Here is a 144,179-nt window from a genome sequence, read left to right as displayed (position 1 = left end):
CCTTGAACTAGTTGCCTCAGGAATCTGCCAAGAACTTTACTGAAAATATATTTCTCATCTTAGCAATGGAGCTAAGACTTATCACACATCTGTCCACCTTTATTCGTATTAAGCTCCTTCTGATCTGACAGCTCAGGCATTGTCAGTTTCATCCAGAACAATTTACAAACTTGGAACCTAATTCTGTAAACCCTTAATCATTTGATCAATCTCACTGAAGACAATGGGACTATTTGCATGACTATGGACCACTTTTGTGGACTGGTAAGAGTTTCAGGAGTCTGTTTCTATAAAGAAAGTTGAATCCTACATTGAAATGCATACCATAAAGCAGTTTAGGATACAGTTCTACTTAAAATTTGTCTTTTAATAAGTCATACATATGCTGAAATGGCTCCTCACCCAACTCCTATATTTCATATAAACAGACTGAATACTACGTATTTGGGGGGGAAAGTTAAGCACGTAGATGTTTGTATACAAATGTGGGTATCAGAGGGGATGGGGAGGAGTCACATGGAGGGTCACGTGGGGAGGTCACATGTCTCCCCCCCCGCCCTTTGTGTCCCTCCCATGACTACAGCACTGGCAAGAAATGATTTCTACTTGCACCACTGGGCATGAATAAAGTTAAACTTAGCCTAGGGTTACCACATTTAAAAAATAAAAAAAGAGGACACTCCACGGGTCCTAGCCCCGCCCCTTTCCCACCCCTGGCCCCGCCCCAGCTCCGTGCATTCCCCGCCCCTTCCCCCAAAGTCCCCGCCCTAACTCCCCCTCCTCCCTCCCAGCCACGTGAAAAGGGCTGCCCGAGCACTACCGGCTTTACGGTTTGCTGGGCAGCCTCCAGACCCTGCGCCCCTGGCCAGCGCTTCCCCAGCGCAGCTGGAGCCCAGGAGGGGAAGCGCCCAGCTGGGGGAGCAGGGTCTGGAGGCTGCCCGGCAAACCATGAAGCCAGTAGCACTCGGGCTTCGGGCAGCCCCTATGCCTCCGGACCCTGCGCCCCTGGCTGGGCACTTCTCCTCCCCGGCTCCAGCTGCTCTGCTCCTCCCTGGACTCAGACTTCGGCTCTGGTTTAAGAGCCAAGCTGCCCGAGCCAGCGCTACCGGCTTCGGGCAGCCCCCATGCCTCCGGACCCCAGCCGCCGGCCGGGCACTTCTCCTCCCCGGCTCCAGCTGCTCTGCTCCGGCGGCACAGGGTCCGGAGGCACGGGGGCTGCCCGAAGCCCGTAGCGCTGGCTCGGGCAGCTTGGCTCTTAAACAGAGCCGAAGTCTGAGTCCGGGGAGGAGCAGAGCAGCCACGGGAGAGGAAGTGCCCAACTGGTATTTTTCCTGGATATGTTCGGCTTTTTGGCAATTCCCCCCGGACGGGGGTTTGATTGCCGAAAAGCCGGACATGTCCGGGAAAAACCGGACGTATGGTAACCCTAACTTAGCCATCGGAATGTGCAGGATCAGGGATTTATTCTGCCTCTGTCATTTATCTCATATTATTACATGTGGAAGTATATTGACATGTTGGGGCATGCAAGAAGCCAAAAGCCCGTGCAACCTAAACTTTAACTTCTTGTCCACTTCCCCAATTTTTGTGCTGAATTACATGGGAATAGATCTGTACTGCAAAAATTGTTTTTTTCCTTCAGCACAACATTTTAGGTTTAAATTATTATAGGCCATAAGCTTGCAGAGATACATGCCTACATTTACATCCTAGGATTAAGTCAATGGGAGTACTCACAGTATGCACATTTAAGCATGTTCATAAACCTTTGCATGGTAAAGGCATAGTTTAGGGAGCTTGTTTTCATTGTTTTTTTCTTGTTGAGAATTCTCTAGTTTCTGTTCTTGCCTATTATCATCTATAAAATGTCCTTGCTTATGATAAAATATAAAGAGGGTTGGATGTTTTTATTATTATTAATAATAATCATATTCTGATCATGTAGGTGGGGAAAGGTAGCTGCATGTGTTTATTTGTATTATTTATTTTTAACATTTATCAAAAATATCTAGAATCTTGATATTTCATTCGTTGTATAATTTGAAATAATAAAGTATAGAAAGTTTATATTCTGTTGTTTCACCCTATGCAGATTTCAGTGGAAATGCACAAGGAATAAGTCAGCACTGGATTTGGCTCATTGTGCTATAGTATTCATCATTCATTACAACCCTAATCAGAAGACAGATGGCTAAATTATGGTCTCAGTTATTCCTTTGCAACCCCCCTGAAGCCAACCCAATAGTATAGGTATAAATCAAAGGATCAGATCACTTAGAATCAAAATTGCTGCCAGAATTGCCAGAAACAAAGTAACTTTGAAGTTACTAAGATAGTGCATTCCAACTGAAACTGAAGATACTGGGTGTAATTTAGAAGTGCTGTATAAGATGATGTATGTTAGATCCCTTATATTAGACCCCATTAAGTTCAGCTACCCTTAGACTCTCTCTGTCAACGTGAGTGTAACTTGTAAATCAAACAGATGGTAGAAGACGTAAAGAGGTGTACTTTAAAGTGGGGGATTATGTTGCACCCAATTAACCTCTCTTATACCTCTGAGGAGTGGTCTAATTTATACCCTTCTCTCTACTTTTCTCTTTGGCCCACTAACTAAATCTTAAACTTCACAGAAATAGATCTATGGCTCAAGACATTTGTTTCTGAAGCTTTGGTTACATTTATTTCATGTAGTACGTCTTCAGTTTCCTGCCTTCATCCATTTCAATAACTGATAGCTATGAACTCCAAAATCTTGATCATTACTGGCCAAGAGCTCAAATCTTTTTATACACATGCATAGTTCCATTGACAATGAATTGAGATGAGCCTATAGATCCCTAAAAGAATCCCAGGGACAGAAGGAGAAAATAAACCAGAAAAGATTTTAGACAGTTCCTCCTTAGATTTATTTCAGAGTGTTATCTGCGTTAGTCTGTATCAGCAAAAAGAACAAGGAGTACTTGTGGCACCTTAGAGACTAACAAATGTATTTGAGCATAAGCTTTCATGGGCTAAAACCCACTTCATCAGATGCATGCAGTGGAAAATACAGTAGGAAGATATATATACACACAGAGGACATGAAAAAATAGGTATTGCTATACTAACTATAACGAGAGTAATCAGTTAAGGTGTGCTATTATCAGCAGGAGAAAAAAAAACTTTTGTAGTCATAATCATAATGGGCCACCCCATAATGGGCCATTCTGATTATCATGACAAAAGTTTTTTTTCTCCTGCTGATAATAGCCCACCTTAACTGATTACTCTAATTTAAGTTAGTATGGCAACACCCATTTTTTCATGTCCTCTGTGTATATGTATCGTCCTATTGTATTTTCCACTGCATGCATCGGATGAAGTGGGTTTTAGCTCACGAAAGCTTATGTTCAAATAAATTTGTTAGTCTCTAAGGTGCCACAAGTACTCCTCGTTCTTAGATTTATTTGTTTCTTTTATGATTATGAGAGCTAGCAAACACAATTCTTACAACAAAATAGACTTAAGGAGGCCAAAGAACAAAAGTGCTTTCAACATAGTGCAGTTGTTATGGTATATGTAATTCATGAAAACACAGCATGCTTCCAAACATATGACAAGTCAATGATGAAAACCCATGACGCAGCCAGGGAATTATATTTTGTATTCTACCGCCTCAACACAAATCCTGTCATTCTACCCTGTTTGCCAATTACATTCCAGTAGGAAAACTGACCAGCCAGTACTTTTCCAGAATATGCCATTGCCAGTTACTGAAATTACAGCCTTTCACCATATGACATCCAAAACCAAAACAACAACAAAAGGAAACCAGTCAGGGCACTGCTGTTATTTGTAGAGCTTTATGGAACTAAGCCAATCAGGCTAAATTCAACTGTCACCCAGTCAACTGTGCCATAGCAACTGAACTGTTTTAGGCTAACAATTCTGCAGAAGAATCCATCTGCCTGGAGTCCCACTGTTCTCTTTGTACTCTTTGCATGTGTAAGAGTTCATGCAGGTGCATCCCTTTGGAAGACTAGTGCTTTAGCTGATAAGTATCATGTTTTCTGCACACCAGTGAAAATTTAGACCTGGTACCATCCCTTTAACTGGTAGCACTTCTCTTTTTACATGACCATCTTAGATTGTGTTTCTTTATACAGTTCCTTAGTTATCCAGAAAAATTGTTCAGTATAACAAGAGCAGTGTTATTGTTTTTAATTGTGACTTCCAATCTGCTTATGATGTTTAAAAGCATATACCACACAGTGGGTTTGATCTGTGTTTGTAGATCCATTGTTTAAAACCTAAGGGGAAGCAAGGTATAGAATTAATGGATTTGGGGGAAGGATGACAAAAAAAGAAAGTATGGCCATACAGGGTAGAAAAGTTGGATGGAGCCCCGTACTAAAACTCTGGCAATACAGCATTATCATTTTAGGAGGAGCATGAAGACATCCAAGCATCACTATGTCTTTATGATCTTGTTTCCTTATAAGCACCAGCTTCTACTCAGGAGTGTCCAAAAATGCCATGATCAGTCCCTTTCCTTTAAAAGAACTTTACTATATGCAAGGATGATTTTTTTTGACTAACATTAAGCACATCTTTGACCATTTTCTCTTGCCTTTGGACAATATGGCCAAATCAACGCCATTCCCCAAATACATAAATACTATATATATACTGGACCCTCACTAGAACGCACATCTATATAGCACAAATTCGCATATAACGAGGTCACAGCCATGGATCCCAAATTTAATTACTTTAATTGCAATTCGTTTTAACGCGGTCCCCGCGTTAACGTGATACCACATATGGATCCCAAATCCCGCATTCTAGCGAGGGTCTGGTGTATTTGATATGTAACTTTTCTTGACCCTTTTTCCAGGATTTACAGGTCACGTTGCTGGACTGAAATGTTAAGTTTTATGTTTGTTTCTCACTAAAGCAGTAAGTAACCATGACAAAAAACACTTTAAATAATTAAGGTATTTTGTGGCTATACCCGCTACAAAAAAAAATGGTTAATTTCTGATGGGAGACATTTGACTATTTAAAGCTGCAGAAAACTTATTTCAGTTTGGTTAGGAGCTGTAAATTTAGCAAACAGGATTCCAAGATCAAAAGATGTATGCTTTTTAATTAAATAAAATGGTAATTGTTTTGGTGAAAAAAAATCTCCCAGAAGTAAATGGCGCTTGAATAGATGAATGAATCACCTGTGGGTTCCTCTTTGGTTGATTTGCATACTATTCATACTCCTCCTCCCCCCCCCATATCCTCAACACAATTCTTCCTTCAGTAAGGGAAAGATGGTAGCTGTATCCATTAGTTAGATTAAATTGTGGAAAATTAGAAAGCACTAACTGATCCTTAGGTGTAGATTCTAGCAGATTATCAAACAAATCAGATTTCAGGTTAAATAACATCCGTATACCCATCTAGTGGATGTGAAAGCTTACATACTTGAAATGAATAAGTGCAACTGACAGCAGAAGATTTTTCTTTACTGGTTTCACTTAAAATTAGCAAACTTTAAAATGCTTAGAGCAGGTACATTCTACTTTCTTTATACTGTATTGTGACCCTAGTGTCCATTTATGCCAAAGGGAGAAGGGCACACTGTTGTTATGTAACAATACATGCCAGGCAATCTCACTATGCCCAAGAAACTGCTGTCAGAATATTTATCCAGACAGTGTCTTGTAAGGTATCAGAGGCTAAATGGTGGTACACTGGTCACAGATATCATTGTGTGGTATATGTATGGGTTGTGTATAAAGAGTTATGTATGTGTGCTGGAACTATGTTCTTAAAATGTTTTGGAGGCAGTTGTTAAAAGAAAGTCTGCCATAGATCAAGGAATATGAATTTACCTGGTCTGCAGCGATCAAGCTAAAAAGGAAGGAGAGAAGAAAACAGCATGGCTTGATTACAAGCATAGGACAGTGAAAGTACATTTGCATCTAAAATAAACAAAGTGATCAAGCCAATCAAGAAAGCAAATTTACCAGAGGATGAATAAGGGGCTTGGTGCCTGCACACTGCAGAACAAGCAGCAGGATAGAGGTCTTGAGGAGTTTGCTGGTGAGGCAGACAGACTGGCATGACTGGGAGCTGAGACACAGTTGAAGCTCTAGAAGAGCTCTCTCTCTTGCTGAAACAAAGGGGTAACACAGCAACTTAATGGTGCTGGGTCCCCTGAGAGAGCATCACATGTACTAACAAAGACTTCTGTATCATCACAGCCCCTAGGTCCTCAGTCATGTACAGGACGCAGTTGTGCTAGCTTCTGCACAATCACAGAACAAAGAGACAGTCCCTGGCCCAAAGAGCTTACAATCTAAGTATAAGACAAAAGACAACAAATGCATTCAAAGAGAACTACAGGGAAGCACAAGGAAACAATGAGACAGTACTGGTCAGCATGAGAGGCAGTGGTCTCAGCACACCAGCTACCTAACCATTGTTAAGTTTTGTATGCTTCTTGGCAAAGGAGAGTTTTAAGGAGGGATTTGAAGGAAGGCAATGAAGTGATTTTGCAGATATATAGGAGGAGTACCTCCAAAAGTGAGGAGCAGCATGGGAAAAAAGTGCAAAGGTGCTTGTTTGAAAGTTTAACAAGTGGCATCATGGACAGATGGAAGGTGGGAGTCAACCTTTCAGAACTGAATGAGAGACGATAGATAGGGAGGGACATGCTGTGAAGGGCCTTGAAAGTGATGACAAGTAACTTATGTTTGATACCATAGAGAAGAGGAAGTGAGTGCAGGGATGCAAAGAGGGTCAAAAGAAATGGGAAGTGTACACTATATTTAGCGATATCACAGCAAAGGACCATAATGACTGGCCCATAAGACCTAATTCCTAAAGTGCGTTCTGCAAATGATATTTCTAAGCTTAGTGCAAAACCATTGGGGCATTCTCCAAAATTGCATTCATGCGGATAATAAGGATATGTTGGACTGCAAAGGAATGGTCAGAAGGGAGGAAGAAAAAACAGAAAAATAATTCTAGTAGAGAATGATTTTCTCAGAAATCAATTATTTGGATTATATTCCTTGGAAGCGCTTTTAAAAATTGCAGTCAACTATTTTTTATTTGCTTATCTTTTTAATAATAGCAAAACCCACCTAAAAGATTTTGCCTCCTTTAATCATATCTCATTGGTACCAATCACCATCACTTTATAAATATTATATATATATATATATATATAGCAATTTAGACAGTACTCAAATACAAGCTAGATCCTTTATAGAGCAAATAAGACAAGACACGGAGCTGGCCCAAATGCTGACCTACGTAATTAGCTTCACCACAGAAAGCAATCATCATGCTATTATTTTTGTAATCATTTTTCTGTGGAACTAAACCAATCTCATTAACCTATTTAGTAAGTAAACTTTCACATTCAGTCAACATGCTCTCAGTGCAAGGAGTTTCTTGGCACCCTGCCAGCCAGCACAGCATACTTCTCCCTGTGTGCCTGGCCAGCTTGTGGCGATATTAAAGAAGGTACTAACAGTGATTCCCCCAAGTGACAGTGACCCCCCAATAATTTGTCCCCCACACTTTAAAATCCAACAGTTTCACCAAGTACAAAAATCTCTTGCGTCTTCTGTTAAAACTTGTAAGCTACTGTCTGTAGAAACCATTGATTGTATCTGTCCTGTGAAAGATACTTTATTACTATGTAAAACTTACAAACAAGTTAATTGACTTTGTTCTTGAAGTAATTGATACAATGTAAATGAACACTATAAGCCGTTAAGTGACTTTCACTGCATTGTAACAGCAACGGCTTCTAGGAACAGACCCCCACCCTCTGTGATTAAAGGGCCGGGAGTCTCAAATGAATTAGCAGACACCCCGAAAGTGGTGGAGACAGTAAATTAAAATATGGTTAAGATATGGAATGTATGTTGATGAATGTTTGATGTACATGAATGGTTAGGGAGGTGCCAGCCTAGAAAGGGAGTATCCATCAGCCGAAGAATGTGTCAAGTAGGACCACCAGACAACCCCCTGAGGGTAAACTGGGATCCACCCCATCACCTGGAAGGATGAGACAGTGTGGAGCCACCAGGAATGTGCCAATTTGGACAGGAATGTGCCATCTGCTGATTGAGTCAGCAACAGCAGGATGAAACAGTTCCCATCAACTAACATAAGAATTAATTCCTATAAGAATGGACTCTAAAGACTGATGACTTTGAGTCTCTGGTTCTGCTGCCAGCCTCCAGGAGCATCAGGTGCACCTGACACAGACTCAGGCTCCATCCTCATGACCAAGATACCTGGCCAGTAACTTGGCATGAGCAACTTCTAGGCTGGTAACTATAACACCTATACAGAACTTAAATGAACGATTGTGTAAATGAATATATATATGTGTGTTTGTGTGTGTGTGTGTGTGTGTGTGTAAGGACTAAGTAGTGATAGGAATAAGTAATCAAACAACGTTGTTTACTTTTCTCTTTTGCTTTATCAGTATATTTACAATAAATGTGGCATCTTTGCCTTATCCCTCTTAATAAGATCCTGCTGGTTTTTATTCTATTGGTATAACAAGCTTGGCTAACTGATGCCTGAGCTGAGTGGATCTATGGCCCTGTCTACACACAGTTCACTTTAAAATGGCCAGCTCTCAAAGTGCTACAAGAATGGAGCAAGTCCTGCATCCTGGGGAGCACTAGAAACATATTGTGCCCAATGACTGCAAATTTGCAGTAGTTGTGGGAAAAATCTTCTGGCACCCTTCTCTCCCGTGCTCTTTGTCTGAGCCGCTGGGCAAAATTTGGCCATATATTTAAAAGTTTATTTTGGATCTATTACTCTCAGAATGAGGAGCAGAACTTTAAACCCCCCTTCACCCCCAAAAAAACACCAAGACTCAGTATTGTGCAAGTTGCGAATATAAATAGATATGCTGCTGCCTGCAGCTGGTTTAGACACCAGGTGTGAAATATGGGCCCTACTGAAGTTAATGGCAAAACTCTCATTGACTTAATTAAAGCCAGAATTCCTGTTGTATATAGGAGATTTGAAGAAAAGACTATGTACATTTTACAAAATAAATTATACAATTTACAATGCATATGACTTTCAGTGTAAGGTACATCACAATATAGGCAACCAGCAGCTATGGTACTATACAGAGACAATCACAGTTTACTAGTGATTGCAAATTACATTGGGCCAGCAATGGAGTTGATACACAAATGAATGGTCTGACATGATTAACAGAGGTGATCAGATGAGATTAGGGGACCATCAATTAAGTGTCGCCATTCTACTCATCCTTTAAGTTTCACTGATTGGTCTATAATGACAGTTTTTATTTTAGTTAATGTTTAAATTTAGACTGAATAATCTACAATATTTGTAATGATTATGAGGTTATATTTGAACATATATTATAGATATGTGGCCTAATTTTCATGCATGTTTGCTGCACAATTACCTTTATTACATAAACAAGCCAGATACCAAATGCACCTAATTAGCCATTTATACCAGATTTGGAAACAGAAGCTTTGAGACAACCTCATCCATGCTAAATACAAAGCTGCAGTTTACCAGTGATCACCAGTATAAAATACCCCAATCACACATTTATAGCTCAATGATCGGTGCCTCAGAGATATCATTTGCCAATCTTGGATTTAAAGTATCATAGCATCCTAAACTTGCTGCCTTTGAGCCCAAATTCACTCGAGATGCTATTTCTTGGAGCTACCCTGGACAAAAAAGGGATCACTTCAAATTCAGTCAACTTTTAGGTGAAATACAGTAGCCATTCTGCAATACTATACCCATGATTTTACAAAACAAAGTGAAGAATAATTTTTCCTGTTGAAACTGCAAAGGAGACTTTTAGATGCAGTACAATAGATTTAATACTTGGAAGTTATTCAGGATATCACAGTGAAAAAAACTCTTAGTCTTGGGAAAAGCCTAATGTAGGATATAATTATCACAAGTTCTCAGGTCTCCAGATTAAGGGTTTGTTTGAAAGATGGAGGAAAATCAAAATGCAGAGTAGTGGAGACCAAATAATAAAGAGATTACAGTATTAAATAACTATTGTGTATAGTACAAAGCCATATATAGATGTGAATTGGGACAAATGTTCATTCATTTTCTAGATGGGAGACAAATCAGTAGCTGCTTTATTATTTCTTTTTGTTGTGTAGAATAAAGGTATAGAATTTTATCTCTGTTATAACAGTGTTAGGATCTCAGAGCCATGTACATGCAAATAGGACTTGTTTGTCAGAGATGAAAAATGTCCTTGCAAGCAACTACCATGCTAATTAGAAGCCACCTGGGTTCATGAAATAACATAATACTTCCAAGATATACACAGGCCAAAAAGATGATTTTTTTCTGTTACACCAATAGAAACACTTATGCCTATATATTAAAGCTCTGATAATTAATATACAAAATTAACTGCATCCTGTTGCATGTTCACTGGGCCTCTCAAGGAAAAGAAACAAATGAAAACTATTGACATGCTAGTGTCAAACTATAAAAGACTGTTCAAAATGAACAGCTACTCAACAAACACACATTTACCTGGCAAAATCACGTTGGCACGTTACATCTTTTATCTTCCATGCTGCTCTCTCTCTCATACACACACACACAGTAGGGCTTCTGAAAGAAAAATGCACTATATTGATGTTCATACTTATATAACACACACTTGCTAGTGGGTTAAAGTCCCCTCTGTGTCCAGTGTACAAAAGATGTGAATTTATTATACCCCTGTGACACTCTGCACCCCATATTCACCATAGGGGTATGATTATGAAATGCTTATGACATAATTATGATGCACATTGTACAAAATGTGTCATGTAAGGTGTCAACGGAAAAGTTATGATTTGCTGAATATTATTCTCCTATTTGTATGCATGTATAATTTTGGTATCAGTAGTATGAATATTGACTATGCATCTGTATTTCAAATGTGCTTGCTCTGGGTAACACCCACAAAGCTTTACTTCTAGTCTAGCCAGCACATTGTGAAGGAACTATTCAAGTTGAATGGCCCATCAAAGAACACTTACCTCACAATGGATCATGGAAGAAGCCTATCCACACCTGATGGACCTTCCTGAGGATGTTCTAGCTAGAATATGAATATTGACCCCTGCTAGGAATCAGCAAAGCATGCAAGGGCATGGGACTAGACCACATGATACTGAACTCCATTTTGGTACCTGTATTTTTCCACAAACTAGGCTGGAAACTTGGCTTGGACAAAGGGGTTCCCGCCCTATGGAAAAAACTATAAAAGGGATCTCACTCCCTCTACAACTCAACACCTGGAAACACCTTAGGAACAAAGACTGAACTGGGGAAAGTGCTGGTCGCAGGCAGGAAAGAAGACCTGCGTGTGTATGAAACTACTTGTACTATCTAACCGGGTGAGACACTGCTTGATTCAAATCCTGTCTAGTGTATGAGACGTAAATTGTGATTTTGCTTATTTATTAGGTAATGTTTTCATCTGTACGCTATTACTTATAATCACTTAAAATCTATCTTTCTATAGTTAATAAATCTATTTATATGTTTTACCTAAAACAGTGTGGTTTGAGTGAAGTGTTTTGGGGGAAAACCTCAGATCAGTTTAGTGCATGTCCACTTTACCAGTCAGGCTTTTGATGAGAGCAGGATGGTACAGATCAGCGGTCCGAAGGTGGGGAGCTGGGCATATTTTGGTTAGAGCCTCTCTATTGTTGGTTCATGCAGTGGCTGGCATAGAATTCATGAACACAGCTGGGTGTGCCCCTGCCTCTGGATGTTTGTGTGAGGGCAAGCTTGGAGGGCTTTGCAGCTTGTCACAATGTCACAGTGTGAGAGAGAACCCAGATTGATAAAACAGTGGGCTCAGCAGTACCCCAGTTCAAGGTTGTACCTGGGGGGGGGGGGGAGGGGACTCTTACAACCCCTAGCTATAAAGCTTTAGCCAGCTGATCCTTTTAGCTCTGAAGGTCCCCATTTCAATCCCCAGTGTATCAGCCAAGATGGCAGCTGTCACATGTTCAGTACTGATATTTGTTTGCAAATGTCAGCGGGGCTGATCAGACAGTAAATAGAAAAGAAGACAAGAAAAAAAAAAACTACGATTTTTTTTTTTTAAGGAAACATGTCAGAGAACAAAAGCTTTTAAAGTTACTTTACTTATAGTTACCACATTTCAGGACTATATAATTTGAGTTTACTTTTAAATATCTCCTTATAAAACTGTACTTTCAAAGTGTGATATACAGAGAGGGAAACTGAAACAATTTGTCTGACACATATCCCTCCTTAGTCCCTTGAATTTTCAAATTTTAAGGTAAAATAACCCTTGAAATGGAGTTGCTGTAGACTATCTAGAAAGAGATTATTAATCTACATTTCAACTAGTTTGTGATGAGACCATCACAAATAGCTTTGTTAGCCAAGGAACACAGCCTAAATCACGGTTCGTAGATTTCACCAGGGCCTGAGGAAATGCATCCTAGAATACTCAAGGAGCTGACCAAGAAGATATCTGAGCCCTTTAGTGATTATCTTTAAGAAGTCATGGAAGATGGGAGAGATTCCAAAAGACTGGAAAAGTATAGTGCCCATCTATAAAAAGGGAAATAAGAACAACCTAGGGAATTACAGAGCAGTAAGTAACTTCTGTACCCGGAAAGATAATGGAACAAATAATTAAGCAATCAATTTGCAAACATCTAGAAAATAATAAGGTGATAAGTAACAGTCAGCATGGATTTGTCAAAAACAAAATCATGTCAAACCAACCTGATAGTTTCTTTGACAGGGTAACAAGCCTTCTGGATCGGGGGAAGCGGTAGACGTGGTATATCTGGATTTTAGTAAAGCTTTTGATACTGTCCCTCAGGACCTTCTCATAAATAAACTAGCGAAATGCATCCTGGATGGAGCTACTGTAAGGTGAGTGCAAAACTGTTTGGAAAACCATTTCCACAGAGTAGTTATCAGTGGTTCACAGTCACGCTGAAAGTTGCATAACGAGTGGGGTCCCGCAGGGATCAGTTTTGGGTCTGGTTCTGTTCAATATCTTCATCAATGATTTAGATAATGGCATACAGAGTACACTTATAAAGTTTGCGGATGATACCAAGCTGAGAGGGGTTGTAAAATGATCTGGACAAACTGGAGAAATGGGCTGAAGTAAATAGGATGAAATTCAATAATGACAAATGCAAAGTACTCTATTTAGGAAGGAACAATCAGTTGCACACACAAAATGGGAAATCACTGCCTAGGAAGGAGTACTGCAGAAAGGGATCTGTGGGTCATAGTGGACTACAAGCTAAATATGAGTCAACAGTGTAACGCTGTTGCAAAAAAAGCGAACATCATTCTGGAATGTATTAGCAGGAGTGTTGTAAGCAAGACCCGGGAAGTAATTTTTCCACTCCACTCCGTGCTGATTAGTTCTCAACTGGAGTATTGCGTCCAGTTCTACAAAAACAACAAGGAGTCTGGTGGCACCTTAAAGACTAACAGATTTATTTGGGCATAAGCTTTCGTGAGTTAAAACCTCACTTCTTCGGATGCATAGAGTGAAAGTTACAGATGCAGGCATTATATACTGACACATGGAGAGCAGGGAGTTACTTCACAAGTGGAGAACCAGTGTTGACAGGGCCAATTCAATCAGGGTGGATGTAGTCCACTCCCAATAATAGATGAGGAGGTGTCAATTCCAGGAGAGGAAAAGCTGCTTCTGTAGTGAGCCAGCCACTCCCAGTCCCTATTCAAGCCCAGATTAATGGTGTTGAATTTGCAAATGAATTTTAGTTCTGCTGTTTCTCTTTGAAGTCTGTTTCTGAAGTTTTTTTGTTCAATGATAGTGACTTTTAAATCTGTAATAGAATGACACCCTGATTGAATTGGCCCTGTCAACACTGGTTCTCCACTTGTGAAGTAACTCCCTGCTCTCCATGTGTCAGTATATAATGCCTGCATCTGTAACTTTCACTCTATGCATCCGAAGAAGTGAGGTTTTAACTCACGAAAGCTTATGCCCAAATAAATCTGTTAGTCTTTAAGGTGCCACCAGACTCCTTGTTGTTTTTGTAGATACAGACTAACACGGCTACCCCCTGATTCTTGTCCAGTTCTGAGCACCACATTTCAGGAAGGATGTGGACAAATTGGAGATTGTCCAGAGAAGAACAATAAAAATGATTAAAGGTCTAGAAAACATGACCAATGAGAGAAGATTGAAAAAATGTCAGGAATGGTCTAGATAATTAGTCCTGCCACAAGTGCAGGGAACCTGACTAGGTGACCTCTCAAGGTCCCTTCCAGTTCTATGATTATTCTCCTTACAAAAAAAAAAAAAGTATCCCTAAAACAACAACAAAAAGCTGCAATGTTGGAATAGAATTTAAATGCTGAAGTCAGGAAATTATCAGAATTTGCACCTACAATATATAATTGTGCCTTTTTGGATTCACATCTACTTTTGCTGTATAAAATTCTTCAGCTCAATTTCAGAGTTCACTTCTCAGTTGGTCAAAGAAAAAACTTAAATGCAGTTTGAGGTTGTATTACTGATTTATTCTGGTTAACTGTAGTCTGCCCTTAGGAACTGAGAGAAAAGAGTTATTAAAATGTTTAATCACGACGACTCTTTGTAGTTATCAGTAGGTGGTGACCTCTCTGGCTGGACAAAAGATCCAGTTCTCAATCTCGTATCCGGCCCAGGTGTTTCCAACTTGAGAGAAGTCATTTGCTGAAGGCATCAGACAATTTTTTATTCAGTTTGGATGAAAGGCCCCCTGACTCCTTTGGAAAAGTGGTTATGGACTTCTTCTTCTTAGCATATGTGCAATGTGCCTAATGGGGCAAGTGACCAGTATTCATCATCAAATTTGGTCTTCTGGTTGGATCATTAGCTTCCCCAAGCTGGGATGGGTACTGACGGGGAATAAGATGTGAATGCTGATGTTACAGACTAAATCAGCATGGACTAAATAAGCTTTCTAGGAAAAGTTAATGTGGTCCAGAGTACAAGCTGTCCTTTATATCTGACTTTTTCCATAATCCATTGAAGATACAGGGTATTTCTTTTGTATTTTTAAGTGATTATAATTATCATGAGTCTTACTTCCAGCTTTCACAATCTATAAATCTCCACATGTCAACCTCTCGGAATATCTCACCTCTGGAATTTTGACAAGTTTAAGCAACTGATAAACAAATTCAGCCTGTGTTCAGTTGGAGCTCCCTGTTTTGAAGTTATTCTGTTTGGTAGGGTGTAACCTCTTTGGCTGACATTGCAAAATTCTGCAATTCCTCTAATACACAAAGGTCCCTTGGGTACAAAGAGAATTGTGGAATTTTCTGGTCTTTATGTAAGACATCTCTACTCATTCAGTAACAGTTTTATAGTCTAAGTAACTGCATTGCAATTGTGACAGACCCAGACCAGTGGGGTACAGGAGTCTGGTAGAGGGCAAATATACTGGTCACTGGATGAGTAGTTTTCTGTTCCCTGAGTGACCAGAGAAGGGGCTGCACTAGAATAATCAGGAACCTGCTAGAACCAATTCAGGCAGGCAGGCTAATTAGGACACCTGGAGCCAATTAAGAAGTTGCTAGAATCAATTAAGGCAGGCTAATCAAGGCACCTGGATTTTAAAAGGAGCTCACTTCAGTTTGTGGTGTGAGTGTGAGGAGCTGGGAGCAAGAGGCGCAAGGAGCTGAGAGTGAGAGGGTGTGCTGCTGGAGAACTGAGGAGCACAAGCGTTATCAGACAGCAGGAGGAAGGTCCTGTGGTGAGAATAAGGAAGGTGTTTGGAGGAGGCCATGGAGAAGTAGCCCAGGGAGTTGTAGCTGTCATGCAGCTGTTACAGGAGGCACTATAGACAGCTGCAGTCCACAGGGCCCTGGGCTGGAACCCGGAGTAGAGGGCGGGCCCAGGTTCCCCCCAAACAGGGCCGGCTCTAGGCACCAGCAAAACAAGCTGATGCTTGGGGCGGCACATTTTTAGGGGCGGCATTCTGGCGCAGACCATGCCGCCCCTAAAAATGTGCCCCGGCTGCCCTAACTCACCTCCACTGCTGCCGCTCGCGCGCCGCTGCTCCCCCTCCCTCCCAGGCTCTCAAACCCGGGAGGGAGGGGAGATCCCGAGCGGCCGCGGCGCGCGAAACAGCTGATTCGCGCACCGTGGCCGCTCAGGATCTCCCCCTCCCTCCTGGGTTTGAGAGCCTGGGAGGGAGGGGGAGCAGCGGCGCGCAAATCAGCTGTTTCGTGGGCCGTGGCCGCTTGGGAGCTCCCCCTCCCTCCCGGGTTTGAGATCCTGGGAGGGAGGGGGAGACCCTGAGTGGCCGCGGTGCTTGCGCTGCTTCTCCCTCTCCCTCCCTCCCTCCTAGGCTTGAGAGCCTGGGGGGAGGAGGCAGGGCTGGGGATTTGGGCAAGGGGCGGAGTTGAGGCAGGGCCGGGGGTGGGGTAAGAAAAAAATGGGGATGGGGGCGGCCAAAATTGTTTTCACTTGGGGTGGCAAAAATCCTAGAGCCGGCCCTGCCCCCAAACCTCCCAGTTGACCTGGACTGTGGGTTCTTCCAGAAGAGAAGGTCTCTGGGCTGTTCCCCAACCCACATAGTGAATCTCTGCGGCAAGAAAATCCGCCAATAAGCGCAGGACCCACCAAGATAGAGGAGGAACTTTGTCACACAATATAAAGGCATTTGAGTAATCTGTTTGCCCATTGGCTAAGCTTGGTTCAACACCGGCCAGATGTCATAGCTGAATAAATGATTAACTTCGGTTTCAGTTTCTATTTGTTCCCTTTCTTCATAGATGACGTTGAATCACTTCTCCATGTACTTCTGATCCCCGTGAATATTTACATCTTAATGAAGCAAATGACAAACCTTTAAAGCCATTAAGTTCCCTATGACATGTTTTGGCTGGGTTTACTTTGAAGATGTACACTTCACATTGACTTTTCGACATAATGTTTTACCCAACCTGAAATATAAAACAAATATACTGTCAACAGCCAATATTCATTACTGTGTTCATTATCTGTTATTCAATGCTATTTCAAATATGGAAAGATATATATTTTATGAGATATGGTCTCTTAGCTTCTGTTTAAAACTAACTCATTTTAAGGCTGGTGTGCAGAATGCTTTAAAATTTTTAATACTTAAGTCTCAATGTTTTAAATCGATCTAAAACTTCTGTACAATCATACTTTCTTAGTAATATTTAATTATTTCCATTCACCAACTGCATATGTTTTAAAAATAGTATTAAATTATTATTCCATATCTCTTAACAAGAGATTATGTGGGTAACTAAAATAAGACAAAAAGGAAATTTAATGATAACCTTGCAGTTTAGCCAGTTATTTCTCGCTTTAAAATATCAGTGAATTTATGGGTCAGATTGTGGCTAGCTCTGTTTAAATAGCCCAGGTGGCACAGAAAGCACAAGGACCCTTTACTTCCTCATTGTGCTCTGTGGAGAGGCAGCATTGCCATAAATTTCCCCAAAAATGCCAGGAAAGGGAGGTGTTCGATGGGCTGCTACGAAAGGGGGAGCATGCTGCATCCTTTCATGGGAGAATACAGGAAAGAGAATTACCATGGCCTTTCCTCAAGAGGAATTCTGGATAATGAGGTACCATTCATATTTAGACTCCCACTCCAGCAGGGCCCACCTACATACCCCTGCAGTGTAAGCTGTGGATTTAAGAACATCTACTGTATTCTCTATTCCAAACTGGTCAAAAATATATGAATTTCCACACCATTTTTTGTCAAAATTTTGACCAGCTGTAGTCCCGCATTTTTTGCACCACAGAAGACTTGACACTTGTGTGGCGTTTACAATAATACTACAGATACAATGGTGATGCATACTATTAGTAAATAAAATGAACACTTCATCTCCGCTGTGATCTAGCTAAAGCCCATTTTTAGAGTTAGCAAATGCAAAGGACTATTCCCCTTTATGATAGAAAAATCTAAGGATTTTATATTTCCACCCATCACTGTAGCATGAGAGGAATCATAAATCAAGAGGGTGTTTTCTAGTGGGGTCATAAGAAAATAAAAACGGTCATACTGGGTCAGACCAAAGGTCCACCTAGCCCAGTATCCAGTTTTCCGACAGTGGTCAATGCCAGGTGCCCCAGAGGGAATGAACAGAACAGGTAATCATCAAGTGATCCAGGGTACTGCAGAGCTCAGTTCTTGGCTCTATGCTATTTAACGTTTGTATCAATGACCTGGAGGAAATCATAACCGATACAGTTTGCAGATAAAACAAAAATAGGGGGAGTGGTAAACAATGAAGAGGACAGGTCACTGACACGGAGCAATCCAGATCATTTGCTAGCAAATAATAACCATTTTAATACAGCTCAATGGATATGTATATATCTAGGAACAAAACATGTAGGTCATACTTACACAGTGGAGAGGTTCAATCCTGGGAAGCAGTGACTCTGAAAAAGATTTGGGTGTCATGGAGAATAATCAGTTGAACATGAATTCCTAGTGCAATGCTATGGCCAAAAGAACTAATTCATCCTTGGCTGCATAAACAGGAGAATCTCAAGTAGGAGTAAAAAGGTTATTTTCCCTCTATATTTGGCACTGAGTGCGACTACTGCTAGAAAACTATGTCCAGTGCTTGTGTTCACAATTCAAGAAAGATGTTTATAAATTGAAGAAGATTCACAGATGAGCCATGAGAATGATTAAAGGATTCATAAACATGCCTTATAGAATAGAGTTGATAGGCTCAATCTATTTAGAGAAGGTTAAGGGGTGACTCAGTTACAGTTTGTAAGCAACTGCATGAGGAACAAATATTTGATAATCATCTCTTTAATCTAGCAGAGAAAGGTATAACATGGTCCAATGGATCAAAGTTGAAGCCAGACAAATTCAGACTGTAAATAAGGTGTACATTTTTAACAGTGAGGTTAATTAACCATTGGAACAATTTACCAAGGATTGTGGGGGATTCTCAATCACTGACAATTTTAAAATTAAGATTGGATATGTTTTCTAAGAGATACACCCTAGGAATTATTTTGGACACATTCTTTGGGCCTGTGTTATACAGGAAGTCAGACTAGATGTTAACAATGGCCCTTTACGGCCTTGGAATCTTTGAATCGATATAAAATCAATACCTGTCATAGACCAGAATGTAGACGGTCAGTCCTAGTGGTCATAACAGTGGTGGTTAGGTCAGGAGTCAGCAGCCAGGAACTGGGGATCAAAGCCAAAGCCAGAGTCAGGAGTCAAGCCAATGGTCAGAGCCAGAGTCAATAGCCAGGGTGTAAAGTTTATTTATTGTCTATGCAGGGTTTATTTCTTTATGAGAGGCAGCCCATGTCCCATTTATTTGCACTCGCGTTGTGAGCCAAGATCTATCACGGTTACTTACCTAAAAGACCATCTCCTATATCCAGATCCATGTTCCTCCTGTGTCCCACCAGAGCACAGTTGAAGGTGCGGATTTGACTGGTAGCTGTGGCAGATCTGAGACACGTCCAGCTGTCTGTTCATCTCCAGCAGTGCACCAGAAATCATCTACCTATAAATAAAGTTCTGTCAGGAAGCTCACAGTTTGTTAAGGGTTTATAGTGGGTCCTTGGCTTCATTGCCTGTGGGAACAAACAATGAGCTGTTTTACTATTTTCCTGTCATACTGTTAAATTTGTCTTGTCTCTTCCCAATAAATCCCTTTTAGGTTTTTACCTTAACATTGAGTTCTTATGTAGAGATAATATTCCTGAGTCCAGAAAACAGCATTTCATTCCATTTAATTTCCCTTGATAAGAAGGGATGGGGCATACAAGCAGGAACAAAGGAGGAACCAGAAACAGTACAGGAAGGCAGGACTCAGGAATCAGGTGAGAAGGCAGGGTCCACTGCAACAACCAGATACAGATTTATCTAGTTGCTCAGCAACTTCCTGTGCCTCCTTCTGGTTAAATAGTGAGTCTGAGCCTATTGGAGGGGCCAGCCAACTCCTCCAGTTTGGAGTTTCATGGGCAGGGCTATAGTGAGATGGAGTCCACCAGCCCATGCTCCTTGCGGATATCAGTGAGCTATCAGGTGATGGCTGCAATGTGAGGACTCCTGGGGACCTGGGTTGGAGACCAGTGCTCTCTTGCAATAGCAGCATCCCAAATATAATTCATGCTTCTGAATCCCAAGGAGACTCCTAGGAATTTTAGGCTCAGCAGATTTTCTCCCCAGAAATCTCCAGGCAGTGATAGAGAAATTCATCACCATTTCTCTTTCCCATCTATAAAGCTATTGTACAAGAAAAAAATCCAGCTTCTGGATTCATCATTCTCAGATTTTCAATTCTAGCCTGGTTGTCAAGATCATCCATTTTATACAGATATTTTCTCCTAAGCAATTAATTAAATATTTAGCTATATCCAACATGGAAAGTTGGAGCTATTTAGTTTTCAACATTTTGTAATATCTGGGGAAAGGATGCCATTTGTTTATGATGAACTTGCAGGGAGTCTATTATTTTTAGGAAGTAAATGCCTGATACAAACCACACTGAAGTCAAGGGAAAGACTTCCAATTGGCTCTGGATTAGGTCCTAAATCCATTCTCTTCATTAGAGCTTGTTTTAAACCCAGCTGCCTTTCCCATAGCCCGGAGTACTTAAAATGGAGGCAGCTCTAACTGAAAGCTCTTTTTTTTTCCATTATTGTCTGTTTGAATTTGGAAAAAAATGAAAAATAAAGACATTTTGGTGCCAGTTGAGTCTTATTTCCCAGTATTTGGCTAACCAGAGGCATTGAAATTCAATCATCCCCTCCATTTCCGTCACTGGCCTCAGGAACCCTGAAGAGAAAATAGCAACAAAGAGACAGAAGGTACATCTACGTCCCAATGTATGCTTCCATAATCTGAATTTAGGCTCTGATCCTGGTAATTGATGTATGTGAGTGGACCGTTTCATCCACAGAGAGTGCAATTCACTTTTATGGGACTCCAGCTAGGTGTAAGGTCCAACCACACAAATCAGATTGCAGGACTGGGGCATTAAAACATGTATTCATTAATAATTAAAATATCAATCCTTCACACGTTTACATGACAAGATATATGGATTTTCAAAGTTTTTCAATTGCCAGTTTTCTTTTCATATCAAAGTGACACAAATTCATAAATGATGTGAACTGGCAGGAAGATATTACTTGAAGCTTTAGAACTGCATACCATTGTTAAGCTTGACCCAAATTGATGGACTTAATTGGCTCAAGAAGAAGGAGAGACTATATTGTACTAATTTTCTATACTAGAAGATGGAATCTCTACTCAGCACTACGTAGAAAAGTAAAATATAACCTATAATGGCAGCCTAAGTTCTGTCTTTTCACTTGACTATCATTCCTTTGAAAAATGTAAATGTAAAAGGTTTCTTCATCCCCTTTTTTGGCTTAAAAACTAGAGACACCAGCTATCCTACAATATCCTTGGTTATACCCACTCATCATTGACCATCACCTGTACTTTACTGCTCATTTCATTTTCAATTGTTGATGCTCATTATTTCACAGTGGACATTCATCATACCTATTGCAAACAGAAAGTCACTCAATACTGGAGCATTTCTAAAAATCATGTTACCAATTATACTAGGAACTATTAATGGGAAATAACCTAATGCCAGTCATTGTAACTCATCTAGGGTGAAATTCTGGCACTGTCAAAGTCAATGGGAATTTTACCAATGATTTCAATAGGGCCAAGATTAATACACTTTTTTCATTCCAGCTTCAAATATTTAGTGTTGTTTTTTTTTTTTTTTTTTTTTTTTTTTGCTGAACAGTAATTTGAATTAGCTATAACTGTGCAGATGAGAGCTACCTTAAAGCCCCAAATCAGAATATTTTGACATTTCATTCCCTGTAAATCAGACTTTATGTAATTAGCCTCTTACCAGCCAGCCAGTACCCAGGAGTCCCCGGTGTTCTGATTTTTCCAATGGTGTTCTCTTAAGAAGCTGTCAAAATGTATCTTGTTCAATAGATGAAGAGATGAATTTTCCTCTCAATGGAATATTTAATTATACTGGGGTGTTTTTCCTTTAAAAGAAAATACTATGAAGAAAATGGTATCTGACAAAGAAACATGGTACAGTAACTCCTCACTTAACGTTGTAGTTATATTCCTGAAAAATACAAATTTAAGCGAAACGATGTTAAGCGAATCCAATTTCCCCATAAGAATTAATGTAAATGAGGGGGTTAGGTTCCAGGGAAATTTGTTTCACTAGACAAAAGACTATATTATATATATATACACACACACACACACACACACACACACACACACACACACACACACAGAGTATAAGTTTTAAACAAACAATTTAATACTGGTGTTGCCGGCCCAAAGGACCCGAGGGGGCAACAGGGTTCGTTGCCCGGTGTGCGTCGCACCAATAGACACACACCAGGGTGGAGAAGCAAACCAAATTTATTCAAGAGCTCTGAATAGGCACTAGGAGACCAGCATGTCTCAAATCAAGCGCAGCAAATACAAGCAAGTTTCCCATTTTATATTCCAAGCTGTCTGTGTGCAAGCTTTTGTCCTGTTCCCCCCCTACACCTCCCTTCCCAACAGCAGTTACAGCAGGCATTACATTGTGGCGTGTTAGAAAAGTTCTCGTCCGCATGTTTATCTTTGGCCTTGCAAGATCTACGTAGTAGGCCTCTCCCTCCCCCTTCCCCCTCGTTATCACTACTGCTTCTGCTAGTGTGAGCGAAACTGCAGCTGTCTGCTAAAAAAAGCTGACCGTTACATATTCTGCTTCAGCATTTAGGCTATTAGCATGGAGGCTGGTTAAAGTTCACAAGATGGAGTTACTGTGGCTCACTTAGACCCAGAGCAGGGGGGTTTCATTGGCACTTACGGCCTTCCACCCCCCCGAGTTACCTGGTAGCTATGCCTAGTGACGCCAACAATTGTACACAGTGATGATGATTGTGAAGCTTGGTTGAGGTGGAGGAGTCAGAGGGTGGGATATTTTCCTTACTGCTAAATGAGGAACTAGCAATTGGCTGAGAACTCAAGGGTTAACTCTCTCTCTACACAAGGCAGCAGGAATGGAGTGAGATATGCACATTTCCCTTAAGTACACTTCCTTGTTAATTAGATTAGCTTGCTGAGATGCAGCTACTGCAAGCTCCCTCCCTCCTGAGTCCTGGTCTGTCCCCCCTGCTCTATGGAAGATGGGGTAAGTGGGGTGCAGGAGCAGGGGGGAGGGAGACACCCTGACATTAGCCCCCCTCTTCCTTCCCTCCCCCCCCCCCCGCCCTGCTCAGCAAGGAGGAGTCTCGGGGAGCAGCTCCAAGGCAGAGGGCAGGAGCAGCACATGGCAGTGGGAGGAGGGGGACAGCTGAACTGCAGGCAGCTGCTGCACAGGGAACTTAGGGGAGCGGGGAGTTGATAGGGGGCTGCTGATCCACCCTGGTTCCAAGCCCCCACCAGCTACCTCCAATGGGATGCTCTTCCTGCAAGCAGTAGACAAAGCAGGCGGCTGCCAAACGACATTAGAAGGGAGCATTACACAACTTTAAACGAGTATGTTCCCTAATTGATCAGCAACGTAACAATGAAACAACATTAACCAGGATGACTTTAAGTGAGGAGTTACTATATTACTTTTATGTACATCTTATATTATGTTGTTACACACAAAAAAGGGTGTGGCATTGTTTTAATTAAAGTTTGCATCTGTTGTCATTTGGGAATATTTTGGGATAAATCAGGAGTGGTTTTGGCTCAAGATACCTTTTGTAGATTTCTCTCTCACGTAGGGGTGTGTGTGTGTGTGTGTGTGTGTGTGTGTGTGTGTGTGTGTGTGTGTGGAGAGAGAGCACACACGCAAATATGAAGGCTACAAAGTTATCTTGCTCCCAGAAGCAAAATACCAGCCCTCCCACATACACACGCTCGTGCAGATGGTGACAAATTGCTGTAATGTGCTTCCTGAGGCTAATTCGTCCAAGCAGGCACACAGATTTATGCTGCACCAGCTGAAACCCAGCATCACAGAGTATACCACATAATTCAATCCACAGGCCACATAAGCATGAATAACTGTTTTGAGGCCCAGATCAGAGACACATGGCCATATGTCTTATCATATGCATATGAAAAAAGGCATTTTTGGTCACTTATGCCATTTTAGCTTCCTGTAGTATATGAGAATACCAAACTGCAATTTTGCAGCACAAATGAAGGGTAGGAACATTTTTTAAGACCCTTCCCTTAACATACCATCATCACCTCATTCTTGCCTGAATTAAGATCTCACCATCTCTATCTCATCCCAGTTCAAGTTTCTGCAAAGCAGCGGGAAAACAAAAACCTCACACCATCTGGATCTGATGAAAACAAGACTGAGCTGTATGTAGTTTGCATACTGATCACTTGAATAGATACAGGTTCACATACCGTATATTTGCTTGAATAAAAGCCATTAATTTGCTTTGCTGTTGCTTACAGGTTTTTTTTCAATTTACAGGTTAAGGACATAGCAACAATTGGTGAGATCAGTAGATTCAAGAGACTGCTTATTGAGCAAGGATTTAACAACTGTTTGCTTGAGGACTATCTAGCATGACTAGTAAAATAATGTAGAGTTATTGGAAGACCTTAGTCTACCAACCCCACTTCTTTCTACTAGCCAAGTATTGTAAGATTCCAATTCCCATGTCACAAGGTTCCCCAGAAATCTAGAACCTCAATTTGTGACACTGCTTTAAATTCAGTCAGTCCAGTCCAAATCCAGTCAGGTTTATCCATGTAGCACAATAAATAGAAAACTTCTCCCAATCAGAATAGTCCAATATTTTTTCCAAATGGAAACAGTAAAAATTTACCAAGCTGTCAGCTACCTGGAACAGTTCTGCTGGCAGGATTTCACAGACACATTGTGCTTGAGAACTAGATGGTGTGGCAGAGGTTAAGAAAACTAGGAGCATAGGATTATAAATACTTGTCATGCCATAATTAATTTGAATTAGAGCATTATCCCTGAAGGATCATACTGAAGGACCAATGCCTCCATGAGTGTAGATGATCTGTCTCAATCTGTTATTTTAGGCTAATTTCAAAAATATCAATGTTAATAACAAACTTTACACTTTCAGAGCAATAACACTGGTCTACAATTTTTGAGAAGTCGTCTGCTTCAGAGATAAAATGTGCTATTTATTATGTATTTTGATGTGCTGAATTCAAATATGACAATTAAAACAACTGATTGGCTACTGTTTCTAAGATATTTAAGTTTTTACATTTTATGTCTATGTATATTGTGTAGATAGTAGAATTTTAATCATAAATTGTAAACCTAGGTCTTTTCATGTGTTTATGGTTGCTTTACATGATAATATTTCACCTGTCCTGTTTATGTAACACTTTAAAAATCAGCAAAAGGGTTATATAAATAAAATTTATTATGAAACAAAAGGCAAAAAACTATTATGTACATAGTTTAGTCCTATTCAGTGTCTACTCGGTGCTTCTTGGCTTGTCTCTTGTATTCATTCAATGGAGCATCTCTTGTCACTGTCCAGCAATAGTCTGCAAGCATTGATGGGCTCCATTTGCCCTGATAGCATTTCTACATTGTTGCAATGTCCTGGTGAAATCGCTCACCGTGCTCGTCGCTCACTGCTCCGCAGTTCGGTGGAAAAAAATCTAGATGAGAGTGCAAAAAATGTATCTTTAGTGACATGTTGCAACCAAGGCTTTTGTATACCTTGAGGAGGTTTTCCACCAACAACCTGTAGTTGTCCGCCTTGTTGTTTACGAGAAAATTTATTGCCACTAACTGGAAGGCTTTCCATGCCGTCTTTTCCTTGCCACGCAGTGCATGGTCAAATGCATCATCTCGAAGAAGTTCACGAATCTGAGGACCAACGAAGACACCTTCCTTTATCTCAGCTTCACTTAACCTTGGAAATTTTCCACAGAGGTTCTTGAAAGCGGCTTGTGTTTTGTCCATGGCCTTGACAAAGTTCTTCATCAGACCCAGATTGATGTATAAGGGTGGTAACAAAATCTTCCTTGATTCAACAAGTGGTGGATGCTGAACACTTTTCCTCCCAGGCTCCAATGACTGTCGGAGTGGCCAATCTTTCTTGAAGTAGTGGGAATCTCTTGCACGACTATCCCATTCGCAGAGAAAACAGCAGTACTTTGTGTATCCAGTCTGCAGATCAAGCAAGAGAGCAACAACCTTCAAATGGCCACAAAGCTGCCACTGATGTTGGTCATAGTTTATGCACCTCAAAAGTTGTTTCATGTTGTCATAGGTTTCCTTCATATGGACTGCATGACCAACTGGAATTGATGGCAAAACATTGCCATTATGCAGTAGAACAGCTTTAAGACTCGTCTTCGATGAATCAATGAACAATCTCCACTTATCTGGATCGTGAACGATGTTGAGGGCTGCCATCACACCATCGATGTTGTTGCAGGCTACAAGATCACCTTCCATGAAGAAGAATGGGACAAGATCCTTTTGACGGTCACGGAACATGGAAACCCTAACATCACCTGCCAGGAGATTCCACTGCTGTAGTTCAGAGCCCAACAGCTCTGCCTTACTCTTGGGTAGTTCCAAATCCCTGACAAGGTCATTCAGTTCACCTTGTGTTATGAGATGTGGTTCAGAGGAGGAGGATGAGAGAAAATGTGGGTCCTGTGACATTGATGGTTCAGGACCAGAAGTTTCATCCTCTTCCTCGTCTGACTCAAGTGAGAATGATTCTGGTGCATCAGGAACCGGCAGTCCTTCTCTGTGGGGTACTGGGCGTATAGCTGATGGAATGTTTGGATAATGCACAGTCCACTTTTTCTTCTTTGACACACCTTTTCCAACTGGAGGCACCATGCAGAAGTAACAATTGCTGGTATGATCTGTTGGCTCTCTCCAAATCATTGGCACTGCAAAAGGTATAGATTTCCTTTTCCTGTTCAACCACTGGTGAAGATTTGTTGCACAAGTGTTGCAGCATATGTGTGGGGCCCACCTCTTGTCCTGATCTCCAATTTTGCAGCCAAAATAAAGGTGATAGGCTTTCTTAACCATAGAGTTTATACTGCATTTTTGTGATGCAAAAGTCACTTCACCACAAACCTAGCAGAATGCACTGTTCACACAAGTACGAGGCATCTCTGCTCACTTTGGCTAAACAGAAATGTGTCCCTTTGCAAAATCAAACACTGACAAATAAGAGAGCATGACACTGTATGATTTCTAGCGCTGATATAGGGCAATTTGTTCAGCAGAGTGATGTAAGCTTCATTATGATTGCATCATCCATGACTTCTAGGAATAACATGATGCAATTCATATCATGTATGATGCAATACCAGCTTCAGATTGCATCATTCATTGTTTTGCCTAAAAAGCAAGTACTGTCCAAACCCAGTCATAGATTTATTCATAGATCCAGTCAAAGATGTATTTTAGCAATTTCTGGTTTAAATTGAGATCCCTTCCCTTTATAACTCACTTATCCTCTGCCATTCCCAAGTCAAGAGTTGTATATACTGACCTAATAGCATATCTTGAAAACTAGAGCCAATCAACAATTTTAAGCGTCATTTTCATTCTCAGTGACCCAGGATTAGTAAAGTTTGACTACATTTATTTCAGAAGCATTTTGGCTGTAGAGCAATGTAATTAGTGTCTCCCAAGGACCTAGAGAGGTGAATGAACAAGGCCACAACAAATTCAAATACAGCAATATAATTAGGTACTTTGAAAGCATTCAGTAATTACATTCTTATAAAGAACTGGTATTGCTATCATGTAATATTCACTCTAGGTATGAAAATATATAGCTTAGAATTGTAGATGGATGAAATGATGCAAGTTGTTACAGTTTATACCACTAAGGTAGCATAACGTTTTGTTTGTTTGTTTTTCTTGCCCATAGCAGAGCAAGACAAATTAATTTAACATGACTAGATATACAACAGATTTCTGGGTCACATTTTATCAGGTTTCAAACCATTTCTTGGATCAGTACATGACAAGAGAAATTCTTCATCAATATCCTCAAACATTTATTACAGAAGATAGGTAGATTTGAATTGAATGCTTACATTTTCTGAGGTTCTTTGAGTTAAAATTGCAGTGACCTGTATGTGCAAAAGGTAACTAGACAATAACCACTTCACAACTTAGTTTAACTCTTTTCTAGCAAATAACAGACATCACACTATATAATATAAAAAATTACTCTGGTGACATTGATGTTCCAATACCATTAACCTGGATTTCCAGTTTATACATATGATAGACATTTCAAATAAGATAAAAAGCAGTAGATGATTAAGAACTGGTTACAAAACAAATTTCAAATGAGGGAATGTACAGAATAAATATCATGGGGGTAATAAATGAAACTGTGCAGAATCAGTATCTGGGCTGTATCCTGGTGCAGGGATCATTGACTATCTGTTCTGTTCTATATAGGCTTTAATGTACCAGGCGCCTCACAGTAGTATCTGCGCACCTTCTAGTAATGCATTAAGCAACGTGGCGGCATATCTGTCACATGTTATTTGATTTTTCATCCTCTCCCCAGAAGTAGTTGCATGTGCAGTGCTTTGCTCTCTCTCTCTCTCTCTCTCTCTCTCTCTCTCTCTCTCACACACACACACACACACACACACACACACTTTAGCCCAGTGGTTAAGTGAGAGAGCCGCATGGTTGAATCTCCACCCCAGTGAAGGGACTGGACCTCAACTCCCCACCCCGGTGTACATTTTGTTCTCAATCTCTCCTGCTGAAGCTCTTCCGCTTTGCATAAGTATAGTCATATTAATTAGGTCCAAGAGAGAGAACGAGCGTGATTTATAGCCTGGTGATTAAGGCACTCACCTGGGAGGCAAGGGATGGAAATTCAAATTTCAATTTTCAGGTGAGTGCCTTAATCAAAGGCCATACAGATGCTCTCACTCTCTTTCACGTTGTATAAATACTCTTTGGCTTCAACAGAAGTGACTGAGTGTAACTGAACCTACAACAGCTGGTAGCCTGGCATTTAGGATATGCACCTAAGAGGGGAAAGATCTGAGTTCAAGTCCCTGCTTGATTCAGACCTGGGTCTTCCACATGCTAGGCAAATATCCTGACATCTAGGCAAAAGGTTACAGGGGAATATACACTTCTCCAATTTGCCAAAAAAATCCAAATATTTTCTGAACCGAATATTTTTTCTGATTTGAGGGGTGAGGGGAGCATGGGTTTGCTGGTCAATCAAACAAAAAAAAAATCAACAATTCACGCAGCTCTATTCAGCAGTATATATCTCAGTTTATAGTGGCATTGCCTATCTCAAGTTTGCACGGATGCATCTGTACCTGTGTTTTGTCACCAATGCCTGTAACCACAGCAAATCTCTAGAGTTAATAAGGACTAAGTGAAACTCAAAAGAATTCACTATTTCAATTATTATACTCGGTCATATTATGACATGTCAGTAGTAATCATGGATCTTATTCTATTACTGGCATCTTATGAAATAATATAAAAATAATATAAAATCGGGGGAGGGGGCGGGGAGACAAAATAAATGTTGAAACAAGAATTTAGAATCTCAAAATGATTTTTTAATCAAAATCATTTTTTTTCCAGAAATTCTGATTCAGAGGAAAGTTGGGAAATCTCTTTTCATTCCACTTCAACCTAATTTTGATTTTCAAATTATTTGTTTCCTGTGAGCCAGAACTTCTGAGTTTTGATCAGTTGCTGCCCTGTTCAAGTGGCGTACCCAGACCTGTAGGGATTCCCTATTGGCAAGAGGTAAGCTCAGACTCAATGGCTCAGGGCCTCAAAGTGATTAGCACCTTGCTTTGAGGATCTGGGCTAAGTCAAGGACATTTTTGAAGCACATGCAGAATTGTACCGAGAGAGGGGAGACCATTTCATTGTGCTTGCAATCCCCACTGCCAATCGACCATCAACCTTTCACATGCCACAGAAACCACTAATTCCTGGCCCTCCAGCCACAAAGGGTATGTCTACACAGCAGAGAAAAACCCACAACCGGCCCATGCCAGCTGACAAGGGCTCACGGGGCTCAGGCTGTGGGGCTGTTTCATTCCTGTGTAGATGTCTGGGATCAGGCTGGAGCCAGAGCTCTGGAACCCTCCCACCCTGCAGGGTCCTGTATAGACTGTCCAAAGACTGACTGCCAGCATCTGTTCTTAACTCCTCCTCTCCAAGCAAGAGGAGCCACCTCTATGATACCTTCATTTGCCCTTCCCCAACAGAACTGTAACATGCCCAGGGGTTCCCTGGTCCCTCTCAAACTGCTTCTTGTAATTTCTGAAGTGATGAGTCTCATGACCCAGTGATTTAAGTTTAATGGATATGTGCTGCCTACACCTACTGTCACAGGTCAGTGCTGTGTTACCACCCCACTATCAGCCTTCCTAACTAAGGGGCTCCTCTCTTATATCTGGAGCTGGTGAAGGGTTTGTACTTCTTAGGAATGGCATAACTGACACAGTGTTTGGAGCTACCTTAAATGGGGGATATGGCTTTACAGGAGTAGTGAGGGTTGGAAAATATTGCCACCTGAGCACTCATTTTTGTCCCAGTATTGCTTTGGGCATCCAGCACTTGGAGCAAATTTTCAGAGCTGAGCATCACCCATATTTGGCTTTGAAAATTACCTTTTGGGTCTGAGCACCCAATATGTATGATGCCTCTGATTTTCAAAAGTGCTGAACAACCACAGAGCCTATGAACTTCAACTGGTGCTCTCTGTCTCTAATATCAAGTTCACTCTGCACACCCAAACAAGAAAATCCCCCTCCACTTAAATGCTTCTTGAAGCCATTCTCAATTGGCATCTGCTAGGTAGCTTTGCGTGACAGTTTTTATAATTAAGTGGGATTGGGTTAGAAAAACCAAACCCAATGACAAAGGAAAATCAATGCTGATTGTATTTAATCTCAGTTTTGTATAACAAATGTTTTCTGAATATTATTGCATTGTAATTGGATAAGTTTTTTGTCTGAATGGAATGTGAACAATATCCTCAGCAAATGGACTGGTAAATCCTTTTAAGTTATGGTCTTTATCCCAGCAAATGAAATACATTTTGTAATGCCTAGTGTGAAATACCTGGAAATGGATGAAAGCCTTCTTTTGCATCTCTCTGTTCCAACTTCTGCGAGTAGTACCAATCCAATCACTTGCAGCACTGGCTTGGGAACACTTGAGGTTTTCAGTGAGCGGCTGACAGTTTATTGCTTTCTGGTGAATGCAAATCCATATTAAGGAACCCATGTGTCCTGGAGGCATGCATAGTGAGTGACAGAATATCAGGCTCCAATACTGGTGTGTCTCTGTAAAATTCCACTGGATAATACTTTCACTGGTTGTAAACAGTATGTAACAGAACATGTGCCATGAAAGCTGACAGGTTCCACAGCACTAACATATGCCCCAGAATTTTTAAAGAGATTTCTACAGATTGAAGTGCATTAGAGTCCACAATATTTCCAGTACATGAATGGTCTATCTGGAGATCTTTGCTCAAACTTTAGTTTTGAACACAAAATCTTATTTTTAAAGATAAAAATTGCTCTCTGCCTCACAATGGCACGTGCAAAATGGCTCAGCACACTGTGCACTCAGAGCAGGGCCCAGGTGTCAGCTGCAGTGTGCATCTAGCTATGACATGCAAGCCCACTAATTACAAGATCATTGTACGCACAGTCCATGTGTTCCTGCTTAAATGTGGTCAGGCTATGACCAGTGTGCCTTGCCTTCCACCAGCCCAGCTTCACAGACTATGTGTTTGGGGATGCCAAAGATAGAAAGGTGGTAGAACTGACTTTCCCCCTTCTGAAATTATATTAATTATTGTGGGCATTGTGGTCACATCCAGGAGCCCCAGTGATGGCCTATGACCCTGTTGTGCTAGGCACTGTGCAAACACAGAACACATGGATGGTCCCTGCCCTAAAGTGCTTACAATCTAAACTAAGTTTATAGGAATCTGTTTGCTATATGGGTGTAAGGGGGCTGCTTCTGTGAGGTGCTGAGAACACTTTAGAATGCTCAGCACCTTTCAGAAGGTGTAGTCCACCTCACAGGATTGGGTTTAACAAATCTAACTGGAGGGATTAGAAGCCAACTCACCATCTAGACCCAAAATTTCTCCCAATTCAATAGGAGTTTTGAAATGATTTCAACAGGCTCAGAAGCAGTTCCTTTGTGTCAACATATTGTAGAGTGTGTTCATTACTTACCACATTTTACTTTTTTTTCTTGTTCCAAGCCAATACAGTGCCTTTCTTCCTCATTCTTTTCTTAGGTTGTGCTACTATCTCTTCCTACTTTGTTCCTGTAGCCTGGGTTGTTTTCACACAGGAGAAATACATCTACAGAATAAGTCTAGCAGGTTTAAACTTCAGTATTTTTAGCTGTGTTGCTAAGATTGTGAATGCCCTGGCTGGACCATTTTCTATATTGGGAAGGAGCTTATTAATATATTAATATTCAACATGAAGGTTTACACCTTCCAGCCACATCCAGCACTTGTCACTGTCAGAGGTAGGGCCCAAACTAGATGGGTTAATTAACTATTTGCCATTGTGGCCACTGTGAATATCTGAGGTTCTGTGTATTCTTAAAAGTAAATGAAAATTCTATGAGGCGACTTTAAAGATGTTAAACTGTGTCTACATTAGATAGTAAGAGGAGTTCAAACTGGGTTAGCCATCTTGAGATACCCAACTTGATTTTTAATATCTTAGCCTATGTCCCTTAATAGACTTAGGAAGACCAGGCCTGATCAGGTCTGATTCTCCATTACCCTACCCATTGTGTAGTCACCCACACATGTGCAAATTGGGTTTGAGTTACTAGTGAATGGAATGGTCCTGGAAGATACCAAGCACTTTCTGAGGGCCTTCAACTCCACTGACATCAGTGGGAGTTTAGGGTGCTGAGCAGCTCACTGCATTAGGACAGAAGAGCCTGATCTTGTGCCTGCTGAAGTCAGCTGAAGTCAATGGAAAGTCTCCTGTTTACTTCAGTGGGAACTGGATTCATTTTTAGTAAGTAACAGCTTAAGTTGGGTACCTCAATTTAGGGGAAATAAGTTGGGATAATAATCTTTGCATTTTGCCATTATGGTCTTTTACATTTTATTAGTGTCCACCTGCTAGTGATGCTATAGTTAAAGCTGCTAAACAATTTCTGGTATGACCCTCTATTTTCACTTGCTCATAAAAGTTTTTAAAAAAATATTTGAGGGCTGAAATTTAACATGCTTTTTCCTCAACTGGAAAGGGTTAGTAGGGCAGGTTCCACTGAACGTTAACTACACAAAGACCATCTGGCCATTTTTAAGAGACTGAAAGACTATGGATCTCCCCAATTCATTAAAAAAATTGCTAGACATTCCTGCTCCCTACTCCCTCAAGCCACTCCAAACAGACAAATATTTAAAACTTGAAATAAGATCTATAAGAAGCGCCTGTTGAGGTTTCTGTCAATCTTTTCATCAAAGCTGATTAGATAAAAAGGTTCTAAGTGAGAGAAAAAATATTTGGCATTTTCACAGTTCTATTCTGTTCTGCCTAGGTTCCATACTATCTGAGACCAGATCCACATACAGACTTATATTGCTATAACTATGTCACTGAAGGGTGTGAAAAATGCACACCCCTGAGCAATGTAGTTACACTGCCCTAACCCCCAATGTAGACAGCGCTGTGTTGGTGAGAGCACTTCTCCTGTCAACATAGGGTAGGTGGCTTAACTACGATGATGGGAGGAGCTCTCCCATCGGCATAGAAGCATCTTCACTTAAGTGCTACAGCGGAACAGCTGCATCAGTACAGCTGCACTGATGCAGCATTTTAAAGTGTAGACCTGCCCTGAGTAGCCCCATAACAAACATTTTAATTCCCCTCCTGAGCCTAAGGGACATAGGCTGCTAGAATGATTTGCAAAAGGGATATTTATCTTATAGAAATATACACAGCAGAAGTCTTCCTTAAAATAAAATAAAATTTAAAAGTGCTGACTGAACACGGGGAATGAAATCACAATTTTTAATTTTAGCACCTATCATTTTAAGGTCTCCACAATTACTGCTACATTCTGCTATGTGATGAAATTTCTTCACTTCCTTCTTTCTTTAGAATCAGGGCCTAGACCAATGTTGTACATTCTTTCTCAATTGTCAAGATGCATCCATTGTAGGGCTTGTCTATAATAGAGTTGTTTTTAAGCTGATTGCCAATTAACTCAAATTAAGTAATAGTTGTATGTGCTAGTTTGGATACTGCAACATCTCTAAAGCTAATAAGACTATTTCTGTGAGTAAAACCATATGGAAGTGCTTATAGAATCAGGGCCTAGACCAATGTTGTACATATCTATATAAAAGCAATCAGATTAGGCTTTGGGTACAAATTTATCTTGCAGACAAGTCTTCAATATATGAATTGTTTCATTACTGCCTAGATGCCAAATATGCCAAGAAATATCAGACAAAACACACCACTAGTGTGTTTCATTGAGATTTTAGCGGAACATCAGAACAAAGGAACATGAAAACAAAAATGCGGGAGAGCAACTAATAATGTCTCCCTTGGCACGTGAAACACACACAATGCAGTGGCCTTAGCTCTGAGAGTAAAGAAATTAAATTAATCCAATCAGCCAGAGAACTTCATTTGAGCTCAAATACTTAAACAGTAAGGGTAACCTCTTGTTCTGTGTAGCATCAAATTTCATTTTTAAGTATGGTCTATGGTGTGTGTGTGTGTGTGTGTGTGTGTGTGTGTGTGTGTGTGTGTGTGTAAGTAACTGTAGGACTGAGTACTTCCCTCAATCCACCTCAGAACCCCCTCTAATGTCAATAAGATATTTAAACAAAGATCTGGGGTAGAATATGGCTTTTATGCAGTAACTAAAACTTTCCATTGTTATCAGTATTTGTTCCGTATCTTACTGCTGCATTCAGTATCACTCAATGAGAAAATATGCTCACCTTAAGATTACTGCTACCTCTGGTATTGGTCCTCTTCCTTCCCCATTCTCAGGGGAATAGCTAAGCAGGGGCTATGCCAGTACACCACTGAACTGGTGGTTTTACAAGTGAATGGAGAGAGTAGCTCAGTGATACCTTCCGTGACAGTTCAAAGTCCTTCGGTATGGAGCAAGGAAATCAAAAGAACAATGATGCTTCCTCACTCCCCAATATAAAATTATATTCTGCACCACACCAAGTGAAGCAAAACAAAGTCATTAACTTGTTTAATTTCTTTATGTCCAAACTCAAACATTCTTTTCATTATAAATATCATTGAACTCAAAACCACAGGATCCAGAGACCAGAGCTGGGTTTTTGTGGTACTCTTGTGCCAGGGCGTGTCATGGTTTGGAAGTGTTTTGGAAGTTTTTTTGTGTGCAATTGCAGCTGTTAGATTTGTTCTTCATTTACACAGTAGAATTTAGGGGCTGGAGCAAAAATTGGAAAGAACAGACGGTGCAGTTTACACCAAGATTCTTGGGTTAAGGAAACAAAAAGTTTCCCCTGCAACAATAATGGCAGCAACAATACTGCTGCTTTTCACTCACATCACAATAGTAAATCTAAACATTGATTTATAGCAGACAGAGGAAGCCCCCACAAACAGTCATGCATATGCACTTTCCCTTGTATGGGAGCTTAATAGGTCTGACAAACAATATATTTAAGCAAGTGTTGCAGACATGGACATTGCCAGACTGCGTGGTATTGTTGACACATCTTCAATTACATCTGAGCCTTGAGCTGTCTGTGCACACACACACCAGGTCTTTTAACTCACCTGAGTGATTTTCCTAGCAACTTAAGTGTAGCACAGACAGCATACATAGTTGTGATGTCCCAGCCTCTGGAGCAGAGCAGGTCCTTGGGTGGTTTAAACCCTGACGTGATTGATTTCTGGTGCAAGGGAGGCCTACTGGGTGAGGGTGGCAGTTAGGGCTCCCCGCCCCCAAACTGGAATCTGAGGACTCCTTTCCCACTCTCTTTTTTCCCCAGATTTGGGCAAGTTGGCTTTCCTCTGCAGCTGCTGGTTCCAATTTGTTGGTGATGATTGTTTGGACATGAGAGGGAAGAGAGTTGGCTTCTCTATGACTTTGGTAGCTGAGGTTAACTAAACGGGTTCACTCCTAACGAAGCTGAGTGCTTCACGTTAACTGGGCTCCTCTTGCTGAGAAGCAAAATGGTGGGGTTTTCCCCCTCTCCTACCCCTGCAGAGAGAACTGGGGGGAGAGGCTGCATCTCCTTCTGCTGCTGGAAGCTGACTCTCTTGCTTCCCCCTCTCCCCTCCCAAGCACTGTGCTGATTTGGGCTAGCTGCCCAGGTTTGGATGTTCTTTACCTCATGTAGGCTATTCTGGGTGTTAGGCTGATTGTTTAGGCATGTCCATCAGGCTCCTATCCCAGCAACAACTTCTCTCTTTCTCTGCTTCAGCTCCCACTGAGAGCCTGGGTCTCAATCACACAGGTTAGGCAGTTTCAGCTTCCCCAACCACTGACCCAGTGCTTCTGATATGGGAACTGCTTTTCTCAAGAATCTCCAATGGAAAGTGGGTTAACAAATGGGTTTACATTTATTATTATATATTGTGGTAGCCTCTGTGGGTCCCAGTTATGAATTGGTAGATGCAGTAACACATGTAATTAAAAAGACACAGTCTGTGCCTCAAAGAACTTACTGTCTTAGCATATAATAGAGAAACAAGAGGTGGAAACAGAAACAGGGCAAAATTAACCATGATATTGTGATGTTTAGTACAATAAACAGCAGTCACAGCATCTCGATTCCCTAGTCATTCTCAATTGTTCTGTAGGCTTCCCATTAGAGGTGAGTTTTAAGAAAGGGTGTGAAGGAGGTTAAGATGTTGGCTTTACAGACTTTTATGGGGAGCTACTGCCAAGTGCAAGGTGCAGTATGGGAGAAAGCATGAAGGCACTTGTGGAAATATTTGTCTAATGGATGATGAAGACTGGCATCACGGGCCAAATGAAGATAAGGCCAGGGCAACAGCTTGATAATAAATTGCAGTTTATACACGGGGTAAGGTGGAGCAGCAGAATTTTGAAGTGACCCAAGAGGGTCAAAATTGCATTTGCTGAGTCAAGAAAGGAGGAGGTAGCAGTAGTCAAGATGCAAGATGGCAAAGTCATGAAGGCTTGGATAGCAAGGGAAGAAAGAGTGGGAATGAGAGCAATGCTGAAGGAGACAAGGTAATGGTCAGAAAGGGAATTCTATAGCAGCAGTGGAGAGTGGGCCGGAGAGCTGATCCCAGTTTGTAGGTTGTATGAGGAGGTGAGGGTGAGGAGATAGGCTTGGGGTCAGATGGGAAATTTCTTTGTACAAAGTTCGGAATTGCACAATTTTATAAGATCCGTGATAACTCAGAAAACTCTTCATTTTTGCTACATTAACTGGAAAGTTCTTGGGTGTCAACAGGGACCTATTATGTAAAGAGGGAGAGAGGCCAAGCAAACACAAAACTAAGACCTGATCCTTGTTTGCAAGACAGTGATTCTGCAAAGCACAACAAAAGCAGATCTATACACAATTCTGAAATGTTCAGTATTTTGTTTTGTTTCCTTCGTGCTGGAGGGTTAGACAGCATCTTAACACAGTCACTGATGTGTTAACCAACTTATTACAGGAAGTGAGTGACACCTACACGTCTTCCCAACACCCTACAGTAGTTACCCAGCCTATCCTCCCTTCATTGTTACTCTGCATGTTCCCCATATCTCCACCTTTCTTCCCTCTACATTTCCTTTTCTCCGGCAACTCTCACTCCTACCCCACTAAAATAGTCAGCACTGAAATAATAATTTTTGACATTTAACACATCACTGTTAGGCTCTAGAGATAACACCCCAAAGATATTCATGGAGGATGAGATAAACAATCACTCTGAGAAGTGTGACTAAGTTGTCTGAAGAATCAGGGAATCAGATGGAATCCATTTACACCTTGCTTCTATTTGGATGGCTTACATTGCAACCATGAGTCCTAGAAACTTGCTTCTTTCATAGTGACTTATTTTATTTTAATGAAAGCTGAGATTCTGTGGACTTGGAACATGTTGTTTGCACCAGGGAAATACAAGGGGTGATTGGTTGACACTACCACCTAAAAGGAAGTACAAAGCACTACAGCCAACAAAAACAAAAACCCCTCAACACTATTGTAATTCCACTTGGTACAAAAAAACCACCATGAGAAATAAGCAAGTTGGGTTGAAATCTTGTCTATATTAGAAAAATTGCACCAAGTTAACTAAATTGATTTAATTAAACTAGTGCAAACCTAAAATGTAAACACACATAAATCAGTTTAACTCTTGCTTATATCAGTATAGCTTACGTCAGTAAGCTAGAGTTAAGTAAACTGATTTACCCAGAAGTTAAATCAGCTTAAGTGCATCTACATTAGGGTTTTACACCACTTTAACTAGATCAGTTTGAATTCAATTTAGTCAAACAGATGAAACTTTATTAATATAGTCCAGCCCTCAGTCTAGTTCTGAGAGGACAAGTTTCAAGTTCATAAATATCTCCAGTGCCACACTTAGCACCCTTGTAAGTATTAGCAGAGAAGCATAGGCAATCTTTCACTGCTGTTCTTTGTGTTGTACTTGTATTGTGGATGTTCTATATACAGCTGGTTGAAATGTTTTAGACAGAAGTTTTCTGTCAAAAATAGGCAGTTTTGTCAAACATCAAAGGTTTTTGTGGGAATATACTGATTTTGATGAAACTTTTGAAGGGAAAAAGGTGAAACTTTTTGTTTTGGCAATGTCAAAATGTTTCATTTCATTTTTACATAATATGAAAATATTTATTTCAATATACTATATCATATTTATATATTATATTTAATATTCCATGTATATAATATAACCGTTTAATATATTATAAAGGGTGAAATGTTGGAGGGCAGGGGTGATTCTAAAGTATTTGTTTGCTTTGATTTTTAGTTCCTGAAAGCAGAATATTGAGTATAACCTTGTTGAAACAGGTTGGTAAATTTCTGTGTAAGGTTGTTTTGCTTCAGTAAATGAAAACATTTTCTTAAAACTCAAGGTAAGAAATTATTATACATTGTTTTATGTATCTTTATATAAAAAGTTACAAGTAGCAAGCATATGACACAAAGAAATGGAACAGTAACAACAGTAATTGTGAATGCATGCTTTTTACAATGTATCTAATAAAAGAGATTTTTTTGCCAACTCAAATATTCAGTAACATACATGCAGATTATTTTCTCAGTGGTCAAATTCAGTCATTTTGCTAGATGCATATCCAACAAACATTTCTATTGAAGTGATTATGAATGGCTAAATACCTGATTTCAATACATTGTTCCTGAAATTGGGTATCTTACTTCGTAATCAAATTTAAAGAGAGGAAAAAAAGAAAAAGAAAAATGACTAATAATGATAATATTTAGAGTCTTATTGCCATCTAATAATTTTACTCAGTACAGTTTGCTGAACTTTATCATATCATGATATCATGAGAAAAGGTGGTCAGAGAGTCCATAAAACCTCTAGCTGGTGTTTCCATGGTCCATAGTTTCACATTTCATTGTAGCATGTTCAAAATCACTCAGGAGTGCACTATTCTCAAGCAGTCTATGTAATGAAAACAATGTACATATAACAAAAGTTCAATGTATAATCCTCTTCTTTCACATATTACACAATAGACAAGCTGATAAAGACATAAATGTATTAACTGAAATAATACTAACATAAAAAGTAAAACTAGGATAGTTTCAGCCAGGAACTAATTTCTTCTTCAAGTTTCCAGTAAATCTCAAAATGTATTTAAAAACTAAGGAGCACTTTGTGGCCAGCAACGAAATTACAAAAGAAACATGTTATTATGCAATGGGAATATCTTGCTGAGGAAGTAAGAAACGTCTATAACTCTTAGGTTTGGATAAAGGCAGTGGAATGAAATTTAGAAATATATGCACTTTTTTTCCAGACAGTTGAAATAATTCACTATAGATTTTTCTTTTCACAGTCCCCATGTTTGTGTAAATAGTTCTTCTCTGAAAACAAAACACAGTTAAAACATTTTCTCCCTATAAAGGAAAACATAGGTACACAAATATATTTATCTATGTAAAAAACATTAAAGCATTTACACTTTCTCCCTACAAAATAGATATTTACACTTATAAACATCTGTATAATAATTGTATATATAACAATTGTGTATAGCCTATAATCTAGCTGTAACTTCATTATGAAAGTTGAGATGATATTTATTCAGATAAATGGTGGTGGTAATAAATTAATTTCCAATGAACAGCCTAATAAATGACAAGTAAAATGATCTGCAAATGGTAAATATTAAAATGACACCACTGACTCCCAAAACTAACAAAACTCTGCCTCACCACACTTGACTGTTGAATTATTCAAATGAATTGACAACAGGTAGCTTCATATCTTCATAACTAAAATAAGTTAGGCTGCCAGATTTTACATACTGTATCACATGATAGGACTTTTAAAATGTAATTTTCATAAATGAAACATGAAACACCACATCCATGCAAAGCATCTGTCTTTATAATGTGCTTAAAATGCAGATCATAGTTAGCAGTGGGATGTAACAAAGCTATCAAGTATAAGAATTTTAATAGATTTAATGTTTAGCTTATATCATTAAGCAGTCATCTGCAATTTTAAATTCTCTCTATATATACACATTAAAAACTGACTCTCTATATACAAAGATTTTACCTCGCTAGCATATATCTTAAAAACTATCAAACTTTTTCAAATAAAACAATATATAATGGAATGCAACAGATGGTGCACGTGGCATTCATGTATGTTTACTTACCTTGAATTTGTCTTTTAGACCCTAGTTGTGTTGTACTCAGACTCATGTTTGCTTAGAGACCCAATGAGGCAGAACCTGGAATGTTATGGCTATTTCATTCAACATAATAATGTTTGCATAGAAAAAAAGAAATATATGCATATATACACTTAATAAAAAATATATATCTTGATAATTTCATCAATTTGTACCAATAGCGTGAAGCGATTTACACTGGCATGCAACTAGATTAAAGTAACGGATGAGTTTTTAAGAGACGTAGATAGCTTAAACGTGCATACGCAAACACACACACACACACACACACACACACACACACACCATGTAGGGCATATAAAACACAAAAGCACAACAATAATGTATGCAAGGCAAAACACAAATACATATAAAAAGTTTCTGAGTACTCTTTTCCAAATAAGTCATTCATAAGTGTTTCTGATTTCCTTTTTCTTTACTTGTAAACTTTTAATCATTCTTATTTACAGGCATTCAAGATGCAATACACAGTAAAAATAGCTTCTGTATTTAAATAATGCCAGACTTTGCTTTTTTTCATTGATTAGAAAGACTCTTCTCAACAACATTTTTATATGTAAATATATAAGAATATTCTATAAGCATTGAAATGTCTAATTTTAAGTGTGTGTGAGAGAGAGATATTAATATGACAAGCAGCAATCTCCTGGTTAATAACAGAACAAGTATTGTAATTTTTCAAAATATTGTCATTCAATTTGTAGAAAACAGTGTTTCATAAGAAAGTGGGTTTCCTTCTCTCTGAAGAGTGTTTTGCATTGGTCTGTCATGCACCAAAATAGGTCAAAACTCCCCTTTTTTACTCATTTGGATATTACTCTTGGATTATGGACAGTACTCAAGGCCACCTCTTAGCTATAAGGAAACCACATGCATGTAGTTCTTTCAAAAAACTAGATTTTATCAAAAACTTCTTTGGTTTAGTAAACATTGTACCCACTCTTAGTTGAGAGGTAGGGTGTGTGTGTGTGTGTGTGTGAAAGAAAGAAAGAAAGAAAGAAAGAAAGAAAGAAAGAAAGAAAGAAAGAAAGAAAGAAAGAAAGAAAGGGGTGAGGGGCTTCAGGAAGGGAGAAAGTGGAGATAGAGGGGGGGGGGGGAAGAGAGAGAGAGGAGAGAGAGAGAGGAGAAAATATAATGGCCTAACCTACAAATAAAAAGAAACATAAAAAAATGAGGAAAACAAGAATATTTTAGGGGCAATCAAGTCCTTATGCAATAGTCTTCATCAAAAATCTATTGATACTGACCGCTGGACAGATTTATCATGTCTTGACAGCCTGTGACTTGTAGTTGGTACCTCTTCAATTTCATCTATCTCAGACGCATCTGCAGCATCTTGTGAGTAGCTATGCTTCATGACAAGGATATTTCTCCTGTTCATGGGCTGGATGAGGGGCTTTACAGGCTGGGGTTGTATTTCTGTCAAGATAGAAGCATCTCTTGTGCTGAGGTTACTACGGCTGCCCTTAGTGCTAGACAGTTGTGATCCACAGTGATGGTCATGAATGCATTTTGAAGATGATCGCCGCAGTTTATGATAATTTTCAAAGTCATCTGCAACATCTGCAAGGTCAGCTGCAGCCCCTGTCCCTCTAAGAGTACATAACTCATAATGAGGAGGCTCAAACACCTCCTGGAATACTGTTTGATCAAAGTCTGTTTTCCTTTGGACAAATTTTTTACGAGGTTGTTTGATCTGTACTATAACAGAGATAACAAGGAGGATGATCACAATGCAAGAGGTCACCCCAATTATAGTCCCACTGGTATTGGTAAGTTGGTCCAAAATGTTAGCCTTTCTTTTTTCTGTGTAAAGAAGAAAAGCACAGCATTAATATCCAATTTAAAAAGAAACACAGCCATCACAGTTTTGATGCTTAGCATAACGTTGTTTCTATTCTGTGTTTGAGTTTACAGAAGCAATTTTGTAAAAACAATTAAAATGTGGTCTTAATAAAAGATAGAGCAATCATATAGAGATACCACAACCTTTCCCCTTTGCCAAGTGATAATCAGGATGTAACCAAACTCAAAGATATGAAAGGCTAATTTCGTTTTTAAACACTGTCTTCAGTTTCATCCCCAAATCCCCATTGTATTCCAAAACAAATCATGAGTCTGCTACACAACACTTCTGTTTTACTTCCATCTCCCCTCACTAGATATAGGAGATTGGGAAATGAGATCAATGAAAGCAGGAACAGTTTATGGGGATTTAAAAATAAATATTTATTTGCATTTGGAACTCATCTGAACTCCTAATATTAATGAGCTGAGCTGATGGTATTCAAAGATTGAGCTGAATCAGGAGAAAATGGAGGAGTTAATCAAAATAAGGTTTCCAGGAAAAATCCTCTATCAGCCATTATTTATTTTATTTCCTATAACCGGCTTAATGAGTATGAGCCTTCAGAACACCACTGGCCCCAGCTCAAAGGTTGATCCTACACACTATCTGTACCTTACTATGGGCTGCCAAGTGCCTATCTGGCCCATTGTTACTATAGGGAAGAAAGAGAAATTCTCCCTGCCTGCTAAAATACCTGTCCCAGCATTCAGTGGACTCTCAGAAAGGGAATTTAATTTCATCTCCCTTTTCTATGTATTTCTCTGTGGTTTGCTTCCTAATTTACAGGTGCCTGGGTGGGCTGATGATGGAGCTCAATGGGAGTTGAAAGAGTTCAGCACCTCTCACTAACAGGAACTTTAGGTACATGACTTTCAGTGGGAAATTGTGAATAAGGTTTAACTTTTAATTCAGCCTCATTTCTACTGTCATGCATTGGTGTTACTTCAAAATCAAAAGCATTCACAACAAATCAGCGACACCCACTGCTTGGCCTGCAAGCACCTTTTCTTGTGGCCTTCATGGTATTTAAAGTGATGCTTCACTCCCCATTGGACTGCTACTGTAAATTGGTTCCAGGGTCCTCCAACCAAGTGAAGAAGACCTGGCAGCAGCACCAGATTCAAAAAGCAGAAGCACCACAATCAGCCTATTTGTTTGCTGGATCCAGCAAATCTACTTCTCTAGTAGTAAGAAATATAATGGGGAATAAATAAAAACATGAATTAGTGGTAACGGTACTGCTTCAGCATGGCACTTAGACAGTGGGAGATGAGATTCATTCTAGAAATTAAAGGGAGGAGTGGGTCTCCCCCCTCTTGTTTTTAACTTATGAAGAAAAAAGAAAAGCGATATAGCTTTTCCTCAACTGTAAGCCTAGCTTCTGGAAGGAATATTACTCATTTTAAGTGCCTCATTGTGTTCATTGCCGGTATGAGTTCATTTACATTTTATTTTCTTTCTTTGCTTGTCAGAGGATTTTACAGACTTCAGTGGACTTATAAGCTGACTGTTAAGCCACCCTCATTTTTTCCCCTTGATTGGTTCCTAAATTTGGCTTATCCCATGTTTCCAGGATCAAATCTGCAGTGACAGAATAAGCAAATGGTGTCCACAGCCTCAAAGGAGAGTTAGTTAAATTATTTTTTTCTGAAGAAAACAAATGCTGAATTTTTCAAAAGTAAAGGGAATCTGACATAGGCCACCTGGAAATCAATGCCACCACCTGATCAGGAGTGCCAATATCTCTCCATGACACAGACATCATGCCTGCTTTCCTGTATCTATTCTTTACATTTCAACTTGACTGTGAGATTATACATGGATTTGGCTACTTGATACAGAATTACTCCTGCTGCGCCTGGGGTTTCAGTGCTGCTGTTATTAGCAACAGGCATCACAACTGGAAAAACTGATTTCAAACATGATAAGGGATGCTTTTTCCCTACTTCCCCAGCCGTCCACATTGATGTCAAAGTAGCTAGTGATAGTTTAAACCAGGGATCAGCAACGTTCGGCATGCAGCTCGCCAGGGTAAGCACCCTAGCGGGCCGGGCCAGTTTATTTACCTGCTGACGCGGCAGGTTCGGCCGATCGCGGCCCCCACTCGCCGCGGTTCACTGTCCCTGGCCAATGGGGGCGGCGAGAAGCGGCGTGGGCCGAGGAATGTGCTGGCTGCAGCTTCCCGCCGCCCCCATTGGCCCGGGATGGTGAACTGCGGCCAGTGGGGGCCACGATCGGCCGAACCTGCCGCGTCAGCAGGTAAATAAACTGGCCTGGCCCTCTAGGGTGCTTACGCTAGTGAGCCGCGTGCCGAACGTCGCCGACCCCTGGCTTAAACCTTTCTTTCTCCTCCTAGCCCACTTCATAAAAGAGCAAATACACCTTTATGCCCCACCTCCTGCCCCACTACTGTAAAGGTATCTATGACATGGACTCCAAAGCTGAACAACAGACTTTAAACCTCACATATACATGAGAGACAGCCAATGGGTCACAACCTATATAACCAAGTTAAAAGCAAAGCAAAATGGCAACATTTTATGCAGGTTCACCAGTGTTTTCATCCCTTTACTTTTTCTTGGTTGTCTGCTGTATACTGCCCCCTATTTGTCCTTGCTTGAAGCCTTAACCCATAGGTCTGGCACATAGGTTAATAAGTCACTGAGTATAATCATGCTGTTCCCTACATAGTTAAATATCTTGACAATTCCAGTTTTATATACCTATAAATTACCTTTACAGTGGTTCTCATCCCAAGGATACACACAGTTCTGGAGTCCATTGCAGACCAATGTATTATTAATACACATATTACTATGGCAAAAAAATGAGTTGGCTTCACAGGGGGCTAAAAACAAAAAGAAGGAAAACCAATATTAAGCAGTAAGTCACTCACCTTTCAATACTAAGAACACCTAGGAATGACGTAATCTTAAACAGCAATTAACTATATGACAGAGGTTCCTCAGAAGCAGTAATTCTTTATTATACTAGTTGCACCACTCAACTCTCAAATCATTCACAGCATACTAATCTGGGGCACAGGATTTCTCTCATGTTTAAGATGGATGGGACTACTGCCCAATTTTTTTTTTATTCTAATAAATATTTCAGTTTAGAATGTGTAGAAACTCAGTTCTAGATAAAATACTGATATTAATGCTTTAAGAGATTGATCTACCTATGTACTTATTTGACTTATATTACCAGCATCTGAACATAGCCATTCGACAGGAGATAAAATACTTTGAATGATAAGAAAGGAGAACTACAATGCAAATTCGTCCTTCTGATAACATATGTACAAAGATTATAAAGCTCTATGAGCCAGGGGTAGTGCATAGTTCCCCTAAGGTGCATAGGCTGGTGGGATCAAGTCAATAATACTACTAAAGTCTCAAGATGAAAGTTGTTCTGAAGGCCATATACTATCAGTTTGCACGTGCAAAATCAGTGCCATCAACAGGAATTGTACATGCTTATAAATGAACTATGCCGTTCAACTGCTGAAAGTCCTCGTGTATTAGGCTGGTAAGAATTCTCCTTCAAAATGCTTTAAAAGGGTAAAATTAAAATATTTAATGCTACATATATAAAATGTCATTTCAGTAACATTTCTTTTATTAAAAGAAGAAATTCAAAGAATGTTTTAGCATTTTTAATGGCAATTGTTTAGTTATATCAGAGTAAAACCAATATAAACACATTAGTTTAAGCAAACGTTTGTGGTCATATAACACCGAAAGCATTTGCTTAAAAAAACGGAAAGTTGTTAAATGATCTAATCATGTTGATTAATCTGAAAGGATTGTGATGGTCACAATAAGGACTTTAGAAGTCAACTGCTGTTCTCATGAGAGCATGTGTCCTATGCTTTTTTTAAGTAGGATTTATGGTCACAGACATGCTTGGTATTGAGACAGACGTATTTTAGAGCAGTTGCAGATTTACAGACTAAGAACAGTACAAAGGATTTATACTGTGGAACTTCATGACTTTCTATATCACATAAAAAGAAATCCACTTTTTTAAAAAGTGCCTAACTGCAGATTTCCATAATTGACTGTAACGGCTTCTTCAGAGCTGTTACAGTCTGTTAAGCAAATAATAAATGTTATCAAAACTTGTACATTTCCCAAAAAAATACAGTCACCCAATAGAACATAACAGCTATAATCTGTATTTTCAATTTTAGCACATACACCAAAAGCGACTTAATTAGCCAAGCAGATTATAATGACTCCAATAAAGCAGGTATGCTCCATCAGCTAAATAATATGCCTTTTAAAAAAGCATAAATATGTATCTGTCTGATCATAAATATGTATTTCTGTGATAGCACCTTAATGTTTTTAAAAGGTCTTTCATGCTTACCCTCAGACTCCCACTCCCCCCGCTTGTTTTCATCATCGTGTTGCTCTTAAAAAAAGCCAACCCTATAAATTGGTACAGTAAAATGTACAATACTTGTCAAAGTACAGCTGGGTGAAAACTTGCCCTACTTGGCTTACATGGACTCCAGAGGTTGGGGGATCTATTCTTCTGTTTGAATCGTTGAAGGTTCCACCCCCATGACCATTTGAGTTTGGAATTTAAACACCACATTTCATAACCAAAGTTCAGCTAAGCTGAAATGGCTGGATTTCACCTGGCTTCCACAGAAAACCAACAGACCAGAGCAGCTTTGCTAAAATCTTAGTCCAGTTTGTTCAAAAGGCTGGGAAAAACTTCCCAACCTTGCCATGGCCCCAGGCTGAGTTTTAAGTTTGTTACAAGGAGGTTGATATTCTAAATTAGACAGAAACACCACAATAGCTGATCATCAGGCTTGAGAGCAGTAAGAGTGAGAGACTGTGGTAGGGATGCACACCTATCAGCAGATATGTGCTACTGCCGCAGTCTCTCTCTCTCTCTGCTGCTACCGTTGTGTGGAGCCACCTGGCGGTGAGGGCTGGTGGAGACACCATGTTATGTCAAACAATTGCCTCCATCTGAGATATTATTGCATTTGTACATTATAGCATCAGTCAGAGATCCCAATCAAAATAAGGAGCCCTATTGTACTGGGAGCTATACACTGTATATATACAAAGACAGTCCCTGATTCTAAGAGCTTATGCTCCAAGGAAAAAAAATTCACACAGCCAGTCATGCTGAGGTATGTGGATATATGGCAAGGAGGAAGTAGAACACAGGGGAAGGGGACCAAAAAAGAATAGATTGGGAGAGAAGAAAACAGGAAGGGAAAGGAGAGACAGTAAGAAGTTTGAAACAACAAATTAGAATAATCAAAACCTGTGGTGAGAAAAGAACAGCAAAGCTAGTCTCAGAGCATGGAGAGAAAGGTCTGAAGCAGCATTCTGTCCCTGAAAGTGTAGAGACACTTAGATGCCTATGTCTTGTTCTGGCCTTAGTAAATCCTAGCTGCTGTGGTCCTAAGCACCAGAGAGGAGACTAACGTTGGAAAATCAATCCCAATAAGGGGAATTTGAGGAGTGGTTTGAGGGAAGAATAGGATGTCACAATGCACAGAAATAGAGGCAGATCCAAGTGTGAGAATGGAGGGGGGGATAAAGAGTGCAAGGAGGACATAAAAGCAGCATTAAGGAGAGAGAGAAGAGCATGGGGTACACCAGAAAACAAGCTAGGCAGAAGTGACAACTGAGATGTAGGCAGGGCTGGAAAGGGGATGACAAGAATTTTATATAGAATGAAACAGGAAATCATTGAAGAAATTCAAGGATGGGAGACAATATGGTGAGAGGTTTCAGAGTAGCAGCCGTGTTAGTCTGTATCCGCAAAAAGAACAGGAGTACTTGTGGCACCTTAGAGACTAACAAATTTATTAGAGCATAAGCTTTCGTGGACTACAGCCCACTTCTTCGGATTCATATGCATCCGAAGAAGTGGGCTGTAGTCCACGAAAGCTTATGCTCTAATAAATTTGTTAGTCTCTAAGGTGCCACAAGTACTCCTGTTCTTAATATGGTGAGAGAAGCAGCAGAAGATAATTTCTAGCAGCAGAATTTTAAATAAACTAGAGCGAAAAGAGGTGAGAAACATGAAGGTTAGAAATTAATAGGTTACAGTTGTCAAGGGATAGAAAAGACAAGCCTCAGTGTTTCAGGACAGAATTTCAGGACAGGGGTTAGTCTATGGGGTTCAAGGTAACAGACAGATCTAGGAGGAGTATGTAGAAGAGACCTTTAAACTGGACAGGAAGGACATCATTAGTGATGCCCCTACTGATGGCAGTTTCAGAAAAGCAGCAAGGGTGAGGAACAGGTTAGAGGCTTTCAAAGTGAGGGTGGGACTTTAGTGTATTAAGAACCAGTATGTTAAGAAGCTTAAAAGTGAAATGGAGGAGGAGCTGAACAAGGGTTTTTTAAAGGCAGAGGAAACAAGATCAAACTAAGGAAAAGAGAAAGGAGTAAGAGGTTGAGAATAAAAGAAAGAACAGCTGAGTGATGGAACTATGGAGGAAGGAGGAAGCAGGTGGAGGATAGGTCATGGGGTTAAATGTGTAGAAAAGAAGGACAGCCTCAGAGCCAGTCTAGATGAAGATGAACACAGTAACAGCAATCAGAAACCCAAATGTAACAAATTCATAAATCTAAAAAATAAGAATATACACCATGTTTTAGATGTTTAAAGTAGTCAGCTTCTCAATATGATGCCCTGAACTTTGGGAAAAGCGTAAAACAGTCAATTAATCTTTGGGATTTTTTGATTAGCAGTTCTTCTGGGAGCAAAGGATGAGATCTAGCAACATTGAGGGTTTATCAGTCCCCCAGTACATAGGGGAATTTGCTCCAAAGTGACTTCTGCATTTTAAAGAGACAGAGCAGTGAAACTCAGCAGAGGAGTTTCTGAGCCTCACTACTCCAGAATGTGGGCATCTCAGTCACTCCAGAAAGTAAAAGAGAAGACTAGGGCTGACTGGGCCTGATATGGCATCCCCTGAATATAGTGAAGAGATTTAGCTGGTCATTAGGGTCCCCTGAAGAAGATGGCACAGAAGATAGAATGAAGATGGCATCAGGTAGAGTGAGATGGTTGATCATAGGGTTTGATGAGATGCCTGAAAGTTTCAGAAATTGACGGTGAAAAAGATCAGAGTTCAGGTTGTGTGTTACTAATGTTAGGGGAGATTTTAAATTCGGGGGTAGAGTTTTATTGCTCACAAAAAGTAGCTTTTTATATCACTAGCTACAGCTAAATGCAATGTGAGAAAACATAGCACATGCTTCTCCACACAACTCTGCAAATGCTCCTGCAAAATGCTTGCTATTCCAGACTGGAACCTCTCATAGCAGACTTCCAAGTTAGGTGTGATTTCATGAGTTCCCAAATGAAACTTGAATAGTAGACTGACATACCCACACTCATTTTTCCCCTGCATCCCAGAAAAGACTTAAATAAAGATCCCAGAGGAGATTGGACTAGAAGTTCGTAATGTATACTCATTTAGCACAGTGATCAAATTATAACACAACCCATCATATTAGCTAACTTGCTCTATTTTTCTTTTGTAACTTTAAAACTTTACAATTTTAATTCAAAACATAAGAAAACTCTAATTTTAAATAGTCCATATCAAACTAATGCACTAGTTAAAGGCAGTTTTAAAACCAATACTTTTCCCAACTGCCATTTGAATTGCTGCCCAGTCATTTAAGCATTATTTCACTGCAGTGCTACAGTGTATGCCATGTTACAAACACAGAGAATCTTTGCTTTCTGCTTGATTCACATCCTCTCAGCTGTTGAAAATGTTGGACACAAGATGGTGCACTAATACCAGAGGATCTAAAAACACATTCAACACTCAGCATATGAAGTAAATGGGTGACCTCGCAGAAAGAAAGAAAAAAATAAACTGTTTCTTCTTACAGCACTCGTTAGGGACAATAACTAAAACCCCAATATATAAAAGGTACAAAATGGCCTCTCCCCTGAAGGCCTAGTGTTTGGGGGCACTCATCTGCAAAGTTGGACACCCAAGTTCGAATCTCTGCTCCCAATCAGGCACCACCTCCTTCTGTTTTGTAAATGGAGCCTAAGTCCCCTTGTGAATCTACTCTGTTTTCCCCAAAAAACTATTCAGTAAATTTGTGTCAAATTATTAAATATTTTGGTCAACATCAAACCACACTTTTCAGCAAATAAACCAATCGTCCAAAATTTTTTGCACAGCTCTAATTGAGAGTCATTCCATATGCCCCGTTTACATAATACAAAACAAATGAAAGCAGTATTTTTTTATTTGTTCAAAGCCTAATTTGCTGCTTTTACCTCTAGATAAGGTAAAGTAAAGCAAACAGTCCTCTCAGAAAGAAACATTTTATATATAATTCAAGCAACTATGATTCAGGAATAGCCTAAACCTGTACTACAACCCAAAGAGTATATGATACACACACATTTATATGCAGTATATTTGATGTCTATGTAGAATGTGAGTGAAATATACTATTTACCTTCCCTTCACCAAATTTCTCTAAGTTTACATGACTATTCTAAAAAACAAACACTATTATACAGCAGTGTCAAAATATTTGTACAAGGTCAAATCCTGACTTGTCATTGAACAGGGGAGGCCAGAGCTTCACAACCGAGCTGAGCTCAGTTACCATGGAATGGGTAGTGAATTCTCAGAGGCTTGCCCTCTTCAGGAAAAGCAATGGAGCAGCTCGGCCTCATCCTCCCCCTGCCATATCTCTTCTCCTAAGATATTTCTTCACTGCACAGTTAACCCAGACTCTTACCTGTGTTCTAGCCCAAACCTCCCGCCTAAATATCCACACAGAAAAGCCTCTGACTCAGGTTTGGAGGTGCTTTAATACTGGGCCAGCTGGGGGTGTGGGTTAGAATCTGTGCTCTGCTTTAAACTCAGGCTGGAACCCGCCACTTTGTGGTCAGGATGCAGGCTAAATCCACTCAAGAGCCAACTGTCCTCCAGCACTTTTACATAATTCTCCTGAAGGACAGACCAACTGGTTCTCTTGTAACTGATAATTGACTGGAAAAGAATCAAAGTCTTAACATAAAGAACCATGAGATACGCCCTGAGACACAGCTGAATGTAGAAATAATGGTAGGGTTTTGCAATGGGATTCCTATACACAGGTGCTCAAACCAAGGTGCTGGTCACCAGGGTGATCTCTGCAGTGAAGATGAAAGCCCAGAAGCTGAGCTAGTGACTCTATCCCCCACTACAGCACATAGCATTGGGGGTGTTGGGAATCATGGAATATCAGGGTTGGAAGGGACCTCAGGAGGTCACCTAGTCCAACCCCCTGCTCAAAAGGCCAATCCCCAGACAGATTTTTTGCCCCAGAACCCTAACTAGCCCCCTCAAGGATTGAACTCACAACCCTGGATTTAGCAGGCCAATGCTCAACCCCCTGAGCTATCCCTCCCCCTGAAGTGAGTTCACATTTCACACAACCCCCCCTTGAGCATCAAATAAGTCACAGCACCGTGCACAAGATATTTACATTTAACCAACAGCTCAATTGGGGCTGTTTATTCCCCACTCCTCCTTACTGGAGAAGGACGACTTTCTTTTTGCAAGATCATGAGAAGAAAAATATTTCAGGTATTCTTTCCACCATCCTTGAAACAGTGAGTAAAGGTTTTTCCTTCATACTCCGGAGAAAAAATGCTATACGTCTTCCACTTCATTTATGCCATTCAAATTGTTAAAATAGCACACACTACAATACACTTGTTTTTAATCATGAAGGTGATATAACCTGTACTTTCCTTTCCTAACATTAATGACAGCATACTACCAAAACAAATAAACAAACAAACAAAAAACCCAACACCTTCATTGCCCTTAGGAACTTGTCAATAACAATATTTTACTTAATGCAAATCTGTCTTGTTTATGGCCACCCTGAAGCACCTTTAGTCAGTTTACATATTAGTTTATTATTGGTTTTATAGTACTCAAAGCCCCAGTCAGGGACCAGGACCCCATTATGCTAAGTAACGTACAAATACAGGACAGAAATACTGTGTTTGCCCCAAAGAGTTTACAATTTAAGTAAAAGGGAATTTTGCTAAGGGTTAGCAGTAGATATACATCAGTGTTTAGGGTTTTTTTAAATTTAATTTAATTTGTAACTGTTTGATTAACATTAAATAATGTGGATTATGGTCAAGATTCTGCACTCTTACATGATAGGTCAGGTATCAACTTTGATGGCATAAACAGGCCCAAAGAGTCAAAGGTGTTAACATGATTCTGTCCAACACTTTTAAATAAGAATCACGGTTTGGTATACAAAGGCCTCAGCCTGCTTAGTGCCATGGCAAACACATCATGACAAATCCTTTTAACCCTTTAATAAAGATACTGAAAAAGAAGGAAAAACAGTTAAAACCATTGTAATGTAAAGTATTAACTAAGGTTTTCATTTTAACAACACCCCTTATTCCCTTTCCCTCCTGTTATGGAGAGATTTTAGAAGGAAATCCTTATAATAGTTTGAGATGGTGTTAAAGGTGATAACTATTTTTTTGCGTGGGAGGAGAGATGAAGTTATTGGAGATGGGATGGAGATGTTGTTATTCATGCTGCTGTTAAAGTTCAGTCCCAGTTTCTAGAAGACAAAACAAAACAAATACAAAGGGAAGGGAAAAGACAGTAAATGCAGCTTTTGTCTCTGGTGTTGACCTATTTTCAACCTTACTACTGGAAAGCCAGAGGCACAGCACTCAGCCTTAAGAGCCACTCCAGGGCCTGGGAAACTTGTACCAGCATCAGGCTATTTAGAGCATTGCTTTTAGCTACCTCTTTTTCTTTACAAGCTTCCAGAAATGTTGCAAAATATACAGTCATGGCTGGCTAAGCCAGACTCTTATTAGACAGAAGGCACAAGGCGAGAGATAGGAAAGAAGAAATTAGGTAAGGAAGGAAAAGGACACATGGAGGTGGGGGAGCAACAAAGTCTCACATCCTAGATGCTGTTTGGGATTTAGCAAGAGCTAGAGATGTCATCTGACTCTCTGGTCAGAACATCCCTCAGGATTAGGCTGAGGAAGGTCCAACATTGTTACAGTGTATCTTGGGGGTCCCAGGAGATCGCAGAAATGGCAGCCAGGATGGTGAAGCTCAATCTTTTCACTTGTTTCAGTCAGCAATTGTTGCATTCGCTTCCATCAAAGTTTCTTCCAAAGTCTCCTTTTTGGAGAACCACAAAAGGGAGTGATGGGTGGAATAGGTCATCTTTCTTTATTTTGTCCACCAATTAGGCCTATTTTCTAACACACCAATTTTCGTTCATTGACTTCCAGTCCCACGTTTGTCTTGTTTATCAGGCATAATTCAAGGACTATGTTAAGATCATATCAGTAGGCCTTTTTGTTTAGACTAATTCAGTCTGTCTCCCTTTTACACCTTTTCCCACCACCATTTATTGTTATAGGGTATTGTGACACTTTATAAATCCACTTTCCCAGAGCTGGCTCATGAGTTGGATAGGCCAATTATCACTACAGCCATTCTTTATTCCATTAATAGTCCCATGGAGACCAATAGAACTATGTGCCGCATACTACTTAATGTGGGTTATGGTAGCAGAATCATGTCCTGAGTAAGGAAATGGAAAACCCTAAGAGGACAAACTCTGCCCTAAGTTATGTGCATGCAACCTGACTGAAGCCAATGGTGTTGCAAGAGTGTAAATCTGGGCAGAATATGGCCCATAAGACTTCAAAATTCTCCTCAGATACATCCCTGATTCTCTCATTGAAGTCAACTGGGAAGACAGAATCGAGCCTATTGTATATTAAAGTATATGTTTAATAGCATAACTAGTAACCCAAAATACTGCAACAGGGAATGCAGCCACATGTGATAAGAGAGTGAAACCTCATTGAAGTCAAGGGGGTTGCATCAATGTAACTGTCAGCAGAACCTGGACTCTCGTCTCTCACTTCCTCTGTACTCCCACAGTGCAGAGTCAACACTTCAGCATCCATTAAACTGGTCTACTATTTTTGAGAAGTCGTCTGCTTCAGAGATAAAATGTGCTATTTATTATGTATTTTGATGTGCTGAATTCAAATATGACAATTAAAACAACTGATTGGCTACTGTTTCTAAGATATTTATGTTTTTACATTTTATGTCTATGTATATTGTGTAGATAGTAGAGTTTTAATCATAAATTGTAAACCTAGGTCTTTTCATGTGTTTATGGTTGCTTTACATGATAATATTTCACCTGTCCTGTTTATGCAACACTTTAAAAATCAGCAAAAGGGTTATATAAATAAAATTTATTATGAAACAAAAGGCAAAAAACTATTATGTACATAGTTTAGTCCTATTCAGTGTCTACTCGGCACTTCTAGGCTTGTTTCTTGTATTCATTAAATGGAGCATCTCTTGTCACTGTCCAGCAATAGTCTGCAAGCACTGATGGGCTCCGTTTGCCCTGATAGCGTTTCTCCATTGTTGCAATATCCTGGTGAAATCACTCGCCATGCTCGTCGCTCACTGCTCCACAGTTCGGTGGAAAAAAATCTAGATGAGAGTGCAAAAAATGTATCTTTAGTGATATGTTGCAACCAAGGCTTTTGTATGCCTTGAGGAGGTTTTCCACCAACAACCTGTAGTTGTCTGCCTTGTTGTTTCCGAGAAAATGTATTGCCACTAACTGGAAGGCTTTCCATGCCGTCTTTTCCTTGCCACGCAGTGCATGGTCAAATGCATCATCTCGAAGAAGTTCACGAATCTGAGGACCAACAAAGAAACCTTCCTTTATCTTAGCTTCACTTAACTTTGGAAATTTTCCATGGAGGTACTTGAAATCTGCTTGTGTTTTGTCAATGGCCTTGACAAAGTACTTCATCAGACCCAGCTTGATGTGTAAGGGTGGTAAGAAAATCTTCCTTGATTCAACAAGTGGTGGATGCTGAACACTTTTCCTCCCAGGCTCCAATGACTGTCAGAGTGGCCAGTCTTTCTTGAAGTAGTGGGAATCTCTTGCAAAACTATTTGCAGAGAAAACAGCAGTACTTTGTGTATCCAGTCTGCAGATCAAGCAAGAAAGCAACAACCTTCAAATCGCCATAAAGCTGCCACTGATGTTGGTCATAGTTTATGCACCTCCAAAGTTGTTTCATGTTGTCCTAGGTTTCCTTCATATGGACTGAATGACCAACTGGAATTGATGGCAAAACATTGCCATTATGCAGTAAAACAGCTTTAAGACTCGTCTTCGATGAATCAATGAACAGTCTCCACTCATCTGGGTCGTGAAAGATGTTGAGGGCTGCCATCAACCATCGATGTTGTTGCAGGCTACAAGATCACCTTCCATGAAGAAGAATGGGACAAGATCCTTTTGACGGTCACGGAACATGGAAACCCTAACATCACCTGCCAGGAGATTCCACTGCTGTAGTCTGGAGCCCAACAGCTCTTCCTTACTCTTGGGTAGTTCCAAATCCCTGACAAGGTCATTCAGTTCACCCTGCGTTATGAGGTGTGGTTCAGAGGAGGAGGATGGGAGAAAATGTGGGTCCTGTGACATTGATGGTTCAGGACCAGAAGTTTCATCCTCTTCCTCTTCCTCGTCTGACTCAAGTGAGAATGATTCTGGTGCATCAGGAACCGGCAGTCCTTCTCTGTGGGGTACCGGGCGTATAGCTGATGGAATGTTTGGATAAAGCACAGTCCACTTTCTCTTCTTTGACACACCTTTCCCAACTGGAGGCACCATGCAGAAGTAACAATTGCTGGTATGATCTGTTGGCTCTCTCCAAATCACTGGCACTGCAAAAGGCACAGATTTCCTTTTCCTGTTCAACCACTGGCGGGCGAAGATTTGTTGCACAAGTGTTGCAGCATATGTGTGGGGCCCACCTCTTGTCCTGATCTCCAATTTTGCAGCCAAAATAAAGGTGATAGACTTTCTTAACCATAGAGGTTATACTGCGCTTTTGTGATTGAAAAGTCACTTCACCACAAACATAACAGAAGTTATCTGCACAGTTCACACAAGTACCACGCATCTCTGCTCACTTTGGCTAAACATAAATGTGTCCCTTTGCAAAATCAAACACTGACAAATAAGAGAGCACCACACTGTATGATTTCTAGAGCTAATATAGGACAATTTGTTCAGCAGAGTGATGTAAGCTTCGTTATGATTGCATCGTCCATGACTTCTAGGAATAACATGATGCAATTCATATCATGTATGATGCAATACCAGCTTCAGATTGCATCATGCATTGTTTTGCCTAAAAAGCAAGTACTGTCCAAACCCAGTCAGATTTATTCATAGATCCAGTCAAAGATGTATTTTAGTCATTTCTGGTTTAAATTGAGATCCCTTCCCTTTATAACTCACTTATCCTCCGCCATTCCCAAGTCAAGGGTCATATATACTGACCCAATAGCATTTCTTGAAAACTAGAGACAATCAACCATTTTAAGCATCATCTTCGTTCTCAGTGACCCAGAATTAGTAAAGTTTGACTACATTTATTTCAGAAGCATTTTGGCTGTAGAGCAGTGTTATTGATTTGATCTTTGGTTTAGTTTTATAAATTGGGCTAGAAATGAGAAGTTTCTCTCTTTTGCGCCATGCCTGAGAAAAAACTGTCTTTCCATTTTCTCCAGCTGATGGATGTAATGAATATTTTATTTTTCACCATCTGTATAACTCAAAAATAGGTGAACAGATTTCGCTCAACTTTCTTAAAATGCTCCAAATATGGAAAATTTCAGCTTGGAAGAGGAGAATTTTTCAGAAAGGTGGGAGCTTCTGAAGAATAATCTCTGTGCAGCCTCAACTACCATACATGCACACAAACATGTGGTTCAGAAATGTACTGCATATCTACATACATGTTTATTGTAATACACACATGCATATGGACTATTTATATTGACACACACAGAGTCTATGTCTAGATCATGACATTTGATTTTTTTTTTCAGAAGAATTAGATGTTATAACCTAGCTCCTGGGGTTTGATTGTTTTGCACAGAGTGTAGGTCGAGAGAGTGCATACAAAGGTGGCTTAATTTATCCCCAAAGGGACAAAGATCAGTTGAGGATCAGTCTAGCAAAGGGTGTCCCAAACATTCCCTCTTTCTCCTACTATGCTAGTGGGAAGGAGTGAGAGTAGCAGGAGTTTTGTCTATTTACCACTAAGTTCTTCAGCGCAGAGACTTTTTCTTACTATGTACATTTTACAGTGCTTAACACACACTTGGTTATGAACTAACATAATAAACAATAAAGTCCCTACACTGTCTCTATCCCATTGGAGGATTGCCTTTACACTGGGCAATCCTTTTTGGGCAGGCTAGTTTGGCCGGAAGGACGGATTTGGCTGGTAGCACTGCACAAGTAAATCAGGTCCTATATTCCACTGTCAGAATATGTTTGGGTTTAGAGAAGGAAACTAGGAAGAATTGTAGAGCCTCCTTTAAGACAGCCAAACATAATAGGTCTTCTAAAAGGCTCAGTGCAATCCCTTTTTAAACTGAGGATGGTGATAAAGGGAGGTGAAAGAATGATATTTTCTGATGGGGGTTGGATGAAGGAGATTCCCTTATTGGCAAGCATGTCCAGTGCACTCAGGATTATGGATAGAGGGATGCGGTACTAATAAATAGCTGTCAGAAGTGATAGAATGAGCATCTTGTCTGTTGTGCATACAGAGGGATTTTCTCTTATCCATATATCCAGGTTCTGAGAGTCTGCTTTTAGGTTAAAGTGTAGGTGTGGCTATTCAGAAGCAAAGCTCACTGAAGGGGCTGTAGCTGTCTGTAGAAAGTATGTCTGTCATTAATCAGGCTGGAGATCACTGTCAGAGTTAAGGTAGGTGAAGTGAACAGTCAGTCAGTGGGGGAGAAAACACCTATAGTATTTATAAGGATAGTTCAGGGGAAAATAATTTTTCAAGTCTCACCTGAACATGCAAACAAACATCTTTTTTTTTTAAACTTTGTTGCCCTTTCATTACGCTCCTGTTATTCCAGTTTTAAATATAAATTAAAATTTATATTTAAAGTATGCTGCAGTCACTGACCATCACATTTAGGAATTATTAAGTACTACTGGGGCATGGTAAAAGGGCATTTTAAAATGAAGTCATATTTTGAAAGAATACAAAATGGGATTGGACCATAGCCAGATGAATTGAACAGACAGAGCTTAAATGGACAAAACTCAATATTTGATACAGCTGATGATTCTACTCACTGAATACTGAGTTAATACTGACGTGTTAAGAGTCATATTAGAATCAGTCACTCAGTTCTGTTGGTACAATCCATTTAGACTCGCTTTTTATGCCCTTACTTCAGACACTAGTGTCCAATTGTGATACTACTGTCATTCCTCTGCAGAACAATAGCAAATGTTCAGGGTCTTGCAGGACTGCTTCCTACTGGAGGAGAAACCAGTGATGCAGAGTTTGTGTATATTCTAAAGCATAAACTTGTTTTAGTTACACGTATACGCCAGTCCTGGTACACAGGTACTTAAACAGCATGCAGGCAAAGCCTTCTTTCAGATTTCTCTACCTAGAATTAATGCCCAGTTCCCAGGGAGCAACTGTGACTAAATAATTGATTCTAATGAGAAACTGAGGCAGAAAGCAAATTCTCCTGCTACTTGCAAACCATCAGGACCACTGCCATTACACAAACCCTTGCATAACAAAAACATGCAATTTGGAGGGATAGCTCAGTGGTTTGAGCATTGGCCTACTAAACTCAGGGTTGTGAGTTCAATCCTTGAGGGGGCCACTTAGGGATCTGGGGCAAAATCAGTACTTAGTCCTGCTAGTGAAGGCAGGGGACTGGACTTGATGACATTTCAAGGTCCCTTCCAGTTCTAGGAGATAGGATATCTCTATAAATTTAATACTATCACATTATATGGTCCAAAGCGTGAACATTGCACACTAAGAAATGGAACGTGAAAGGCTTTGTGTCACAGTGCCACTTGGTGACCCCTATCATAATATGTAAGAACATTCTACTTTGCCACTCTTTCATCATTTTATTTTGTCTATGCACATGTGAAATTAATAATAATGTGAAACCCTTACTAAAGTGAGATCAATGAGGAAGACCCATGGCACAGTGAAATGCCACCTGCCCAGCTAAGGAATTGCCTTTTTTCCCCTTCCTTCTTGGCTCTGAGTGAATAGAACAGCTATTTCTCGGTTAGTCTGACAGCGCTGACCAAGGTGTCCCCTCTGATCCTTGTGGCTTCCCTTTCCCTGATCTTTATGTTGCGCGCCTATGAAAGCTGCAAATCTCATCCTCTGTGTGTGGATGATCTCATCATTTCCATGTGCTGCTAAAAGATTTAGACTTTTCATCCCCACATGTTGTGTCTTATAGTTGGCATATCAGATATCTGCTTTAACTTTGAACTCAGACACAACAATCTTCTATGTACATAACCATCTCTGGACATCTGATGTGGTACATGTATCTGATGGCAGAATTTAGCCTTTAATGTGTCCTAAGATTTTAACATGTCAGTGACAGTTTAGAGGAAATTGACCAGTTAATATGACATGGAAAGATTTTAAACTGTCCTGCCAGAATATGGTTTAACACCTGATGATGTTTATTATAAAGTGGCTACTCACCAGTTGTTTTTTTTTGGGGGGGGGGGGGGGGGGGTTGGGGAGAAGAGGGCTGAGCAATGTTTACGGAACTGTTTCCAGGTTTCATGGAATACAAATTTTAAAAAATGGTTTTCCATGGCTATGATTGAATTTTAAAGCCTTGTAAACATATACTTGCTCAAATCTTGGTCATAAATTGATGATCGTATGCATTACTCTTTGGTTCTTTAGAAGCAGTGAATCCTCAATGCCTATTTCTCTGTTTCTAAGGTAACAGAGAAAGATTTTTTTTTCTTTTTTTTCCCAGTGAATCAGACCTTGAATATTCAAGACTTCTCCAGCCAGGGAAACAAAGCAAAAAGCGGTAATATCTCAATAGAGGATTCTCTCTATATTTTAGACACAGGCTTGATTTATAGACTAGAGAAACACAAACTACCTTTAAGGCTGCAATGTGAGAGAACTGTGACAAACACAGTTGCAGGTCAGTAGAGCGTCAGGAATTTTTAATCAGAGTCAAATTAAGGAATTACAAAGGCTCACCACTACTGTCTCATTGCTTCATCATAGGGTACATACAGAATGCAGATGAAGAATGTATTTGATGGGATTATGCACACATTCTAGTCACTGATTGCATTCTGGTAAACCAAATCTTTTTATTTGTGGAACTCTGGCTATCTGGCTTCATGTTATTGCTATTGCCTATATTCGTGTTACCTACCCTTTCCTCCCCAGGACACTTATTACTTACTTCACTGTACTGTACATCAGATGTGAGATGCAAAGCACTAAAGATTATATTTTTGAATATAGCATTAATCATCATTTATAAATAAATAAATAAACATATAGTTTCCTGAAAAACAACCATGTTATTTTCATTAATCAAAAACATATGCTCTTATCACAACTGGTTTAAATTAATCATTTTTGGTAGCTGGCAGTGTTGATTCTATTTTCCTCTTACTTTGAGTGCAAGAGTTGTTGCTGTTTTTATTCTACAAATTAAACAACAAGAAGCTGCCAAAAATGAATATTATTCAAATTTAAGTTTTTGTATCTTTTATAAACCATAACTTCATGTAAAGTTTCTGGATAACTTCTATGGTTACTAAAAAATTAAATCAAAGGATTTAAACCATCATCCCTTACTTAACAGGAGATGATGTACCTGCTTGTTAATATATACACATCATCTAGTGATAAAATAATTATATTGCAGTTCTCTTCATCTTAATATATCAAAGCACTTTGTAAACAGTCAGTGATTAGGCCGCACAGAAACCTCTGTTCAGTTTGATCAGCCTCGCCTTAAATAAATGAAAACTGAGGTAGCCAGAGGTTAAGAGACTTGCCCAAGGTCATAGAACAACTGAGTTTTAAAATTAATATCCAGACGTTCTGCTTCCCAGTCCTGTAGTCTAACCACTGTCTCACTAATCATCACACAGTGTAACATATGAAATAAAAACCTGGTTTGCGATTTTAATAGTTTGTTAAGGAACTTCTTTCAGTTCTTACTCTGTATGAAGAAAGTGTCATTAACAGTTTATGAGACTTGTATTATTTGACATATTGAAACATAGAGTGCTTAGAGTCTTACGTTCTTGGAAAGATGTGAAGAGCATCTGGAATCGGCTGTTTCGACTGCCTTCGTCTGCCCACATACGGATTACCCCAAGACCTGTACGCAGCATCACATCATTAGCAACAGTGCTACAAAATTTAGCTTTTAAATCCTCCACCGAGCTACTTCCATCATAGACAGCCACAAAATTCCTTTTGCATTCATTTGAATTCTGCATTTCATAGTCCAAGAATCGTAAATAGATCTACAAAAGAACAAAACAACAACAAAAAAGAACTGTATAAACCAAAATAGGAACAAGAACAATTAAACAGCACTTCTCCCTGTGGTGAAAAATAGACACTTGAACTATATTCAGATCACGACCTTTTTGTTATTAGAGGTGACAAAACACAGGCCACTTTTATTATTTTTGCATTAATACAGTAACTGAGTACTGTTTATTCTTCATCACATTTTGCCTTGTTCTAAAGTCTAGTCCAGAGGAGGTCCAAATGCTTCTTTTTTTGCCTATTCTGAGACCCCCGGCTTCCAATTTAAACTCCTAAATGTATCCCTTTTAGGAGAAGCAAGTGTGTCCTCTAATCATCCAGCCTGATGACAGGTCAGAAACTTCTTCCTGTACTGACACAATATTGCTCAATTACTCACCCAGCAAGAAGAATAATAAGGCAAATACTTGCAGCTCCCTCCAGAGAGTCAATGTGTGTCATCCTTGTGACATGGCTAAGCTCCACTGACTCAGGAAGTGAGAATCTAGAAACCATTCAGAACCCAAACATTAATCTTTTCATGTTTCCTCAAGCAGTCTGGTCACCATCTCGGTCTTTTTCAACAAAGCTCTTATCATTAAGTCAACAGGGATGAAACCAACAGTGTTCCAGAGAAATTAATCTAAAACCCCATGAGGCTTTAATAAGAAAGGAATATCTTTTTCTGAACTTTAAGCCATCTTATCAAATGTAACTAAAATAATCATCCTGCCTAAAGAATCCAGTAAATTTGTTTATTGATTTTAAGGAAAACTTATTCTCAATTAAAATCTATATGACCTCCAATAGAGGAAGCCATATTACTGATTTGAGAGCCTTTCCTAATAAATTAAAGCAAAATCAAACATACCAGTATTACAGAAAGTAAATCAGAGGTTAGGCAGGCACATGATATACAACTAGACCATACAGGATAACTAGCACACCTTAGGAAAATATTGAAGAAAGCTAGATTACAGCAGAAATAGTAAAAAAATAAAAATAAAAATCAATCTATACATGTATTTGAACCCAATGATTGAATGTATTCCAAAGCTGCATCTTTATTTTGAAACAAAAACAAACAAAAAGGACCACTCCGACTGAAGTAGCAATCAGCATTACTTCTCTCTCCAATGAACTTTCTGCACAAAAAAAATCTCGACTTCAAACAGTTCTTCCCATGAAAAGACAGAAGGGGAGAAGCACGATCTCTCTAGTTTTGTGGCTTCAAGCAAGTATATAAGCACAACTCCTCCCAGACAACATGGAGGAATCTAGATGTCACGGCACTCATGTTTCAAAACTCCTATTGCTTAGAATGAATGGGCACTATTTAACAGCCTCCCACTTCACAGTGTATATTTACAAATCACCTATTAATTTTTTTAGATACTGTATTGGAATCCATTGGTACTTTTTATGCCTGACAAGTAGTCTCTCTTTAGAGAATGCAACAGAGAGTCCTGTGGCACCTTTAAGACTAACAGATGTATTGGAGCATAAGCTTTCGTGGGTGAATGCCCACTTCGTCGGACGTGCAAGTTGGCAAAGACAGTTACCAGCCATACTGTACTGTCTGTTGCTTTGCAAGTTGGCAAAGATGGTTACCAGTCATACTGTACCGTCTGCTGCGGGTCATGGGTGCTCCTGGCCGGCCTCGGTGAGGTCGGTCAGGAGCGCCTGGACAAAAATGGGAATGACTCCCCAGGTCATTCTCTTCTTTAAGTTTTGTCTAATGGAGAGTCAGTCCTGCCTAGACTATCAGGCAAGCCTACTAAAGGACCAGAGAGGCAAACGGCCGCTCCGGATCAGAGCCCCAGACATCCCGCAGAAATGATGAGCTGCATGCCATTCTAGGGGGTGCCCCTACAACAACCCCACCCATTGCTTCCCTCCTCCCAGGCTACCTTGGCAGTTATCCCCCCATTTGTGTGATGAAGTAATAAAGAATTCATGAATTTGAAACAACACTGACTTTATTGCCTCTGCAATCAGAGATCAAAGGGGGGAAGGGAGGGTGGTTGGCTTACAGCGAAGTAGAGTGAATCATCATTCTGCACTTGCTTAGCCTATAGCTGAAAATGGGAATCTGTGATAAGCACTAGGATAGAAGGACAGGCAGGACTGAATCTCCATTTGTGTGTGGGCCTTTGGTCGACACTGGTAAAATATAAAATGTCCCAGGATATGTATGTTGGGGAACAGTTCTAAATGGCAGCTTTATTTTTTTATTTGCAGCAAAATGTAGAGGTCTAAGTATCTGATTGTGAACCCTGGGAGCAAGGGGTAGGTGCGACCGCGTGGTGCTGTCAACTGGAAGAGCAGCCTGAGGCAGAAGCCTCCAGCTGGCATGATATTCCAGGCAGGACTGAATCTCCATTACACAAAACTTAGAGAAGAGAATGACCTGGAGTCATTCCCTTTTTTGTCCAGGAGCCCCCGACCGACCTCACTAAGGCCAGCCAGGAGCACCCATGTCTGCCCAAGCACCCCCGACCAATCTCACCGAGGCCAGCCAGGAGCACCCATGGGACGATGATGACTGATACCAGTCATACTGCACCGTCTTCCATCCGCAAGACAAGGCAAGGGGATGCTGCTGTGTAGCGCTGCAGCACCGCCTCTGCCAGCAGCATCCAGTAGACATACAGTGACAGTGAAAAAAGGTGAGAAACCATTTTTTCTCCTTTGCTTACATGGGTGGTGGTGGTGGTGGCTGACGACATATACCTTGAACCACCTGCGACAATGTTTTTGACCCTTCAGGCATTGGGAGCTCAACCCAGAATTCAAATGGTTTTCGGAGAGTGCGGGAACTGAGGGATAGCTACAGTCATCAGTCGCCCCTCCCTCCATGAGCGTCCATTTCATTCTTTGGCTTTCTGGTACACTTGTCTCAGCTCCTTAAGTTTCATACAGCACTGTGTTGAGTCCCTGTTGTGGCCCCTGTCCATCATTGCCTTGGAGATTTTTTCAAATGTTTTGGCATTTCGTCTTTTGGAACGGAGTTCTGATAGAACAGATTCATCTCCCCATACAGAGATCAGATTTAGTATCTCCTGTACGGTCCATGCTGGAGCTCTGTTTTGATTCTGGGACTGCATGGTCACCTGTGCCGATGAGTTCTGCATGGTCACCTGTGCTGATCAGCGCTCCACGCTGGGCAAACAGGAAATGAAATTCAAAAATTTGCGGGGCTTTTCCTGTCTACCGAGCCAGTGCATCCAAGTTCAGATTGCTGTCCAGAGTGGTCACAATGGTGCACTGTGGGATAGCTCCCGGAGGCCAATACCATCGAATTGTGTCCACACTAACCCTAATTCAAACCGGCAATGTCGATTTCAGCGCTACTCCCCTCGTTGGGAAGGAGTACAGAAATCGATTTTAAGAGCCCTTTATGTCAACAAAAATGGCTTCGTTGTGTGGACGGGTGCATGGTTAATTTGATTTAACGCTGCTAAATTCGATCAAAACTCATAGTGTAGAGCAGGCCTTTGTATCCAGTAGTCTTTTACAAGCTCCAGGCTTCTCTTTGCTAGGAAGACTCAGCATATCTATAAGAGGAGCTCTAAACAAGCAAGAGAGTCACCAACAAGCACCCAGTCAGATCTCTACAGGCCACCAGCAGATGACTGTGAATCCTGGGCAACTACTTTTCTTTTAAAAGGCCAGATTGTGAGTGGCTCCTGGCATTCCTGTGGAGCAAGGAGAAGCAAACAAGAATCCTTCAGCCTCCTTGCATGGTTGTGAAGGGCCTCTCAACAGTAGCAGCCCATGTGCTCTGGAAGCATATGCCCCTGCCAAAGTAAGACTCTGGAAAAAAAGGGGTGGGTGGGATAGACAGGGTCATGCCACTTCTGTACTGATGGCTCGTACACTGTGGAGAACAATCTGTCACGTGCTACTGAATAGAGCAGATTGCTCGCCCCCTGTGCACAAGGAGAAGCACAACAGAAATTGAAGCACAATCCCCACCAGTGCTCGTCCTGCACTGGTGTAGTTCTGCATAAACTCCTGCTCAGGATGGAGATGTAAATGTTTATCTTACTTTCCTATGCTCCTCCACCTTAGACGGGTACTATGGCTACAAGTTATGGTAAAGGAGCTCTGATAGGGAACCCCAGAGTGCCTTCATCACATCATTGCAGTTAATAACTATATTTGTACCCCAACTGCACTCTCCACCAGGAAACAGCATTTGAAAGTATGGCTGAATCTTTCACACCAACTACTCTCCCATTCCAAAAAAATACACAGATACATTATTGTAAAAGCTAAATAATCATAGTAAGGCTAGTTTAGGGGTAACAACTTTTATTCCCAACAACAAAATCAGGGGCAATTTTCATCACTTTTACATACTACCATTCTCACAATATGTTGTAACACTCAGTGCAATTTCTTCATCCATTCACTATAGGCATTCACTTCACGTGTTCCTCTATTTCTGCAGGCTTCTGTTTTAAAGACCTCCAGTGGCCTACCATCCTTTAGCCTTATAAAAAAAAGTAGCCTGTTTCTGAAAGTAGGTTAATATAGCAGCAGACAAGGAACAAAAAGCACGGTAATGTGGATTTTCACCTCCCTGTTGTTTACAAACAAGCCAACAATCTGAACTTCATAAATGAAATATATTTGTTTCCTAGTCTCAATTCTGTTTTCAGTCACAGGACTTCAGCTCTGGCATTACCGGTGTATCTGGGAGCACAGTTTGGCATAGTAAATATAGATTGGTCAGAAATCAACATTGATGCATTGGATTCAAATAATTAGCTTAAAACTGTATGTCAACTGTGCAAAAGAAAGAGCAGCTCCAAAAACAAAATGCAGATTTGTACATTAAAGCCAAGGAGGACCTGGTCCTGTGAGTTTCCACTCTCAATGACCATCACAGGAGTTGAGTGCATTCAGAACTTCACATGAGGAAACCAAGGCTTGATCCAAAGCTTATTGAAATCAATCAGGGCCGTTCATTTGACTTCAGTTGGGTTTGGATCAGTCCCACAGTATTTCTCAAGATCAAAGACCTACATTATTCAGTGCATGACTAAAAATTGAATCCCAATTAAAAAGACTCTGACAACTTGGTATCTGGTCAGCTAAAAAAAAGAGCTAAAAGTAATCTCAGGTACTAGACCTGCTCCTTCATGCCTCTACCAATTTGTGTTGTTTTATGATTATATATTTCTATATTTCTCTAACCTGATGTGTGAAACACCCACACAAATAGTGGAAGCTGACTAGCAAACTGAATATGCTGGAAGAAAGAGTAAAACTGACTGTGCTATCTAATTCACAATGCTCATGATCGAAAACCCCAGTCAGCAGCAAGATTTTTACTGAACTTTGGGTCAGGCTTAAAGTGATCCAACTGAAAATGAGAATTTTTTTCTTATTTTTCTAATCTCATTTATTCTGATTTTAAGTGCTATTTGTAATGCCAGAACATAAGAAACTTTCACACAAAAGTTAACGGAGTCCTTTAAAATAAATGTAAGGCCTGCTCTATCCTCCATTCAGGTTTGGGAGTTTTGCCATTGATTTCAATGTGGAATAACTAGGTTGCTAGTATTTTAAGTAAGCACTTGCACATGACCATATTAAGCATTATGAGGTCTTTTCTTACTTAACAACACAATATGCTATAAAGTAGAAACATAACCATTGTATCTTCTTTTTCCACATTTATGTCAGAAAATGTCAATGAAACCCTTTTCTTCAAACCACCAATTCCATGTTATATTGGAGGGTGGGAAGAAATGTACCAGCACAGTTTTAGAGCATTAGTTTTTACAGAGCATTGAGATGTCGCTGCAAATGCCAATGCTATTAGCAACAAAAATGATAAAGCTTCACTGCAGCTGTGGCATATATAATTTATATCCCCTGATCGCATTATGGTTTAAATAATTGTCTTGTCACCTTTAAGTTTGTATTTTTATCATAATAATGAAAAAAGAAATGTTGGCTAAATTGTACTGTTTTTTATTTAGCTTTGAAAGTAACGGAAAGCCCTGACTGAATATATTAAAGGAAAAGAGAGATTGTAAACTATGAATAATATATAACTTCAGTAAAAAAGTCAGATTATAATCTCTTCATTGTGAATCACTTTTGATGAGTTCTTTTTTAATCATTCACCAAAGGTTTGGTCTGACAATGTGATTGATTATGCAGGTTAGGAAAAGCTTCAAACCACTTCCCAGAATAACTGCCTTAATACTTGTGTGCAGAAAATCAGTTCTTTATAAGGCACCAAAACAAAGCTCATAATAAAGAAAGTATTTGTTCAACTGCCAAGAATAATGTATGTGAAAGAAAAGCTCCTTTCAGTCTAGATCGGACATCAAAATCCTGTACACTTGTCTCTCTGCTGCAGCTAATTCCCATGGTGTCTAGGTGGTGTAGGTGGGCCTATGCCACTCTCCTGTGCAGCTCCTGGAATAGGAGCGTATCAAGGATGAGGAGGGGTGAGTGGCTGGAGCACTTTGCATTCTGGCTATTCTGAACTGTGGAACAAAACAAAGGCATCGGTGCAAAGCTGCTATAAATCAGAGCAGCATTGGGAGCTGCCCTAACTTATTCTGCAGGTTATGCCAGCTCCAGAAGCAGCCCAGAATTAGTGAAGCACAAATGTCTTTTTTTTATGATACACCTATCAATAACTAATTTCACAGTATGGTGCAATAATCATTTTCAGTCTACACATTCAATATCAGTCATAGCTCTTTATTCTGGCAGAGAATGGGAATCCCGTCTATTTAGTGGAAAACCTGTATTTATATTGCAATTATATGAAAATAACCTAATAAATAGGAGCTTAAAGTGGGTATCTGCAATAATCCTGTTCCATCCTTTGCCACACAACTATTCCAAATTTCCTCCAAACTTTCGTTGAATAGAGAAATGCTGCCACGAATCTGTCATCTAATTTTATGTAACTCTTGGGCAACTTTTCATTTTGGGTACTGAATGCCAAATGTTATAATAGATAGGTACATTGTGTTCATTCTGTTCCGTAATAACACACAAAATGATTTATCTCTCAGCTTTCCAAAGTTGGTGTGCACATAGACTCTAGTTTGCAAAGCCTGGACTCTGAGGCAGTTCTGCTGAGGGGGTAGTGCCCTCACATCACTGGTAAAAGACATTTTTGGAACCTCAACTGCTGTGCTGCCTTTAGAAGATGTGTATGAAAATAGGTGATGAGCGCAAAGTTATTCCACTCCAGAAGAGAGGAGAAATGGTGTGCTATCCATCTGTAATTAATCCAAGTGTTCACTGATGAGTAAGCTGCAAAAATAATGTAATGGTGGCTGAAAGATAAAACCAAAAAAAAATATTGTTTACGGTTAAACCCTAACTGAATGTTTCATTACTATTTTGTTTCATTTTAACCATTTTGTTTTTTTATTTTCTTTTTTAAAACTAGCTAAATTTCAAAACATTGAAACATTGGCTTGAAACTAAAAGTCAAGATGTTTCATTTCAAAAACATCAAAATGAAACATCTTGACTTTGAAAAAAGTCATCAAAACTATTAGTTGAATTCAATCTAAATTTCTGAATATTTTTTGTTGATCTCAAACTGGGTGAATCAACTATTTATCTGAAAAAAATTGTCCAGCTCTACTGAGTTGGGCCTGGACAAATGAGACACTATAATAAAACCAAAGAAGGGACCCACTGGATTACGGGGGAACATGCTTTTTCTATATTTTATTTGAGAAACAATGACAAAAACATTGTTAACTGTGGAGGAAAAGTAAGAATGGGAAGTCTATTCATCAGTAGCTCATTCTCAGAAGTATAGGGCTCAGACTAAAGATATATGAATTTACCGTGGCTCTGTTTTCACTAATTTCTAGAACGACAAACAGAAGATGATACTATTGGATTTGGCAATGTTTTTTTAAACATTACATATTCTGGCCACATGATCTTAATGTCAACATAAAGATGGGATATAAAATATGGAAAATAAAGGGATACATCACCTCACAGTTAACGAGCTCTCCTGATTCTTTAAAGCTCAGAGTAAAGACGTGTTGGAGAAAATTACCCATTATGCTGCCCACATTGTTATTTATAGCAAATGAAGGTTACTGTGACAGTGAGGTGACAAATTACCTTCCAATGCTGAAGGAAAATAACAGTTTAAAAGTTCAACACTTAGAAATTGCTAAGCAAGACTCGTGTGTACAAAGAAATATACACCATATTCGTATTCTTAAATTAAGTGCCAAATCAGTGAGCAGATGCAGGACTGACCTTGGATCGTGGTGGTGCTCGGATGTACCATTTACAGTCAACCGCCTCCGTATCAGAAGCTTTTCCTTCCTTCACAATTTGCACAGATTCCACAATTCCTTCAGGTCCTCCCATCTCAAACTCACAAACTGAATAACAAAATACCACAAAAATGAAACCTGAACAGCAAGCAAAAAATATTTTCTACAGCAGAAGGCAAAGTCCTCCAAGTTTTATGAAATATCTAGCATACCAACCTGGCAATGGTTTCAAAACTCCCAGGTCCTTAAAGTCCGGATCTTAAAAATTTAGAAAGGAGAAAATCAGTCTTGTTCAATATTTTGGTTATAACATTTTGTTGAGTTTCATTAGAATATTACAAGCAATTGTGGGAGAATCTCTCTACACTTATTTCCCAGAAACTTTTAAAGACCACAGCAACAATTGATAATGCAAAATGTGTTGCCAGTTTACTATTAAGCTCTTTTTATTTTCCATTATGAAAATCTGCTATAGGCATAATTTTCTTTGTCTCCATCCCAATTTCTTATCACTGAACACGAGAGATGTTTTCAGGATACATCAGTGGGCAAGAGCACCAGACAGCCATCCCTTTGGTGTTTTGATGCAGCAATCTAATGCAAGTGGTTATCTTTCCAGACATTGCACACCGGATCCCTTTGCCTACTTCACAAACCCTTGCACAGCATGGTTACCATAGCTAAAGGAACTCACATATCTGAATGATCTGTGACCCCAATTGATAGTGCACTAGTTGAGCCACTGTCTTTGCCAAAAATCAGCCCTGTGGCTGTTAATAAATAAATACCAGTTTGCCACGGGATACATTGAGTAAACAAAGTTAATGAATATAATGCAGCTTGCTGTTTTAGTGCATACACACACAACTATCTTTAATCTCTGAGAAACTTTGTATCCTATTTATAGCCAAGTGCATGATTTACGTAAAACGAGATTGGTCTCAGCCCTGTGCCCTAGTAGACAAGTGTCCACATTATACAAATCAGCATTTCACAAAGTTTGGCACAGTCGAAGACACTGTTCAAGAGAAGCCCAAAACTGAAATGTGAAAGGACTAAAATATTTCAAGAGAGGATGATCTCTTGAGATCAGATTAGTCATTGTTCAAGAATCATAGTGTATCACATCATCATTCTCCTTGACATACATATTCCAGCTTCCAATAGGCTGTCTCTTTATTTCATGAGAAAGAAAACAAGCAAAAAAAAAAGGTGCGGGTCTTGATATTTTTGTCAAAATTCATAAGATTTGGTTTCCCCAGATTGGTGACAAATACTTATGACACACACTTTGTCACAACTTCTCCTGGACTTTTTAGAATTCTGAGCCACCTTTTGCCCAGACTTCATTGGAATAGTTCAAGATATAAGCCATGATAGAGTTTGAATCTATGTATTCAATAGATTTTATTTTATTGTCTCAGAATTAGATCACTGTATCAAAAGCTTAAAAGCATGAAAAAATGTCTTCAGAAATATGGAAATGCTTTGCAATTTCTGCAATGCCATCTCAACCAGGGCTAGTCCATACAAGGAGAAGAAGAACAAGAAAGAATGTTCAGTATATTGGATCAGTTACGATATATTGGCTTTAAAAATTAAATGTGTAAAATCACCTTGTGACACCATGTCTCTGTACACTTTAGTGTGTGTTTCTGTTCTTTGCAATGATCTGCTGTTGTTTCAGAATATAGGTCTTAGTTACATGCCCATAAACTAAAGGGACTGCAGATATATCTGAGCAGACAATCAGCATTAATTGTTAAGAAGACATTTAAAAAAAACAACCCTAAATTTAATTAAACATACCAGTTAATGAATTTAGATACCAGTACCTATAGCTGAAAGCAGGACATTTGTATAACTGGAATCTATTTACTTAAACTACAAACTCAACTTAACATCCGAAACCACAGAGTCCTATGTACATTTCAGTTTTCTCTAACAGATAGTTTTAAATCTTCATGGGCTGGATTCTCAGGTCTGCTGAGGCAACTTTAAGGCCACTTTGTGTTGCTTATGTGGTGCACTGTGCCAGGAGAAGGGCAGTAGAGAATTCTTCCTGTACCAGTTAACTCTTGAGTGGCAGAGGTGACTCTGTCACCTCCTGCTCCAGATGCCCCCTCACAACGTAAGGAGGGGAGCAGCATGATGTAGGTGGGAGAGGGCCTGGCAAAGACGAACTCTGCTACACAAATCCTTGTAGGCATAAGTTACGGCTGCCCCTATGCCCACACATTTTGCTTAAGGGCTGAGAGGCTCTGAATCATAGAGCAACAACAACTTGCCCGTGGACCCTATCTCAAATGGAGTGGAGACTCAGGTCCAAGCGGTTTTATTCATTTTAATCTACAAGTGGGGGGGTTATTTGGAATATTCATAAGAATATTTAAATAAGTTGGGGCAGTACAAGTGTCCATCAAGGCCTCATCAACTTCTTGTCTTCAGTTAGCAACAGGGAGCACCACCATACCCACACATACACCCTTCTTGAGGGTTGCCACAGCTGCTCCCAGAATGAGGGTCATTTTGGTCATATGTTATGTTTGCTGAGGATAGGGGACAGGCCCTTCAAGGCCTCTCTTGCCCCTCCCCAGAGTCTCTGACAGTTCCATACACTTTTACAGAGGTGGCAAGAGGCAGAAATGTGGCAAGTGGTGATAGTTTCCTAGGGATAAAGTATTCAATGAAGGAATAGAAAATATACTCTGACGAACTAGGAAACAAAGGTTTCAATCTGTAAGCCTTTGACGGAAGCAGAATTGGAAGAATTCTTGTACTTTGAAGATTTCCAAGCTGGAAGGAAAAAAAAAACATTTTTTCTTTTTTTTTTCTCGACCCTCCTCCCCGCCCCAACTGAACTTCTAAACTGGAAGATAATAGCACCGGTCTAAATGTATCAAGATAAAGTGGGACACTTCTGTAGTTTCTTGATATAAAACTCACTCCACATGCTATTTCACTAGATGACCTTCTCCTGTGTAACTTGTTCTTTCTTTCGAGTGGCTTGTAGATTTTAAGACCAGAAGGGACCATAATGATCATCTAGCCTGATCTGCTGCATAACACAGGCCCAGTAATTTCACCCAGTAATTCTTGTATCAAGTCCAATCAAAGCCAGAGTACAGGCTCACTTGTTCCAACAGGATTTTAATTAACTCATGTGGAAGTTCCTTCGGCTTGATTTTCAGAGACACTGGAAACCTGTGGCTCCCATTGACATCTACAGGAGATGTGGCTGCTCAGGACTTTTGAAAGCTTTATTCTGAAGCTTTTCTGTAGCAAAATAATGAGGTTTGATTTTGAGATTAAAGAAAAACTAAGGTGCTCAAGTGCTACTCCACATAGGCTCCATAAAATATAAATATTGGATACACAAATACATAATAAATAAATAAAGCAACAACCTAGAATAGAAGTTATACATTATAGATGAGGCTGAAATTTGAACCATGTTCAAACAGTTTGTTATTTGAATAACAAATAGCTAGTAGATTTATTATTTGTTTTTGAAGTAATATAACACTAAATGGCTTATTTTAGAGGCTGCTGTTTATGATTTAATAAAACAGATGGTGCTTGTTTTATTATTAGTTCTGCTCAGTCAGAGTAAAGCAGAGCAGAACCTTTGTTAAGTTATTTATATACTGAGTGGCCAAACCTTCTGATTGGTGACAAACATCCTGTTGCTTGCAGCTGGAGGAAACAATGGGAAAATCCAGGAGGATCTACAAGGCAGCAAAACAGGATAGGACAGAGGAATCATTGAGCAGGTCCTCAAGGAATCAATTCTGAAGCACTTAGAGGAGAGGAAAGTGATCAGGAACAGTCAGCATGGATTCACCAAGGGCAAGTCATGCCTGACTAACCTAATTGCCTTCTATGAGGAGATAACTGACTCTGTGGATGAGGGGAAAGCAGTGGATGTGTTATTCCTTGACTTTAGCAAAGCTTTTGATACGGTCTCCCACAGTATTCTTGCCACCAAGTTAAAGAAGTATGGGATGGATGAATGGACTATAAGGTGGATAGAAAGCTGGCTAGATCATTGGGCTCAATGGGTAGTGATCAACAGCTCCATGTCTAGCTGGCAGTCAGTTTCAAGTGGAATGCCCCAGGGGTCGGTCCTGGGACCGGTTTTGTTCAATATCTTCATTAATGATCTGGAGGATGGCATGGACTGCACTCTCAGCAAGTTTTCAGATGACACTAAACTGGGAAGAGTGGTAGATACGCTGGAGGGTAGGTATAGGATACAGAGGGACCTAGACAAATTAGAGGATTGGGCCAAAAGAAACCTGATGAGGTTCAACAAAGACAAGTGCAGAGTCCTGCACTTAGGACGGAAGAATCCCATGCACTGTTGCAGACTAGGGACCGAATGGCTAGGAAGCAGTTCTGCAGAAAAGGACCTAGGGGTTACAGTGGATGAGAAGCTGGATATGAGTCAACAGTGTGCTCTTGTTGCCAAGAAGGCTAACAGCATTTTGGGCTGTATAAGTAGAGGCATTGCCAGCAGATCGAGGGATGTGATCGTTCCCCTCTATTCGACATTGGTGAGGCCTCATCTGGAGTACGGTGTCCAGTTTTGGGTCCCACACTACAAGAAGGATGTGGAAAAATTGGAAAGAGTCCAGTGGAGGGCAACAAAAATGATTGGGGGCTGGAGCACATGACTTATGAGGAGAGGCTGAGGGAACTGGGATTGTTTAGTCTGCAGAAGAGAAGAATGAGGGGGGATTTGATAGCTGCTTTCAACTACCTGAAAAGGGGTTCCAAAGAGGATGGATCTAAACTGTTCTCAGTGGTACCTGATGACAGACCAAGGAGTAATGGTCTCAAGTTTCAGTTGGGGATATTAGGATTCAGGTTGGATATTAGGAAAAAAAATTTCACTAGAAGGGTGGTGAAGCACTGAAATGGGTTACCTAGGGAGGTGGTGGAATCTCCTTCCTTAGAGGTTTTTAAGGTCAGGCTTGACAAAGCCCTGGCTGGGCTGATTTAGTTGGGAATTGGTCCTGCTTTGAGCAGGGGGTTGGACTAGGTGACCTCCTGAGGTCCCTTCCAACCGTGATATTCTATGATTCTATGAACCTTTAAGGGAAATTGGAATGCATCAGAAAGTCTCTGGAGGGGCAGATGTCTTGCAATCTCTATAAAGATAGCATCAAGAAAAGCATGAAGAATCTCCATGGCAGGGTGCAGGAATGCATTTGAGTCTATAAACGGAAAGTTTTGTTGCATATTGGGTTTGCTTTTAAAAAAAAGATCATATTGAGTATTTACAGGAGCAGCAAAGGTCTCTGAAAGGAATGAGAGGTGTCAAGGCACCTTTAAAGTGAATGGTGTTGCAGCCCATTTCACAATTAATGGAATTCCTAGAAATCAAATACATATAATACTCACTAGAAAGACTGAGGAGCAGAAGTACAGCTGTGGCTTCTTATGAGAGAGTAAAGGACTGATTTGAGATGTTTACAGTGGGTTGCAGGAGAACAAGAAAGGTGTGGGAGTTCATCGGGATCCATAAAGAGAGGGTGGGGGTTATCTATGGAATTTGTAAAAAATGGATTACAACTCTTACATAAGAGGTGTATGAGAGCACTGTGGATCTCAATAGGAGACAGGGGAGGAGAACATTTAAGGTATTTCCACAGGCAGGAGCTTATCAAGGATCACTATAGTGGGCATGTCAGTTAATTCTTCAAAAACGTAAATCAACATCATCATTTTTTCCAGACAGTTTAAGCAAACTGTAGCCTCCCATGCAGCTATATAGCCACATACATGCACACCCATAGCAGGTCACTGCAGCCTGGCCAATAACTAAACTGCCTAGTTAATGTTTTGGTCAGACAACTTATGAAGTAATGCCTGATTCACTTTTTTTTACTCATAACAAAATAAATCTAGGGCCAAATCCCATGCGGTGATGAGTGTTTTCAACTCCCGCTGACTTCAGTAGATGCCAAGCACCCACAGCACTTCACAAGAGTGTTCAAAATTAGCAACTTCACACAGTTTCAAACTTCACATACTTATACCAAGAAGACATGATGGACAACATTGTTATTTACTTATTATTTAAACATATATGTAGCAAATTCAGCAACAAAAATGTACAATTACTATAATGTCATAATATGCAAGCAAAACGAACTCTCCAAAACATGTTCAAAATAATTCTGCACCAACTCAACATTCTGGAGGAAAAAAGTACAAAATATGCCCAATATAACTTTCCAATGGATACACACCACAGATTCCACAATGCCTACTGTAGATGTTTCTCCACTGTGCTGAACTAAAACCAAAGTTTCACATAACACACACCACCACAAAGGAGACATCGCTCATGACAACAAGCAGCATAACACCAGATTCCATGTTGTATACAAATTTGAAAAACAAACATATTTCACATTACAGCACAGATTTCACAGACTTTCCAAATTCAAAAACAAACATTTGGTATATATTCTGGAATTTGTATAACTGCATGCTTTATGTTAATGTATGATGTATTTGGAGCATGTGTTGGGAAAAAGTTGGGAGAAAGTAGAAATATTTTGCAACTGCATTATGGAATCTATCTTGCTTTTATTTCTACATTCTTTCCAACAAGAAAGCAACATATCTGGCTTCTTAAATGCTTGGAAACTATGACATTTAAATACAAGGAGGGGTAAGCAATGAGCTAGGCCAATGGCTTGGAGTTGAAATGGTGTGGTCATGCATTAGAATGTGTTGCTCAGACATCTTATGAAATACCTGGTTCACCATCTCTTATTTGTAAAACTCTAGGGACAAGTGACCTTCACTCCCATTGACTTCAGCGTGAACAGTTTGGTTCTGTTCAGGTAGTGACTAGCGCCCTTCTGATAATCAGGGTATGGAAGACAGTTTCCTGCCTATCTGATGTGGTTGGGGAGGAGGGTGGTAAACACAGATGAATGGTCTGGTTAATATGAAATTGAGAAGCTACTTTAGGTAGAAACTTAGGGTATGGTCATAATGAGATTTTTTCCTTGAAGAACATTGTAAAGCCCCCAGTTGTCCAATCTTCTAGGCAGATAAACATAAACAGATGTAGCAATTCACACACATCTAATGGCTTGAAAGGATGTTTCATAAAGCAACTAAGAATAAGATTCAAATCCCATATTGGAATAGGTTCTCTAATCTGTGGGAAAAGATTATCAATCCTCAGAGGAATCTTGATATTGTGGGGTGAGTAAAAATGGAAAAGCCATCAACAAGAGCAGGAAAGGCTGTTAGAGCCGCCAAGTGAACCTGATAACAGACCTGATTTTTTTTTAAATGTCAGCAAATAGTTTATGATGGTGGGAAGAGAAGAATGAACAGGAGAAATGTGTCAGCTGGTATACCAAAGATATCTCATTCACTTTAGAAGATGATATTGTCTCAGACACTGTTTTTTACCACCATCTCTTGCACCTCTATTGAACAGGAAGTGTCAATCATCAATTTACAGAACTTCCAGATTAGGATGAAGTGTCTGACTGGCATGCTGAGACAACAAATGGCAAATGATTGGAAGTTTCATTGGTGGATGAGAAATAAATTCAAATGTCCAGCTTGATCTTGTTCAATACTTTCAAGAGTAATGGAATTGGTGGATATGCGTAAAGAAGACCATTTGTCCATAAAATAAGGAAAGCATCCTCCAATAATTGAGGGTCCGATCTTGAGAAAAAATGCACTTTGGGTTGATGGCAGTGGCAAAGAGGTCCACTTCGGGAAACCCCTATGATTGAAATATGTTGCTGAAGATCCATGAGTCCAACTCACATTTGAAATTCTATGAGAAATGTCTGCTGAGGTAGTTGGCCACGTTACAAGGAAGTAGGAAGCAGAGATGACGATCTGGTTGGCTACACACCAATTCCAGAGAGTTTTATTGCTTTAGCACAAAGCGCCACCCTAGCATTTGATGCAGAACCTGCAGGCCACATTGTTTCTCATGACCTTGATGGACTTGGCTCTGATCAGAGGGAGGAAATGAGTGCAAGAATTTTGGACTGATCTCAGTTCTAAAAGTGAAGACAAAACTCTTGTGGAGACCATTTGCCCAAGATAGTGTGTGATCCTAGATATACCACGCATCCTAAGAGGTATGTGTCCAATATTATAATGATGATAGGAGGAGCCATTATGAAAGAGACTACCACACAAACCTTGGAAGGGTCTTTCACCAATTGAGTGAGTCCAGAACCTGACAGGGAACAGACAGTTGCTAGTCCAGATTGTGATTCTTGGTTCATAAATTGAAGCTGTTAACAAAGCAGCACCGGTGATGCAATCATCTCAGGCTATGAAGGTACAAGCTGCCATAGGACTGAATAGTTGGAGACAATTTCTTGCTGAGGTTTGAGTACTTATCTGAATCCTTGAAATTGGATTTTTAGGGGTGTGAATCTGTCACACTGTCCAGTGAAACTCCGAACAAATCTATCTGGTGTACTGGTGTCAAAACGGACTTTTCAAGATGGAGTCAAAGGTCTAAATTATGGAACAGAGACCTTATAATTTGTATTGCCAATAGGACCTCTTGGTAAGATTGACTCCTAAGTAGCCAATTGTTGAGATAAGAGAAGATGATTATCCTTAGTTGACCTAGAGGGCAGCTACAACTACCATGATCTTTGAGAACACCTTTGGGGCAAAGGAGAGGCCAAACAGGGGCACATGGTACTAGAATGGTCATGGTCAACTATAAAATTAAGAAACTTTATGAGAGGAGTGAATCACAACATGAAAATATACATCCTGAAGTTTGAGAGTTACATAAAGGGAAATATAGCTGCAAGAGTCACCATCCTGAATTTCTGTTGTTCCACATAATTGTTTAGATGACTAAGATCTAACATTGGTCTCCATTCCCCATTCTTTTTTGGGGAACAGAAAGTACTTGGATCAGAAACTCTTCCCCTTGTACTGGGCTGGAACTGGTTCTATGGCTCTTAAGTGTAGAAGAGATGCAACTTCCTGTGTCAGCAACCGATCATGAGAAGGGTTCCTGAAAAGGGACAGGAAAGAGGGGCGATGGCAGGTAGGGATAGAAGTGAAATGGATGGAATAACCAGATGTTATGACTGTCAAACCCCATTTATCAGATGTTATTCTCTTGCATGCAGGTTGGAAATGGGAAAAATGGTATCCAAAGAGGGGGAAGGAAAGTGGAATGATGCAGCAGTAGATTCCTGGAGAGTGGATGGTTTGGACTCTTGACCAAGCCATCAGAACTAGCATTTAGATGATGTGGATAGCTGAGATGAAGTAGTAGTGACAGAAGCTGGCTTCCTTTTTTTGAATATTGTGGTCTCTTAGATGATAGTTCAGTTGGTCTATAGAAACTAGAGAAATGAGCTAGGTGAGATCTCTGTGCTGTTTGAGACCTGCTAAATTCTTTTATTTGCAGGTGTATAAATCCTAAGGCATCTAGGCATGAACATCAAATCCTTCAAGATATGAAGAAAGTGGTCCGTAGAATCTCAAAACAACTTGTGATCATCAGAAAGAAGATTCTTGTCAGTACTTGTACCTCCCTAGGGAAACTGGACAACTAAAGCCAGGATGCTTGCTGCATCATGGTCATAGTGGAAGTGGACTAGGCTGCAGTATTGGCTTTATCTAAGTGGTAAACATTGTGTTATGCATCCACTGTGTTTATTAACCACTTCTACAACCAGAGAATTTGGTGTCAGGTGTTAAAAAAAAAAAAATCTCAGAGTCCTTGGCCGGAACATAATATATTTTGTTGGCACATTTACAAGTAGGAGGTGCCATAGCAGGATGGTTTTAGCAGGCTCTGGTAAAGCTTCATTTACAGGAAGGGCCACACGTGCAGAAGCTGAAGTATGTAAAATGTCAGGAGCTAATGATGACAGTCCTGGACCTCCTCCAGAAGAATCTGCAGCATATCATTGATGCCCTTCATCAGCTCCTGGAATTGTCTAAAGGCTATGGAAGATGGTCGAGGCATTACAGCCTCATCTGACAGTGATAAAAAATATCTGTTTGAGGAGTTGCTTCCTTTTCAGCTCTTTCCTCCTACTCCTCAAAGTGCTCCTCCACTGATTCTGGTAGGTGAGGTGGGAGTGAAGTCTGAGGAGAATGGGACTGCCTATGCTCCCTGCGAAAATGACTGGGGTCCCTTAGAAATTGCTGACACTACATGGCCCAGAAGTCCCAATAAGGCTACTGGGGGGCCCACACTGAAAAGGAGGTGGCATCCACTGCTGGTCATACTATATAGACAGAAAATGAGGTTGTCTTCCCTCCCTTCTCTCAGAATACGTATGAGAGTGATTTCCCACAATGTAGACAAGAGATCCCTGAACCAAAATATGTGAGTCAGAGGAGTCTTCCTCAACATATTCTAGGGGCGGTGATCACAATTCACCCTGGATAGTTGAAGTTGGTGAAGTAGTGGGTCTGAATGAAAAACGTGGAGGTGGTGACTCAGAAGTCCTTGGTGAAAAAAGGTGTTTCAGTACCAGTAAATAATGGAGACTCTCAGCTCCTTCAACACAAGATCTTTTGAATACTAAATTCCTGCTATACCAATGGTGCATAGACAGGAGTTGAATGTGATTCTGTGGACTCTGGCTTTGGTACCGACACAGGCACCTATGTGGAATGCTTTGAAGCTATGGGCACCGAATGCTTCCAACCAGAATCAGATTCCATTATAGAAGTCTGGGGTACTGACATAGGTACTTAGGTGTGCATGGTGTAGTTCTCGCTTTTATGGTCATGAGCACTCAAAGTAGAAGTGGTCCTCAGAACCAAATCTCACTTTGGAGAAGCATGACTCATAGAAGTAGCTTTAGATGACATCCCAGTACCAGAATCACTTGGACCCTCAATAGTACTTCCTTGGAACTGAGGTTTCTGGAGCCTTCTTTGGAGTTGGTGACTCCTGCTCTTCTTGTCAGTACCTGTCCACTTTTGTGGGGCTCTCAGTACCAGGGACACAGACAAAGCCACATTCCCCGAGGCTTTTGGTGACCAAGGCTCTGAAGTAAATAAAATACTAATTACGGAGTTCCTCGAGGCTCTCAGTGAATGGGATCCAGAGATAGAAAGGACACTAAACGTGCTCAGTAGCCATGTTACAGGAGGGTTCTTGGAGCCTGGGTAAAAGCTGGTCATAGGGCTTGCTCCATCATTAAGACCTTGAACCTTATCTCCCTAGTTTTACAAGATCTGCTCTTGAATGAGGAGCAGATCTTACAGTTAGCTGCTATATGCATGTCTCACAAACTTCGGAGACAGCGAGAATGTCCATGACTCACTGGAATAGCCTCCCAGCAGGAAAGACAATGTTTAAAGCCTGGGGATCCCAGCTTACCCCAGAGAGTAAAAGCCCAGAATAACCCCTCAAACAGAGAAGAACAATCAAAGGGAAAACACCACCAACAAATGCCATCTATAGCAACTAAACTAAGCTAAACAATGCTATGAAAATCTCAGGCTAAAGGTTGAGGGTGGTTCTCCTGACCTACCCTATATAGCTTCAGTATGGGCCATGAGGATGTGGAGAGGGCATGTGCAGGCCAAACAGGCAACTGCTACTGAAAATCACTGGTCAAAGGCGCAGCAGGGCACATAATCATAAGGAAACTACTCAAGGAAAAGCTGTAACTTACTGAAGTTGCTAGTTGAGTTGTCTCTTGCATATAAACAAAAATTGAACCAATTTGTTATTCATTTTTAAAAGATAAGTAAACCATATCATCTAGTTTCTACATGTAAAAAAACAGCAGGCTGCTAATGATAAATAAGGAAACCATTCAATTTGACTCATTAAATCATGAGCTAAAAATAAGCATTTAATTTTGCCCTGATTGAAAAACTGAAAAGCAATAAGTATTCTAGCTTATATCAAGCAGCTGGTAACAAATTCCAGTAGTTACATGTACTTGTCTATCATGGAACTTAGAGAGCAGATCTTACGTACAAATGCTCATAGTGAGATTAAATGTTTGGAAATAATTTTAAGAGTAATCTGTTCTACACTCTCCAGTGGAAGTATCATAATACTCCTGTGTAAAAATCACAGAGCTTGCGCAATTCAATATAGAATAGTAGGATTATTTTAAGATATTTCATGTTGTTGTCACTTGGCATTTGAGGATACAAAGCAAATATTGCCTGTAAAACTGATGACAAATTCAGAAGATTTTAAGGGACAACTGAAAGCATGTTAAAGCAATCTCAGAAGCAATTCAGATATAGCAGAAGAACCCTGAAAAGAAAACATCTCTTTTGTGAATTGTACAAATAAGGGGACTGAGCTGTACTATAAGAAAGAGAAAAAGCTCCTGTAAGTAAAGCAACCGCCCACCCACTAATTTAAAAACATCACCTTCTGAAATCTAAATTCCAGCTGTTGTTGGTGTGGGATGTTTTAAAGGGAATTTGTTCGTATGGTTCTTTCCAGTTGTACAGTCATACTTTAATTCCAAGAAATATCCCTGCATGTTAGTGTAGGTACCAGGAAATCTTCACAAGAAAGAATGTTGTGCTTTTACTAAGAATTCATCCTAGAGTCCTTATGGAATTACCTGAAGCAATCTCAGAACCATTGGCAGTTGTCTTTGAGAACTCGTGGGGGACAGGTGAGGTCCCAGAGGACTCGAGAATGGCAAATATAGTACCTATTTTTAAAATGGGGAACAAAGAGCATCTGGGGAATTATAGAGCAGTCAGTCTACATTGATACTTTGAAAGATACTGGAACAAATTATTAAAAACACACAAACAATTGGTGAGCATCTTGAGGATAATAGAGTAATAAGGAATAGCCAGTATGGAATTGTCAAGAACAATTCATGCCAAACTGACTTAACTTTCTTCTTTGACAAAGTTACTGACCTAGTGGATGCAGGGAAGCAGCAGACATGACATACCTTGATTTTACTAAGGCTTTTGACATAGTCCTACCTTACATTCTCATAAGCAAACAAGGGAAATGTGATCTAGATGGAATCACTATACAGTGCATGATTGAAAAACACTACTCAAAAAAGGTAATTATCAATGTTTTGTGGTCAAATTGGGAAGGCATATCTACTGGGGTCCCACAGGGGTCAATCCTGGGTCTAGTACTTATCAATATTTTCATTAACAATTTAGATAATGAAGCAACAAGCATGCGAATAAAATGTGCACACAACAGCAAGCTGGGAGTGGCTGCAAGCACTTTGGAAGACTGAGGGTGAGAATTCAAAACAACCTTGACAAATTAGAGCATTGGTCTGAATTCAACAAAATGAAATTCAATAAAGACAAGTGCAAAGTGCTACACTTAAGAAGGAAAAATCAAATGCACAACCACAAAATGGGGAATAACTAGTTAAGTAGTATTACTGCTTAAAAGGAACTGGGGATTACAGTGGATCATAAACTAAATGAGTCAACAATGTGATGCAGTTGCAAAAAAGGCAAATATTCTGGGGTACATTAACAGCAGAGTTTTATGTAAGACATGGGATGTAACAGGCCCATTCTACTCACCACTGGTGAGGCTTTAGCTGGAGTATTGTGGTCCAATTCTGGGTGCCACAATTTAGGAAAGATGTGGACTAATTAGAGAGAATCAAGAGGAGAGCAACAAAAATGCTAAAAGGTTTAGAAAACTTGGCCTAAGAGGAAAGGATAAAAAAATCACTGTACTTGATGACCTTTCGAGATCTCTTCCAACCCAACATTTCTATGATTCTCTTCAACAGAAACCCTGGGAAACTTCTAAAATAATTACAGCTGGTAATAACCATAAGCTGGTGTTTAATCTTTGTTTCCTGTGTACCATGTCTAAGATCCGTGTTGTATGCTGGCCTAGTAGATGTATCTTGCTAAAGGAAAAAGACACACGCCCCGCACTTTCACAGGGATATCTTAATTTTGTCTTTCTTTTTGGGGTGTTTGAAGTGTCATTGAACGGAGAGTACAAAGATTCTCTTTGTTTATCGGAAGCATAACAAATGAATGCTGCAAAGTCCTGTGGAAATGAAAATGATTTGATATGTTATGTGACAAATTAAGTTTCATTAACAGAAACACAGCCCATTACTTGTGAATGACAAATATGAAACAGTTATTTTAAAAAGACTGAACCAATGCTTTTATATATTTATTTCATCATATTTCTAATGAAATTGTCAAAATAGCTCCAACTTTCAATTTAAAAAGGAGCTTTTAAACTTCCAAAATAAAATTGTTGGCCTCAGTTTGATTTCCTTGTCTCACCTTTCCTGATCTTGACCCACTTTCATCATCAAAAACTGAATTGCATTGTGCCCTGACGTACATCTTGTACAACTCCACTGACTTCAATGGGATTGTACAGACTGCGTCAGGCAGCATTCAGTCATATACATATAGGGTGGTGGGTTTTTTTATTATTCTTGGTCCTTTGATATTGAGGTTTCTAAATGAAAAATTTGAATGGTATGAAAAAAAAATTATTTCCTCTAGCCAACTCCTCAGCTCTGTTTATTTGACCACCTAATGCAGCTATATTATTAGGCTGACCTACTCAGGCCATTGAATCAATTCCATGGGGACCAAGTGCAGAGTGGATTGCAGGGGCAGTAAGATCATGCCCTAAGGCTCTTGAGGGGAAGAGAGTGGGACCAAGTCTGGGGTCCCCAACATTAAATCAAGACCAAAAATATTACCTGGGTGGGGCTCCCTTGGGAGATATAAATATTTAACAATGACAATAACTTGTATTACCATAACACTCAAAGGCCCAGTTCAGGGATCAGATCCTCTAATGCTACCCACTGTTCAAACACATGGAAAGATGGCCCCATGCCGAAAAATGTGGGGCCATGTGCCCTTTCATCCTCTGATCTACTGATCGGTGTTATCTGTCAGCCTTAATGAGCCCAAGACTCTGTTCTACTTCAAAAATCTGTACATCTACACTATAGCAGCACAGCTACGGCACTGCAGCTGTGCCTCTGTAGCATAGATGCTTGCTACACACACAGAAGGGAGCTTTCCATCAACGTAGGGTGGTGTAGGGAGATAAAAGGAAGAATTCTTCTGTTGGCCTAGCTGTGTCTACAGTGGGGTTTGGTCATCCTATGTTACGCAGGATCTGGACATTTTTCACAGTCCTGAGTGAAGTTGCAAGTCAACTAAAGTTTTAGGTGTAGATCAGGTCTGAGCCAGTAGATCACTCTTGGGACTATACAGCCCATTTTGTCTCCCTGACTGGCAATCAACAGAGGAGCAAGTCACACATGTGAATACTGGGGAGGCACTGAACATACTGAGTATCTCTTCAAGATAATATCCCACTTGTCAGGTGTCCTGGAGTAATGGACTCTGAACCTGGTCTGGGAGAATGTTGGACAACCTGAAAGACCGTATACAGCCATATCTAAGGGTACATCTACACTACAGGGGGGAGTCGATTTAAGATACGCAAATTCAGCTACGTGAATAGCGTAGCTGAATTCGACGTATCGCAGCCGACTTACCCCGCTGTGAGGACGGCGGCAAAATCGACTTCTGCGGCTTTCTGTCGGCGGTGCTTACTCCCACCTCCGCTGGTGGAGTAAGAGCGCCAATTCGGGGATCGATTGTCGCGTCCCGATGGGACGCGATAAATCGATCCCCGAGAGGTCGATTTCTACCTGCCGATTCAGGCGGGTAGTGTAGACCTAGCCTAAATGGCATTAACCCTTCAGAATGGAAGACATTATAGAGTATGGCTGAACTATGTAACTTCAGCTGTTCTAATATCGCGAAACCAACAGGGCTCAGGATTTGGCTCATTCACTTTTTAGGGACAAACTCTAGGCTTCCCTAAGAAAAGTGGCATGGTTGAGGTGGGAATAGTGGTTCATTAATGCCTACATATCCAGCACAACAGGCATCCTACAGTACAGAGATAAATGGCACAGGGTGGCTGCCATAGCCATCTGCTAAGCATTGCTTCTCTAAGATGGATGAGTTTGCCCAGGAGTTCTGCTAAAGTCTAGCATATACTGCTGGTAGCAGTACATAGGTCAATTGGACTGACAGCTGGGCATTTGCCCTAGCCTGTAGATCGAACTGCCAGGGACACACTTTGGCACATGAGCTACATATGGCCTCAAAGGAAATTACTGAGGTTGTTGAGTGGATTCTGCCTGGTTACTTTATTGGAAGGAAAAGGCAAGCGCTCTCCCAATTGTGCTTTACAGAGAAGGATTTAGACTTTGGAAAACATTAATGAGAACCTATAAACAGCACAAACCATAAATTCATCACAATGCTCTAATTCCTTTGAAGGTCTATATATGAACATAATTAACCCATTTTAACAGTTTAGAATAGCCAATTATATTTACGAATATCTGGGTGGGTTCAAATAGCACTGCCTAATCTGGTGCTGACCCTGTAATGAGACCCAATCCCAGAAGGGACAAACTGAGGTGCCAGTGTGATGTTTCCTGATCATGCGCCAGTGCCATGTCATGTGGAATAAGAGCAGCTTCATACCAACTACGAGCTCTGTGGTAAAAATGGAGCCTCAAGGTGAATCGAGAGATTTCACCTAGCTTCTCAGCTTGAGTTGGGCACCTCACAGTTTTCCTCCCACACTTTAACAGGAACACTGATGCACTATTCCCCTAAGTCAAAGCTGGTATCTGCATTTGTGGAGAATGTCCCCTTATTCTCAACCCAACTTCTCACCTAGGAGGCATAGCAGAGCAGCTCACAATGAACATTTGATCTGAAGTGAAGGGTCCAACTGAATAGCACTGCAAGGGATCCCAAATGTGTATGAACCACCCCGATTACAATATTTGCATGAAAGGTATGTATATTTGCCTCATCTTATGGTAGTACAATTTACAGCATAGTTGATTAAAATAGACGTATTGTTCCTGAAAGTAGGACCAAGAGAGGTGGTGAAGACTCCCTAACTCCTGCAGACCTTTGGACTCAAAGGCACTCTAAGAATATTCATAGGCGAGAAAATACTTGTTAATTATTTCAGTGTGTAACAAGGTTGGATTTTAAAAAGTTACAGTACATACTGCACAGTAGAACCCTCTTATAACCAAGTTATTTCATACTCCCCAAAACCAGCATCATAGGCCGTGCAGGTTTACTCTCCATCAGGAATAGAAATCTGCACATGCACATCACTGAAGAATTCTGGACTGTCATTCTACTTCACTGAGATGTAAATTCTCTCCTCCCAAACACAATATCTTAGCGGAAGAGACAAACTGTTATTCAACTCGATGAGTTCATTTCTAGTTCTCAACACATGTGCCCTTTGCAAGTTGAGGGAGGAAGGTTTAGCCAGCCCATACAGTGAGCTACAAGTGCAGCTTTAAAAGCTGTGGACTGAAGAATCTGCAGAGGAAAAGAAGCCCATTCTCATAGACTCCAGAAACATCTGCAGGGAAACCCAGACCCTCTGCACTGCTGTTCCTGCTGTACCCCGGCAGTACAGCTTTCTCAGAAGCCATGCCAAGGCTCTCATTGGCTCTCTCCCCTATCGTTGGTCACTACCCATTCTGCTACTGTATAAATTTCTTCTTTAAATCATTTGGTGATTGAGAGGGCCCTGTAGCAGCAGTTCTCTTGCATATCTCCCCAAAGCTTAGAAAGCTCCAGCAAGAGAAGAAGAGCACAGAAGGGTTTCCATAAACTATAAAGGGAGAGATCTGCCCGGAATTCTTTTTGACAAAATGCCATTTCATCGAAAAATGCCAATTTGTCAAAACAAACTCTTTGCAAGAAAGGGTCCCTTTCAACAAATTGTCTGACTCCAAAAAATATTGAAAGTTTACAAATTCATGTAGACATTTTCTAAATGAAAAAGTTGTGGTATTTTGGTTCAGAATTACTTTTTATTTTGGAATGTAACTTAATTTACACAATCAATAGGTTAAAAAGAAAAAAGGTCATAATCAAAAGAAAATATTTCATAATTATCAAAATGAAACAGATCACCTCAGAGATGGCCACAGCTTAAGATGAGACATTGGACAGGTGGGCCATGGCTCTAAGGTGGCACCGCGCATTCTCTCTCTCAGGATACTTGGCTGTCTGGGTCTTGCTCACATGAGCAAGGTCTCCCGGATCGCCATATGTGGGGCCGGGAAGGAATTTCCCCCCAGTTCAGACTGGCAGGGATCTTAAGGCTTCTTTGCCTTCCTCTGCTGTGTGAGAGTGCAGGTTACTTGCCAGTAAGGTGACCAGATGTCCCAATTTTATACGGACAGTCCCGATTTTGGGGTCTTTTTCTTATATAGGTGAAAACATCCAATCAATGTGCAGCTGCAGTCAAAAAAGCTAACAGAATGTTGGAAATCATTAAGAAAGGGATATATAATAAGATAGAAAATATCATATTGCCTCTATATAAATTCATGGTACACCCACATACTGCACTCAGATCTGGTTGCCCCATCTAAAAAAGGATATATTGGAATTGGAAAAGGTACAGAAAAGGGCAACAAAAATTATTAGGAGAATGAAACAGCTTCTATATGAGGAGAGATTAATAAGACTCGGACTTTTCAGCTTGGAAAAGAGATGATTAAGGGAGAATATGATAGAGGTCTATAAAATCATGACGGTGTGAAGAAAGTAAATAAGGAAGTTTTATTTACTCCTTCTCAGAACACAAGGTCACCAAATGAAATTAGAGGTCACCAAATGAAATTAGAGGTCACCAAATGAAATTAATAGGCAACAGGTTTAAAAACAAATAAAAGGAAGTATTTCTTCACACAACACACAGTCAACCTGTGGAACTCTTTGCCAGAGGATGTTGTGAAAGCCAAAATTATAACACCATTCAAAAAAGAACTAGATATTGTTCATGGAGCCATCAATGGCTATTAGGGATCGTGTCCCTAGTCTCTCTTTGCCGGAAGCTGGGAATGGGCGACAGGGGATGGATCACTTGATAATTGCCCTCTTCTGTTCATTCCTTCTGAAGCACCTGGCATTGGCGAATGTCAGAAGACAGGATACTGTACTAGATGGACCTTTGTTCTGACTCAGTATGGCTGTTCTTATGATCAGATACGTGGCTATCCAGGATTTTATGAGTTGATTGTACTTATGCTCATTTTGGCCACTTGTAAATCCATGGGAATAGTCTGGAGAGAACTCATAATTAACTTAGAATGGATAATCTATCTACAAGGTCACTATTGTTATCCCTATTTTACAGATGGGGAAACTGAGGCACAGGGAGGGCTGTGACTTGCCCAAAAAAAGAGTTCCATTTGCAAACACCATAAAATGGCAATTGTAGGACAAGGCCATTTTTTTCCAAATGACAATATTCATAATTTGTTTGTGTACTATTCATCAAAAAAGGATATAGACCTCTACCCCGATATAACGTGACCCGATATAACATGAATTCGGATATAACGTGGTAAAGCAGTGCTTGGGGGGGCGGGGCTGCACACTCCGGTGGATCAAAGCAAGTTCAATATAATGTGGTTTCACCTATAACCCGGTAAGATTTTTTGGCTCCCAAGGACAGCATTATATAGGGATAGCGGTGTATTTAATAAAGTAGCAGATTAGACAGGCAAATTATCTGCTTTTTGGTAGTGTTTACAAGGAACTGAGGAAGGAAATCCATTTTCATTTTCAGCATCAGGTCAAACATTCTAGCCCATCAGCGCACTCAGGAGTTTTAAGTGTAGGTCAGCAGCTTATCCAGTGGGAAGGCAATAAATTAAATTTCACTCGACCAGATCAGGATTTTGGCTGCCAAACAATAGGATTTTTTCCTAGCTTGATCTAAAAGTCTCATTTAAAACTACAATAATAATTTCACTTTTAAATAAAACATTTAATTTAAAAGCATGTCACAAACTCTTGATCCATACATAAAACATCATTGTGATATATCCACCAAGCTCACAGCAAGCTATGTTAATGCTAAATATTGTTATTATTATGGTATTAGAACCTACGAATCCAGAGATTCTAAACAGCCAAACCTGGCATTTAAACTTCTAAGCCACCCTCCACCTAGTACACATTTCATATACATTATAATTACAATGTCTTATTTCAAAACTACTTTATACTGAAGTTTATGGCCAGTATCAGTAATAACAATTTGCCTAATCCCTATAATGAAATCTATATATGACTTCTAGAACAAAAAACTTTTCCAGAAAATTGTCCTCCATTCCCTTTTTTTTTAAATGTTCATGTATCAGACAGAAAACAACTACAGTAAAGAAAGAGGGGGGGGGGGATCCAAGTAGTAATAGTATCATACAATCTTTTATTAATCCACATACTGCAACCAGCAGATCTGATAACATTGCCTCTGGAGCTTCAACTACTAGATAACATCTGGCAAATGATGTTTGTAAGTCCTGTTACACAACATCTTCTGGCTTTTCAGTGTCATCTAGGGGACTGATATGTGACTAGAATAACACATTTTACACTGCCTGCTTTTGCCATGTTAGTAAGGATTTTTAATAATAGATGTGCCAGGGTGATTTTTTTTTAATATTAGTTCTTTAAGATTCCTTGGTAGTACAATTTTTATAATTTTGTCCAGGAATTCAAAACTGTTAATGCCAAGGCCATACTAGGTATTAGATCTAGTCTTTCACTATCAATGTATTCACATAATCTTGCTAAATCTTTAACGTGTAATGACTTTTGAAGCAGTCTTTTTAAAATGCCGGTCAGGAACATTTTGTAAATTGCTTATATCTTTGGCATTTTTATAGGAATTGCATTCCCTTAGGATGGCTTTTTGAGTTGTTTAGTAGCAAGAGCTTTTATTAACCTAAACATTGCAATATTTCTGCTAGTCTAGTACATATTTTAGCTTGTACACTACATTTCACTACAGCTTAATTCTCACCAACAAATGAATTCCAGCACAAATATGCAAGACACTCCTTCCCTTTGAATAGCAGACCATGATCATGAAAACAGTGCAAATTTCACACAATTAAGTCCAGTCATCGGAGCCTGACACTCAATTTAAAGAGGTAGCAAAATTATTTGTTGTATTGATTATGCTATGCATTTTTAACATTAAATGGCTCTCTAAGGGAAGGACTAATGCTGTTGACAGTTATATTACAGGTTTTATTTGCGTACCACTGGAATATTCTGAATGAAAGGTTCAGTATTAGTAGCTATAGCAATGTATTATACACATACAATTGTCAATTCACTTTTTAGTCAGATTGGAAGGACCACTCATACAACAATTGATGAGCAGTAAGCACATAAAATGGGTTTGTAGATGAACAAACAGTTTTTTCATTCATCCATCCCTTCCCTTCCGGGGTCCGTGTTCTTTTTGTTTTTAAAGAAAAGCTTTCCTGTGAGCCAAATTCAAACCTGGCATAAATGGGAACCATTCCATTATTGCCAAGTGGGTTGTACCCACTACGCAAGCAGTGAATATATTGTTGTGAGTTTTATACTTTGTCACAATGATTCATGAAACTTTATGAAACTCACGATTGTATTAACATATTAATTATTTTTAAATTATTTTGCCAAACTATTGTATGTCAACAGTAAAAGATACAGGGCCAAATTCAACTTGACTGAAAGTAGGTCCAACTCAGTTGCTGTCAATGGACTTGCACTTACTTACATCAGAGAAGAATTTGGCCAACCTGCCTGTCTGGAAATCCGCACAAGGCACTTTGCAACCAGTGAATTTGTAGTGCTCCAGCAATGTTCTTGTACACCATGATTTTAATTAGAAGAACTAGCTACAGAAAAGCTGGAGGAAGGCTTTAAGAGGGCATGAAGAAATCTGCATGCCTGATCTAATAATCACTAGTCCCAGTTTTGATGCTAGCTTTAAATACCTGGGTATATTTTTGGCCTTTAAAAAATTATATTTCTACTTTGAATTTTTGTTTAAACTTTAGAATGTGTAATTACTAATATTTAAAACAGGGTTTTTTTCCCAAAAGGTTCAAATGAAAAACAAACAAAAAAACGTACACAACCATAGATGCATCAAAGATATAGATGAAAAATAATTGGAGAAAGGAAGTCTTCCTAGATGTCTGTACAATGCTGAGCACAAGAACTATGCATAATATGTAGTAAATTATGAATAAATAAATGATAGAAAATAGGTCATCTAGGCCAGTTCCTTCTAAATGAAGGATTGTTCCTTGCAGTTCAATATACTCGGGTGCTTTATCCATTCCAGTTTTAAATATCTTAATTGGCAATGCAATGTTATTCCAAAAAATACCATAGCAAGGGAAAGAATATAAAAGTTTACAGCAAAGCTTATTTTATATTCAGTTCACAAAATTCCAGCAGACGGGCAAATAAATAAACACAAATTGTTGCTGTAATGAGTATCACTTAATTTTACAAATACTGTAATAAAAGCTGATGTACTAACTGTGTTTAGGATTAAAAAAACAAAAACTAAAACAAATAAACAACTAAGCCTAGCAGTGAATTTAGCTATAAAAACAGTTGCTGTAAATGCCACCTATTTGCATGTAGAGAACAGAGACATTTCTGAGATCTCTTTCAAAGGCTAGGATTTCTAGAAGAAGGATAGCACGTGAAGACAGACAAATCAATAACTTCTGGTGATTCATCCACCAAGAAAATTCTATTTGCCCTCTTATACACAGAATAAACTGAAAATGAGAATATGGAAATGCTGGGGATTGAATGATTAAGTAGAACAAGACGCTGTTAATGTATGGTTGTGAATGAAAAGGCAAATATGGTATGGATATATATCAATCCATGTGATTTGAATAAGGCCATAAAACAAATTATCTGATGGAAACCATTCAAGAAATGGTAGCCAAGTTCTCAGAAACAGAAATATATTTTCAGAATTTGGGCCTTAATTGAGTCATTTGTCCTCAGCAAATCATAGAATCATAGAATATCAGGGTTGGAAGGTACCTCAGGAGGTCATCTAGTGCAACCCCCTGCTCAAAGCAGAACCAATCCCCAACTAAATCATCCCACCCAGGGCTTTGTCAAGCCTGACCTTAAAAACATCTAAGGAAGGAAATTCCACCTCCTCCCTAGGTAACCCATTCCAGTGCACTGAAGTGCACAGCAAAGCACTGAAACCAATGTGCTAAATCTCAGTGACTTCAGTGGGAGTTAGGCACATGCCTAATTTTAAGCACATGCTCAAGTGCTTGCTACATTAGTGACTTGATTGTTTTAAGCTTAAGAGAATGCTCCTTGGATTTAACCCCAGGTATATAAAAAAAAAGCCTTTCTAGCCTGTGTGTTAAATTATATGATTTGCTATATGGGCCTCAAAGGGCACAGGATTTAGGCAAGTTTTACGGAGAGCACAATAATGACACCAAAGAAACTAACAGTTAAAAAAATCATTGTACTGAATGTAATTTGAGCAAAGATGTTTTAAATAGAGCTGGCTATGAAACTGTTTTCCTCTCCTGACAAAATTTTCAAGATTTCATTTTGTCTCCTGTTCCACATTGGGATGAAAAACGGGGACCTTTTGCAATTTTAGTGAAAAACCAGAGAGAGAAAGCCATCCATCCCAGAATAGGCAATAGCCCAGTGGTTAGTGTATTCAGCTGGGATGTAATACACCTAAGTTCAAGTTCCTACTCTGCTTGATTTGGAGTATAGACCTGAAGACATCCCAACTGAGGGCGAGGCTATTGACTTTTTGGGGAGCCAGGGCCTCTCTCAGACAAGAAATTACATATTAGGCCTGGAAAATCTTCCCAACAGAAGTTTTATCGAAAAGGACCTTTTCCTGCAAAAAAGTTTTGGTTTTGATGAATTAGAATTTTCTGATCAAAAGCCATAATGTCAAAAAATTTCAGACTATGTCTAGTCTTAATTTTACAACCCAGATTAAAGAAAAGCAATTTTTGAAATACCAACACTCAGCATGTTAAAAAGATCTTCAGATATTTACAGGAACAAAAAATGATCTGCCAAATTTAAATTCAAAGATACCTATAGCCAATAAATACTGAAAAGAAACAGTGGGAAATGACATTGCCTGGCATTAGGAAGACATATTATAAAAGGATGGCAGACTCTAAGACCCTGTACTGAGGTGATGTCTGTAGTGTCATCCTGATATTTGGTACTTGACTCTTGCATGAAAATGCAGTGAATTACTGCTGTCATATTAGCAGATAGATCTTGCTAGCTACACCAGGGTTTGAGAGAGCTGTGTCTGGACAAAGGGCACTAGGGTTGGGGGGAGAACGCATTCTTAAAACTTAATTGAACTTAGTTTGGGACCACAAACACTGAAACATATTCATCACAAAGGTATGTTTGTTTAATGGCACCATAGCAGGGCAAACTTAATGCTGTCTGGATGCCTTAACTATACATTTCCATACTCAACATACACGGCACTGGTGAGACTTCATCTGGAATATTGTGGGCAATTACGGTCTCCCATGTTTAAGAAAGATCAATTAAAACTGGAACAGGTGCAGAGAAGGGCTACTAGGATGATCAGAGGAAGGGAGAGCCTACCTTTCAAGAGGTGATTTAAGGAGCTTGGCTTGTTTAGCCTCACCAAAGGTTGAGGGGAGATATGATTGCTCTCTATAAATACAAAAGATTAATCAACACTAGGGAGGGAGAGGAATTGTTTAAAGCCCAATGTTGGCTCTAGAACAAACCAATATAAACTTGCCCTCAATAAGTTTAGGTTTGAAAAGTAGACAAAGGTTCCTAACCACCAGAGGAGTGAAGTTCTGAAACAGTCTTCCAAAGGGAGTAATGAGATCAACAAAATCTAACTTGTTTCAAAACGGATCTTGATAAGTTTATGGAGGGCATGGTAGGATGATTTCCTACAATGGCATATGGTCCATCTGCAACTATTATTAGCAAGTATTTCCAACTGCCAAAGATGGGACACTAGATGGTAAGGACTCAGTTACTACAGAGAATTCTTTCCCAGTCATTTGGTTGGTGAGTCTCACTCACAAACTCAGGGTCTAATTGAGTGCCATATTTGGGGTCAGGAAGGAATTTTACCCCAGGTCAGATTGGCAGAAACCTTGGAGGTTTTCACCTTCCTCTACAGCATGGGGTACAGGTTGCTTGCTGGTTTGAATTAGAGTAAATGGTGGATTCTCTGTGACTTGAAGTCTTTAAATCAAGATTTGAGGACTTCAGAAACTCAGCCAGAGGTTATGGGTCTATTACAGGAGTGGGTGGGTGAGGTTCTGTGGCCTGTGAAGTGCAGGTCAGTCTAGATCAGGGGTCGGCAATGTTTGGCACGCGGCTAGCCAGGGTAAGCACCCTGGTGGGCCGGGCCAGTTTATTTACCTGCTGAGGCGGCAGGTTCGGCTGATTGTGGCCCCCACTGGCTGCAGTTTGGCATCCAGGGCCAATGGGGATGGCGGGAAGCCGCGGCCAGCACATCCCTCGCCCGCGCCACTTCCCGCCGCCCCCATTGGCCCGGGACGCCGAACCGCGGCCAGTGGGGGCCACGATCGGCCGAACCTGCTGCGTCAGCAGGTAAATAAACTGGCTCGGCCCACCAGGGTGCTTACCCTGGTGAGCCGCATGCCAAACGTTGCCGACCCCTGGTCTAGATGCTCATGATGGTCCCTTCTGGCCTTAAAGTCTACGAGCCTACATTTGGCTCTCTTTTGAGTTTAACTTAAAAGCTTTGAATTTTCTTGGTTAGTAATACCTGTGTTTGGGACAGTAACATCCCTGTATATTTTTTTACCCTCAAGTTACTGAGATGTACTCTCAACCTTAACCCCCTGTTCTTAATATATATTAGGTTTGAGTACGTCTCAGTAACTTATAGTTGGATATATTTATGGAGAGAAAAGGCTTGGCAAGAGGAAGGATAAATTGTACTTCCACCCTCACAGATGAGTTATGTGGTTAACTATATTAAAGATTGTGAGGTGCTCATATACTATGGTAATGGGTAGATATGAGAGAGAGCGAAATATGATATATCCCGAAATCTCCTACCAGCCAGGTAAAAGTTTGTTTAAAAATGGTTTGGGGCAAATCCTGGTGCTACCGAAGTCCATGTAAAAGTTTCTGTGAATATGATTTGGGTCTTTGTCTTTAGTACCATGGGAACTCAAATGTAGTAGTGAAGTTGAAAGAATTACATTTAGTTGTTACTTCAACAGGTTGGTAGGCAGAGCCACACTAATATCATTAGTGAGATTGATGAATAGGATATTCATGTGATGAGGCACATACCTATTACTGCTTCCAAATTTAGTTGTGTTTCATATTGAACCATTTTGCAGAAAGGTTTTTGCAAGGATCCCCAAAAGAGCTAAGTCACATTGACAGTAACTGAGCCAACATAGGCAATTTAATGAATAAATTAGTGAGGACGATATTTTGATAAAAGGAGAAAGCTGAACAAAAATGCTCACTAGCAGTTATCTAAATATTGAAAAATGTAAGCAAAGGACAAGAGATGTCCTGGGATGAGCGCTCACATAACTATATTCTTAAATCACGCACACTGTAGGGTCATGAAATCCCAGAGAAAATGTAGCAAAGTTTAGAAAACAAATCTGAATTTGACAAACATTATTAATTGATTACTACACTAAATTCATGGGCATTTCAACACTATCAAACAACTAGCAGTGGCAATTATCTTTATAAAAGTCACTATAAACAGGATGTAGAAAATCAGAAATTTTGACTGCTGGCAAAAGACTTCCAATTCTCAGGTGTGGAGTTTTAGAAATTTTCTAAGTCTCACCACAGTTTGCACACATCACGTCCTTCTCAAAATAACCATGGAGTAATAGGAACTCCAAAATAGCTACTCAAAGTGAAACATTTGTCAAAGAAAGCTAAACACGTCAGTAAGGAGCCATAGCTATCCTTGTTGGATCTTAAAAACTGTCATGGTTTCAGGGTAATCACACTGGTATTTTGATAAAATGTTCCACCAAGGGCACCCACTTTAGGCTTCTGGCTCCCAGATGTCTCTTCTCTTGGACAGAGACACACGTCTCACTCCCTTTTGACTGGGGACTTTAAAGCTCCATGGCTCCCCACCTTGCTGTGATACCCCAGCAAGCCAGATTGCCAAAAAAGGCCAGCACGTGTGTTTTGTTTTCTCTTTGAGGGCTAAGACCAGTTCTAAGTTACCAAACAGCTCTTTCTAAGGAAGTACATTAATTTCTAAGACAAAGAATTATAGAGAAAATAAAAACCCTACATGCATACTAAAAATCTCACCAGAGGTCACGTCAACTCCAACCTGGTAGGTTTTAGTCCTTCATAACCCTCATAACTGTGTTTTCTATGGTTACAAGTTACATCCCTCTTAAATCCAGAACCAGAACTTAGAGTGGTCAGATCAGCCATTTCTTTACACTGCTTTGATCTTGGCCTTCTGTAACGGGTAATCAACCGACAATGACCCACTCCTCTGGGCATGGTTTCAAAAGGCTGGGTACTTGCATAACCAGAATTGGGGAAGTTGCATTAACCTCTCTCTAGGGATTCCCCAGAAAAATCCACTTAACACTTATTGTTCCAAAAGTCCATACCTGTCTGGCACATTTTCTGTATAATCTTTTGAACTCCCAGGTTCCACATCTATCACATCTCCCACCTTGAAAGGTTACGTGCAATCCTGACACAATAATACCTAAACCTAATTCAAAAAGATCTTTGTAGCATATTGCAGGAGATTATGTGTCTGTCACATACATCAACAGAGGAACAGACGCTAATGGAAACATGAACAAAGTCTTTATGTCCCACAAGACCTCAGCTACTCAGACCTAAGCAAATACCAGATTTACAAATATAACTGGAAGAAAGATAAGGAGATACAAAAAAAATTATCTTTGGCAGGCATACAAAACCACTGTCTTCTAAATGGACAGCCTGACAACCAGTCCATAAGAAAATTGAGTGCAACAGCTTAAAATGAGCAAGAGATATTACCCTCCTTTGCTCCTGCAGAAGGGCCACAATCATGTGTGTAGAAAATAGACTGTCAGAAGTACAAGGGCAACTGTCAAGCCTTACTTGCAGTCTTTGCGACATCTGGGATATCTGTTGATACAGGACATCATAGTGAAAACTCAACTTCTTAAAGAAGTCATAAGTGGGGAAGGAAAAAGAACTGCCTGAGTTCCAGCAGAATCATTGCAGACATCCACATCACCAAGTGTAGAATTACCATACACCACAGCAGTACCAGGATGAAACTACAACATAATCATCCTGGAGTAGTTCTGGTAAGGGTTATTAGAAAAAAGAAAAACTTGCCAGATATGGGAGTGATGTGAACTGTAACTAAGTGACTTTGAAAAGTATTCAGAATCTATTAACCAAATATATGTTAGGTTAAAAGTATTGTCTTAGAAGAAATAAAGTAACTTTTAAAAAGGGGAAGGGGAGAGGTCAGGAACGATAACTAATAACTAGAATAGGGGTGACTATGCTAATACACATTAAGCCTCTGAAAATACTCATTAAGAACTAGGTTTTTTCAGAAGCCTGAAAAAACACACTGCACAGGCTTCCCATGCAGTTGATGCTAAACCATTCTTACTTGCTTATTAAAAATTGGGGCAAAATGAGAGTCAATGAGAAGACACAGCACAGGAGAGACATGGTTTTAAAACAGAGATGAGCAACCCACAACATTAAGCTGTGTATCCAGATTTACAAATCAAACTTACCACAAGCCCCTGAGCTGTTCAAATCTGGGGTTTAGGTTCAGGCCCACCTCTAGTTTGAAACTGTACTTAGCTATTATGCACTTGACTGACATTCGTGCAGCAGGATGCAAGTGATGCCACTTCCTCCCCCTGTATCTCTCCCCCTCCCCCCCCCCCCACAAAAATGAGGGAAGCAGTTATGTGGTGAGCAGTATTATGATATTTTGAAACAGTGACAGAACACTGCTGTACCCACACAGCTCATTCTAGAAATTGGATGTTTTTAAAGATACTAGATGTGTTTTCAGACGTATTTCTGAGTTCATTCAAGAGTTATTCTCTTTTGAAGTGTCAGACTGCTGATCTGAGGAATGGGGATTCTATTCCTTTGTAGGTAGCACTTAGCAACATGGTAGTATGGTTCCATATATTAGGCCAAACTCTACTCTACTCCCTAACTCTGGGAAAAGTCGGGTATCATAAGAATCTTAACAGAAAAATGGTCATACTGAATTAGACCAATGGTCCACCTAGTCCACTATCCTGTCTTTCAACAGTGGCAGATGCAAGATGCTTCTGAGGGAATGATCAGAACAAGGCAATTACTGAATGATCCATCCCTTCCAGTCCAGTCCCAGTATCCAGGAATCAGAGGCTTAGAGGCATCCAGAGCATAGCCATTGATAGCCTTATCCCCCATGAACTAATAGAATTCATTTTTCAACCCAATAATACTTGTTGCCTTTCTCTGTACCTTTTCCAATTCTAATACATCCTTTTTCAGATAGGTTAACTGGAATTGCACACAGTGTTCAAGGTGCAGGTGTACCATGCATTTATTTAGAGGCATTATGATATTTTCTGTCTTATTATCTATCCTTTTCCTAATGAACACTGAATTTCACCTGCTATTTTGTTTCCTATTCACCCAGTTTTGTGAGATTCCTTTGTAACTCTTTGCAGTAAGCTATGGACCTAACTAGGGTGACCAGATGTCCCGATTTTATAGGGACAGTCCCAATTTTGGGGTCTTTTTCTTATATAGGCTCCTATTACCCCCCACCCCCGTCCTGATTTTTCACACTTACTGTCTGGTCACCCTAGACTTAACAATCTTGAGTAATTTTGTATTGTCTGCAGACTTTGCCACCTCACTGTTTACCCCTTTTTCCAGATCATTTCTAAATATATTGAATTGCCCTGGTCTCAGTACAGATCCTTCGGGGACCCCTGCTATTTACTCCTAACCTTTGTTTCCTGTCTTATACCCAGTTACTGATCCATGAGAGGACCTTCCTTATCTGATTTAGGTATTTCTAAAACACTTACTATATTAGTGTTTGAGTGCAACAGAGGCTTTCATGCCCATGTTTTTATTTTTAAACCCAGCTCAAGTCAGGGAGAATTTATAGTTCTTCCAGACCTTTAAACTTTCAGGAACACCACTCAACCACTGCTGGGACTTGCTGTATTGAGAGGCCCTTTTACACAAGGAGAAGGGAGGCTTCTCCTGTGGGCTTTTGTCTGCTGCCATGAGGCTGTGTAAGGGCCTCTCAGGATCAGGCCCTGTATCTATACATATCATCTACATTGAGCAGTGATATAGGACCTGATTCTGCAGTTGCTCCCCATATGGGCCAACACTACAGAACACAGTGAATAATATGTGATTCATACAGAACTTGGAGAAAAGTCTCTGCAGGTGAATCATGATTTTTATTACAACATGCAAATACAAAATGCCTTATTCATCAAAGTGAAATTCACTCCCTTGTGGAAAGCCATCACAAGGTCTATGCACCTCAATCTCTCTAAACAGGATTTAAATGGCACTGAAGTAGTGTATTGTCCTTCTGTAAATGTATAACCTGAAAAAGCTATTTATAACCATTTGAATTTCTGTGCATTCGAGTACTGTAAATCTTTCCAAAATGAGATTAATACAAATTCACTCATTTTTCCCCCCATCAGAACTAATTTGCAGTCCCTGACATTCAAAAAAAAATGTTTGGGTTCCACTTAACCCATTTTCCGTATTTCCATACTCATTGTGAACCTTTGGGTGATGAACAGTTTCATCCAGGTTTGCATGGCTTTGTGATGGTTCTTTATTTTTCCAGAAACTGATTGGAATTAGTGGCTCTCAAGATTTCCCTTTAAGAGCTAGACCCAGCTTAGCTGAACAGATATATTAGGGGGAGCTGTGAGCAGTTCTGAGACAACCACCTAAGCAGTAACACCATACTCAGAGTCGCTGAGCTGAATATATATAAACTATATATTGTGATCTTCCTAAAGTCCTGACTGAGTTCCCTTGTGAAAAACCCCAAAACTCCACAGTGGCCATACTGAAAAATATCCTGGTTGGTTTAGAGTCAGAAAGGAAAGAGGCACATCTAAAATACGGAGAGAGAAAACTAAAAATAAAAAGCCGAAAGAAATATACACATACACAAACTTGAAAATCAGTATGGAGGAAGACTACATAGAGTAACTACCTAAGATGGCATAGAAGGTGCAATGGTGGTGACAGGTGGTGGAGAAAATCCTGCCCCTGCTGCACACAAGGGTGAAATTCTACTGAAGATTGAGTTTTGCCATTGACTTCAATGGGACCAGGATTTCACCCAAGGTACGGAGTGAGGTCGACTACTTTGCTGTAACTTGACATTTGCTGGAGCTTGTCTTAGCGCTGTAGTCACTGCCACAATGTATTTAGCCTTGGCCTAGAGAACAGTGTGAGAACCATAATTCCATACTTGGGGGGGGGAGAGTGGGGGAGGCGGAGAGGAGCTGGGCAAGAAACTGCGGAGATGTTGGAAGGTTAGGTTGGTGAAATTAACTATATTATAGCATCAGGAAGGCTGCAGATCTCATAGAGGCTTTGTCTATACTAGGAAATTGCATTGTTTTATAACAATGTTAGATGTTAGCTAACTAATTGTTCCTTGTAGACAACGATAAGTCAGTTAACATCATGCTATTAATGTGTCTTAATGTAATGTAATAAGGTTTTCTAAACAAGATGAGTCCAAAGAAGTGCATGTGTGCACACCTGGTGCATAGCCACAGCAGCTCCAAGGTCGGGATGGAGAATGGGTCTGTGTGATGTAACCAAACACAGAGGATAGATGAGAGAGAATTTCAGAAAAGGTACACTATATGGAAGAAGGAAAAGGCTTTGACGGTACAACGGGAGCCATAGATGGGAGGAGTCAGTGATTGTCTGACCATGTTAAAATACCACCCTTTAGGAAATCAGCGGGTAGTCTGTACAGGGTGACCCTCCCTTGCATATGCACAAGTTGAGACACCAAAAACATATGCACAAGTTGAGACACCTTTCCAGACAATAGCAGCTTCAACATACTCAGGGCTCTAAAAATTGAGTACAACATTTATCATTCAGTTTTCATGAACATTTTGCAAACAAACAAACAAAAAAATTAAAAAAGAGTGAAAACACTGGTTTGTGAATTTGGAAGAACTCCACAGATTCACAGAGCTCCATGTAGGCCTAAACTAAAACAGCTAGAGAATTAAAAAATAAAATTGAAAGAGTGGGCAATGAGTACATTTATTTAAAAATATATATCTTACATGTCTCAAAATGCTTCAACATTTGTATAACCACCTTGCATTCTGTTATCTCAAGTATTTAGTCATAAAACATTTAACAGAAAAGCGGTGTAACTTTTTTTTCAGCCCAAATATCTGAAATTTCAAAAGTAAAAAACAAAGAAATAAACTAGGAGTTTGTACATATGACTTCATTAATCCACATTTTGCTTTTCTACTATTTCTTAGAAAAGATTTATTTGCAAAATGCAGTAATTTGAAAGAGTTCTCTCAGTTAGTAGTGAGAAATAGACAGGCAGGTCTGTGTGTACCATCATATTTGCAGTGTGCTTATTTCTGAGTTTATTCATGCTGAAAGCTTTACATTATACTTGTAATTTCAGAGTACTAATTAGAAGAAAATAGCTACAGTTCCATTTAAATAGTATGACAATGGTATCATTTGTCACAAGATGCCAGACCACCCTCTCCCCACAAAAAAAAAGAAGAAAAAAGCAAAAACTGTTAATGAATAAAATCCACAAGAGTCCTCTGAAGTTTGCACTGGAACCTTTACATTAAACAGCTACAGCAGAGTCTGTGTGCAAAAATTTAGGTTTCCAAATACCTCCTGGGCAGCTCTCTCTCTCTTGAATCAAAGAAGTGGGAGACAGAAAAGGTCCAATACTAGTAAATTATTAATCCATTCCTCCGCCAGGATTGTTCTATATCATTTCCTTTCTAGTACTTCATCCAACCTAGATTTAAAATATCTCAACTAATGGGGCTTCTATAATTTCCCCAGACTAATAGATTTTACCATTAGGAAGTTTGTTTGTCCTGATATTCAGCCCTATTTCTCTTTTCTTAACTTAATCCCTTTTGGCCTGGTTACACACCCTTTAGACAACCTAAACAATTCCTCTCCCTCCTCATGCATACAACTTTCAAGTAATTATAATCAGTTGTGTTTTCATTATTTAGCCAAATTAAACACATTTCCTTCTTTCAATCTTTCTTTATAAATCAGTCCCTACATTATAATCACCTTTGTTTTAGTTCTCTAAATGCCCCTCAAATTTGTCTGCATTGTTTTGGTACTGAGATGCCCAGCACTGAATGCAGCATTCTTGAGGCAATCCAGAGGCAAAGAGGAATTTTAGTCTCCCATTATCACGTGAAACCTCTGCACTGAAAGCTCTGATTGCATCTATTGCATTTTCCACCAAACCACAATGCAAGCTCCAATCTCATTTGCTGTCCATTATAATCCTGACATCTCTTTATGTATCAATGTTTTCCAAGTGTCCCTCTGTTTAAATCTCTTTGTTTTCTGCTGATTTGTTTGCAAGCCTTGTTGTCAGTTTTCCCTTGATCCTTACTTTGTAAAAAAAAAAAAAAAGTGACTATCAGAGACAGTTATGGCACAGGAAGAGTATAATTTCAGTGACATTAGACAGGTTTCAGCCGTGTTAGTCTGTATCCGCAAAAAGAAGAACAGGAGTACTTGTGGCACCTTAGAGACTAACAAATTTATTAGAGCATAAGCTTTCGTGGACTACAGCCCACTTCTTCGGATGCATATAGAATGGAACATATATTGAGGATATATATATATACACACATACAGAGAGCATAAACAGGTGGGAGTTGTCTTACCAACTCTGAGAGGCCAATTAATTAAGTGACATTAGAGGCTCAGATGTGCAATTTACAGAGGCACATGAGCCAGCCACTCCTCCCTTTGCTCCTCTTTAACACCCCCCTAGGGTTGTCAGTCTTTATGGCCGAGCTGCCAATTGCCTCTCCCTATGCCCCACCCACACATTCAGGCTACAGATCTTGAGAAATCCAGCTCTGATCCCTCACACACAAACATCGGAAGTGGGGAAAAGGAGAAAAAAAATCACCTTTCATGGAAGCCAGCCCTGTTGCATAGTATTATCACACCCTAATCACCTCTCCAAGTTGGTAATAGAAGACCTATAATCCTCAACCCTACTTCTCCTGTGTTGCTGATGAGCTTCTCTCTGCTTCCCCTCCTCAGTCCCAGTCCCCCAGCTAAAAACATGAGGTAGATCTGATTTACACACACACACACACACACACACACACACACACACACACACACACACACACAGTATATACATTCAAAGATGTAGCTTCATCTTCATCTAGGAAGACCGGAGTGGGAACCCCTACATCCCACTCTTTTAAGTTATAACTGACTATGGATCTAACTATCCCTGACCTTCAAAATACACAAATCAAAGGTAAGGAAGACGACAACACTATTCTGAATTGTGTCCAGATGAATTATACTTTTATTTATGGCCTGTATTCCTAGACTCGCTTATTTTTTCCAAGTGCTCATATAGAAGGCTATCAAAAAAGAGCTATTCCACCTGAAGTCTGGAGTAATTTATGCTGCTACAGCAATTTACTGGCATTGATTTTTAGTCAGAAAAAAACTCACACCAGTGGAAGAGGAATGAGGAATAGAATGGTACCTGAAATAGTTTTTTTTTTTTTTTTTTTTCAGTTGGGAAGTTTTTAGATGGAATAAGTTGTGGATTGTGCTAACACCATCCCTTTCAACCAAAGCACCATAGCTCCTTTGAAAGATGAGGGATATGGAGATCTAGAATTAAGTACTTTTTCTGAAGCAGGGAGGTGAGGGAATATGCTAGAAGTCCACATAGCCTCTGTTACTGACAGATCACAGCTAATCCAATTTTTAAGAGAGAAGCACATGTGGCTCTTCAGTAAAATTTCAAAGGAATATTGTTCTGTCCATTCACAATTGTTTATAGAAAAACAAACAAATGGCTATATACGCCCACCAGCTTACTGAAGAATTTCCCACAGACATCAATAAGTAGTCCTTCTATTGTGTATGTGAAATTCATGTCCTGTAGGTACATTTTCCCCTTCAAGAGACAATATCCTTCCGCTTAATATGTAGTTGAAACCCAGTTAATTGTATGTTATCTCTTGTACTTGTTTCAGATAAATAAAGCTGTGTAGAGCCCTTTGAGGTTAACTCCTGCTTGCTTTAGTTACACACAGGTAGTCCTATTAACTTCTATGGTACCACTGGAATAAGGAAGCAAGCAGGATTTGTGTCTGACTGATTTTGCTCATGTTCTAAAAGAATATTGCTGCACCCAATACAATTTAACTGAAACATTGGTTACATAATTGACAAAATTACATAAATAATTACAAGTACAACCTCTCTGATCAAACTATACTAAAATATGAGTCATTGCTCCATATGTCAGAAACCCTATAGAATGCCATGAAATCCTAAAGACTGCAGTGCAGTGCTACTGAAGCCAAAAATAAAATAAATAATTTTTTTTATTGTAATGATCTGAGGCAACATTTAACTGGAAGCATGACTAGAAATCTTTATTTTACTCTAATAAATTAAACAGACAAATTGACAAAGAAAGTGTAATTGTACAACTGCAAATGAGATTTGGAAACATCTTTCGCTGGAACACTTAGCTGAACACATTATTCTTTGGATCTTAAACTTCCTTCTGGAATGCAAGCAGCAGTTTGCCAGTTATCTCCCCTAATAAGCAGAGGTATAGGGTAGTCCCTCTCCAATAAAGCAAAGTAAAAAAGCAGTGATGTAATTTTCTGAGAATTCCTTTTTTTAAATTAAAATACTTTTTATTGCTGATCACTTCGAAGGAAAAACAAAACAGCGTAACAATCAAATATAAACCGTATACTTCCTGATAAAGGATTTTAAATGATTTCCTATAATAGAATTCTGTTGAAAACAATGTGTTTTACAATTACACAAGTCCTTCTGCTCAAGATGTCTAGCTATCATAAAAAATGTACTGAAAAATAACCTTTGTGAAAAAAGCTGGGTGTGTTGTGCAAGATGGATAAACAAACTGGGCATCAGGAGTTTAAATAAAAAAATATATTTTCTTTGAAATTAAAATATATTCCCGTTAAAAATATTGAAGTGTGTCACAATTCTACATTACCACCAAAGCAAGCTGTAAAAATCAAGCCTTTTGCCAAAAGTGTAACGCTTTGTACTCACCAGGTGTGAAATTATATCGAGCGGAAAAACCCATAGATTCCAGCTCACCATCAGCAAAAAATTTAATCCACAGGAATCTGCCACTAGATTTTATCATAGGTGGATTTTGCTGTCCACAGAAACGTCCAATGATTGGGGAAAAGCCAAAAGGTCCATCTCGCACTTCAATGTGATCAAATTTACACTCCCAAGAAGGCTCTACAGAATATTTTTCATCAAAGTGTAGCTCAATACATTGTCGAGGGGCAGCTAGAGGGGGAAAGAAAACAAAATTTGTGCAGTTAAAAATTGCTAATTTTTTACTTTCAGAATTTTGATAAATTTATACATTCTAGTTTTTCTATAAACTATTACCTTTTTATTTCTAAATCAATGGTTCTGGTCAGTTTCTGAAAATTATGACATCTTCAATAGCCTAACTACATTTCACAACATTAATTTACATGCCTATTCTTTTCCTTTGAAAAAGCATTTCCAACACTATTTCTTAAGTAAGCTAAGAAAACCATCTATGTAGAAAAGCAAATTATGACTTGGCAATAGTTCGTTCACAGAGAAGTTCTGAAGGAATTCAATTAATGGGTGAAAATGTCTCTTCAGACAACTTAAGGAAGATCTACTTATTTTTTCAGTGCTTATGAAGATGAGGAATTCCTTTTCCAGAACTAGAGTATAAACTAAAGACAAATTCTGTCCCCAGATGCGCTGAAGTCAATGAGAGGCCTGTGTATAAATCCTACAACAAAATTTGGCCTTAAATAATTTTACCATCTTATTTGAAACATAACCTTAAATACAGAGAAACATCATTTATGAAACCACCCAAAGAGCAAGAAAATTAGTTACCTTAAACAATATGCTACTGGAAACCTTGAAGATACTTTAAAATGGTCACTTAATCAAAGTATTAAAGAGATACTAAATTCATAGCTTTTTATGGCCAGTACGGATCATTGTGATCATCTAGTCCAGGGGTCAGCAACGTTTGGCGTGCGTCTTGCCAGGGTAAGCACCCTGGTGGGCTGGGCCAGTTTATTTACCTGCTGATGGGGCAGGTTCGGCCGATCGCGGCTCCCACTCGCCGCGGTTCGCCGTCCCGGGCCAATGGGGGCGGCGAGAAGCGGCGCGGGTGAGGGATATGCTGGCCGCGGTTTCTCGACTCCCTCATTGGCCCGGGACAGCAAACCGCGGCCAGTGGGGGCCGCGATCGGCCGAACCTGACGCGTCAGCAGGGTGCTTACCCTGGTGAGCTGCGTGCCAAACGTTGCCGACTCCTGATCTAGTCTGACCTCCTGTAAAACAAAGACAAGAGAATTTCACCCAGTAATTTGCACATGAAGTCCAATAGATTGTGGTTGAACTACAGCATCTCTCTTAGAAAGACTTTTTAAAATCAAAGATTGCAAGTAATGGAGAATCCATTTAGTTGAGTTTTCCCAATTGTTAATTACCCTTACAGTTAAAAATGTGTGCCTTGTTTTCAATTTGAATTTCTCCAGCTTTGATTTCCAACTACTGGATCTTGCTATGCCTCTGTTAGATTAGAGAACCCTCTACTATCAGACATTTTCTGAGACAATTTTATTAAGTTCCTCTTATTAGGTCATGTCCTGGATTCTACACATACAACTCTCATTGAAGTCCAAAGGATATTTGCATGCTTTTTACAATCAGAACTTTAGAGCCAAATTCTGGGCCTAGTGCATATTTTGAGTATGGAAACTAAATACACCTCTACCCCGATATAACGCGACCCAATATAACACGAATTCAGATATAACGCAGTAAAGCAGCACTCTGGGGGGGCGGGGCTGCGCACTCCAGTGGATCAAAGCAAGTACGATATAACACGGTTTCACCTATAACGCAGTAAGATTTTTTGGCTCCTGAGGACAGCGTTATACTGGGGTAGAGGTGTACAGACAGGATTCTGATCCTGGTGTATCTTTCACCCCTTTATCCACGGGACGGGTTCATGGTGGAGTGACAAGAAAATGTTAGAAAACAGTTTCACAAACAAAACCTAAAAAACACACAACTTTTTAGTCATTTAAAAAGGAGAGCTTTTGAGAAAGACTCACTACTCACTTCAGAAAGCAGGCTAATTACAATTACTACATACTAAGGAACAATATTCAATAAGAATCACTTGTGATTTGAGATATTATTCTATTCATAAAGGAGAGGCACAGCTATAGGAAAAAATATAGCACAATGTATGAGAACTTAATTATATGAGAATCTGAGAAAAAAGTTCATATGTAGGTTAGAGTTATTTAAGGAGAAATATTCTTTATGGTGAAATATACTAACGTAAATTTTTCATCTAAAAATGTGCTTCATGTTTACTGTGAAATTATTTAAAATTGAAAAAACTTACCTATCCTCAAATTTGACATTTACAATCAGGAAACTATTAATTATAGATACACTCACGCACACTTTTTTCAGCCTATTACCCCTGTGCAGTAAACAACAGGAGCAGACCTATATCTTTACCTAGAAATGAACCGCGTTCACAGATCCTGGGAATGAAAATCTGAATATGACAAAGACTATAAAATTGAAACAAAATCATGTTTTAATCTATTGTTTGTAAAGAAAGTTTTATTAATCTATTATGAATAAGGTCAAAGACAAAGATCTTTTCAATTATAGTGATGAACAGAATAACTTGAAAATATCATTGATTAATTTTGTTTAGACTTTTTTTACCATTGACTTCACATAAGGTAGGTTTTATATCAATATTTGTTAACTAACTGTTATGCTAGAGCAGCTGAGAGGAATCAGCACTTTGAAAAATTGGGACCATATTTTACATGTTAATGTTGGATTTAAGGAGATATTTAGAGACCAACTCTCAATTCATTTATGGACTGCAGGATCAGGCCCTGGCATTTTTCAGTTGACGGTGTGCCTTTAAATCACAATAAAAATGGTCACTGATAACTCGAACAACATCTTTTATCCATGTTATTCATATGTAATTCTATTAAACTTCTTGCAACTTGTTTAAAAAACAGACAATGAATTGTTAGTTCAGGTAGGGCCAGGTTCTGACACCTTTATTCATGTTTCACAGAGCTTCTGCATGCATGGCCACATTTCCTTAATCGGCAGTGCCCCCGAAGACAAGGATCTGGCTCTATGTGGGCCTTCCGCTTTTGTTTCTGGGAGCATGACATTAATTTCATGTATTGTTTGTTTTTAATTAAACTGCCTATGTTAGAAAACTCTTTCTCCATCACGCCAATACATCCTACGAGAAATCTTGCCAGTGATGATTCATAGTCAAACAAATGCTTGACCAAACATTGTTTGATTTCCAAGGATTATTAAACGTATTGTGAGAGAAACTGCAGGGAGGATTCTGACTTACACCAAGACCTTTTTATACCGCTTTGTCATTGATAAGTAAATTACACTGCCAAAGTGGTGTAAAAGGTAACTGAGAATCAGACCTGCAGTCCTGACTCCTTTAAAACTCCCAGTGGCGTCAGTGGGAGCTCTGCTTGACTCAGGAGTCCAACATTTAGTTCACTCTGTACAACAGCATTCTGAATCTTATATCAATATTGGTTTTAGGATTTGAATATTGCTACTGTTTATTTTCCTCTCCTTCTATTTATTTTTAAACCGAGTCTAGACTGTTTTGTCTATCTGAGTATGTAGCTCTGAATAGAGGTTGCGCAGGGCCCCATTGCCTCCTGGCTTGTTCAGGGAGGCATTGTGTTCACGCTGAATTCTCCTGTGTACAGAACATGCACTGGCTGCTGTAAGGATGGAACATCTACTATTCCTATTATGCCCAGCCTACGAGATAGCCCAGTACAGAGGAGGACAGAGATTTCACCCTCGCCTTCTCTATTTGGGATGCAGCACATTGTGGACCCCAAACTGTAAGGACTCTGATTATCCCTAATTCTTGCAGGGGGTATGCCAAGTTAGGAAGGGGTCCCATTCTCCTGTCCAGCCACACAAAGGTCAAGAACAATTTGGCCCTTAACTGTTTCAGACCGTATTATATTTTGCTTTTAAATGCATCGCCTTTTTTGGATACTGTGCTTAGAGTTAAAGATCAAAGTTTCAGGCTGACTACATCCCATCTGAACAACAAAGTGATCCAAATGTTCCTGAAAATAGCTCTGGATGATTGAAAAAGCCACAGCTCAAATCATTACTTCTGGTTAAATACTGAAGGGCAAACACAAGAGTATGATTTCTACAAAACTTCCTTTTTGCTTATAGCAAGCAGGTTTTCTAGGAAGCCCTTTCTGTGCCCTAGCTTACTGCACAGCAACACAGTTTCTGCTCTCAAACAGACCCATCACAACTATTAGATGATACTTTCCCTCACAATGTACAGGAAAACGTACTAGTTACTGGAAGGGTCAATCTTGGAATTCCCAGTCATGTGTAAAGTCCACTGATGGCCATAGGAATTTTGCCTATAGTTACAGTGTAGGCAAAAGATGGGAGTAAAAACACTGCTGGTGTCTCATCAAATCTTAAAAATCTTCTTTATTAAGCTTCTAATTATCTTTCTTCTGAGACTTTTAATACCATGGAAAGACTGCTTAAAATGCTTGCATGTCTTGTCATCTCTTTAATTTAATTAGCGTACACAAGTGCTGTCTTTAGATTTTACATTTGCTGGGGAAAAAAAGACATTGGTTGCTAACTAGTTCTAACAGTTGCAGCAAAACACACACAATTAAGGTTTTAATTCTGAGCAGCTGTAAGTCTGTGTAACTGACAACTAAAGTTAAGAAAAAAAATCTGTTTAATTTAGCAGATTGTCTGGAAATGAGACAATGATCTAAACATCTACCCCTCAGAAATGTGAATTGCTGCAGGACTAATGGATTTGCTTAATCCTTGGTATCTCCAGTTGTTCAGATCCTTTATTTTTTTTGGAAATTAAATTATGAAAACATGAAGCTCCATGAAATATACTATGTAAATGCACTTATGTTGTTACTCAAGCAGACTGTTTTTAGTATAGTGAAATATGACAGCCCTACACCATTTATATATAAAGAAAGAGTATACAAGAAAGTTAATAATCTTTGGGAAAGCATGGATGGCCTCCAACAGATCTACCATTAATTTTCTATTGATAATAAATGAAACATGCAGGCAATATTAACACCCAAATATATATTGGAAGATTTAATTGACAACTCTTCTCAAGTTCATAAAAATGATTCCAGGCACTTCCTCCTTATATTTATAAATACACATTTAATTAGAGAATTATTGAAGTGATCTAAATACACAAGTAATATTCTACACTTCTAGCACAAAAGTTGAAATATATTGTATAACGTTTGGCTGTGTCATTCTCAGAATATATTTAACACAAGTCATAGAACTTCATGCAGAAATTCCTGCATCGAGCCCATAATCTCTTTTAGAAAACATTCAAACTTTAAATCAAGATTTCTAGTGATGGAGAAACCACCACATCCCTAGTTGTTCCAATGGTTAATTACCCTGACTAGAAATAAGATGTAATTATTTTAAGAGTCTAAATTTGTGTGGCTTCAGCTTCCAGCTGTTGGATGTTGTTACATCTTTGAAGGCTAGATTAAAGAACTGTCTAACAGACTCCCCCTCCCTCCCCCATTTAGTTACTATTGGCACCTATTGTGGACACCTATTCTTTATCAAAGCAATTTTAAAATGCTAAAAGAGTGGCATACATTTAAGATGAGCTACAGTATTTTGAAACTCTATTTTATAGCAAAATGAAATACCATTTCAGTACAACAGGACAAATTCTGAAGCTTTTACTCAGTCCCATTAAAGTCAGTGGCAATTTTGCCTCAGTAGAGACTTCAGGATTTGTGCTATTGTTTTTATTGGCCTATTATATTTTTATGTATTCTTTATTATATTATTATATTGGAATTGAAAGAATACTTTTAAAAATATTTTTCTATGAAACTCATTGTCACAAGTTACATCAGATAGGATAACAATGTATAAGGCACATAAGGGCTTTGAATACAAAGGCATAAATCATCCACAGAGATAGAGATTAGCTTGAACCTTCTCCTACGTGCACTTTATTCCTTACTATTCATTATAGGGATTCTAGCACTGTTGTCTGAAGTTTCTGGTAGTTGCTGCTGTTGAAGACAAGATACCAAATTAGATGGATCTTGTATGGGAATTCTACATTACTACGTCCTATTTGTAAACTTTAGAGAGATTTCCACAGAATAGACCGTGTCATCTGCACGATGTGGGTTAAATGGCATTACCAAATTTACCAGCCATTCGTTCATTTAAAACAAAACACGTCCCCCTTATATGCAGTGTTTTTGTAACCATATTGGTCCCAGGATATTAGAAAGACAAAATTAAAAGATATTACCTCACCCACACCTGTCTCTAATATATACTGTATGTAACTTTAAATGTTCTTATCCATATCAATGTCTAATCTTTGTTTTGAAAACCCTCAACATCTTGTGACAAGGAGTAATATGATATTTAAAAGTATTCTTTCAGTTTCATTGACTGTCATGCTTATGTCTTGTAGAAAGAGTAAAAAAGGAACACAATTTACTTTTTCTGTGCCATTATTTTATAGAGTGCTATCCTGTCCCCATTTATTTGTCTCTTCTCTAAGCAATTACAATTTTTTTCAGTTTCTCTTATTATGGAAATCTTACCACTCCTCTACTCATTGTGGTGCCCACCATTTGACTTGTTCTTGTCCTACCTCTTTATTTATTTTTAAGACCAAGAGAAAGAGCGAGACCAGGACTGAGCACAGCATTGAAGGGGAGAGCTTACTATCATATTCCATAATGTCATCAGAAGGCCTCAGCAATTTTTCCCCCCATCTCGTTCCATGTACATCCTAATATTCAGGTTTTTTGTTTGTTTTTAAACAAACAAACAGCAGTTGTGCATTAAGGAGATAACTTAAGTGTGCTGTATACAAGGACACCTAGGTTTGTGCTTTGTTTTGTTAGTTAGCTACATCTAATTTAGAACCCAGTAATGTGTATGAATTCAAAATTATTCCTTACACTGTACATTGCACTGTATCTGTCAACATAGAACTTCATCTGCATCTTGCAACCTATTTGCCTATCTTAGTTACATGCTTCTCAAATTCCACATGCTTCTGCAGTTTTGACTGTCCTAAATCATTTTATGTAAACTGCATATTTTGTCTCAGTACTGTCCACTCCCATTTTCCAGATAATTTGTAAATATATTCAAATAATAATGGCCGATCCTTTGGGTACCCCATTGTTCAGAGAAAAGATAGTCTTGTGGTAAGGCACCAGATGAGAGCTTTGGTCTCACCTCTTCCACAAGCTTCCTCTGTAAATTTGAGAAATGGCACTGTGCCTCCATTCATCTCCAGTCCAATGGGGATAAGAAACCTCAAAAGGATGTTGTGAGGATGCATACCTTAATGTATGCAAGAAGCTCAGATTCTAGGAGCATAAGTATCACAGTAACTGAAAGAAGTGAAATAATCTTTTACATTTTCAAAACTGACCTACTTTTGTTTTTCTCTTAGCCAATTTCTAATCTATGACAGAACTTAACCTGTTACTTCATGACTGCTTAGTTTCCTTAACAGATTCTTGAGCAGGAAGAATTCTAGTTGATTCGAGAAGCCCAGTTTTCCTTTATAGACGTCATGCTTGTTTGTCCCCATATCATATTCATCTTGGCATTTTATAATTCTCTCTAATTCTTGTTTTAATAAATTTACCTGGTAAAGTAAAGCTCAGTAGTCTGGCGCTCTCAAGATCCTCTCTACCACCTGGTTTAAGAAGAGTTCTATGAAAGCTTGTCTCTTGCACCAACAGGAGTTGGGCCAATAAAAGATATTACCTCCCACACCTTGTCTCACTTATTTTTCAAAAATAAAAAGATTGATACAACATTTGCTGCCCTTCAGTCTCCTAGTATGGTAGCAGATTTTTATAAGATAGCATACTATTAGCATCTCTGGGCCAAAATTTTTAAAGTACGTAGGTGCCTAAATATGCAGACAGGTGCCTAACCCCATTGAAATCAGTGGTATCCTAGGTGGTTTTCAAAATCCCATTAGATACCTATCTGCATTTAAGTAGATTTATATATCTGGCCCTCAGTTACTTCATTCTTATCTAATGTTTCTATATATCTAGATAGTCATAGGACTGTAGCATCTTGATTGCCTTCTCAATTCTTACATGAAACTGATCCTTATGACTTATCAGTTTGTTCCTGCACCCACCTGTAAACGGACAGTACCTCAATCTTTATTACCTTCCCCAGACCTCATCTTTTCAAGTATCTTTGCTGCAAAGGAAAGAATTCATGTAGCTTGTGTGTAATGCCCTTAATTGCTTTCTTTGAAACTTCCTGCTTGTAATGAACTTACATAATTTCTTAGCTGTTTTGATATCTTTGGCTATTCATTCTTCTAAATCCCATGTTACCTGCCATAGCGTATAATCCTTTTTATTGGAATCACTTTACTTTTATTATTAATTCTTTTTTAATTACAGGCACCTGTTTGGGTTGAATAAGCTCCTTTCACACACATACTTTTTTGTTCAGCTGCATTGGGTTGGTTTTGAATCTTGCCTTCTTGCTACCCTTTTTATGTATACCTTCCATGATTCAGTTATTGCATGTTTAAGAAGCTTCCATGATGAGTCAAAGGATTTTAATTTCTTTTTATTCTAGTGTCTTTTAATGTTATGGTACTGATTTTAGATACAGTCAGTTCCCCAAGTGAGTTTACATAATTGCATTGTAGTCATTATTTGCTAGTGAGTTATCCATAGATAACCGTGTGTTGCTTCAGATTTAGTCAAGACTTCACTTGTGCGCACTACAAGTACCTTTCCCACAAAGCAATCATTTAAGATGTCAAGGAATTGCTTCTCTAAATCTTTTCTCCCAATTGACTAAACTATCAAACATATTTTCCAATGTTTAGAATTATCACACAAATTCCCAGACATATATGAGATGAAAGACATTATTTGTGAAAAACCCAGTTAATCTCAGAAGAATGGGAGTCACTTGCTGGTCACCTTCTATAATGTAGATGCACTCTCTGTCAGGAGGATACTTGTTGGGGTAATTGGGAGAAGTGAAGATGCCTCCTTCTGCATATTTTGTCCAAGTTCCACACTGCACTGGTTTCTGCCCTTCTGAAGTGGTTTGCTTTTCTGCTTAAAATGGGGGGGGGGGAGGGAGAATCACATCACACAAAGTATTTAGTACACTTATAAACTATTTAAGGTAATAAGTTCCTATTAAGGGCCTAAACCTGCTTACATTGAAGCCAATGGGAGTTTGACCATTGACGTCAGTGGGAACAGGGTTGGGCTCCAGGGCTTGAATGGATAGTCCTTACTAGGCTGTCAAACAATTAAAAAAATTAATCATGATGAATTGCATTCTTAAACAATAATAGAATACTATTTATATAAATATTTTGGATGTTTTCCACATTTTCAAATATATTGATTTCAATTACAAACACATAATGCAAAGTGTACAGTGATCACTTTATTTTTTATTATAAATATTTGCACTGTAAAAATAAAAGAAATAGTATTTTCAATTCATCTAATACAAGTACAGTAGTGCAATATCTCTATCATGAAAGTTGAACTTACGAATGTAGAATTATGTACAAGAAATAACTGCATTCAGAAATAAAACAATGTAAAACTTTAGAGCCAACAAGTCCACTCAGACCTACTTCTTGTTCAGCCAATCACTCAGACAAACAAGTTTGATTACATTTGCAGGAGATAATGCTAGGGTGACCAGATAGCAAATGTGAAAAATCGGGACGGGGTGGGGGAGTAATAGGTGCCTTTATAAGAAAAAGTCCCAAATATCAGAACTGTCCCTATAAAATCAGGACATCTGGTCACCCTAGATAATGCTGCCCACTTCTTGTTTCTGCTGTCTCCTGAAAATGAGAACAGGTGTTCACATGGCACTGTTGTAGCTGGTGTTGCAAGATATTTCCATGCCAGATGCGCTAACAATTCACATGTCCCTTCATACTTCAACCACCATTCCAGAGGACATGTGTCCATACTGATGATGGGTTCTGCTTAATAACTATCCAAAGCAGTGCAGACCAACGCATGTTCATTTTCCATCATCTCAGTCAGATGCCATCAGCAGAAGGTTGATTTTCTTTTTTGGTGGTTTGGGTTTTGTAGTTTCTGCAATGGAGTGTTGCTCTTTTAAGACTTCTGAAAGCATGCTTCACACCCCATCCTGATCAGATTTTGGAAGACACTTCAGATTCTTAGATCTTTAGAAATCTCACATTGGTACCTTCTTTGAGTTTTGTCAAATCTGCAGTGAAAGTGTTCTTAAAATGAACATGTGCTGAGTCATCATCCGAGACTGCTATAACATGAAATATATGGCAGAATGTAGGTAAAACACAGAGAAGGAGACGTACAATTCTCCCTCAAGGAGTACAGTCACAAATTTAATTAACACATTAATTTTTTTAAACAAGCACTATCAGCATGGAAGCATGTCCTCTGGAATGGTGGCTAAAGCATGAAGAGGCATACAAAAGTTTAGCATATCTGGCACGTAAATACCTTGCAATGCCTGCTATAAGAGTGCCATGCAAACATCTGTTCTCATTTTCAGGTGAGATTGTAAACAAGAAGTGGGCAGAATTATCTCCTGAAAATGTAAACAAATTTGTTTGTCTGAGCAATTGGCTGAACAAGAAGTAGGACCGAGTGGACTTGCAGGCTCTAAAGTTTTACATATTTTTGCTTTTGAGTGCAGTAACAAACAAACAAATCTACCTTTGTAAATTGCACTTTCATGATAAAGAGATTGCACTACAGTATTTGTATGAGATGAATTGAAAAATATTATTTCTTTTGTTTATCATTTTTACAGAGCAAATATTTGTAATGAACATAATATAAAGTGGCACCTTAAAGACTAACAGATTTATTTGGGCATAAGCTTTTGTGGGTAAAAAGCCCACTTCTTCAGATGCATGTAGTGAAAATTACAGATACAGGCATAAATACACTGGCACATGAAGAGAAGGGAGTTACCTTACAAGTGGAGAATCAGTATTGACAAGGCCAATTCAGTCAGGATGGATGTGGTCCACTCCCAATAATTGATGAGGAGGTGTCAATACTAAGAGGGAAAATTGCTTTTGTAGTGAGAGCCAGCCACTCCCAATCCCTAGTCAAGCCCAAATTAATGGTGTTAAATTTGCAAATGAATTGTAGCTCTGCAGTTTCTCTTTGAAGTCTGTTTTTGAAGTTTTTTTGTTGAAGGATGGCTACTTTTAAATCTGCTATTGAGAGTCCAGGGAGATTGAAGTGTTCTCCTACTTGCTTTTGTAGGTTACTATTCCTGATGTCTGATTTGTGTTTTTGTGGATACAGACTAACACAGCTATCCCTCTGATAACATAAAGTGAGTACTGGTACACTTTGTATTCAGCATAAAAATATTTGAAAAATGTAGAAAAACATTTTTTTTAATTGTGATAAATTTTTTTGAGTTAATCGCGTGAGTTAACTATGATTAATCGACCTTACTCAGAATAACCTCCCATAGCATTAGATGACCCTGTGCCTGCTCTTGCAATCTGCAAATTTATAAAATAATTTTTATTTGAATTTTCATCAGTTCACTTTATTGATGCAAAAAATACATACGAGTACACTATGAAATATTTAAATATCTAAACAGGTATCCAGAAATTGAGACTATACACCATAAATAACATAACATACCTGTTCCTTTTTTTGTTGCCCCAGACAGATGTAGGATGATTAGACTTGCTACAACTGAAAGACAAAAATATATTGGGTACAACATGAGGTTACTGCCTGCAATTAAAGCAACTGGAACAATCTATCTCAAGATAATACAATTTAAAGATATCCACAGTACAAAAACAGACTGTTTTGTGGTGGCATTACAACATTATTTTAATAATATGTCTATTTGCAATTTAAAAGTATAAAAGTGTATTTATCCTGATAAAAGTGTCTAGGTAAAGATTAAATATGTAGTTTAAAAGACATTTCCCAACATTTGGGTTCCCCCTCCTTCTCCCCACCCTCCCTTTTCAATCTTCAAATAAGACACTGGACTGCCAATATTTACTTTTTTTTGTATGTTCATGTTTTGCGATTCAATAAAAAGGCAAGTGACTGCTACAAACACAGTGAGAAGAAAGACTGCTATAAAGGGTTGTTGCACAAGTCTCATTTCAAATCTGCTTTGTTGTGGCATAGACAAGTTTGGCCTAACGGTGGACAACATTGATGACTGCCCGGGGCACTGTGGTCAAGAGGCAAGGAATGGGGCAGCCTGGGGTGTGAGGCCACGGAAGGGAGCTCAATGCAATGGGGAGGTATCAGGGCCTGGGGATGCCAAAAGACAAGGTCCCACTGCGTGCCATTTTCCCTAAGGCCAGCCATGCATAAAGAACTTTTGAAAACTAATGTGGTTGTGCAAGAAGCAGAAATCTTTTTTTCACATCACGACCAAAAGCATCCGTAAGTCCCACTTACAGGAACTGTTCTGAGTGTGTGTGGGGGGAGGGGGGAGGGGGGAAATGGTAGATCTGGTTTATTTGAATTTTCTTACTGAGGCAATTGTTTCTTGCTGTGACAATTTGCAACTTCTTTTGCTGATACAATTAGCTGAATCTGGACCAAAATATCTGCATCCATAGTGGCGGATCAAATCTGGTGAAAACCAACTAAGTCTTTTTTGCTTCAGTTCAAGCTGCTGATACTTCCTGAGTTTCTGGAAGTTGCAGACTAGGAGTTAAATTCATGGCACTTTAGACTGGAGAAGGCTAGTAAGGAGATACTGTGGCCATTATCAGAAACACTGTCTCTCTTTCTCTCTTCAGAAAAGCAAGGGGACAGTTTCTTTAAAGGTGATTGTTAGACCTTTGCTGAAGAAATCATCTCTTGATATTGACCGTTGCTACAGTTATCACCTTGTCTCGGATCATCGGGGGGGGGGGGGGGGGTGGAGGGGGATCGTGACTCTACAACAGAGTAGAGAACAGCTTCAGCAGTACCTGTTATGCTCAGGTCTTTTCCACCCTAGTCCATTCGGTATTCATAGAATCATAGAAGATTAGGGTTGGAAGAGCCCTCAGGAGGTCATCTAGTCCAACCCCCTGCTCAAAGCAGGACCAATCCCAACTAAATCAATCATCGCAGCCAGGGCTTTGTTGAGCCTGGCCTTAAACACCTCGAAGAATAGAGATTCCACCACTTCCCCAGGTAACCCATTCCAGTGCTTTCCCACTCTCCTAGTGAAATAGTTTTTCCTAATATCCAACCTAGACTTCCCCAACTGCAACTTGAGACTATTGCTCCTTGTTCTGTTATCTGCCAACACTGAGAACAGCGTAGCTCAGGGATCGTCAACCTTTGGCACGCTGCTCGCCAGGATAAGCACCCTGGAGGGCCAGGCCAGTTTGTTTACCTGCTGCATCCACAGGTTCAGCTGATCGCAGCTCCCACTGGCCACGGGTCACCGTCCCAGGCCGATGGGGGCGGCGAGAAATGGCGCAGGCCGAGGGTTATGCTGGCCGCCGCTTCCCGCCGCCCCCATTAGCCTGGAGCGGTGAACCTTGGCCAGTGGGAGCCGCAATCTGCCAAACCTGCGGACGTGGCAGGTAAACAAACTGGCCCGGCCCACCAGAGTGTTTACCCTGGCGGGCCACATGCCAAAGGTTGCCAATTCCTGGCCTAGCTCATCCTTCTTGGAACCCCCCTTCAGATAGTTGAAGGCTGCTATCAAATCCCCCCTCACTGTTCTCTTCTGCAGACTAAATAAGCCCAGTTCCCTCAGCCTTTCCTCATAAGTCATGTGCCCCAGCCCCCTAATCATTTCTGTTGCCCTTTCCTGGACTCTCTCCAATTTGTCCACATCCCTTCTGTAGTTGGGGGCCCCAAAACTGGACAATACTCCAGATGTGTCCTCACCAGTGCGGAATAGAGGGGAATAATCACTTCCCTCGATCTGCTGGAAACGCTCCTACTAATGCAGCCCAATAAGCCGTTAGCCTTCTTGGCAACATATCCAGCTTCTCATCCACTGTAATCCCCAGGTCCTTTTCTGCAGAACTATCACTTAGCCACTCAGTCCCCAGACTTTAGCACTGCATGGAATTCTTCCATCCTAAGTGCAGGACTCTGCACTTCTCCTTGTTGAACCTCATCAGATTTCTTTTGGCCCAATCCTCCAATTTGTCTAGGACACTGGAGTGTAGGGACAGGGTCCGGAGCGAATCTACCTCTTCCCCCAGCTTAGTGTCATCTGTGAACTTGCTGAGGGTGCAATTCATCCCATCATCTAGATTATTAATGAAGATGTTGAACACAACTGGCCCCAGGACAGACCCCTGTGGCACTCCGCTTGATAGTGGCAGCCAACTAGACATCAAGCCGTTGATCACTACCCATTGAGCCCGAAGATCTAGCAAGTTTTCTATCCATGTTTTAGCCTATTTATCCAATCCATACTTTAACTTACTGGCAAGAATACTGTGGAAGACCATATCAAAAGCTTTGCTAAAGTCAAGATATATCATGTCCACCACTTTCCTCATACCCACAGAGCCAGTCATCTCATCATAGAAGGCAACTGGGTTAGTAAGGCATGACTTGCCCCTGGTGAATCCTCATTGACTGTTCCTGATCACCTTCCTCTCCTCCAAGTGCTTCAAAATGGATTCCTTGAGGACCCGCTCCATGATTTTTCCAGGGACTGAGGTGAGGCTGACCCGTCTGTAGTTCCCCAGATTCTCCTTCTTCCCTTTTTTCAGCCTGGGCATCATACAAAGACTGCACAGGTTTGTCTCCTGGTTATTAATGAAGATTGAGTATTCATCCTGATCATTTTAGATCTATCAGCTGTCATTGATACTGCTGACCATGAGAATGTTTTGATATATTCATGGGTCACAGTAAACCTAAATAAGATTGCTTTTGAATAGCTTCCTTCCTTTTTGTCCTGATAACACTGGGAAATTGCCATCTACATCAATAACCCTTTTATACAGAGTTCCACACTGTTTTGTCACATTTTGTGCTCAATGTGTAAATGAAACCATTAGGACAGTTGGAGAGAAAATATAGTCTGTGGTGCTTTCAGTATCCTGATGACACCCAGACCTGTATTTCTAGGTCTTCCGACCCGAGCCTTGCAGAGGTTTGTGGCAAAGTTTAGTCTCAAACAAAGAAAGACTGAACTGATGAAAAACACAATGCACTGGGGGCATATCCACCATTACTTATCCAGTACAACTGTCTTGTTGGATCCCCAGTTGCTACTGGATATTCAGGTAGAAGTTGCAAATGGTGTAAAGCATTCTTAATTTAGCAAGAAAATTGCAGCTTTTCAGATATGGATCTCTCCAGTCATCCATGGCCTTACTGCAACATGTTGTACATGAACTACATGTTCAAACACCTCAGAATGTGAAGCTAGTGTGAAATGCAGCTGCTCATTCACTAAAGCTGTGTTCCATGCAGGAAGCACATCTCCATTGGTTGCCAGCTAATTTATGGATAGTGTAAGATGTTGGTTTAGACTTACAATATGAAGCTAACTGCAAAGGCTCTTTCTGTCCTCATGAATCCATGGCAATTGCAATCTAAGGTACTCAAGCCAATAGGTCCATGGATAAAATGGGAGGAATCTGCTAGCAGGGTATTGATGTGAGGGGACCCAACTCCTTAATATTTCCCTCCCTCTATCTGCCAGAACCCAGATTTGGTGAAGTCCAGGTCATGCTATAGGGTGTCCCTGTTTCCCCTGGCTTTCCTGGAGCGAAGATCACATATTGCCTGAGGGTGAGGGTTGAATGGCACATGTGTAAATGTCTTTTCTGCTGCGACAGTTTATAAGTTATGTATTTATTACTATTTTAATTCTAAGTGTATATATTTTGAGACTCTGGAGCTGCGCATTTTCTAAATGTGAATAAAATAGCATTTGAAAGACCTATGCTCTGCAAAGAGAATGGGAATCATTGATAAGTCAATGGAGAGGGAGTATGCTCTTCACCCAACCCCCTAAACTAGTAAACCTTTTAGCTCTCTCAGAAGACACTGCTTATTAGAAAATTAACAAACACCACCTTATCCTTATATAGCACCTTCTATTGGAGGACCTCAACACACTTAAATATTAACATCCCCGCTCTACAGATGTAGGAACTGAGGCACAGAGAAGCCAGGTGAAGGGTCCCAGGTCCCAGTGACGTTGTAGCAAAGATGAGTGGAGAACCCAGGTCACTTAAATCCCAGCTTTCAGTTCTAACCACTAGAAACAATGCTTTTTAATTCACTTACCTACATTGCTCCAAAATGGAGAGCTATGCTTACAACTTGGCATGATGGTATTGACAATAAACAGTAAAGAATAAACTTGGAATAAAATATAATAAAAAACAAGAAAAACTTAAGGAGACTCTGCTTAATCCTGATATACTGTATCCAACACAGCTGTACTGTTCAAGTGAAATACTTGTTCCCTTTACTTTTAGTAGAGTAATTTGGATTGGGGGCTTTAAAGCCAACATCACAAAAAATACTTAGATTGCCACAAAACCCACTTCTTTCTTCAGTGCTTAAAGAATTATGGAAACATACCCCTTAAAACTTCAAGGCAAAGACTCAATAATATATTTCTGTCAAGCAGAAGAATGTTAACCAGTGGAGAAACTTCTCAAGATGAATATGCTTATCTGTCAATGGGTTAAATTTACTGGATTACAAACACAATATTTTGCAATAAACTGATTCCTTCCCCTTTTCCCCACCTCTTATTGCAGGACAAATACAATATTTCCCATATTTTTTTAAGCCAAAAGAAGAGCCTGATCCTGCAATCTTTACTCAGGCAAAACTGCTAGTCAGGGAGTTTTGCTGAAAGGAAGACAACAATATCAGCAATCATGTAGGTTTGGGGATTTTTAAAAATCAGGATCTCACCTAATTTCTTGTTGATCTCCCCTCTTCCCCCATTCCTCATCATCTAGTCTAATTGTAATTAGGCTTATTAGTGCTCCTCTGATTATGGACCTGTGCATATTTCCATTATACATCAATATTTGAAGAGGTTTATCATTTGGCCATAACAGTTGCTGGAGAATGTAACTTGACATGTAAGCTCTAACCCAGTAAAGGATTTTGAAAACAAGTTCTAAAAAATATTATTGCTATTTTACGACTTAGCAATGGCTATTGTTTCAGAGTACTGTTCCAGAGGCTTCAGTTTAAACCACCAACCCTTCACACCTTCTCTTATCTTGGGGGGAGGGTAGAAAAATGACACTTTCCGGACCACCCAGAGTCATACTGTGCAATAGGCCCCATTGATATTTTCCACACAAGAACTCGTGTTTCAAATGGCCTCGATACTGAGGCTTTTGTTTGTTTTACACAGGTCCTGTTTAGCGAGTACATCTCCTCGCGCCCCTCACTATTCCTATCTGGACAGGTTATTATTACGGAACGCGTACCGTTGTCAGTGCGCAACTCACAGCATTCACGTAACGATGCTCTACAAGAGTAACATGCTCTCCTGCTAAAGATTAGCAGATTTTGGATGGAGAACGCTGCAGCGTTAGAAGAGATTCAGAACCAAGAGCAAGTCACCAGGGCTTTTGATTCCTTCCCATTGATGATTCCCAAATCAATAGAGAACATAGACTAGCATCCAGAATAAACCGTCCCTAACACTGAAAATCGCATTTAAGGGTCTGATGGGGGGGGGGGGGGGGGGGAGTAAACTCCGAGTTGTGACTGAAACTCTATCCTTTAATCCTCCACATTTGTGTTTAATTATTTTGATTACCATGGGCCAAACGTAGATCTCTGTGACACCGGCGAGAATCCGGAGTACTGCCACTGAAATCAGTGGAGCTATTCTGGATTAACGCCGATGTGATTTAGGAGGAGAGCAGAATTTAGCTCCGTGTTTGAAGATCCCTCGGGTCTGTCATTTGAGGGTTCAAACCCAAGCCTCGGGGTTAACCCTGGTTAAAATCCCACACGCAAGGAGATCTCAATCAAGACTGAAATAGTGGCAGGTGGTATATCCTGTAATACCTATCAGTCCCTACAGCACCCTTTACTGGCTAGTTTTGCACGGCCACTGGTTACTTTGAAAGCTACTATCTCTCTATATAATTACAGGTATACTCAGTCCTCCCTATTATCACCACAAACTCAATAAACGAGTGCATGTGTCACTGCAAACGCCAGGCTATATCTACGTCTTTCTTGCACCTCTTTCAATTATACTGCATTGAGGGCGGAGGGGGGGAGAAAGTTTAAACCCACGCCTTGAAGCTGTGAGCCTCCCAGTTTTAACCGTCCTACAATGTCTCCACCTGTGCTGTTGGAGGAAGGAAAAATAGTTGCCCCGCGAAGCAGAGCAGCTTCAGGAAAGATACTTACTGTGAAACAAACTGCGCCCATGGATCATGTCTGTTCCTTACACAAGGGGCTTCGATCTCCACTAATTCCATTTAGATACGGGAGGACTTCCAGTGGTGGGGAGAGGATGGAGTAGGAAAATTGAAGCCCACACACACAGCGAAGGGTAGTAGCAGCAGTAGCAGCCCTTCCTTTCTCTCCTCCTCGCCTCCAAACAATCACCGGCGTCTCAACCCCATCACACCAGAGCGATCATCATCAACACCCTCATCTGTGAATCATATCAAAAGCAGCAGGCGCTGAGTACGACAGGGAGTCTGCATAACTGGCGGCGACGGGCCAGAGAGAGAGAGAGAGAGAGACCGGAGGACAAGCACCTGGCAAAGAGCACATCAAAAGGGGCCAGGAAAGAGGCAGGGGCAAATGAGTAGGGGGTTCGCTCGCACAACCCCCCCACCCCTAATCACCAGTTTCATACAAAACCAAAAGCCGGTCGAAGCATTTCCTGTAGGATTTCAAGCCCAACGTTTCCCAGACCTTTGGGTTCTTTTGATGCATTGAAGGAAGGATTAATGGGTCCGTCATCAGCTCCCTGGGCTTGCTCCTCTGAAGGGGTGGAGGGAGGGAGCCCAAAGGGGAGGGGGCAGGAAGATTTACCAGACAGGAGATTTAGTCATATTTGTGGGCAATGCAATCCTTATTAGAGAAGAAATCCTTTAAAATCGAACAAATCCATTTTTGCAAAACCCTCTCTCTGCGTGTTGCATGGTATCAGGCAGCAGCAGCAAGCGGCTGAAAGCACATTGCACCGCCTCAAATCCTCCCGGAGATGGATGGAGAGATAGAGAGATGGATGTACGTAGAGAGAGATCCCCTCACTCCTATAGTCCAGGAGGAAGAGCAGAAGAAAATCCCGGAGATTCTTCCATTCATTTCACGGCTGGGGGGAGGAGGATGCTGTAGATTCTTGAAGGGGGGGGGGAGGAGAGGAGAGTTTTTTCTTCCTTCACTTTATGTCCTAAAGAAAATGTTCATTGTTCCCCACCCCACCAACTGCATCTGTCAAAAGGAAACAAGATACGTTCCCTCTTTGAGCGGAGACTTCCCCCATTTACTTACACACACAGCACAGAGGCTGCAATAAAAGTTTAGCTGTTAATCCTTCGGCTGCAGATACGATCGCCTCTTCCAAACAACCCCCCGACAGGCAGGGAAATCTTTCACCCCCACTCTTCCCCCTCTTTTAGCGCCCTCCCCAGCCAGCTCTCAGCCCAAACACAGGCGGCAGAGGAATACTGGGGAAAAGGAGGGAGAGAAGGAGAAAATAAAGAGGAGAAGAGGACGACTAAGGAAGGCGGAAAGAAAGAAATGTAAACGCAAGGGAAGAGGGGGAAAGGAGCTGCAGTCTCCTCCCCCGCTCCTGGTCCTGCCAGCAGCGGGAGCTCCCACCGCAGCAGTCTTGGGCTAAGTCAGCAACACCAGCTCCTTCTACACAGGGTCCTCCAGTCTGCACCCTTTGCCTCCTCCCTGGCACCCTCAAGACACCCGCGCAGGAGGAAATGGAGGAGGGAACAAAGGGGGAGGCGCGGGGGGCAATGCAAAAGAGAAAGAACAGCGGTGTTTGCCCGAAGTGAGAAAGGATGATGGGGTGTTCCCACCCCTGGTCCTGTTGCTCCCACGCCTGCTGCACCAACGAAGCTGAGGCATGGAAAGAGAGCGTATATCGCCTCCCCCTTTCTCCCTCTGGGCTTGGGGTGAGGAAGAGGGAGATGAACAGGCTGCTGGAGACGGAAGGTCCTGACCACAGTATAGCCAGGGTCAGACAGAAAACCCCAACCCTCTTTTCCAGGCTGCCAAAAGAAAAAAGAAAAATAGACCGAATGCAAAAAGCAAAAGCCCCTAATTTCCGTACCTCACGCTCATGCCATCTGCAAAGAGAAAAGTGTTCACCCCCTGCCTTGAGGGAAAGCAGATAGAGACACAATAACTAAACAGACTGAGGGTCGGCTTTGGAGTGGAGTGGGGAGACAGATCATTAATATTAATTAAATATAAACGTCCTTATGTCTCCAACCGATGCAAATTTGCTGGTGCTTCTAAAATGTCCCATGAAGATTGATTTTGCACTTCTGTTTTGCGAGCAGCCTTGCAGAAGAACGTGGGTGGCTATTTCCCCAAATCAGTTGCCTCCCAGTTTTTCTGTGGAGCCTTTAATGCAACCTCTGTAGTGTCATGACTAATGCGTGATCGTGAAGAGTTAATTGTCCTTAAATGGCCGCACACGTTGCAGGGTAAATAGATTATCAGGTGCTGATGCGTGATATACTGACTTGGGTCCTTTAAAAAAATACGTATCTTTTTAGTAAAGCAGGTCTCTGTGTTACCTTTAGGACACCATTGAATCGCATAGCTGTTAAGCCCAAAAGGTAGATAACAAGAAACTTGATTTTACAGCAAACCAGCTGGATTTATCAACGATCCTCTTTTCCCCTTTCATTTTTTCCAATTGTCCCGTGGATCCTCTGCTGTGTAATCTGGAGCTAGGAAAGTATCTGCCATAGAGAGTTAAATATGCAGTCTGTCAGCTCCAGCTCCATACACAAGAAGAGTGTGAAGTAATCTTGGCTGATGGGATTCGCACATCAATCCATCCATTTTGCCTGACTATGTATTTTAAAATCCTGCTGGGTGAGGAGGACACAGCAGCGAACTACTCCTATTAAGGAATACAGAGGAAACAAGACTGGCAAGGAAACTGTTCGCCTGATACTCACTAGGTTTTTCTGTTACTCATCTTACTAGAGGCAAAAATCAAGAAGGCAGTTGTTACTCTTAATAAATTGGCAACACTCGCACTCTCTACTCGCTCTCCCTCCTCAATCAAAAAGAACCTAATCTGCGGTGTATTTGCGAGTCAGCTGAGGATCAACTTCCATCATGCAGATAAGCAGAGTCTTGCTTTCTTAGACAAGCAACATGTAGAGCAATTGAAAAGGGAGGGCTTGGAAACAAACTGTAATAAGGTTGACTATAAGCAGATTGGCCGCATCTCCAGCAGGGCAATGCAGACATCCATATGGCTAAGTTTCAAGCTATAATTACTTACAAAAGGTTAAGGTACAAGTAGACACAAAACAGCTGATTTTGCTGTTCTGGGAAAATGTGCTGTGTCACATTTTACAATGCTAAGCTTCCATATTCTCCTTCTTGCTAGATGCATTCTTTATTTTGCCACGCAGGTGGTGGTTGGTTTAAAGCTCCCTTAGCTTCTTGATCTGTGAAACTGTTTAATTTGAGAGCACCATCACAATATTATTGTTTATATAGCACCTGGTTTGGATGCAGTGAAGTGTGAGAAAAAAGTAACAGGTCCCTGCTCCCAAGGAACCTTTAGGGGGAAGGCACAGAACAAATACAGAATGGCATGTGTTCATTTTAGCCAGAACACTGTTCAGAATAGCTGGGTTTTGGAAATTAACAGCAATGAAGTGACAGTCATAGTATCCCTCAACTACTATGAATCATAGAATATCAGGATTGGAAGGGACCTCAGGAGGTCATCTAGTCCAACCCCCTGCTAAAACCAGGACCAATCCCCAACTAAATCAATGGACTATCTTATGGTAGTATTTTCATTTCAGGAATTCTGCAATTAGGTTAGATGGTACAATAAAAGAAGTAGTATGTTTCTACAAATAGATTTAGAAAAATTGAAGCTGTTAGAGGAAAAAGTATACGTGGAAGTGTCATAATTAGAAGCTAGCCACAAATCAGTTTCTGCTGGAGTAGATTCTTTTTAGATAGCCTTGAAAGATGTAAACCTCGAGCCACTACAGTAATTTTCACCTTTTAATTTCCTTTCTTGGGTGGATGTATGTTTTATCTAACATTTTGCAGATTATAGCTGCAAAACCTATTATGTATATGTACATAATCAGTTTAAGGAATGTGGTAACTTTACTGGGCCAGCATAACCTTTCATTACACAAGCTTTTATTTATACAGGTAAATAGTTTACATAATAAATGCCTAATGTATTTATATTGGCCTCTGTCTGGACAGCCTATCAAGCCAAAGGGGGTGAGCAGTGTGATAATTACTGTCAAAAAGCCTGAGTGAAGGAGCCACACATAATGGCACATCCCCACCCTAAACACAGAATCATAGGACTGGAAGAGACCTCGAGAGGTCATCTAGTCCAGTCCCCTGCACTCATGGCAAGACTAAGTTTTATCTAGACCATCCTTGGCAGGTGTTTCTCTAACCTGTTCTTAAAAATCTCCAATGATGGAGATTTCATGACCGCCCTAGGCAATTTATTCCCGTGCTTAACTACTCTGATAGGTAGTTTTTCCTAATGTTGAGTCTAAACTGCCCTTGCTACAATTTAAGCCCATTGATTCTTGTCCTATCCTCGGAGGTTAATGAGAACATTTTTTTCTCCCTCCTCCTTGTAACAACCTCTTATCTACTTGAAAACTGTTATCATCTCCGCTCTCAGTCTTCTCTTTTCCAGACGAAACAAACCCAATTTTTTCAGTCTTCCCTCATAGGTCATGTTTTCTAGACCTTTAATCATTTTTGTTGTTCTCCTCTGGACTTTCTCCAATTTGTCCACATCTTTCCTGAAATGTGGACACAATACTCCAGTTGAGGCCTAATCAGCACGGAGTAGAGCAGAAGAATTATTTCTCGTGTCTTGCTTACAACACTCTTGCTAATACATCCCAGAATGATGTTCACTTTTTTAACAACAGTATTACACTGTTGACTCATATTTAGCTTGTGGTCCACTATGGCCCCCAGATCCTTTTCCACAGTACTCCTTCCTAAGCAGTCATTTCCCATTTTGTATGCATGCAACTGATTGTTCCTTCCTAAATGAAGTACTTTGCATTTGTCCTTATTGAATTTCATCCTATTTACTTCAGACCATTTCTCCAGTTGGTTCAGATCATTTTGAATTTTAATCCTGTCCTCCAAAGCATTTACAACCCCTCCCATCTTGGTATAATCCGCAAACTTTATAAGCGTCCTCTCTATACCATTATCTAAATCATTGATGAAGATATTGAATAGAACTGATCCCTGCTGGACCCCATTCGTTATGCTCTTCCAGCATGACTGTGAACCACTGATAATTACTCTCTGGGAATGGTTTTCCAACCAGTTTTGCAGTAGCTCCAACTAGGTTGCATTTCCCTAGTTTGTTTACGAGAAGGTCATGTGAGACAGTATCAAAAGCTTCCCCCCATCCACCAGGCTTGTTACCCTGTCAAAGAAAGCTATCAGGTTGGTTTGACATGATTTGTTCTTAATAAATCCATGCTGACTGTTACTTATCATCTTATTATCTTCTAGATGTTTGCAAATTGATTGCTTAATTATTTGTTCCATTATCTTTCTGGGTAGAGAAGTTAAGCTGACTGCTCTGTAATTTCCCGGGTTGTCCCTATTTCCCTTTTGATAGATGGGCAAATATATTTTCCCTTTTCCAATCGTCTGGAATCTCTCCCGTCTTCCATGACTTTTCAAAGATAATCACTAATGGCTCAGATATCGCCTCAGTCAGCTCCTTGAGTATTGAGGATGCATTTAATCAGGCCCTGGTGAAATGAAGACATCTAACTTGTCTAAATAATTTTTAACTTGTTCTTTTCCTATTTTAGCCTCTATTCTATCTCATTTTCACTGACATTCACTATGTTAGATGTTCAATCACCACCAGCCTTCTATCATTAACAGGGTAGAAAAGTTCTGCTGAATGTGGGATCAACATACAGCAGTGTTTGTTTTTGATGAAGAGTCAGTAGATTTAGATCTTCATATTCCAATTATGGGGGACCCTTTAACCATGGTAGTTAACATGTAACCAATCTTTAATAAAGAAATTTGGGTAGAAAGTAACTGTATTGTACAATGCAAGGTCAAATGTGTGTGTGTGTTCCCTTCTGATTGTTATATTATGTAATTTCATAAAAACCTAAAATGCTGCATCATTTATAGTATCAAGTACTACGTTACTGATAACTGCTTCTCCAACATCTTTGTAATAACTTTATGCTTAAATCTCCTGCCTCCACTTTCCTGGAGTATGATAGATGAAAATTAATATTTTCAAACATCCTCACATCATCTCTTTAAGGTAGGAAAATAACTATTGTTACTTTCCAAATTGAAGCACAGAGCAGTTAATCACAACCTTATGATGAAACAGTGACACAATCAATCCATAACACAACTCACTGATTCTTGAGTTTCAGATCTATGGTGCCCCTAATCTGAGACATCCTTAACAAAGGCATCTTAATCTGTAAAGCTTCACTTTACTAAACAGCACTAACGTAAGTGTAGCACATGCACACAAACCCTAATGTGCAAAAATTAGATTTAATTTTATTCATACTGGAATCATAGGCACCAACTTCTCAGGTGGGTGCTCGACCACCCCTTGCCCCTGCCCCACCCCCTCCTGCCCATGCCCTGCCCCATTCCAACCCCTTCCCCAAAGTCCCTGCCCCAACTCTGCCCCCTCCCTTCCCCTATTGGACTCCTTCCCCAAATCCCCGCCCAGCCCCACCTCTTCCCTGCCTCCTCCCCTGAGTGCGCCGTATTCTCGCTTCTCCCCACTCCTTCCCACAGCTTGTTAAGCCGTGAAACAGCTGTTTCATGGCAGCAAGCACTGGGAGGAGAAGCAGGGACGCGGCGCGCTCAGGGGAGGAGGGTGAGGTGAGCTGGAAAGGGGCGGGGAGCTTGGCTGCCGGTGGGTGCAGAACAATTTTTCCCTGTGGGTGCTCCAGCCCCGGAGCATCCATGGAGTCAGTGCCTGTGACTGGAATTGTTCTTACCTTCTGCAATGAGGACTCTAAAACAAGCGCTGAAAATTATATTTCCATCTATTTATGAGTTACATTAGTTCAAATATGAAGATATAACAAAGCAGAACATACTGGAGGAGCTCATTTTCATATTTGCATAACTCCAAAAGGCATATATGAAAATGAACTCCTGCATACATTTTGCTCAAACTTTTTTAAAAAGTCACATCTGGGATGAGACCAACTGAGGAAAGTATCAAAAGCAACGTATTTAGCAAAATTATAAAGAACAAAACTGGAAGAAGGAAATTGTGGTCTGGATTCTCTATTAAAATCTGTCCCCTTTCCTTGTTTTTTAGGAGATGTAAAGTGTCTGGGAATTGGCCAAATATAGCCAAAAGAGAATTCCCATGAAATAGGAGAAGTCCCAGCTGGGGGTAAGTGTGCCAGCTCTGGGCCTGCTGTCCCCTACCGCCTGGAGTTGGGGAATGCCAAGCAGGAGTCTGGCACAGAAGAGAATATGCTTCTATAATACACATTTAACTACAGAGTGTAGTATTTGCAGTAACTAAACAGAGTACTCTTTTGTCTATCTGTCTTTGAGATGTGAATGAAAAATGTTTTCAATGGGTCTTGGTCCATTAAGGTTGATTAATTGACTTATGGCCTAACTATATAAGTTTTAAAGACTAACACAATTTACAGGATATTGTATTTTATGCAGCATCACATGTCCATATTTTAATAACTTACTACATACTTGATCCAACTGTGCTTACTATTGACACAGCTCATTACAGCCTTGCTTGCATTCCAGTTCCAATGGGTACATTTGTATGAAAAAATGCCAAATGTCAAGTGGTGGTTGGAACTGGAAATTTTGTTTTAAAAAATAATTTGGTATAACTAGAGACAAAGAATTTACAGTAAAATTACCTGTTCTGTCCTATACCTTAGGGCAAAACTTACTATTCAATTAAGGATACAGTAGAACCTCAGAGTTACGAACACTTTGGGAATGGAGGTTGTTTGTACTCAAAACCTGCTTTTAACCATCTTAATTTAAATGAAGCAAGCACAGAAACAGATTCCTTACCTTATTTTTTTAAAAAAAACTTTCCCTTTATTTTTTAGTAGTTTATATTTAACATAGTATTTTACAATATTTTCTTCCCACCCCTCCGCTTTGTCTCTGCTGCCCGATTTGCAAACTTTTGCCCGGTTCCAAACGAGGTGTGTAGTTGACCAGTCAGTTCGTAATTCTGGTGTTCGTAACTGAGGTTCTACTGTACATAGTTTTTTCCACTGTTGCTTATTATACAATTTCTTTAGTCTTTGACAAAAAAACCCACCTATTTTTATTAGGATAAACTACACGGATATAACTAATTCATATTACAGAATCCTAAAAGCACTTAATTGAAAAATTCAACTAATTTTTATTTCATCAGTTTTCTGGTGGGAATATCTTAATTACATTTTCCAGGGGATTGTTAATAGGATTTTATTTAAATTTTAGAACAAATACTTTCCCCTCACTCTAGGGAGAAAAAATAGGTCCTTTTTATTATATTAAATAAAGTAGACTGTTCATAGTATCGTATGGTAGATAGAGGACTGTAGAAATCCTGTGGACCTGCTAAAAACTTCAACCTTCAGACACAGTAAATGGGACAGTGATAGACCAAACAGCCCACTGATTCTTGGACTCAAATTAGTTGTTGGTTGGTGCCCTGAAAAACACTCATTTCTACACATATTGCTGTAGGCACTAGTTTGTACTCTTAACTCAAGGGAAAAAGAAGTTTGAATGGTACATGTTATTTAATTTTTGTTCTGCACCTAGAATTGCACCATTATGTGACAAAGTTAATGTAACTGGATGGTGTACAGTAAGTATGTTGAAGCAATTGTCAATGAGGAAGGGTTCTATTCGTGTGTTGAACGGGTTGCATATCTTTGGTTAAAAGAAGAACAGGAGTACTTGTGGCACCTTAGAGACTAACAAATTTATTAGAGCATAAGCTTTCGTGGACTACAGCCCAATTCTTCGGATGCATATAGAATGGAACATATATTGAGGAGATATATATACACACATACAGAGAGCATAAACAGGTGGGAGTTGTCTTACCAACTCTGAGAGGCCAATTAATTAAGAGAAAATTTTTTTTTGAAGTGATAATCAAGATAGCCCAGTACAGACAGTTTGATAAGAAGTGTGAGCATACTTACAAGGGGAGATAGATTCAATGTTTGTAAAGGCTCAGCCATTCCCAGTCCTTATTCAAACCGGAGTAGACAGGCCCAACAAAGAAAATAACAGAACACCACTAGCTGTCACCTTCAGCCCCCAACTAAAACCTCTCCAGCGCATCATCAGAGATCTACAACCTATCCTGAAAGATGATCCTTTACTCTCACAGATCTTGGGAGACAGACCTGTCCTAGCTTACAGACAACCCCCTAACCTAAAGCAAATACTCACCAGCAACCACACATCACTGAACAAAACCACTAACCCAGGAACCTATCCTTGTAACAAACCCCAATGCCAACTCTGTCCACATATCTATTCAAGTGACATCATCATAGGACCTAATCACATCAGCCATACCATCAGGGGCTCGTTCACCTGCACATCTACCAATGTGATATATGCCATCATGTGCCAGCAATGCCCCTCTGCCATGTACATTGGCCAAACCGGACAGTCTCTACGCAAAAGAATTAATGGACACAAATCTGACATCAGGAATCAAAATACTCAAAAACCAGTGGGAGAACACTTTAACCTGTCTGGTCATTCAGTGACAGACCTGCGGGTGGCTATATTACAACAGAAAAACTTCAAAAACAGACTCCAACGAGAGACTGCTGAGCTGGAATTGATATGCAAACTAGGCACAATCAACTCTGGTTTGAATAAGCTGTAGTCCACGAAAGCTTATGCTCTAATAAATTTGTTAGTCTCTAAGGTGCCACAAGTACTCCTGTTCTTTTTGCGGATACAGACTAACACGGCTGCTACTCTGAAACCTATCTTTGGTTAGTTTTTCAGCTGGTACATATCAATACAGTTCCACTGAGGTCAATGGAGATGCACTGATTTACACCAGCTAAGGTGCTAGCTTCACTTCTAATTTTCAGACACACAGCTACTTTAGACTTGAGGTTCGGTATTGTTGAGGAATGAGGCAGGGAAGAAAGAAGGAGATGAATAGAAGGGAAGAATTCAGAAAGGAATTTAGGTGCCTAAATCCAAAATGTAGATAATCAAAACTCCTGCTCAGCCTCTGCCTAACCCAGCAGGCACCTAACATCCCTGGGAAACTAAATTTTGCTGGTGAAGTCCCCTAGGCACCTATATTTCTGTTACTGGGCATGTGCAGAGCTATCTATGTCCTGACACCAGGGCACATAGTTCACGCCTAAGACCTGGAACGAGGTCTTCCCCTGCCTATCTTGCCTACAGAGCCCAATCCAGTAGGCGTGTTCTGAGCAAGCCTAATGTATTGGACTTTGCACAAAACAAGGCCAAAGGAGATGGTGTCCCCCATAAATCTTTAGCCCAGTGTTTGGTGCATTCACACAGGATGTGGGAGATCCAGGTTCAAATCTGCCTGATGTGGAATAAGGATTTGAACTTAGGTCACCCATCTCCCAGCTGAGTGCCCTAACCACAAGGTATTCTGGGGTGTTGAAGCTGTTCCACTTTGTATAAATGAATTAAATGGTTATTGTGGCAGAGCATGTGAGTGCCTGATGGTTAGGCCACTCACCTGGAAAGTGGGAAAACCAAGTTCAAGTCCCCATTCCAATGGCTTTATTTATACAAAGTGGAGCAGCTTCAACAGGAGAGATTGAGACCCCTCTTGCATACCAGAATATCCCATAGCCCAGTAGTCAGGACACTCAGCTGACTGGCAGGGGACCTAGGTTTAGAGTCCCTGCACCACAGCAGGTAGAGGGGGGATTGGAATTTAGGTCTTCCAAATCCCAGGTGAGTGCTCTAACCACTGGGCTAAAGGTTATCATGGGAATACCTGTTCCTCCTCCATTTTTTGCAAGAAAGACCTTAGGCACTGAATTTTTGGAAAGGGTTAACAGCTATGAATATCAAGTAGAGATAGGAACCTCGGACCAGCCTGGATTTAGACACCTACATTCTGCGAAGAGATGGAGTTTAGGTCTCACCCCTCTCCTCAGCATTTTCTTTCTATTGGCTAGCTTAGGCAGCTCTCCACTCAGCTTGCTGGGCTTTGTACAAAACATTTTTAGGTGCCCATATCTCTGCATGCATTATATTGGGAGACCTGGACGCCTAACTTGGTATCATGGATTCCACTAGGTTGCAGGGTGCCTAAACATTAGGCATGACAATGCTGAATCTAAATCTCCTTTGTGAATAAAGCCCTGGGAGTCTTTCCATTGACTTCACTGGGTGTTGTCTCTGTGAGACTATTAAGGATGGTGTCACCAAATAAGGAATGCAGCACCACGCCTTTAGATTTCTACTCGAGAAAGGGAGACTCAAAAATCCGCAAGCAGAGTGACCATGTGGAGTAGGGGTGGGCTCCACACATGCTGTGTGCTGCACAGATAGATATTCCTTGAGCTTTCAGCGGCTAGCACTGAGGTGAACAATGGAGGTAGACCAAGAGAGGTCCACCATGTTCATGTTTACCAAGCAAATGATAGGGTTGCTACATGTGGGACCAGACCCAGTAAAATGGGTACACATAGGAGTAGAGGGAAGCTTCACGCTGTATCTCTGAACTCTTGCATTTGGTTGCAGGGGAAAGGGGAACAGATTTCATCTCCCTAGCTCCACTGCACTGAAACAGTGTAAAAGCCTTTTCACACTGGCTTTACCCTGGTGAAAGGAATTTCACCCAAAGTGACAGCAGTTTGTGACAGGAACAAAATATGCAGGAAAGTTCGAAGACAAAACCAGAGGCAAACTAGTGACACAAAATATTGCTAATAGTTTTTCCCATTAAGAAGAGGTTTAGTTTTAAGCTGTTACTGAATTGTATATGTTGAAAGGATTTTTTCAAGCAACAACCTAGAAAAAAGCTTCTTAATTAAAGCAGATGTTTGCCTTGTTCTGCATACATGAAGCTTTTAGGAAACTGATATGAAACACAGTGCTCTGAATAAGGTAAGCCAATATAAGTTATATTTCCCAGAAATAAAATGTTTGACAATTTTGTTGTGGTTGCAATCTCTCCAAGATTAACTATATATAGAATTATTTTATGAATATTGTTTACATGAATGAGTAGTTACATGATTAAACCTTTTCATAACGTTTTATTTAAAATGCTTGCTTTGATATACAGCTGCTATAATCTGTCTCTGTACGACAGCAAATTTGGTTATAAAAACTCCTTTTGTAGCACATATTTTCTGTAAAATGCAAACTACTTGGTCTATGGAGGGATAATCAGCTGTATTTCAAGTCCTTGTTGGAGCAAAATTTATTAACATTAGGTCACTAATGTTAAAATTAGCTTTGATTTCTATCTTTTGAACAACCTTTCACTCAACGCTCACATATGCAAATTCCACCGAGGTTTTCATGTTTAAGATGAATAGTACATATTTGTACATGACAATTATAGTTCAGCTTACTCAATGTATTCTGCATCAGCTTTCTAAAAATGAACAGCCTCCTGTTCAGATATTCAGTTGCAAAACTGCCAAACACTGTGTTAGTAAAACAGAGAAGCAATTCAAGAAGTAATTAATTCTAAGGCTCAGAGTAAACTGCTATTTTAATTAAAAGAACACTAAATACTAAAGTCCTGCTGCTCCCTACTTACAGCCTGAGAAAACCCATTTGAGGTCTAGACTATGTTTCTTTTAAAAAAAAAAATTAAAAATAAAAATAAAAAATGTTCCAGAACCTCATGCTTACAAGCCAGAAGTACTCAACTAAATTCAAAGAAAAATTCTGAAGATAGAAGAGAAAATAAGTGTAGAGCATGGACCTGAACATCTTATCACTGAATTTAATGGGAGTTGAGAGGATCAGGCACAATGTTTCTTAATTATGCTATGGGACTTCTCTCATTAATCTCCTTCCAACTCACTATGAGCAAATCAACTGGTATATAGCCCTTCCCTTCAGGCCATTCACTCTACAGGAGGAATTAGTCCCCAATTGTGAAATTCTACTAATTGCTTTTTTACAAGTTCACTGAGAGGGTAAAACATAGGACAAGTCTTCCCTAGAAGCATTGAGTTAAAATGATCTCCATCCTGTTTAAATTACAACTGCTTCAGGTTACTCAAAGTGTAAGTTACACAGCAGTAATGGCGTCTGCATCCAAAGGAGTCTGAACGTGAGGGGGGAATAAGTTTCTCCGATTGACTAGGGGGCTCCATCTTATCCCAGTTATTTATGCCTAAATCACATCTCAATTGGACTACAGCAATACAGTATACCTGGATACGAAGCCTTCAGTGTGTAGAAAACTCCAACTGGTGCAGAACACTGCAGCACATTCCCTTAGCAACACAGGCAAACATGAATGCATCAGACCTGTTCTCTGCTCTCTACACAGGCTTCCTCTAGAATCTCAAATCAAATGCAAGGTCTCTGTTTCTATCTTCCAAGTTCTCAATGGCCCGGGCCCAGGATATCTAAACAAATGAAAAACTCTGGATGAAGACAGTGGTTGATAATTTTACCTCTCTACTACAATGGGACATTCTACAATATGAGTAAAGCTCATCTGTATGGGAGACAGATATTTCTTGGGGGTCAGTCAGAACGGTGGAGTGAACTGCCACAGGAACTAAGCACCACCACAAATCTCACCATCTGCTGCTCCAAGTGGAAGCTGCATTTGTGACCTGCCTTCTCAAACAGAGCAACATGTGTGCACATATATATTATACAAATATTCTAAAACAAAAAAACTCCACTGCACACACCAGAGAGGAGGCGAGAACAAACACATGACAGATGTTAGTCCATTGCTTGATGTACTACTCATTGGAAAGCACCTTGGGTACATGTACACATGGGCTGGTGTGGCTTGGGCAGCCAGGCTGTAAAATTACCGTGTAGACATTGGGGCTCAGGCTGGATCCTGAACTCATGGGGCAGATCCCAGATCCTGGGGTCCAGCTTGAACACAAACCTCCACACTGCAATTTTTAGCTCTGCAGCCTGAGTCAGCTGACCCAACCAGCTGCAGCTATGCCCCGGGACTTTTATTCTAGACATACCCTCAGATACTATGGTGATCAGCACAGTATAAAAATCTGTATAGGATATACATAAACCTATGTTAACAGACCTTTAAGGTTGCAAAGTCAAACATTCAAAATTTAGGAAATGCCAGATGTAAAGTTACCTCTGAAACTGTAATTTGCCACCTGTGTGTGTATGTGTTATGATACAGTCTTTAATTACATAATCACTTTTACCTCCCCAACACAGGAAAAATGCATACTGGGAAAACAAATTTCAACATGTGGCATATTGGCACCCACATGCTTCATCAGCAGGGTTGGAATGTTCAGATCCACTGTAAAGACCTCTAACACTTGCGCTAACACAGTAACTGATGGCAATAAGAGGTTGTAATCCTCATTGTGGGCCAGCACTAGAGGGGTATGGTACACTTTTCTAGTGAATTTCAGAGATATTTGTTGACAGCAGAGTTGGTCAGACTTGGGGGTCTTGGGTTCCATTCCAGGCTATGGAGGAGAACATGCAGACTCTTCTGCCCATTCCTCCCAAGCTTGACACCTTGTGTCCTGTCTGTTCCAACAGGTCCCTGTCCTAGTCCTGTCTCTACTAGCTTCTCACCCCAGTCCCATTCTCCTCAGGCTTCTTCTCCCAGTCCCAGTTTTTTTTGCCCAGCAAATCCTAGTCTGAAATCCTCCAGATGCCCAGCCCTAGACTTCTCCTCTCTCTCTCTCTCTCTCTCCCCACTAGTCTCCTTCCCAAGTTACTGCCAGTTCCCTCCCGCACTCATTCTCCAGTTGCACACCTTCCTCACATTCTCTGCCCCCACTGACTCCTAGTCCCTATCTCCCTTCATAGCCTTCTCATCCAATCTCAGTGTCCTCACCTCCCTTAGCAACCTGTCCCTGTCTCTTCACCCAGTCAGTCCCAATTCTCCCCCTGCACATTGGCTCCTTGTTAAGTCTGCCAGTCCCTGTCTCTCCCAGCTCATCATTTTATCTCTGGCTCCTACAGCTGGTCTCCTTGCCTAGTTCTCTACCCCTTGGACTCCTTATCCCAATTTTCTTGCCTGGCCCTCCCTTGTAAGTCTCTGTCTGGCTGCTGTTCCTTTGTATTTGAATCAAATGGCTGCTTCCTCCATGCTTCTGGGTGCCAGCAGCGGAGACACGGAGAGCACAAACACAGTGACAAACTCTTTGCTTTCAGTTCTGTACCTAGATACACCTGCAGCCCAGTTCTAGTCCTGACTGACTGACACCAGGAAGGGCAGAGAAGCATTATATATATATATATATATATGTTTGTTTTTAAAAGAATGTCAAAAAAATCTTCAAGGCCAGTTTGGTTATAACTTCAAGATGAGATTTTAGCCCAACTTTTCATTTATCTAACTGATGCCCTTCCCTATGTAAAATAGTGTTGTTCATTTCAACTGTTTATTGTCTCTCAATACAACCTTGTAAAAAGCTCCCCAAAGGCTATATTAAAAAGAGGGGGGGAAATGAAATTAACTTTAATGGTATGACTTGCACATACAAATGGAAGGAAATTCTATCAATTCAGAAGTTTTGTTGTTAATTGTTTCTCTTCTGCACTACATGTTTACAGGTGTCTGTGATTCATTAAATGCATGATCCAGTGATCTTACAGTACCTGACACACTGCTATCTAGACACTATAAAAGTGAGTTAAAGACGGATTAAGACTGAGACTCTTAATCCTATTCTGTCAACCCATATCCTAATCTGAATTTGCTTTCTTTACTTGATTTAGCACAAACTTGTAATTACTACTTGTGTTTTTTCACCCATGTTAACTTATTGGTTGTATGGAGGAATAACTTTTTAACTACTATTTTAGTTTGGGATATTGCAGTTTATACAGGACACTGCTTTCTATTTGTATGAATGAACAAATAAAGTGACAGTAGGATAAAACTGAAATCACAATAGAGATGTTAGTGGGTTTTTTTTTTATTTCATACAGATGTAGTAAATGAAAGAGAGTGTTTGTTTCTCAGTGAAACTGACATTATCAAGAATTGTGTTCACAAGATTTGGCTGCACTCCAGAGTAAGTAGAGCTTTTCTCCGGAGTGCCTCTGACAACTGTGCATACATAATTCTTATACAGTGAAAAAGAGACCTTTTCTCGAACAGCTTATCTAACTATCTAATCTACCCTACCTAAAGTACAGTATGATATAACCACAGCCCAGTTAGAAGAGTTCTTATTGTTTACAGCTAAACAAACATGCTTAAAACATTGTATGTGCATCTTTGTTGACACTGAATAATTAATCATCTGAACTGTGGTGCTATAAACATAAAAAATTAGTAAATTAGAAGCATTTTTGAATGATAGGTGGTGGGTGGAGTACTTCTGCAGGTTCCAAAACTTGAGTGTTTCACGGTTTCTAAAAAACAAAATGACAATGTTGGCGGAAGAAAAAGTGCTTGGGGTGAAATTTTGAATAGCTCTGAATGGATAGACATCACACAATGTACCAGAAATGGTGAAAGCATTTTTTTAGCCTTGATCTAACATTAGGATGTTTCAAAGACATCATAAAAGGAAAGCTTGAATGAGGCTGGATAATCATTTCCTCATTATGTATATAAGCAGAGAAGCACAAGATGGCCATAATACTTAAAGTTGCAGAATCCTGACATGCATCATAAAAGACCCCAAACTGAGGAAACTGCATGCCAAGATGGACTGGCTGAGCCATCAACTTATGCACCTGCTGAAATGCAGCCTAAAGAAGCAATATTCAGATCTTCCACACAGCTGTACTAGTCAGTTGATTGCATGGTTACCAGACTCCACAAGGAGATTAAATTATTATTTGAAGACCTGATGACTAAAACTAGGACTTGGATCATGGAATCTTTTTCCCCGGCTGCGCATACTGAGGGTACGCGGCGGGAAAAATACATTGGGGGAGAGCCATTCTGATAACAGTGATGGTAATAATTTTATACTAAGTAAAACAAGCCTGTTCCTCTGACCTTGAGGTAATGACTGGTGACTAATCAGTCTTTTTTGCTTTGCATCTACAGTCCACCATCCTAGGGCAGGTGTTTCATTGCAGTTTGTCTCTGTATTCTATAGTGGTTTGAAAAATGAGAGGATAAGACATACATATAATGTATATGGCCAAATGCTGATGTGGGAAAAAAGGAACCTTACTTTGTCAGATGCAGTAGCATGATGTTGGAGGTACTAAATCAGAGTATTCTAGGGTATAACAAAATATAGTGTGCAAAAAAAATAGACTACTCTCTGCAGAATACTCTCAAGCAAAATATAGTACCATTCCTACAGGACAAAAAAAAAGGCACAAAGCCTCTCCAGAAGTAATCAAAGAGACAGGCAAGAGTTCATTTACCAATTTCACCAGCTCACATTAGCCATGGAATCTCTTACCTAGTATTGAATGATATAGGTGGTAAGAATAAAAGCTCTCTAGAAATAGTGAAATATTGACAAAGAAAGTAGGAAAAACAGTTACCATCAAATGGTCTGAGGATACATAAAAGTTGCCAATGATGCATTAACTTTGAAGAGGGCAAATATTAGTCAAGTTGGTCAAGAATATATAATGGGATGGATATCAGGACTTCGGTCTGTTAGGACTTACAATAAGGAACCACTTTATTTTCCAATATCTTATGAATCATCAAGGTTAAAAGTCAATGCCTCTGGGAAGCTGTCATAGAATCTTATCTCTAGTTCTAAGGGACTGCAAGTAGAGCAGACCTCAGGGTCAGATTCCAGGTTACAAGCAACTTTCAAAAAATAAATTCATTCTGAATTGGACTAAAACCAAAACCTGAATACGTGTCACTCTATAGAGGTGTTTCTCAAACTGGGGTCGCCGCTTGTGTAGGGAAAGCCCCTGGCGGGCCGGGCCGGTTTGTTTACCTGCCCCGTCCACAGGTCCGGCCGATCGCGTCTCCCACTGGCCGTGGTTCGCTGCTCCAGGCCAATGGGAGCTGCTGGAAGCGGCAGCCAGTATGTCCCTCAGGTAGTTGAAAGCAGCTATCAAATCCCCCCTCATTCTTCTCTTCTGCAGACTAAACAATTCCTGTTCCCTGTTTCCCTCCGCTGGACTCTTTCCAATTTTTCCACATCCTTCTTGTAGTGTGGGGCCCAAAACTGGACACAGTACTCCAGATGAGGCCTCACCAATGTCAAATAGAGGGGAATGATCATGTCCCTCGATCTGCTGGCAATGCCTCTACTTATACAGCCCAAAATGCCGTTAGCCTTTTCGGCAACAAGGGCACACTGTCGACTCATATCCAGCTTCTCATCCACTGTGACCCCTAGGTCCTTTTCTGCAGAACTGCTGCCTAGCCCTTCGGTCCCTAGTCTGTAGCAGTGGATAGGATTCTTCCGTCCTAAGTGCAGGACTCTGCTCTTGTCCTTGTTGAACTTCATCAGATTTCTTTTGGCCCAATCCTCTAATTTGTCGAGGTCCCGTTGTATCTATCCCTACGCTCCAGCATATCTACCACTCCTCCCAGTTTACTGTCATCTGAAAACTTGCTGAGGGTGCAATCCACGCCATCCTCCAGATCATTAATGAAGATATTGAATAAAACCGGCCCTAGGATCGTCCCTTGGGGCACTCCGCTTGATACCGGCTGCCAACTAGACATGGAGCTATTGATCACTACCCGTTGAGCCCGATGATCTACCCAGCTTTCTATCC

General features: G+C 40.0%; 1 protein-coding gene across 13 annotated transcripts; it reads right to left on the bottom strand.

The window, feature by feature from the left end:
* Positions 1-39,213: 39,213 nt before the first annotated feature.
* Positions 39,214-127,486, bottom strand: NETO1 (neuropilin and tolloid like 1). Of its 13 annotated transcripts, XM_042860413.2 has the most exons (12): positions 127,348-127,486; positions 125,457-125,706; positions 118,749-118,802; positions 116,028-116,165; positions 106,960-107,208; positions 70,855-70,896; positions 70,619-70,746; positions 62,109-62,337; positions 45,612-45,725; positions 42,276-42,834; positions 40,993-41,067; positions 39,214-40,189 (listed from the first exon to the last, which is right to left on the bottom strand). In XM_042860413.2, the coding sequence occupies exons 2-11, from the start codon at positions 125,482-125,484 to the stop codon at positions 41,007-41,009; spliced, it is 1,602 nt and encodes a 533-aa protein (XP_042716347.1). In that variant the 5' UTR covers positions 125,485-125,706; positions 127,348-127,486; the 3' UTR covers positions 39,214-40,189; positions 40,993-41,006. The 13 variants fall into 13 exon arrangements, 10 of the variants coding, with proteins under 10 accessions (XP_042716347.1, XP_005281528.1, XP_065441240.1 ...); XR_002888236.3 differs by lacking the exon at positions 127,348-127,486 and having other exon boundaries at positions 40,993-41,081; positions 116,028-116,168; positions 125,457-126,625; XR_010598808.1 differs by lacking the exon at positions 127,348-127,486 and having other exon boundaries at positions 40,993-41,081; positions 125,457-126,625.
* Positions 127,487-144,179: the final 16,693 nt, after the last annotated feature.

The sequence above is a fragment of the Chrysemys picta genome, chromosome 2, assembly GCF_011386835.1.
Source record: "Chrysemys picta bellii isolate R12L10 chromosome 2, ASM1138683v2, whole genome shotgun sequence".
Taxonomy (NCBI): Eukaryota; Metazoa; Chordata; order Testudines; family Emydidae; genus Chrysemys; species Chrysemys picta.
This window is presented reverse-complemented; position numbering and strand designations above follow the sequence as displayed.

What these genes read in the sequence shown, in the direction of transcription:
- NETO1 (XM_065585167.1), bottom strand. Translation starts at nt 125,484, where the DNA reads ATGATCCATGGGCGCAGTTTGTTTCACA. An exon ending in CTTCACATCTTTCCAAGAAC is followed by an intron (nt 45,726 to 62,108) that starts GTAAGACTCTAA and finishes TTTTGTTTTTAG; the next exon opens with CCCCCTGTGAAGCCAACTCA. An exon ending in GGATGAGAACCACTGTAAAG is followed by an intron (nt 42,835 to 45,611) that starts GTAATTTATAGG and finishes TTCTTTACACAG; the next exon opens with AAAAAAGAAAGGCTAACATT.